The sequence below is a fragment of the Eublepharis macularius genome, chromosome 8 (assembly GCF_028583425.1).
Source record: "Eublepharis macularius isolate TG4126 chromosome 8, MPM_Emac_v1.0, whole genome shotgun sequence".
NCBI lineage: Eukaryota > Metazoa > Chordata > Lepidosauria > Squamata > Eublepharidae > Eublepharis > Eublepharis macularius.
Window position 1 is genome coordinate 85,548,682 of NC_072797.1, and position 144,179 is coordinate 85,692,860.

The 144,179-nt window shown below is 42.9% G+C and overlaps 1 protein-coding gene across 2 annotated transcripts; it reads left to right on the forward strand.

Moving 5' to 3' along the window:
- The first annotated feature begins 54,403 nt into the window (after positions 1–54,403).
- Positions 54,404–120,920, forward strand: MFSD14B (major facilitator superfamily domain containing 14B). Of its 2 annotated transcripts, XM_054987090.1 has the most exons (12): positions 54,404–54,824; positions 64,135–64,227; positions 73,945–74,007; positions 81,293–81,420; positions 81,787–81,901; positions 91,159–91,377; positions 94,353–94,466; positions 100,488–100,559; positions 102,031–102,143; positions 103,686–103,783; positions 115,242–115,399; positions 119,331–120,920. In XM_054987090.1, the coding sequence occupies exons 1-12, from the start codon at positions 54,600–54,602 to the stop codon at positions 119,532–119,534; spliced, it is 1,602 nt and encodes a 533-aa protein (XP_054843065.1). In that variant the 5' UTR covers positions 54,404–54,599; the 3' UTR covers positions 119,535–120,920. The 2 variants fall into 2 exon arrangements, with proteins under 2 accessions (XP_054843065.1, XP_054843066.1); XM_054987091.1 differs by lacking the exon at positions 91,159–91,377.
- Positions 120,921–144,179: the final 23,259 nt, after the last annotated feature.

Consider the following 144,179-nt stretch of genomic DNA (forward strand, 5'->3'; position numbering starts at 1 on the left):
CCCACTCAGCCCAGTTATAGCAAACTTCTACATGGAACATTTTGAAAAAACAGCTCTAGAATCAGCACCCCACAAACCTAGTGTATGGTTCCGGTTTGTGGATGATACATTTATCATTTGGAGCCATGGGGAGGAAGAATTGATGGGGTTTTTGAATCATCTCAACAACATCCACCTGAACATACAATTCACAATGGAGAAAGAAATCAAGGGAAAACTCCCATTCCTGGATACCTTGGTCATCCACAAAGCAAACTTTCAGTTAGGTCACAAGGTCTACAGGAAACCAACTCACACTGATCGGTACTTACACAAAAACTCCAATCACCACCCCCGACAGAAAAGAGGCATAATGAAAACATTAGTGGATCGCGCAAGATGGATATGTGAGCCGCACTTTCTCAATGAGGAAATTAATCATCTAAACCATGCACTTCAGGCAAATGGCTACTCCAGAAATGAAATCCGAAGAGCAATCAAACCCAGGATGAATCAAACAACCAAGGAAAAACAGTCTCCTACAGGAAAAGTGTTTTTGCCATATATCAAAGGAATTACTGATCAGATGGGAAAGCTTATGAAAAAGCATAACCTTCAAGCAGCAGAAAAGATGATACTAAAATACACTTGTTGGAGAAACAGGTTTATATTTTATTTTTAGAGACCAAATGAGGCTGTAAGGATACTCCAGTTGATATCTAGCTTTGGTATAGTTTGCAATTTGTTTTGGTCTCACTAGCCTGGTGTTACTGATGGGGAACCTTCTTCACATCATCGATCCAGTTTGGTGTAGTGGTTAAGAGCAGCGGGATTCTAATCTGGAAAACCAGGTTTGATTCCTCACTCCTCCGCTTGAAGCCAGCTGGGTGACCTTGAGTCAGTCACAGATTCCCGGAGCTCTTTCAGCCTCACCCACCTCACAGGGTGATTGCCGTGGGGACAATAATAACATACTTTGTAAACTGCTCTGGATGTTAATTTATCCTGAAGGGTCGTATATAAATCGAATGTGGTTGTTGTCCTGCTGATCACCAGTATTTCAGACAATACTGAGATCTCTTCCAGTTACAATATCTGTCAATGCTGTTCTTGGGCTGTGTATATACGGACTATTGACAGGTCCCCGAGTTCTTTGAAAATGTTTCTGTTGCGGAAGTGAATGCCAAACATGAAGGATTGCCCTAAAAGACTGCCTTAGTGGAGTAACTTATGGTCCATCACTAAAGTCATAGGCAGTTCCTAAAAAAAAAAAATCCCTGTTTTCTAGGACAGATAAATCTGATAAATTCGTTCATAGCAAAGCATAGTGGTTAAGTGGTTGGGTCGTGAATCCACACTCTCTCTTCCAGTACTGCCACCAGCTCAGTAGTTGTTCTCCAGTAAACCACTCCTATCAGTCCTAGCACCCCAGCTGAATTGTGGGGATAATAACAACATTGACGTTGTTCACTGCTCTGAATGAGGCACTAATCTGTCCAGAAGAGTGGTATATAAGTGCAGTTATTATTCATAAGTTTCACATGGACCCATCCCAGACATCAGGCCACTGGACCATAACCAAATCATGCCAACCTAAAAAGGGAAAAATACAAATCATCAGTATGTCTAAGCTTTGTGTTTTCTCCATTCTAATCAACTATGTCTACTTCTTATGAAAAAGCATAACCTTCAAGCAGTGTTCAGACCCACCCGAAAAATACAACAGATGCTACGATCAGCAAAAGACAGTAGAGACCCCCTCACCTCTGCAGGAGTATACCGTATACCCTGCAGCTGTGGACAAGTTTACATCGGGACCACAAAGCGTAGCATCCAGACAAGAATAAAAGAACATGAAAGACACTGCAGACTTGGATAACCTGAAAAATCAGCAGTGGCTGAACATAGCCTAACGCAAACAGGGCACAGTATCTTATTCCAGGACACCAAAATACTGGACAACACTTCCAACTACTTTGTCAGACTGCACAGGGAAGCCATTGAAATTCACAAGCATAAGCAAAACTTCAACAGGAAAGAAGAAACCTTAAGAATGAACAGAGCATGGTTTCCAGTTCTGAAAAACACCAGGCTAACAAAACATTCTATCCCCGACAATAGCCCTGCAGAGAAGATTAGCACATCAAGTACCAATCCATATGCAAAAGAACCTCCTCAGGATACAGTGAAGCCTCCCGCCATTAGCATTCCACACCCTGGGAAACTCTTACAGGATGACTCAGCTCAACCCCACCCCTCCTGAGTAGATACAAATGACCTACATCTTTTCCACACTGTGACACTGAGAGATCTCTGTCTTTTGGTGCTACACCTCTGAAGATGCCAGCCACAGCTGCTGGCGAAACGTCAGGAACTACAATGCCAAGACCACGGCAATACAGCCCGGAAAACCCACAACAACCATTGAACTGTGATTATTCTTTGAAACAAAAAAACTATCCTCATTATTCTGGCAGCTGTTCTTGAGCTGATGTACTTTGTCTCATGCCATTTGCTACTGCTGCTGTCTGGTATCAGGTATGTTATTGAAACACTTTGAAATAAATCTCTAGAGTGCTGCAGCATCAAGTGCCTCCTAAATTGCTGAGATATGGGCAAGGATAGTTTAGATGCTAACATAGTTGGGTCCTGAACAATGGACTGTCAATGGGTTCTTGATTCTTGATCTGTCCTCTCCTTCAATGTATCTGTTCTATGCTCAGTCCTGTCCTACTGAATCCTGCCCACATTCCCAACTCCCTTTCCTACCTCCTGGCCACATTTCCTGTGTGTGGCTGCCCTGTTCTCTCTCTGCCTTTCTCAAATCCCATCCTAATGGCAAACCATTTCCCATGCTTGTAACTGATTTTTCAGATCCATTTTTTCACAGTTAGCAACTGTCTGCTGTGTCTACTTGGCCTAATCCCTGGCACCAAAAATTACTGCTGTGCATTACAGTGGGAGCAAGAAAACTATGATTATATGTTAGTACCAGTCAAACCCTTATTTCCAGCTGCAATAGCGTTCAGTTTCCTGGTTCCATTGTCATACATAAGAACGGAGCACTGACTCTCAAAAGCTCATACCCTGGAAATCTAGTTGGTCTTTAAGGTGCTACAGGACCTGAATCTTGCTCCTCAGGAAAAGTTTCCTTTCTACAGAATGTTCAGCTATTAAAATTTGAATAGGTTTATTACATCTTCAGAGATTAACCTTAGAAAGAATTTTTAGGGGCTGATGAATAAGAAAAAGACATTGCTTTCCCCAGAGTCAAATGGTTTCTTTCCCTGTAGTAAGCTATTGAACAATTATTGTATTCCATCACAATAACTGGTTCATCTATGGGATATGATTTTATAACTGGAAGAGTAGTCTCCTCCCCACCTCCAAAAACATGAAGCTTAATTTGTTAATTCTATAGTATACCTGTATTCTATTTATCACAGAAATTTGGTCCTAGAAGAAAGCCACAATCAATCATAGCAAAACCAAATTGCAATAAGAATTTTATGAATGCACATGCCAACACCAAGTTTTGTCCAAAGTCACTCACTTAATTTATTTTATTTTATTTGTTGTGTTTTTATCCTATTTTCAATTGAACTTTTTTACTCCTTTTGTGAGCAGCTAGTGTAGCCAAATTGAATCTTTAAGAAGTCTTCTCATGTTTACTTGTTTATTCGTAACAATACTTTCATATGCTTGTTTACAAAATAACAGACCCAAAGATTGTTTGTAAAAATTAAAAAGCACACACTTCTAGTACTTTACATAACTCCTCAAAACCCTGCAATACGGCAATCTCCTCTGCCTGTCTGGCTACTATATCACAAATTCTTTGAGGATGTGGAAAAATAGCTACTAATTTGTCATGTTTGCATTTTACACTTGCGCATTGTGTTTTCTAATGATTTTATGTTGGCTGCAATTTGTCATGTTCAAGTTTTCATGCATACTCCAGAGTAGTAATAAGAAAAGTGCTGCTCTTTGTGCTCTGAGAGAGCAAAGAATAATTTCCGAGTTTACATAAATTGGTATGAGTATTCTGTTATGGTGACATTATAGGGAGGTGTAATGAATCAGGTGAAAATCATGAAATTTGCACTGTGATTAGCTATAAGAACCATTTGATATAATTCAACACTCACATGAGGCAAGTAGCAGTTGTTCCTGGGCAAGCACCCAATGGAAGTGCTTTGGCAGCACCACACACATTGGTCTCTTCCTTTTTTTCTTTCCTAGCCTTAAAGGGCCCTGACTAGTGCAAATTTGTTCTGGCACTATGGGGAAATGGCTGCTTCCACATCTATTGTGCTATGCTGTAATAAGTGCCTTTTCACCCTCTCATTTTACTTCCTAAATTGCTTGCAAGGTACTCTTCTGCTTCAATGGCTTTTTCCTAGCTCATGCAGTATTGAACTTATACCTGCAGCGGCTATAAAGTATGGGAGCCATTCTAGAGTAAGACCATAATTTAAGAATGGTCTCATTGGATATGAGCAAGTTTAGCATATGGTCTCTATTAGTGGCCTGCCAGATGCTTCTGGAAAATTCACAAGAAGCCATTCCTGGGTCTTCCAGTTCCACTACCATAGAGTGAATTGGAGTATATTTTGTCTCTAAATATAGTTGTTCTGCTGTTAGCTTTGAGAGGGAATGCCATTGTGAGACAGTGGTGTCAGAGTGATTAGGACTGTTCAGATTTCCACTCAACCACGTAGCTGACTGGGTGACCTTTGAGCAGTTAACCCCTGTCAGCCTAACCTACCTCACAGGGTTTTTATGAGGATAAAATTGAGAGACGTAAGTTCTTTGGAATAGACATGCCATATTGGTGTGGTGTAGTGGCTGGAGTAACAGACTAGGATGTGGGAGATCTATGTTCTATTCTCCACTCTGCCATGGAAGTTTGCTGGGTGACCTTGGGCTAGTAACATACTCTCAGCCTCACCTACCTCACAAACGTACTTTTCACACTCGGATTTTAAAGTGTCTCTGTACCTGTTCCACGTCCCATGTTTGCAGGGGTTTTACACTTGCAAGGTAGTCATGGGACGCAGTGCTGCTCTTAGTCCGCAGTATCCTCAATTTTTCTCCCTGCTGACATATCATGATGTTAATTTTTAATCAGCTGCCCAGTCAGGGCTGACCTGATTAATGCCAGTGTGAACATTTTGCAGCGCCCCCTCCCTCTCCTTTTCCCTGGGAGCTGATTGGTTTGTGTGGAATTAACCACAGCCACCAAAGTCAACTATCTGAACTCCTTGTCCGCCATTTTTTTGGCCACTCTGCAGCCCTCCCAGCAAGCAAAGCAGGCTCGCAGCAACTCAGCTGGGGCAGCTGCTCTCCTCTGCAGCCCTCCTGTCAACCACCCACCCCAATCCAACTTTTCTCAGTGGTAAGGCAGGAGTTCAATTTGCATGGCACCTTTTTTTAAAAGTTTGAGCATATGTAGTCATGTTTCTATGTTACTACATCTTCTGACTGACAAGCCCCCCATACCCCCCTTCAGCCACCCACCCCCACCTATTCATCCTATGGGTAAGGCACAGTGCGGGGGAGCAGACTTATACCCACCCCAGCTCAGCTGAGATGCACCGAGCCATGGCTTGACTGGGCGCGCCTGCTTTTCTGCTCTGCGAGCTGCCCCAGCCAAGGCCTGGCTTGCTGCGTGCTCAGTTGAGCCAAGCCACAGCTTGGCGCCTCTCAACTGAGTGCACAGTGGGCAGGGGCTTGGCTGTGGCAACTCACAGAGCAGGAGAGTGGGCGCCCAGCCAAGCCATGGCTCGGGGCATCTCATCTGAGCTGGGGGTGGGTATGAGTCTGCTCCTTCCCACTGTGCCTTATCCCTGGGGAGGGAAGTCCTGCCTTACCCCTGGAAAGAGTGGAGTGGGGTGGGTGGTTGAAGGGGGGACATGGGGGGCCTTGTTGGTCAGAAGATGTAGTATCATAGAAACATTACTATACATGCTCAAAGTTTTTTTTAAAAAGATGCTGGGCAAATTGAAGTCCTCACTTCCCCCTGGGAAGAGTGGGGTGAGGGTGGGGTGGTTGAAGGGGGCATGGGGGCCCTTGTTGGTCAGAAGATGCAGTATCGTAGAAATGTTACTATGCATGCTTAAAGTTTTTTTAAAAAATGGTGACATGTACTGCAATGCTCTGAAAGACCGAAACTGAACAAAGGCTTCAAGGCAGATCTGAAAGGAATCACAAGAGGCCAAATCAAAACTGCTGGGAACAGTGTGAAAGGAGCCAGTACCAAGCTGAAGCCACTGTGATCGCCCTGGCTGCTCAAAAATGGTGCTTTAAACTATAAGTGTGAAAGGGGCCAGAGTTGTTGTGAGAAAAAAAATGAAGGACAGGAGATTGATGTAAGCTGCTTTGGGTCCTCATTGGGAGGATATAAATGAAGTAAAGAAGTTTAAAAATATAAGGGCATATATAGATCTATAAGAGACTTGGCCATATGTAGACATCATAAAACAATAGTGATTGCTTGGTAGTATCATCATAGGAGATACTGGAGTATTTTCCCATAAAATGCAAATCTGTATATAAAATTGAGCATTTTTGTGCATAACTAGATACAGAAAGCTCAGATCCAGGGGCATTTAATGTATAATAAAATGGGTTTATTCTCAGGAAATCATACGAAAAACTTCTTAGAAACTGCCTGTGGAATTAGAGCCCATATCTGAAAACTTCAATGTATCAGAGTCTAGAAGAAAGGAAAGGTGGTAAAAATTGTTTCCACAAACTTACTCTATTAACTCTTGGATTTTGGATTCAAGCCTTGGTTTCTAATGTTCTTCAGTTATTATCATGCATATTCTAGCCATAAATACCCATGAACTGGTATTTGTTGTTATATATTTATTACTTCCAGGAAGGATTTCTTTCTTTATAAAGTTATATTTGCACTCGTTATGGATCTAAGTTGCCTTGGTCAGTAAATGAGCATTAACTGAAAATGTTCCAGCTGAATTTTCTTAGGTGGATTTAGTTCTACTAACCTGTATTGAACATGTAGAGCTTTCCTGTACAACACACAGGCATAGATGATTTGCCCTACTACAGCTGAACCACACTTGAATGTCTGGGGTGCAATGTCTGCGGCTGTTACTTTCTGCCATATTAAAGAACCTGAAGATAAGAAAACAGAATCTGTGTTATTTTAACCATGGGAAGTAGATTTTTCCCCTTTCCTAACTCTGCTCCTTGCAGACAGTGTGATTCAAACATGGGTAAAATAAATATTATTACGCAGATGTGTTTCTTCTATTTAGCATGTCTCTAGCAAATTGCAGCATTTAAAAAAGGAATCTGGATCTTTTCTTCTCTCATCACCATTTCTGACAATATTTATACCAATTTTCCATAGAATACAACCTTCATTTCACAAATTATTTCTTTTTCATGGGAGACACAGACATTGAACTGTACTTTAACTTAATTGTTTAAATAATCTTTATTGTTGATTTCACAATGAGGTATGATAGTGGGGGGTTCTGGGATGTGTCATCAGAGATAACATAGAATTTTTAACATGTTGCCTCTGAGTGCATTTGGGCTATTTGGCTGCTGTGGGGAAACAGAAGGAATGCTTTCTTGTTACTCCTTATGCTGCCTTTTGCAAAGCATGCTATGGCACAGGGGAGCCATGACAGAGGTACTAATGAAAAAAATACTGGAAGCACCTCATTGGCCCACTTGCTTACAAGTCCTTCTGCTAGTAGAGATGGTTTGAAAAAGCAGACTGAAATATTTCCTAGCCAGCTGATTTGGTCTCAGGAAGGGTTGTATCCTCCTGCTGGAGCCCTTCATTGGGAGCAGCTTCATAGTATGGGAAGAGCTCCAATTTACAGTATCAAACAAGAGACCAGATTCTTTCCTAGCCAGAGGAGCTGTCATGACTCATGAGCATTAACACAATGTGAATTTTCTTGGACTAGCATACCTAGTACAATTTACACTGAAAGTTGGGCTCCCAACCTCCAGCTAGTGACTAGAGTTTACTCAGAATTACAACTGGGCTGTTTCCACATGGCTTACCTTCTTCCGGAAAACAGCGACTTCACGCACAAAATCACACGAGAAGGTGCTGTTATTGTGCGAGAAGGTGCTGTTATCGTGGAAGACAGTGTCTTCTCATGCAATTTCGCATGATAACAGCATCTTCTCGCATGATTTCGCGTGTGAAGATGCTGTTTTCCGGAAGAAGGTAAGCCGTGTGGAAATGGCCCTGATCTCCAGACTACAGAAATCAGTTCCCCTGAATAAAATGGCTGCTTTGGATGGTGGACTATAAAGCATTATATCCAACGGAGGTCTCTCCCCTCCCCAAACCTGTCCTCCCCAAGCTGCACCCCCAAATGTCCAGGAATTTCCCAACCTGGAGTTGGCAACCTTAATTAAAAGCAATATAGTTTGGCTTATCTTTCAGTTCCCTTATATCCAGTGAAATCAAAATGGGAAAACTACTAAGAATTCTTTATCTGTTTTGCCACAAAATCATCATATCATATCGTGTACTACCTTCACATATACTTCAACAAAAATATCTCACATAATGCATGCAACACTAAAAAAGAGTACAAGTATCTATATGTATACCATGCTGCTGTTCAAATAAAAAAAATATATCAAATTTATATGCCTTCTTTGGCTGCTTTTTAATAAATTCTTCAGGGAGAAAGCCCATAGGCCAAGATCTGAAACTACCTCATACAGTTTGGAAACACTGTGCATTTGATCCAGAGGAGTTAGCCATGTTAGTCTGTAGTAGCAAAATCAAAAAGAGTCCAGTAGCACCTTTAAGACTAACCAATTTTATTGTAGCATAAGCTTTGTAGCATAACTTGATTCTCGAAAGCTTATGCTACAATAAAATTGGTTAGTCTTAAAGGTGCTACTGGACTCTTTTTGACTGTGCATTTGAGTGAACTCCTGAGGGCAAAGAAATGATCACTGCTTTGACAATCAATACATGGAGATTAGTCTACATTTTTTTCTCTTAATGAACTGCAGGAGCTTGTTGAGATTGTAGCTTCCTGCACTCCCAGTATTTTCAATGACTTCCCCCTAGGATTAAACCATTAGCAGAACACCAGCTGCATTCCAACACCTGTTCAGGATTTCTGGGAGATTAGCACAGCTTGAAACTCCTCCATACATTTCAATTGGAGACTTATGACTTATTTATTTCGTTTATAGTCTGCCTTTCTCACTGATGACCAGTGCTCTGAACTGTTCAAATGACAAGTATGTGGATGAGCCTCAGAGTGGGACCACAAGTGACGCCTGACACAGGTTGGACACTTGCCAGCTTCCCTCAAGTTTTGATGGGAAATGTAGGCAGCTTGGCAGAATGTTGGACAAGTGACAGTTGAAAAGTCCATTGGACAGCAGTCAGAGAGCCAAGCTGCAAGACCAGGATGCCGACATTTCCCATCAAAACTTGAAGGAAGCTGACTAGTGTCCAACCTGTGTCAGGCGTCACTTGTGGTCCCGCTCTCAGTGGTTTATCTATTTATTTAAAATATTTATATTCTAGCTTATCCTGAAGGGCACAAGACAGCCTACAAGAAGATACTAAAAAACTTTTCTCTAAACAATCCACATGTATAACATTATACATGCATACATGTATAATATTATACAATAGATCCCAGCAAAGGAACATTTGCTTCTTAGAAGGAAGTGTTTGTTTCCATTGTAAGATCTTGAATATATAGACAAATTTAAGTATCTATAGATGGGGCTATGTTGAGTATTGGATATATTGATGTGAAGAACTAGCTCCAATTTTTCATGATTCCACCCCCACCCCCACCCCCCTGAGGACAATCCTAAGTTTCAAGCCAGAAGTCCAGATCTCCCATTAAATTATTTTGTTTATATTTTTAAAGTTTGTAAAGTTAAGACGATTTCAGCTTTCAACAAAGCTATGGGTCTCCTGCTTGCTGTCTCCCTTCTGCTTATGATACATTGCAAGGACAAGTTTGCCATTTTAGAAAAAGGGTGGGGCCATCAGAAGAACTAGTTGTTAGCTGTCACTGTTGACTCTTAACACTAATAACTTAAGATAATAAATGCCTTTTATGTAACATTAGCAGTAACCTATTATAATGAAGTAAGAGCCCTTTTGACTTGCCATTATAACTATAAATCCCTGGCAATCTCATTCTGTGTTTTTACTCACCAAAATCAAAGGCACTGCTCAGCATTCTTACTTGCACAACCTCTAAATAAATATATCTTGCCTTTTATTACACTATAAAGCAAATTTGAAACTTTATAGACATTCATAAAATATCTTCCCCAGAGTTAGAATTTTGTATATAAAATATATACAGTCCATTATGTTTCCTAATGGACTTTATTAAGCTCTTAACACTTCTGTCATTTGGTTGTTGTATCTGTAATGTAGATTCAGTCTGATTTTTACTTTTGATCAGGTCAAAACAATGATGCAGCATCTTGTATTTAGACCTGGAAATTGGGTGACAGTGGGAAGTACTAATGAAACAGTTACAGAAATAAAAATGTCAGTAGATTCCAATTAGCACATAAAGTAACTAACATTGTAATTGCTGCTGGCAGTTATGAAACAAGGATGTTAAATCTGATGATGAGATTCAGTGGTAGAGTAGTTGAATAAGAATTAGGGCACAGGGATGAGAGGTCATGAAAATATTTGGGGGGAGGGGGTAAAATGGAATGGTGGGGAGTAGAGGTGGGCCCGAACCAAAATACGAACCAAAGTTCATCACGAACCAGGCCAGTTCCGAACCAAAATACGAACCAAAGTTCATCACGAACCAGGCCAGGTCGTGGGAGCTTATTTCTCATGAACTGTGACAAATTTTAGCCTGGTTCGTTTGGTTCGTATTTTGGTTCATCACTGCAGACAGCCTGGTGCCGATCAATCAGTTTCCTAGGCAATGGGGTGGGGGGAATAGGCTCTCTGTAAACCTTCTGCTGACCCAGAAGTGACTTTTTCATGAACCAAACAAACTGGTTCATGAAAGTTCATGAAAGTTTGTGGTTCGTGAAACTGCACAGTTTGGAATTTTCCTGGTTCGTGCCCATCGCTAGTGGGGAGCTAAATGAGGCAAGGTTTTTCACTTCTCAAAGCATTTAGATTAAAATGGATAAGTTTAGAGAAATGGAGCTGAAATATTTTACGAAATGGTACAGGACACCAGCCCAATTAGCCAATATGGTACAGGGGATGAGTTCGAACTGTTGGCACTGTAACCAGGCTAAAGGCTGGTATTCGCATATGTGGTGGGAATGCGCTAGAGTGCAGACATTTTGGAAGAAAGTATTGGATAGGATAAAAGATAAGACAGGGGTATCAATACCAGTAGATAACAATCTAATGACACTGGGTACCCTAAAGACTGAGAAAATAGAGAGTAAATATCAAGAGGTTCTCAAAGCTATGGTATTAGCCGGGAAAGCTGTGATAGTATTGGGATGGAAAAATGAGAACAAATGGACTATGGAGAATTGGAACAATCATCTCTTTGAATTTGTACAATCAGATATTGTGGCTTTATTTACTGAAGAGAAGACCTGGGAGGAAAAGAAGAGTTCGATTAATAAGAAGTGGTCACCTTATTTTGACTGGATCATGGAGGAAGAAGCCAAGAAGGATATTAACTGGAAACTTTGGACTTTGTGCCCGTGGCTGAAGCAATGACAGAAGAAGATTAGGGGAGGGAAGGGAGGGAGGGGAGGGTAAGGAAAAAGGAAACCTGTATAACAATACCGGGAAGTTTACTTTGTAAAAAATTGTGTTAAAATAAAAGGAACAGGTATCCAAAAAAAAAAAAAACCCAAACTTCTCAAAGCATTTATGTGCTGAAAGAAACCAGAATATGGAATGGAATTAATTTTTCAAACATTATACTAGGATGAGGATTTACAGCGCAATCCTAAGCAGAGTGACTCCATTGAAATCAATGGGCTTAGACTGGTATAACTTTGTTTAGGATTGCACTGTTAATTATTAGGGTGAAAGCCACTAAATTGCTTACTGTGGCAGCTGCCTTGGCATATTATAGCATTTATATGCCTAGAAGCTCTCCGTATGGATCAGACTATTTCCTTCATCCCTCTGCAAATACCCAAAAGAAAAAAAGTCTGCAGTGGTATGAGAATACGCCATCTGCATAATCTGCTGCTACAAAAGGGTCTCACCAGGCAGTGGCAGCTTCCATGTCGAGCCATCATAGCGAGGCCTCCATGTGTAAACCAACTTTAGCAAGCAATGGGGCCTGGGAGTGGGAAGATGGGCAGCAAGGATGAAAGAAGTTTTTGCCTAATGGAGGCAGTTGAGGATATATTGAAATAAACTAGCTAGAAATATAAATTCACACATGCCTTTAAAGCAAAAAAATCACTGTTGTTTAGGGCTTGGTGACTTATTGACAAGCAGCATGGAATACCCTATGTGGCTTTACAGCTCTCTGCTCATAAACATTCATAGAACTCTCCACATTCTTGCTAGTGCCATGTGAAAAGCTGGCAAAGAAACTAATTTAGATTTCAAACATAAAAGAACAAAAAGGAAAACATGTCTGTTTATTTAAATCAAAAATAAGATTTGCCCAAAGTTACTGTACCTAAAAATGAAAAGTTTTCCAAGCCTTCAAGAAAATATTTTTTATAAAATAAATTTTAAAATGTGTGCAAGCAAAATAATATATTGCGTAGCTATCTTTTTATACATTGACTACTGGAAAAGTACGGCATTATTCCTTTTTGCACAAAATAAATTATTTGGACAAAGCCAATAAACTTCATTAAAATATTAATCATTTAGAAGAAACCAATGATTGTACTATTAAAATAGTTTAAATTGCTCCTAACAATATATCAGTGATGATCATTTATAACAGTGTGATTAATTAGGAGTCAGTTGAGGAGGAGCATGTATGTATGCTAATGGTTATTATTTTTTATAGATCCTAACAAACTGCCAAGTTGCTGAGCCAAGAAAAAAGCTTGAAGGATCTGGTAAAAGGATTGCAGCACTATTGACAAGATCTGGCAGTTCCTTTCCTATTGCTCTGGTGCTGCTTCTCTCTCAGCTCCTGAACTGTCATTTTTTCACACTTATGGGAGGCCAAGCTCTAGGCCTGAGGTCCTCCAAAGTTCCCTGTAAAAACATACTGTTCCCTCCTTTTAAAACTGAAGCTGATAAGTATTCTAAAAATAGAAGCCCAATTCAAACCATAAGCTCTTCTTTGCCAAGAAACTATCATATTATGAATTAAATGACATATTCCTATCTATTCCTATCATATTATGAATTAAATGACATATTCCTATCTATCAGTCCAGTATAAATGAATGGATGACAAAAGCAACAGCCTGACTTTTATTTTGGATCACCCTCACGTTCACAATTTATCCTGACTCCCACTAAACTTTTCAGTTTAAGAATAATGAGGATGGCTGGGTCTGGCTTGGCAACCAGTGGGAGACTAGTGTCAGACCGGTGGCTAAATAATAGCTGTATCCAGACTACCTTCTGCAATCAGACAAAAGCCCGTTGTTTCCAAAAGATTTACTGAAAAATGCAACCATTATAGTCCACTGGTCTAGATGCAATATCTGGACTGGTACACGTGTATTGTTACGAATGACAGGCAAAGCGTAAGGTACAAAATATCAGATCCCAGCAGACCCAACCTCCCCCCACAGTTCTCAAAACAATCTCTTTGAAGCTGAGAAAGCGAAAGTTTCCCAAGGCTGGAAAAGCGGTAGCCAAAACAATCCTCTTCTGTGAGATAGCTGCTTGGATCCTCTTGGCACCTGTGAATAAAGCACTTAAAATACTGAAAGAATTAAAATGGAGTCTCTTTGGTTACACACACAGGAAAAATATTCTAATCCTGACAACTAGGACAGAGGGAGAACATTTGGGTTAGCTAGAGGCTAATGGCATGATATCACTTCTGAGAAAACCCAGAAGTGATATCATACTTCTCTAAGAATTGATGGAAACTCTATGATAAACTACAGTTTTTGGCAATTCCTAGAAAGGTGTCATGGACCAACCTGGCCCAGCAGAGCAGAGAGACTCAGAGGATTCTTCTGAGGAAGAGGCAGCTGGTGAACCTGACCCAGATCCACAGCCAGTGGCAGAGGCACTGCAGGAGGAGGCAGGCCCTGAAGGCTCAGATACTGAGCCACAGCCAGGTCCCAGCACATCGGTTCCTCAGCTTCCCAGCCCTGGGCTGGCAACAGAAAGCCAGGTGCAAGCCAGCTCTCCCCCTTCATCACCAGAGCCTCGGGAGCGCTGCCAGAGGAGGGCTAGAAGAGCCCTCCAAGCCAGAAGGCGCAGTGCCAGGCTAGCAGCACAGCACCGGCCCAGCATCATTAGTGATGATGACTGCTCGCAGGAGCAGGACTGAGACAGCCGGCAGGTGCTTGCTGTAGCACAGGCAGCTGAGCACTGTGTGGGTTAAAAGCAGCCGAAGAGGGAGTGGCTGCGTGGAAGCAACGAGTCCGCTTACTACTGACCTTGCTGCTGTGTATGGAACTGATTCTCTTGTCCCTGACCTTGGTCTGTTCCTGTGGATGTGTTTCTGGAAGCTCCCTTTGGACTTAAAGCTGTGAGTGTGCCTAATCGGTGCCTGAACCTTGGAACTGGGTGCTGCCCTGCTCGAACAACTTGGGAGTTTTCCCTTGCCTGCTGCCAGTGTGAGTCTGCATCGGGACAAAAGGACTGGCATCACTTTTGTATCCACTTTTGTGGATAAAGAGAACTTATTCTCCTGCTCTCAAAATACTAGAACTTTTATACCATCCTTCTGCCATTTAGGGCAGCAAAATGAGATGAGCTGGTCCTATTATGTTCCAGCTCAGATAGTGGCCAAAATATGTTTTGGCAATTCAGAATGTGCTGGGGGCTCAAAGACTCCCCCCTCCTATCACATACAGCGGTTCCCTCCTACTCTTGGGGGTGTAAGGTAACCAAAGCATGATAGGATATCCAAGTCAGACCAGTTATGGTTACCATTAACCGTTGTTCAACTCCATATTTGACTAAGAAACATGTATCAAACCATGGCTTCTAATTCTGGTTTAGAGCACACACTAGTCTGTCTAGTTTGGACATCATGGTAAGCTACAGTTACAATAAACCAGGAGACTGAGAAAGAAGTCAGCATGAATGAAGAGTTGAGCACATGATCTTGTAGCACACTTCCAACAGCTAAACTATGGGTCACATTTTGTATTGCACTCAGAACTTAAGTCTCCATAAGCAGCATTATAAACTGAGACCTTTCTGAATTCATAAATAAAACATGAACATTTTACTAGATAACCAAAAATTAAGTACCACAAAGGATTTATTCTGACTCTTGTAAGGTGTGCTGCTCTCCTGTGGCTAGGCCTATGGCCCATCCACCCAGCATCGTGTGAGGTCAACCCCACAATCTCTAGGCCTCAAAATGGGATGAGGAAGGGGTTATACCACCTGAGCTACTATATGTGCACACACACACCCCTCCAGCTTCTGCTCTCACAGTCCTAAAATACTATGTAGTGAATCTTGCCCAGCCTGTTGTGGGATCTGTTTTTTATGAGCTGGGCTTGGCCCCACCTCTTCCCTAGCTTCCTGTCTTCCTCCATAACCTGGTCTATCAGAGAAGGGAAGAGCATCCTCCTTCTCCATGATAGCACCTCCTTTTGATTTCCTGCAGCCTTGACTGGCTGCTCCACAAGATGAGTCTGCCTTTTCCCTGAGACTGTGGACACTATTGGTTCTCCCCTCTGCCTGCAATTTACATCTTTGGGTAGTTTGGTGCTGTTGTGGTAGTTACTGTCCTCTTCTCTACTAGGCTGGTCTTCTGGAGTTCCTGCTGTACCTTGGACTGTTGTGGTAAGTATGGGACTAAAACTCCCCACAGCTTCTGTCAGCAGCTCTCCTGCTGAATATGGTATTGGGGATAGGGTGGAGATGACAGTGAGGAGTCCAGGAGACAAACCTGTCTCTGGACATGAGGTTATTTTGAAAGGAGGGACAAACAATGCTAGCTTGTTTAAAAGATTAAATTTTAATTGAGTGTGGACCTGTCATGAATTTCACTGATAAAACAAATACCTACGTCATGTCATGCTACTACAACATTCTGTGTTTTCTCCCACTCTTGACAACAGCCAAAGATGTGGCACAGGGCAGGGTATAGTAAAATACTGTCATGTCACAATATGAAGTAAATTCTACTAGATGTTACAGAGAGGGACAAGTAGAAATATGCCCAAGAAATATACTTGATATCTTTATCTTTGCTGAAAATTGATATAGCTATTTTTATAAAGTCTGAACAAATGTGAATACTTTATTATAATGTGATTGTTCAGCTTTAATTATGAGTATGACAGCTTTTTATTATATAAACAAGAGACTAAAACAAATTGAGTATTTTTCACCTTCAAAACTGATGAACATATTCCTCTGTAGTCAGTTTTTTCCCTCAGAATTGCCAACCATTTTCATAGAAAGAAATTATGCTGTAAAAATAAGATGACAGAGGTAATGAGTAGCCTGAATAGCCTAGCCCAGTTTAGCCTTAGCTTATCAGGGCTTGGGAGCTTAGCAGGGTTAGTCATGGTTAGTACTTGGATGGGAGATCACCAAGGAAGAAGGGGTTGCGAGGCAGAAGAGGCAATGGCAAACCACCTCTGCTCATCTCTTGCCTTTAGCACCCCTTGGGTGGGATTGCCCTGAGCTGGTTGTGATTTAATGCCACATTATTCATTCAAGAGGGAATGAGTAATAATCCCAACGAGAGACACATTTACTTGGAACTAAATCCAGTAATTTCAACAGACGCAATTGCCATATTGCTGTATTGGATAATGCAATGCCATTGTGCTATAGCAATAGTTCACAACTGGATTTTTCCAGAGTAGACAAGACAATACCATTGCAAATGATTGCTGTAGTGCAACGATGGCACAATACCCAACAACATGGGGATGCAGCCTTAGATGGGATACCAGGTTTGGACAGGTTTTCTCATCTTGTTATTGCAGTGAACTACATTTAAAATAAGAAAAATAACCTAGAGATCTATTTTGCTGAATTGCTTGCTTACCAAATTGCGTGCCCTTGTCTTAGACAAGGGATGTGTCCATTCTGTGGTATCTTTTCCCAATTCAAACCAGTTGAAGCAACTGTAATTTAAGATTGTCAGTAAGTATATGTTATCTTTCTATAAATACGTACACATAAAGCATTGATCTGAAAACGCCATTTTTAACTCCACATAAGTTATTTTTACGTCTGATCAGCTTGCATTGTCCTCACCATTATTCTTTCACCATAAAAGCAAGTATTAATTTCATTTTAAAGACTCACAATTTCTTTTATTCATGCCAATGCACTACCTAAAAAAAAAGCCCCTTACGATTCCTAATAATAGAAGGGAACATGCTGCATTTGATATCTGCTTTGAGAAAGAGAGAAAACAAATATATTTTCATAACATATTTGAGAAGTTTCCATAGTTTAAATGGTAGATTACATGTTGTATACCAGAAGTCTCAAGTTCAATCTCTAGCCCCTGCTGATAAAGAATTTGAAGCAACAAGGCTCAGAAAAATGTTCCTCTAAGAGACCTTGGAGAGTTTCTACACCAGGAATGGACAATAAGAGATTTAAAAATTAATGTTCTCACTCTGTGTATGGTAGTTTCAAAAGTTTATAATGTGTCTCTTCTACTTTTTAAAATAGATACCTTCTAGTGTGCATTATGAATCAAACTCAAGAATTCACTCACCTTTTGGAGCTCTTTGAGAAAGTGAACAAGTATGTAGATAATGGTAATCTAGTAGATATTATATATTTCATCTTCCCAAAGGCTTTTTGAAAAGATTCCTCACCAAAAACTCTTGAGCAAGTTTAGTAGTCATGGGATAAAAGGATGCGTCCTCTTATAGATGGGCAGTGCAATCCTAACGGGGGCGGGGAAAGTGAATAGGAACCGAACTAAGGCTTGCGACGGTGAAACTGGCTCCTACATGCGCGTAAATGCCCTTCTGTCGGTGGTGGCACGAGGCACAGCACTGCTGGTGGGCTGGTGCCGCTGCAAGCAAGAGGCGGACAGGCAGAGGCAGAGGAGTGGCATAGAGCCCCGCGTTGGTGCAGGAGGGGGTGGGGAGGAGGACGTGGCTGGAGTTAGTTTGCTCCCTAAGCCCTTCCAGAAGCGTGTAAATGCCCTTCCGTCGGCAGTGGCACAAGGCGCAGCACCGCTGCGAGGTGGCACGAGGCGCAGCATGAGGCACAGCACAGTGGCGCAAAAGAGCTACGCCACGAAAGAACAAGGCATAGCCCATAGGTGCCCATTGAAAACTCGGCCCCCTCTCTGACTGCCCAGCCCTGCCCAGCCCTGCCCCCTCTCTGACTGCCCAGCCCTGCCCAGCCCTGCCCAGCCCTGCCCCCGTGGCCCAAAGGAGCATAGGATGGGAACTATCATGGGGATCAACCAGCGTGCGCTCCCAGTGTGGACGAGCCCTCCTCCCGCGCCCAATCACCTGCAAATGCACCCTATAAAACATCCGGCCAGCTCTGCCCGCACCCCAGGTTAAGTGAGCACATGGCGGGAAGCTCTGCCCCTTTGCTGTGTGCTGTGGGCACTTTGAACACGAGGCGGGAGACAGGGTGCCCACGGTGGCAGGCACTGAGTGCACTTTGGGGACTTTGCGAGGAAAGTGGGAGAACTGTGCACTCGCTGAAGGGAAGAAGGGCAAAGTCCAGAATGTCTGGCAAACTAACAACAGCCACTCCTGTTTCCTTGCAGGTGTCCTGACTGTGAAGTTCCAGCTCAGTAAGAAGCAAGGGAGTGCTAACAGGTAAGGAGGAGATGGGGCTAACTGCCCCATCACTAGAACCCACCTGACCACTAGCCTCTTCAGGTGAGGCTCAGCAAGGGAGGAGGGGATGGCGGCAGCCCCTGCCTGCCCCCAGAGGCAGTTGCCCAGAAAACTACTCTTGACCAGGTATTTGTAACTACCAGCTTGTTTCCTCCCTTAAAGGTAAAAGCACCCCAAGGCAGAGTGCATCCTCGCCAGATGGTCTTGCATCAGCTGGTCACTGCTGCTGCCGTTGGTGCTCTCTACTATGCACATCTTCTCAGATGTTGGAGTGTGGGCTTTGCCTCGGCCATGGACCGAGGCAAAGCCCACATGTGTGTCTTTCTCTTGCAGGCACATCCTGAGCATGTCTGCTTCCCCCCCACCCCCGAATCCTCTCCGAGTGACATCTGGATCCAGCCCAGGAAGCAATATCTCACAGCAGTCCACATCTCAGCCATGCCCCTGGGAGCTAGAAGGAGGGCTGCGCGAAATGCCTTGGCTCCCTTTCCAGCCTAGAAACAATGGCACTGTTTCCAGTTTAATAAAATGAGTTGAAAAACAACAAACTTGTGTGTTTGCATGCCTGACTGACTTTGTCCTTAGCCCCTCCCCCAACACCCTGTCACATATTTCCAATCGCACATCCCCACAAATGTATCAAGTGGACCCCGTTCAGCCTCCTTGCCCCCTTCCTCCCCCCAATGTAATGTCAAGCAGAGGGGTGGGAATTGAACTGTGGCCCATGAATGTCTGCAGGGAGGGGGGAGGCACTGAGGACTTTCATTCTCTGATAGGCTGAGCGGCTGGCATCTGATAAGTCAGGAAGATGGGGTACAGGTGGAAAGCTGCTGCCAGGGGGTGGGGGTTGTGTTTGCAGAAGCAGGGATGGGTTTGGCATGGGGAGGGTCTGTCAGTTGGATCTGGGGGGGCATCTCCCCAGTACTGGGATGTGGCTATCAAGGTCCAGCCCCGCTCTCACTTTGTAGAGATGCAGTGATGTGTTCCCGTTGCGTGGCAGCAAGTCTGAGTGCGCTTTTCATTCCCCTCGTTTCCAAATGGCCTCCCGGCCTCCCACGTGGTTCCCAATGGGCATTCCTGTCACTCATTGCCGGCCCCGCCTCCTCCCCACCTGCTTCTCCGGAACCTGGGGACTACTTAGGGTTACCGGTCTCCAGATGGTAGCTGGAGATCTCCCGAAATTACAACTGCTCCCCAGGCAACAGAGATCAGCTCCCTACTGTCTGGCCCTACTTTTCAGGGGGGAAAAACCTTTTTCTTTGGTGGGTGGCAGTGGAAGCAGGTATGTGTAGGTGCACTGAGCGCCTCATCAGAAATGGGGGCTGGACGGGCGAGGGGGGGTGTTCGATCTGGACCTTCTCTGTCACCTCTGCCCCCCTCCCTGGCACGGATGCCTGCCCTCTGACGGGGGCCTATTGGCAGTGGCGGCGGCGGCGGCGGGGATCATGGCCTCTCCATCGGCTGTGCCGCTGCTTTTCCCTCACCTGGACGTGAGGGGAGGGGTGTGGCCATTGGCTGGTGTGAGCAGGGTTGTCGGGGGAATGGTGGGCAGGACCTCTCAGGGGCCACTGCATTTCACCTTGCCATGCTTGGGCACCGGTGGAACTATCCTGCAAAAGTCAATAGGGTGCCGTCCAGTGCCGCCCCATTTACACCAGCGCACGAGCAACAGCGCTGTTCAACTTGGTTAAATGACAGGATTGCCCTGTTCAACTTGGTTAAATGACAGGAAGCACAAACTAGGAATAAATGGATAGTTCTCAAAATGGAGGGAAGTAAGCAGGGTGGCCTCCACAAGGATCAGTATTGGGACCAGTGTTATTTAATTTGTTCATAAATGATCTGGAACTGGGGGTGAGCAGTGTAGAGGTCAAACTAGCAGATGAGACAAAATTATTCAGGATGGTGAAAATCAAGGTCGACTGTGAAGAGGAAGAGGAAGTTCAATGCAGGTAAGTGTAAAAGTGATGTACAAAATGTTCTAACTTTAAGTATATGCTTTTGGGGCTGAAAAAGGGAAAGAGATCTTGGGGTCATAGTAGACAGCTCAAGGAAAAGGTCAATTCTGTATGCAGTGAAAAAGGCAAACTTCTTTCTAGTGATTAATTAAGAAAGGGACTGAAAATAAAACTTCTAATATTATGTCTTTGTATAACTCTGTGATGTGGCCTCATTTGGAATGCTGTGTGCATGTTTGTGTGCAGATCTCAAACAGGATATTGCAGAGCTGCAAAAAGTACAGAAAACAGCAAGGGGTTGGAGCACCTTTTGTATGAGGAAAGGCTAAAGAGATTGGGACTTTTCAGATTAGAAAAGACAATGAAAGGAGGACATGATAGAAGTTTATAAAACTATATAGGGGGCAGAGATTGGATCACCAGGCCATTGCAATCTCCAAGAGCAATTAGGGGTGAGGCATTTTATAGCAGTGTCATGCCAGCACCTGGCAATTTAAATGCTTGTCTGCCGGTCACTGGCAACTGACAGGAGGTTTTTTGGCCACCTGGAGATCACCCACCACTGGCAGGCACCCCTGGAACACGCACGGTAAATGTGCTCCCAGCGGACATGACAATATCACTTCTGGAAGTGATGTCATTGTGCCAGCCGCAGGAGTGCTCCCATGCTTCATTTGTGACTGATTCTCATGGAAACACACAGAAGGCACGAGGTAAGTGCAGGGTCTCCTCTCCTGTGTGAGGGTAAGGGGACCTAGCAACTCTGATTTGCAAGAACACTGTGGTTAAAAACCATAGAGTTTCTAGAGAGTCCCATGATGTTACTTTTCATCACGCTAACACCCCCCATACACATTTTCTCCTGCCAGCACTTCAAGCAGAGATGGGCAATGAACTGGACGGACAGAATATCTGGCAGAGATGGTGGATAGAGAGAACTTATTCTCCTGCTCTCAAAATAATAGAACTTGATGGCACCCAATGAAGTTAATGGACAATAGATTCAGGAAAGACAAAAGGAAGTTTTTCTTTATTCAACAAATGATTAAAATACTGAATTCACTGCGCGAAAATGTAGTCATATAGCCACAAGCATAGACAGCTTTAAAAGAGGATTAGATAAATTCAGAGAGGATAGTCCATTCATGGATAGTTGATACGGTGACTAAATGGAACATGCACGGGGTAGTAAACTTCTGAATAACAGTGCTAGGGGACAACATCAGGGCAAGGCCTTGGCTTCTATGCCCTGTTGTTAGACTTCATCATAACTGCTTGGCCACTGTGTGATGGACTTGATGGACTACTGGTCTGATCCAGCAAGGCTCTTCTTATGTTCTTAAATCAGTACATCATGAGCCTGAGAGGTAATCTGCAGACAAAAATCTGCATAGTGGTATACCTGAAAGAAGCAGGTTGAACTGTACATACAGAACTCAAGAAATGGAAAGATATTTTTACTAATCACAAAATCTATCAACAAGCCATTCTTACTACACCCCCCCATATATAATTATCATTTTAGGTCAACTAATATCTCAAAATATTTTCATAAAGACTTGTATTTTGTACAGCTATTCATGCCCCCATCATAAAAATCTAGTATTGTTCTCTGCATTGTTTCTATACACTTCCCCAATTTTATGGTGATAAGTCTTTTTTTGCATTACAAATGACTTGCCTATTATAGTGAAATATGTGTAATTCCAGAGGGAGGAATAAACCTATGAACAGGCAGCCTGCTAGAAAAAAGATTAATAGTATCTCGCTTGTCAGCATGTAGAAGTCATTGAAATATGTTGCCTGATCATCCTGGGAGAGAAAGAAAGATAGATTGATGTTGATATTTTTATTTACAGGGCATCAATATTGTCATCTAGATATGGAAAGCTTTAAAATTAAATTCAAGTGTAAGCTATCTCCAGTGAATACTGCTAGAAATATTAGATAAATAGTTACCTAGAGAGAAGCAGACAAGACACTGAGGTTCATGTTAGTAGATAATGATTGGAATGCAGTAATTCTTTAGTAAATATTTATATACAATGAAAAATAGTTGTTGGATTGAGACTTAAAACAAAAAGCAAATGTGCATAAAACATACTACTTACAATGCAAACCTAAGCAGTGTTACATCCACCTCATTTACTTAAATGGGCTTAGAAAGGTGTACTTAGGATGGCACAGTTTAGTATACCCCTACAGAAAAATGTCTAATGGTAATTAAATCTGCAAGGTATAATAAACCCAAACCCAATTGGCAGTACTTACAAGAGTATTATAAAAGGAGCAGCCTCCAAATATAAGAACTATATTTCCAGCGATTGTCCATGCATATCTATGTCTAAAAGGAAACACAGAACAAGGGTAAATAGCTCTGGTTGCTGCAGTAACAAAAAATCTTTCCTCCACATTCAGAAAGGAAGCCAGACTTACCCCTCTCCTAAGCAGCATCATAATGCAATTTTATACATAGGGTAGCGCTGGTGTCTCTGAATCTACTTAACTAAAAGACAAAAACTAAAGGATGGGCCTAGAGATCTCCTGGAATTACAACTGCCCTTGACTACAAAGATCTACTGAAGAAAATGGCTGCTCTGTGATATCTCCCCATGCTCCATCCCCAAACCTCCAAGAATCCCCCAACCTGGAGTTGGCAACCCTAATTGGGAGTGTGGCAGAGAGGAGTGGCACTCAGCTGGAATCCTATGCTTATTCAGAGGGCAGTCCCACATCCCAAAGTATAACACTAAGCCAATGAAAACGGCCATATATAACTTGGAAACTCCAAGACAATTGTACCAGTCCATTTCTCCAGGTATATCAGAGGAAAAGATTCTAGTGAACTCAATAGTCAAATGTAGCAAACATAAGGAGAATATAAGCTCAGCAAGGAAACAATGTATATATCAAAACAAGAAACATGGGACTGCCTCTATGAATTAGGGTTGCGAACAGGCCTGAAGAAAAAAGTCCTGTCCTTTTAATAGGGGCTTACTTGGAAGTTATTTACGAGGTGATGTTTAATTTCATGCTGTTACCAGAACTGCTCTTTATTATAATGGGGAATTAGCTGTAGCAGTCTGTAACTATTAATATTAAGCGAGGATCATAACCTATGTATACGGAGGTCCCGATCCCAGACACTCTAGTGAAAAAGAGGCAGACAAGGAGTAAGGTCCAAACACGTGTATTGAGTGTAGCGTAAGCCTAGCTTGCACAATCATACAAGGAACATACAAGGTCTAAGAAATATAGAGTAGGAAATACAGAGACGTTCGCATTAGCGGGTTCCCAACGATGATAAGGGAAATACTCACAATCCTGGAGCGAAGCAGAGACACGGCAGCGAGGGTGGCCCAATGCCAGCACTGGAACCACAGACGGACAGCAAGGAAGTCTGGATAGGGAATGGCCGAGGCACCGAGTGGTCTGAGAGACCAGCTTAAATACCCCAAAACGTACCCTGGGGCTGGTGCTGTACTTGGTGGTTCTCACAGATTAAAACAAAGGGTCTAATGGGCTACTGAATGGCTTGGATGGGCCACTTTGGTAATCTGATTGCGATAAGTGACACCTCAGGAAGAGGGGACAAAAGAGGGAGGGGGAAATCCAAGTGGGCTGAATGGATGTTCCAGCGGACAGGGCTTGTCCTGATGTCATCAGCTCTGGAATGCGGAGGTTTCTTTGAGATGCATTCTCTAAGTGCTTGGGATGGTCGGCACTTAGTTCCTTCTCCGGGGCGGCTCCTAAGATATGCAGAGCGGGGCGAGGGGCTCTCGCTGCGGACGTGGTGTGCCCGCTTCGCCGAAATGGCTTCTCAAAGCAGTCTTCTTCCCAGGGTCTTCTGGCTGCCTGAGAACATGGATGCTGGCTGGGCATAGCTGGGGCTGGATAGCAGGCTGCCCGGTAGCGAGGGCAAGCTCGGCGACCTACCCGCGGGAGACTCCAGGCGGGAACTGACCAGGGAGCGCCTAGCCAGGCTCGCTGGAGGTTTCCCCGGCAGGCGCCCAGCTGCTAGCAGCGGCTTGGGCCCATATGAGGCAGGCTTCCATGGAGGCAGGGGGAACAGTACTTTAAAACACAGTCCAAAGCAGGGAACAGGCACGGTCCGTGGCAGATGGCAATGCAGGCACGGGGCACACTTGTAACAGAGTCCAAAGCACACTGGGAAGTCCAGATACAGGTCAGGGCAGGGCTGCCCAGAAAGAGAGTCCTTTGTGCAGTTATCCAAACATGGAGTCAGTAAACTGCACAGTCTATTACAGCAGCGGGGTAATAAAACAGCAGACAGGAAACTGATACGTGTATCAGAACACACACGTGCAAAGCAGTCTTCGTGCAGCAGTGAAACAGTAATGCAGGAAACTTTAACACAGTTCATAGCAGGCTTCAAAGCAGGGGAGGGTGCCTACTTGGGAACAATTCCCCCCCTCGGAGACCCCAGGACGTCAGGCGCGCGGGTCTCCGAACTTGACTTCAAAGGTGAGGTGGTCGGCAATGTCCGGTGGTCGAGCTTCGAGCGAAGAAGGAGTGGGAAGGGAAGGAGGGGGAGGTGTCACTCAAAAATTTAGTTTGGAGAACCACCTAACCGAATAAGTGCAATTTAGATCAGCCAATGGGCTGCAGGTCTCTGGGTTCACACCAGGGGGTGTGCTAAGTGCAATTGTCAGAATAAATAGTAATAATTCATAGCAATAGTAATTCATAGTAATAGGCAGCAATGATCAATTCATGCATATAAATAGCAATAATTCATAATTGTGTACATTGATTAATTCATGATTGAAGGTAATTCATACGGAATTCATGATGGGTTAAAAGCACTAAAAACCAGGAGCAATTAATATACATGGATCAATTCATGGATAGTTAAAATCATAAATAGATACATAGGATTAAAAGCAGGGACAATTAAAAGCAATTCATACAGGGTAAAGTGAAATGTGCAAGCATGGCATAATTCATTGAGGGTAGGCTAATTCATAAATGGTTAAAATCATAAATACATATATGTGATTAAAAGCAATAGTTCATGAAGTCAAAAGCAGCAAGAATAAAAGCAAGTGCGTGGAAACAATTCATGAGAGGGGGTAGGCGGCGGAAGGGTTCATGGGGGCCAGAAAAATACACTCTGCAATTAAAAACCAAATCAATATGGCTGGATTAAAATCAAATTCATAGACTAGAACTGCCTCGGCGGAGGGAGTTGGGTTAAGAAGGCAATTCAAAAGGTTAAAACCAAATTCATCGGGATAAAGTTCATGGGCGCACTTGCAGTAGATAGAGGGAGGGACTAGTTCGGGGCTAAATTCATGGGAGTAAAATTCATGAAAGCAATGGGAAGAAATTCATAAAACAATAGAGCAACAAAGATCACAGACGGCTCAGTCCGCAGTACAGCTGCTGGACTGGGTTGCATATTTACAGAAACGAGCAAGCTTAGTCCATGTGTTCCAAAACACACTTCCACCCCCCCTTGCTGTCTGCGTCAATCCGCAGAGCAGGGCCGGCAGGCGGCGAGAAGGGCTTCAGGCACACAGTTCTAGTCCTCATGGAGGTAGTGCCGCTAGCAGTCGTTCGTAGGCTGGCCGTGGGCTGGGGGGCAGGGAAATATGTCCCCCCCTAGTCCACAAGAGGGCCTCGGAGTGGTGTCCGGCAGCAAAGCGTCCATGGGGCTGGTCCAGGGTCCGTACACATAATGAAACATAGTCATAGTTCATAACAACATAAGCAAATAAACAAGGGTTAAAGGAGGGCGCCAAGAATAACCATTAGGGCAAGAGGAGGTCTGGATTGTAATGGTCCAGACGGTAGGACAGTTGGAGTTGCTGGAGCTGTCGGCGGCTCCAACAGCCCAAATAAAGCAGTGAGGCACACAACAAAACTTGGAAGGCCAAAATAACAACGATCGGGTGCAGAGCCAAATTGTAAATTCCAGTGGCAGTGGGGCTCCAGCCAAAGAGGGTTTCCCACCACGAGTGCTCACCGGCGGTCTTGATCTGTTGGACAAGATCCAAAATCTCCTCTCCGTTGTGGGACACAACCAAAGCGGTAATGTCCCCGTCCCTCTGGATGCTTTGGAGGGTGCGGTGGAGCTGGGGGTGGGCCAGGAGCTCGTGGATTAGCTCCAGACCGATGCCAAGGGAGATGGGTTTCACATGTCGATAGATGGAGGGTGCCACCAGGATCTCTTCTTGGGTCCAGACCGGTACCGTGTAGGTGAAGTCGCAGGCTGCCACCGAAGACAGGTTGCAAAAGCAGCGATTGACTCCCGGGATCACGGGCTTGAGCTGGAACGAGTTCAGGATCACAAAGTCGCAGGCCGTTCGCACGCAGGCACATCCTTTCTCAAGGTAGACCACAGCGGAGCTGTTCTCCCGGACGACCTCGAAAGAGCACTCATTGAGGGCGTCGACTTGCGGGGCTACACAGGGGTGATGCGGTGCAAAGGCTTGGTCTTGGCAAATGAAGCCAGTCTGGTCTCGATGCTGGCACCCTTGGAGGCTGACGAGCTGCCATCCGGTCGGGGTGAAGCGGGCCCAATGGTCGGGGTGGCGGGCGTAGAGGACTTCGGTGTCGCTGACTTGGAGTCCCAGAGGCACGACTGGATACACATGGAATGACTCGTGCGCACTGGCCGTTAATAAAAATAATTTAAGCTCCTGGGTGGTCGGTGAGAATGAGGAATTTACAAGAGACCACCAGGATTCAAGCTCCAGTTCTATGGGTGACAATTTGGGCATAATCAATCTTTTAATTTCCAGGGGCAAGTGCCCGTCCGTGGCTTGCCGAATTAGCCCCATGGCCACAGCCTGATTTAATTGTTGGGCTTGCATACATGCCATGGCTATTGACACGTTGCGTTCAAAAGACTGTGTTGCCTTGAGCAGCAGAGAAAAATCTCTTTCAATTTGACTCTCCCAGTTAATTAAAATGGAGCTGATCTCGTGTTGCCCATTTGAAATGGAATTTAGGGACTGCACCACCGGTTTACCTAAGTCAGAGATGCTAGTCGTGATATGGGCAAACTTATTAGCGAGAGTCTCAATATTGACCGAATCCATGATTGCTAAGCCTCCGGCTGCAGGAGCAGTCCAGTCGGCAATGCTTCGCCTGGCACGCGAGAGAGAGGGGGAGGGATCGATCCACAGTTGTAGCCATGCATTCCAACCCTTGCTACCGGCCTCCAGATAGGGAGCGCACTGCGGCAGCCTCTGGGTTACATTTAGCTCAGCTAAGTCTATGCGGATCTCTTTTAAAGACATTTGCGGGCGGACTAGAACTCTCTCTCGAATGTCAGTCTTCAAAACATGGGAGCCCACTATATGCGTGCCACCTTGGCTTAGTTGCTTATTGCTAACAATCAAAGGGTCAATTTGGATGGTGTGGGTCTCCTGGGTCCGGATCAGCAGGGAATAATTGCCTGGTTCATGAGTCAAATTTACAAAGAGCAGCCCAAGCCGGTGAAATTTCTCTACTAGGGGCTTGGTTTGGCATTCGGGCGTCTGTTGAACCAGTATCCAATCGGGTGGGCCGTGTTTGGCTAGGTCTTCCTCTTTTACAATCCAGGTCAGGTTCTCCCAGTGCTCTATAGCAAAGGAGAGAACTGTGCCTGAAGGGGGCGTGACAGTGACTGATGCAGACTCAGTGGCAGTGGTGCCTAGTAGGATGGTCATTCTAAAGGGGTCTCCTGCCTTCCATACTGCGGCCGACACTAGAATAACTTCACAGTATGGTCCGAAAGCCTCAGTGACAAATGGCGAGGTTTCGAAGTTGGCAGGGGTGGTATATTTGTCTACCACCGAGACTGCGGTGGGGGCAGGCCTGATACGGGGAAGGAACATACATGGAATCGGAGCAAGTGGTGAAACTGTATCAGTAGGCGAGTAACATACTAATTCTTGGGACAGAGTTTTTACTCCCACACATAAAATAACAAGCTCTGGGGGTCGGATCCACTGCTCTTCGCAACTGCGGAAGTTAGTGCGATCCGTGGGGGTGGTCATATTGCTCTGCTGCACAACTTTGCAGACCATCATTTCATTCCCTGCTAGGGTATTGATACATCTCCAGTGTGGGTAGGGCATTAATTTGGACGGGCGTCCCTCTATTAGGGTGCCTGCCAGCACGAGCAAACACAGAGTAGCCAGGTGCCTCATCTCCTGGCCTTCCTTTTTCCTTTTGTGGTGAAAATATCCTGGGGAGACCTGCGGATATAAGTACAGGTTCCCTGAGTTGGTTGCAGCAAAATAAATGAAGTAAAGGGGGAAAAAGAAAAGGGAGAGCATTTTTCTGCCAGCACTGTCTATTAGGTGGGGCTCGAACGAGAAGTCCCGGAGCACTAAGCGAGCCTTCCAGCTTGTTGCTCTGGGGAACTCCTGTGCGAAGGTTTCTTTCTAAAGCATGTATATTTCAGGGGGGACGTTTTTACGTCGAGCAAGGGTCGGCTGTGCGTTAGGCGGGATTATGCAAACTCGCCCCAGGGGTCCCTGGGTGCCTAGACTATGTGGCCTTCAGGTGCCCCTTGCTCGGTGGCGGGCTATTTTTATTTTGCGGGCTGAGAGCTATCGGTCCGGCTCGGCCTGGCCTTGCCGTTTTAAAAAGAAAAAACTAGAGAGCGGTTTCCAGCAACTCTAAAGGTTGCTGCTAAAGGAGACCTTCGTTCTATTTTTCTAAAATAATTTTTAAGTAGGGGTGGTTAGGGTTAAAGGTATGTTTTATGATGGTTTGCTTTTGCTTTGCCTTTTTCCCTCTGCTTTTTTGCAGGACCTCATGTATGTATTTCAGCGGACCATATTTTTTTCCTAGGATCAATTTTTGGAGGGACTCCCTCGGGAGGCCCCAATTTCATGTTAAAAGAAAGAAACACACAAAGCAAAAGCACACGGGCATGGGTTATTTTCAGGTTGCCCTCACTTGGAAGGCCTGGCAGGGCTTCATTATAACTTCAATATGTCTCCCCCCCTTCTTTTCCCTTATACGGTACGGGCAAGGGAAAAGATTACGTGGGGCGGGCGGCTGCTGGCGGAAAGGGCCGAAGTGGAGCCGAAGGCGCTCGGCGGCGTTTATCAAATAGCGGCGGAGGCGGCCGAGATCTGCCGGCGCCACTGGGTCTGGGTTATTCGGGGGTCATCTTGGCGCGGGGGATTCTGGCTATGTAAATGAGGTACGCTGCCCCTTGTGCGTGGCGAACGCACCCCAATAACACATTCCAGAGGTAACATATTTACAAAATACTGGCGGGTCTTTTACCTTTGCACTAAAGCGTACTAGATGGTGGCGCCGTATAGCAACTCACCATGACGAATATGAACATTAGTAAAAGAGGGATGTTGGGCTATTTGGGGATCCTTTTCCAGGGGAGGCACGGCCCTCAAAGCCAAAGCCGACCATCATGCGAAAGCGTGGGTCTGGCAGGTGAGACCCCGAATCTACGTAGATGCGGGATCTTCACCAGCACGGCGGGTGATATATTTTCGAATACAGGGATCACCTTATTTGGTGATTCCACTATGTTCGAAAGAATGTATGCACCTCTGGGCTAAAGCCTCTCCAACCACTTTCACACAGCAAATCTCTTTTGCCTGTGCAATTTTTTTCCGAACATGCGGCTTACAATCCAATTAAGAATCACTTTCGGTGGTGGTCCTATTTGGCTTTGGTTGCCATGTCTTCCCCAAGGGTCCCAACTGTGGGGCCCGCCTATTGAGGTCAAAGAATAGAACTGGAAAAAAAACTTTTAACATTTACACCCATATCTGTATATTCTACTGTTTCTTTTATACTAAAGCTACAAAGGTCTGGTCTAAGGGGACACAGGGTATCTCTGGCCCAGGGTGAAGGGATATCTGGCGAATCACTGGGCAGAGGGGGGCTGGGCTGGTGGCGGCTCCCCCAGGGTTGTACACAGGAGGGGCGGACTGGAGCGGCTTCCCTTTCCATTCTTTTAACTGAGAGGCGTGAAAGTATTTTAGCCAAGTGCCTCCTGTCTTCCTCTGGATAGCTACCTGATAGACGGCTGGGGAGACTCTTCTTGTGATGGGGACTGGGCCTTGCCATTTGGCTGCTAGTGAATGCACCTTTTGTGAGAACTTCCTGTACAGAACGAGCTGTCCTTCCTCCCACTGCCTGGGGTTCCTGACCCATCCTAATTTGCGGTCCATATCCTTCTGAGCTGTGCCCAACTTCTGGGCCACTTGCATGTGGATGGCGTGTATGGATGAGAGCAGGTCTTGGACCCAAGCGTCATTAATCACTACGGGCTGCATATCGGAAGGGAGCTGCGTGTCTAGCCAGAAGGCTTCCGGGAGCTGCATTCTTCGTCCTGTCATTACCATATGGGGTGTGAGCCCGTGGACTGTGGTAGTGCCTCTAATGGCCATTAGGATTATGGGGAGTTTTTCATCCCAGTCTCTCCCGGAGGAGCGAACCATCTTGCGGAGAGCCTCCTTGAGGGTCCGGTTGGTTCTTTCTATGGCGCCTGAAGCTTGAGGGTGGCCGGCTATGTGGAAGCGTTGCTGGATGCCTAGCGCTTTGCAAAGCTCCTGTGTGACTTCTCCGATGAAGTGTGAGCCTAAATCAGAGTCCATGACTCTCACGATGCCCCATCGCGAAAAAACATTATTGAACAGTAGTTTGGCTGTGGTGGCTGCATTGTTGCGCTTGCACGGAAACGCTTCGACCCATTTGCTAAAGGGGTCTATGACAGTGAGGCAGTAGCGATTGCCGCGAGCAGTGGGGGGAAGGGGGCCGATAAAGTCAATCTGTATGCGAGCCCATGGTCCGTCAATTCTCTGATGCTGGAGGGGAGCTCTAGGTCCAGTGGGGTCTGCATTGACCATAGCGCAGGACAGACAGTTGTCTACCCATTGCGCTACTTCGGTGTGCATGCCAGGCCACCAACCAACCTCTTTTACCCTTTCCAGAGTCAGGTCCTTGCCTCGGTGTCCCTGCTCGTGGACAAACTGAATTAAGTCAGCCCTAACTTCCAATGGCACTACCCAGTGGCGTTCGCCGGCTGTATCTACTGCCCAAACTATGCCTTCTTCTTCTCTGATCATTAGTCTTCCTGTCTGATCTCTCCCTGCGGTTAGGAGGTCGGCTATTTCTGGGTCAGATAGCTGCAGTTGTGCTAGGTCTAGTGTTCCTGCGGTTCCCTGAGCCTGGCTGAGGGCCTGTGCGCGAGTGGTGACAGGGTGTAAGGGACAATCGGTAGCTGGTTCTGGTAGGGGAGCATTTTCAGTGGCGGCTGCCTTGGCTGCGAGGTCTGCCTGGTCATTCCAATAAGCGGTCTCTGAGTTTGTCTTCTGGTGTCGCTTGACATGGGTAACCTGCGTTGGGCCTGAGCGGGACTGAAGGAGTGCTGCTACTTGCTGCCATAGCTGTAGGTGGGCTACGGGTTTCCCATCGCTAGCTCTCCACCCCTGATTCTGCCATACCGGGAGCCAGACCGTGGCGGCTTTGGCCGTCCAGTCCGAGTCTGTGTAAATGGCAAGTGGGCTTTCTGGGGGCTCAAACTCGAGCACTGCCAGAAGCGCTTGCACCTCAGCCGCTTGGCTGGAATGGGGGCGGGCTGGACCTTTGAGAGTATGGGCGTCGCTCACTCGCACGGCGCCGTAGCCTGTCCGAGGGGAGCCTCCAACGTGAAAGGAGGAGCCGTCACAGAACCAGCATGTGAAGCCGTTCTGTCGGGCTTCCTCTAGCGGGACCCCCCAAGTGACTGGCCAGACAACTTGCGGTGGCGGGTCCAGGGGGCACTCGTGTTCAGTTCCGGTTACCAGCAGGCCATAGGGGGCTGGTGGCTCAGTGGTCTCCTTTTTAAATTCTACTCCGCGGTTGACCAGGGCCAGGGTCCACTGTGCTATGCGGGCGTTTGAGACTTGTCCGTCTTGTATCTTGCCAGACAGAATATATTTGAGGGGCGTGTGAGTGGTTTGAACTATTGTGCAGGAGCCTCCTATGATAAATTCCCAATGGGTCAGACTCCAAACTAGAGCAAGGCATGTCTTCTCGCATGGGCTAAACTTAGCTTCTACTGCGGTTAGGTTGCGAGAGGCATAGGCTACTACTCTAGCGGTTCCCGCTTGCTGCTGGGTGAGCGTGGCTCCTATGCTCTTGTCTGATACTGCTAGCTGGATAAAGAATGGCTGGGTGACATCTGGATGGGCTAGGGCCGGGGCTGCGGCCAGGCTGCGCTTTAGCTCGGCTAAGGCTGTCTGTTGCTCCGGTCCCCACTCCCAGGGAGTGTTCTTCTTGAGGAGAGCATAAAGGGGGCGAGCTTTGTCTGCAAAGGACTCAATGAAGTCTCGGGAAAAGTTAAAAGTTCCTAGAAGGGCTCTGAGGGAGGGGACATCGGTGGGTGCAGGCAGCTTGGAAATGACCTCCATTCGCTGGGCGTCCGGGGTGCGACCCTCGGGTCCCAGGGTCAGACCCAGGTACTTGACGCTGGTCTGAACCAATTGGGCCTTTTCCCTGCTGGCCTTGAACCCAGTCTCACGGAGGAGTTCCAGGACTTCTCTGGTGATTTGGCGGGCTAGTTCTTCCGTAGGGGCGTGGACTAAAATGTCATCCACGTAGCTCAGTACGTGGGGCCTCGAGGAGGGTTGGAGGCGTTCCCACATTTGAACTACATGGGCATGACAAATGCTGGGGCTGGAGTGGAATCCCTGGGGTGTCCGTTTGAATGCGTATTGCTGGCCGCGGAAAGTGAACGCGAACTTGTACCAGCAAGACTCATGCAACCGGATAGAGTGGAAAGCGTTGGCCAGGTCTATGACCGAGTAGAACCGGGACCCAGCGGCAATGGCCGTCAGGATCTCATTGTACTTGGCCACAACCGGGGCAACTGGAGGGGTGGTGGCATTCAGGGCACGGAAGTCGACCATCATTCTCCAGGTCACTCCATCTGCTTTCAGAACTGGCCACAATGGGGCGTTGCAGATGGACTGCATCGGGAGTATGACGTCCCACTCAAGGAGTCCTTCTATAGTCTTGGCTATCCCTGCCTCAGCTTCTGCTGGGTACTTGTACTGTCTTTGGGGAGGGGGATCCTTTCCTTCGATCAGGACGCAGGCACCCTTCACTATCCCACACTCGGCCTTGTCTGTCACCCATACTTCAGGAAAGTCCTGGACCCAGGGGTCTCCTGTGATGGGGGCGAGAGGAAGGGGGGCCTTAAGGGCTGTGCATCGATGGACTGCATTGACGAAGTCTGGGCCTCCTGGGATGCGCCACAGGAGCCCATTTGCTAGGTCGATGGTCAGTCCCTCGGCATGGAAAAATGGCATGCCCAAAAGTCCATCATCTTCTCCCCGGTTTGCGCATGCCGAAATCCGGGTGGCCAGGTTCCCAACGGAGAGGGGAATATCCTGCCAGACCGGGGATTCCTGCGTGCCGCCTCCAAAACCGGCGAGCTGCATGGTAGTGGGGGTCTGGGTGCCCTTTGCAACTAAGGTGGGCCGGAGTATATTAAGAGAAGCTCCGGTGTCTATAAGGAGAGTGGCAGGCTTCTTCTTTTCCCCGGGAGTCCCGATCCCTGCCTTTACTGTCGGTCTCCCCCATGTGTCCGGCTTTAGTTTGGCAACTATGCCCATGGAGGGAGATTGGGACTCGGGGCAATCCTATTCTGATCCTGCACCCTGATCGGTGGAAGCGGCGCTTCCTCTAAAGGGGTTGTTGGGGCTCGGGCGTTCCCGGACCGCAGCTATCGGGGGACTCGAGAAGGGAGGGTCTGGCGGTAACGGGGGCGCCGACGGGGGTACTGGGGGCTGCTGCTGGTCTTCCCACTCCATGATCGCCTTCATTAGAACGGACGTGGGCTTCCCATCAAATAGCTCCATGTTCGCTCCAATGTTTTTGAGGCGCATCCATAGTTCCCAACGGAGGGAGTCCCTGGACTGGGGCGTGCTGCCGCGGTCCCGGTAGCCCTCGTGGTCACCCTGCGATGCTCCCCAAGCGTTAGACTGATCTGGAGGCGGGTAGACCTGATGGTTGTACGGGTGTGATGCTCGGGAGTGAGAAGGGGCTAGGGGCGCATCCTGTGATCGGGGCTCGTGGGGTCCCTGCTGGGAGGAGGAACCATAACTCGGGGTGGGCGCAAAGGAAACTCCCGGACGGTAGTCCCTCGGCCCCCTTCCCCGGTTAAAGCTGCCGCTCCTTCCCCTCAGGATTCCTCCCCTTGCCTCCGGATACGGGCTGCGTCCCTGTGGTCGGTACTGAGAGTGGGGGCCATGATTGGCATAGGTGACTGCACTTATTGGCTCGCTCTCCTTCCTACGAGAGGCTGGGGGTTTCACATGGCGGATGGCGCCGGTTTCTCGCAACAGGCCAGCAATGCTTCTGATGCGAGCTTCCAGGTCTCCCCATGAGATGCTCCCGGGCTCCACTCCTGCTAGTGCTAGGCGGGTGGTACTATTGAGTCCATCTAAGACTGCTCTCCTGAATTCTAACTCGTCAAAGTCGGGTACATCGCTTGCATCTAGGTCCACTTCGTCTGCTAGCTCAGCAAGAAGCTGTTTCCTAGCTAAATATGCCTCTGGGTCCTCCCCAGGTTTCTGGGACTCCGCAATATACAGGGCTTTCAAGCTCTTGGTGGGCCACAGGAATGCACAAATTTCTTTAATTGCTCCATACTGGCTGCGTGTGGCTAGCCTTCGGTTAGAAATGTAGGCATTGAGGGCCGAAACTATCTCAGGGGTGGCGCATTGGCGAGCCAGTTGGGCTACATCGGAACCACTAGCGGAAGGCTGAGAGGTGGTCACATGGGTGAACCACTGGATGGCTGTGTCTCGGTTTAGGGGTCCCATACGGTCGGCTATGGCTTGGAGCTCATCGGGCCTCCAATTGCGGGTTTCTTTAACGACCCGGTCTGTCTTCCTGCCATCCTCGTCCATGGATACAATTTCCTTAGTAGCTATTGGATGGAGGGGCTGTGGGGCTTCCTCGGGTTGGGGCGATTGAGATGCCCAGCTATCCTTACTATCTTCTGGGAGGGCCAAGAGGGCTGAGGGGTGTACGGCGGAAATTACGGCCTGTTGCATCCCCTAGTGTCGCTTTAGAGCCTCTAGCTCCCTCTTACAAGCTGAATGGTCCGCGGCTGCGGTTTTAGACTGGTTGTGGTCCGCCATGAACCGGGCGGCATGGGTGAGCTTAGTAATCTCCTCTTGTCCCTCCGTTAATGCGTGCTCAGCCATATCGGCACGAGCGGTGGCCGCTTCAGCCTTGTGCTGGGCGTCCTGGAGGGCGGTAGTTAATCCTTGCTTTTCTAGTATGAAATTGACGCGTTCAGCGCGCCACTCAACTGCCTTTTCCTCATGTTCTTTCTCCTGTTCGGTTAGCTTGGTCCTGAGAGTCTGGATTTCTAGGCGCAAGGCGTCCTGCTCTCGTTTTGACCTCTCCTCTAACTCCTCCTGTGCTGTTTGCAACTTGCTAATTAGGGACACACTGTCCTGCAGGGCGGTGAAAAGTGCCCAGGCTCCATATCTGTCCTTTTTGCTAGACCTAGGTTTCTCCTTGTCACAGAAGTCCTGGAAGGCGCTTCTAACTATCTGGAGTGGGTCGGGTCCCTTGAAGGAACCGGCTTCCCAAGGGCAATCTCCCTTCTTAACTAGCCACTTCTCCAGGCGGGGCACGGTGGGGTTTGCCTGGTACATTTTACTTTCGTTTAAGGCTGATCTCGGGGGAGGTTAAAGAGTGGATCAGCGACACCAGGGGTGGGGCGATTAAAGCTGCTCAAGGGTTTTAACAACTTCTTCCTCTCTATGTCCCTTTTGGGAGGTTTATCCTTCCCTCAGGTCCTCAAGGGTTTTTACCAGGGGGTTTTAAGGTTCTACTTTTAGGTTCACAAGGGTATTTCTAAGGGTCCTACACTCGGTTCTTCTCCACCGGGGGAGAAGGAGAAATTCCTATTCCCGTTTCAAGCTTGCCTACAAGCCACGGGACCAGGAAAAGTTTACTGGCTCAGAGGGTGCTCTCAAGCTCTCTAAGCCCAAGAACAAAAACGCTCAGTGCTTCCAAGCCTCTGCCTAGAAGCTAAAGCTCAGGGGTCTCCCAAGTCTATACTCGGAAAACCAAAGCTCAGGGGTCTCCCAAGCCTATGCGCTCAGAAAACCAAAAATGCTCCCAAGCCTCTACTCAGGAACTGAAGTGCTTCCAAGCCTCTGCTCAGAAGCCAACAATGCTCTCAAGCTCTCTGCCCAAGAACTAAACTCCAAGTGTCCCCAGGCCTCACGCTCAGAGACAAACGGTTAAACTGTCTCCAAGCCTCGACCAAAAGACTAAATGCGCTCAAGGACTGCCTCTGCAAGTCCCCAAGCAAAAGTGCTCAGGAGTAAAGCTTACTGTACTCCCAAGCGAGGTGCGCTCAAGAGTTCTAACAACTCCCAAGCAAAAGTGTGCCCAAGAGTCCCACTGACTCCCAAGCGAGGTGCGCCCACGAGTCTGACTTAAAACTCGCAAGCGGAAAGGCGCCCAAGAGTCTTCCTTAAAACTCCCAGGCGAAAGGCGCTCAAGAGTCTAACTTAAAACTCTTAAGCACGGTGCGGCCGGCTGCCGCGGGGCTTCAGGAACCTGGCTTTAGATTCCCAAAGCTAAACTAAAACGAACGGACTAACAATCCCTTCACGTTTCCTCCAGAGCGGGGATTGAAGCCTAAGTGCTGGCAGGAACGGGGTTTGGACGGACTTAGGAGAGACGGGGGAGGGCGGAAGAGAGTTTTATATGTGCTGCTTCAGGAAGTATATATAAATCTATAGAGCCTACTTCTGGGATCCCACCCACATAGACGCGTTTAGGCGGCCCGGAAGGTGGCCAGGAACTTCACCAGTTCAGAGGTCCTCACCCACAGTACACCGGTTATAACGGCTGGAGGGCCTCGCGGTGCACCACAAAAGGCAAGTAGTCCAAAGCTGGCTGAAGGAGGAAATGGGGGAAAGCCAACCCACAAGATAGAAATGCTCACTAGAGCCACACACACTCACACTTTTAATTCCCTGAGCTAAATTGCGCTCTTTACACTGAGGTCTGGAAAATTTTCCTCTAAGTCAGTTCGCTGAAGACACGCGTGTCGACTCACGTGTATTCACACGAACCGGGTTATGCCTGCATTCTCCACCAGTAAACTGTTACCAGAACTGCTCTTTATTATAATGGGGAATTAGCTGTAGCAGTCTGTAACTATTAATATTAAGCGAGGATCATAACCTATGTATACGGAGGTCCCGATCCCAGACACTCTAGTGAAAAAGAGGCAGACAAGGAGTAAGGTCCAAACACGTGTATTGAGTGTAGCGTAAGCCTAGCTTGCACAATCATACAAGGAACATACAAGGTCTAAGAAATATGGAGTAGGAAATACAGAGACGTTCGCATTAGCGGGTTCCCAACGATGATAAGGGAAATACTCACAATCCTGGAGCGAAGCAGAGACACGGCAGCGAGGGTGGCCCAATGCCAGCACTGGAACCACAGACGGACAGCAAGGAAGTCTGGATAGGGAATGGCCGAGGCACCGAGTGGTCTGAGAGACCAGCTTAAATACCCCAAAACGTACCCTGGGGCTGGTGCTGTACTTGGTGGTTCTCACAGATTAAAACAAAGGGTCTAATGGGCTACTGAATGGCTTGGATGGGCCACTTTGGTAATCTGATTGCGATAAGTGACACCTCAGGAAGAGGGGACAAAAGAGGGAGGGGGAAATCCAAGTGGGCTGAATGGATGTTCCAGCGGACAGGGCTTGTCCTGATGTCATCAGCTCTGGAATGCGGAGGTTTCTTTGAGATGCATTCTCTAAGTGCTTGGGATGGTCGGCACTTAGTTCCTTCTCCGGGGCGGCTCCTAAGATATGCAGAGCGGGGCGAGGGGCTCTCGCTGCGGACGTGGTGTGCCCGCTTCGCCGAAATGGCTTCTCAAAGCAGTCTTCTTCCCAGGGTCTTCTGGCTGCCTGAGAACATGGATGCCGGCTGGGCATAGCTGGGGCTGGATAGCAGGCTGCCCGGTAGCGAGGGCAAGCTCGGCGACCTACCCGCGGGAGGCTCCAGGCGGGAACTGACCAGGGAGCGCCTAGCCAGGCTCGCTGGAGGTTTCCCCGGCAGGCGCCCAGCTGCTAGCAGCGGCTTGAGCCCATATGAGGCAGGCTTCCATGGAGGCAGGGGGAACAGTACTTTAAAACACAGTCCAAAGCAGGGAACAGGCACGGTCCGTGGCAGATGGCAATGCAGGCACGGGGCACACTTGTAACAGAGTCCAAAGCACACTGGGAAGTCCAGATACAGGTCAGGGCAGGGCTGCCCAGAAAGAGAGTCCTTTGTGCAGTTATCCAAACATGGAGTCAGTAAACTGCACAGTCTATTACAGCAGCGGGGTAATAAAACAGCAGACAGGAAACTGATACGTGTATCAGAACACACACGTGCAAAGCAGTCTTCGTGCAGCAGTGAAACAGTAATGCAGGAAACTTTAACACAGTTCATAGCAGGCTTCAAAGCAGGGGAGGGTGCCTACTTGGCAACAATGCCATGAAAACCTTCAGCTGCTCATTTCTCCACATTATGATTGTATTAAAGGAACAGGGCACTTCTTCTCCAGGCACTTGCAACTCTACTGTGAACCCATGTCTATGGAATGGAGGAGAGGAGAGCAACACAAGCCATTTTGGGTACCCATTGTGGAGAAAACTGGAGTATAAATGAAGTAAATAAATGAATGAATCAGGAACACATAAGAGAACTTTAGTGAGATAGGTAGCTTTAGTGAAAGGAAGCACTGTGCAAACAAGATAGCACTCTGCACAAACTACAAACAGCTAAGGAGAACAAGAAAGCATGAAGGACATATTGCAATCACTTACTTTTCTCTGAACTTCTACAGGGCACTGTATCAAAGGACTTGATACTAGCACCATCCATGGCCTTCAAATTCGCTGCTACAAGTTAGGATGTATAGTTGATGCCTACACTTAGTTTTTGAAGAAGGGAGCTCTGACTCTTGAGACCTTATATGCTGAAAATCTTTTTGGTCTCTGTGATGCCTCTGGACTCAAATTCTGCTGTCCTAAGAAGAGTTATGCTCTCCTAAATCCACTGAAGTCAATGGGCTTAGAAGGATGCAACTCTGCTTAGGACTGCACTGTCACACACATAAGTAAGGGAGGAGAACTCACCAAGCAGGCTAAGACAGCACCCTCATGGCACCCATCCATCTCTTAATGAGGGCTTCAAACCAGAGATGAATGTGTAGAGATCTCAAAACTCCCATGGCTGCAAAGTCTTCCAATCCCCCATGACATGGTGGAAAAACATATTGTCTAAACAACCCTCCCATAATCAGTAGGATAGAGTAGGATCTGACATGGGAGCCTAGAGTCAAGCATCATAATTTGTGAATATTATCTTATCCTCTTCATTCATTCTTAGCTTCTGCTTGTAAAAGTTGTGACAACTTGAAGCTGGTTAAAATTTTTAACTATGTAGACAGAATGGATGCTGTGTTTTGTACTTTAACAGTGCTCAACACAATATGTGGAAATAATACCAGTGATGGATTTGACTCAGAAAACTGAAACACTACCATTAAAGGGGAAATTCATGAATATGTAAACAGATATTATCCAAAAGCATGGATTTTTGGATTAATTCTACAGTGCATATACTATCTATGCAATAGAATTCTGAACATATTCTATACATTCTACTGTAATTGTACTAACAGATTTTTATTCACTATCTATATGATAGAATTCTGAACATATTCTATACCATTCTACTGTAATCGTACTAACAGATTTTTATTCACAATATATAATCAGAAATTTAGTTTTATATCTCATCTGAAACATAGCCTATTACTATTAATATTTAATGTTAAGCTGTAATGCAAGACAATTCAAAACATTAACTACAATGATTACAGCAGTCTTTTAATATTATTTCATTAAACTACATACTAATAAAATGAATGAAAAAGCCTCAAATGCATTGTTTTGACATATGGAGGATTTAGGAGAAGAGATGGGCACGAACAGCAATACGAACAAAAAAAAGTTACAAACAGCCCAATCTGCTGTTCACAAACAAGCTGTTCATGAGGCCCTGTTCCCCATGAACATGTGTTCGTTCCAAGCTCTGTTCGTTGCGTTTGTCAGCCATTCATAAAGCCAGACAGTCTGGCACCTTCAATCAATTCCCTTGGCAACATAGGCAGGGACTGTCTGAACTCTGTCTGAACTCCTTCTGTTGCCCTGGAAACCCCAATCTAAGCCCAATTTACCTTGATAGGCAGGTCTTCCTCCCAAGTGTGGCACTCCCATTTTGTTACATGGGAGCAAAGAGCAGGGGGGACGGGGGTCTTCTGTAGCCATGGGAACGCCAATCTCATCCCTCCAAACCCTGTTAGGCAGTTCTGACTGCCAACCACAGACCTCCTGTATTTCTCTATGGGACCTCTGGTTATAAAAGGCACTGTGCTCACAGCTCTGGATTTCAGTTTCAGAGGACAGTGGAGTGGGAGAGAGCTGTTGCTGGCATTTGAGAGAGGGAGAGTGCATTGGAGCTTGAATTTTTTCTGTGTGGAGGGGTGGGGCTTTACTCCCTCAGGTTCCAGGGCTGCTGCCAGGCTCTGGGGCCAAGCTATTCTTTATTATTATTACCTTCCCTGCTGCCTGCTCAGGTCAGGTTTCTGGGAGTGGTGTGGTAGGGCTCTACCCACCCTCAGGTTCCAGGGATGCTGCCAGGCTCTGCGGCCAAGCTATTCTTGATTATTATTACCTTTCCTGCTGCCTGCTCCATATTGCAATCTTGACCAAACTTGGATGATGGCTGGAGGAGAGCATTCTGAACACTATCTGCGAATATGGGCTAAGTCCCAAGGGGGCTGTTCTGGCCCCAACGAACATCCAACCATGAACATGTTCCTGATCAGTTCATGTTTGTTGATGTTCGTGAATCACTGTTCATGGATGACAATGAACAACGAACAGCGTGTTCATTTCCCCCCTTGTTCGTGCCCATCTCTATTTAGGAGGTCTCCAGCCACCTCTTTTCATATTCAGTGTCCACTTGCTAATGCTATTTTAGATCTATTGTCTTAAAAATGAAGAGTGGGTTTTAAAAAACACTTCACAAGTTTGCTTGCAATCGGTGCAATCCTAGACAGAGTTTATAACTTTCTATGTCAATTAATTCTATAAATTTAGAAAGGTCTATTTATTTATAGTCCGCCTTTCTCACTGAGACTCAAGGCGGATTACACAGTACGAGCTTAGTATAATCAGTATAAAGTACATTTCCATACAGTATATCAAGTACATTCCCATACAGTGTCAAGGACATTTCCATAAACAATGCCATAGGGTAAATAGATACAAGTTTAAAAAGACATAGCATTAGCAAGAATCCAATACAAAGTAAAAGAATACTGGAACAGAACATAATCACTTCTACGATTGACATTAGACAACATAAAGCACAGGTAGTACATAGGAGTACATATTTAAAGTAACAGATAATATGTAAGACAATATAGTGGTGAATTCTATGGTCCCTAGCTCATTAGTGAAGCATCTGAGACCCCATCCCTACTGTGCTTAGAGTTGTACTGTTAAGTGAGTAATTTAAACTGTGTTTTCTACTTATCCTTCTTCATGCAGTCCTTTGAGCTGCACTGAATCCATCTCCAGAGGATTCCCCAAGCTTTAGCAGCAGCTTTTCTGAGGTGGGAGGGCCTCTAGTGGAAATGGGATGGCCTGAAAAAGCCTTGTTCCCTCTCTGCATTTACACTTTGGATTCCTGTCTGTATCTTAAGCCAGTGTCAACAGAATGTTTTGTTTACCCTTACTCTACAAAGAGCACCACAGTTCTTTTGCAGCCCTCTTGGGCATGCTAATTTTTGAAAAATGTCAAATGCCAACCAAGCATAAGTTAGAGAACCAAGTCCCCTCACCCCCACCCTACCCCTGTTTTCATGATCCACTCACCTGTTGTGCCTAGATCAGGGGTGGGCAAATTGCGGCCCGCGGGCCACATGCGGCCCGCTACAGAGTTTTTTGTGGCCCGCCAAGACAGTAGAAAAGGGTGATAGGGTACATTTGTCTCATTAAACTGATTCTAAAATTAAATGTGCTTGCAGCTATAGATGATATGAAATTAGCACAATAAATAAATTGAATAAAACTACCACTATTTTATTTAATTTATATTTATTGATTTTTATGATACAATTTATACCTTTTCTGAAATGCAAAGTTAACTAATGAATGCAATCATTTTAAAAGGTGTGGCCCTCCGCTAACCTCCGCTCCCACAAAGTGGCCCCCGAGCCAAAACAATTGCCCACCCCTGGCCTAGATCTTTCATCCGGCATACAGGAAACAGCGTCTTTACATGCTCAATAAACTTTTAGGTATTAATTTCAAGTCCTAGTTCATTCATCAGCATTATCTAGCCCTTTACCTATCTCAGTAGCAGTTGCTATGACACCAAAGTACACAAAGAGAAACACACATATCACAGTTGCTTCTCTGATGCAGCATTGGTTCCGGGTTACTTGAAGTCATAGCAACACAAGCAGACACTTCCTATACTGTGTATTTATGCCATGCATTGCAGTGCTTCTCTCATGCCAAGAAAAGATTCACTTGGTGAAATTTCTGCATGGCAGCTGCCATTAAAGACATAGGAGCAGTGGCAATAAACCCCCCCCCCACTTCTGAAAAGTAACTCCAGTTAAATAAGTTTAAATTCATGTTTAATGGCTTGACTAATTTGAAGATCAAACTGCAAATTATTGGGGGGGGGGGGGGAGATGCATCAGTTCTGGTATTTTAAACAAGTGCGCAGATGAAGGAATTTCAGCAGGTATAACTTCTTCCTGTACATCAGATTACGTAATTGGGTATGGAAACCAGGAAAAGAGTTATCAGGGAAAGAGAATCCTTATATTTACTGAAGATACAAGTGGAAGACTTGCAAGAACTTGCATCTCATTTCCCCCTGAAAATCTTGTTGGTCTTTAAGGTGTCACTGGACTCAAATCGTGCTGTTCATTTCCCCCTGTATTCCCTCTTCCACTTCCACTACTTCCTCTTTCTTTCCCTTGGCCGCTAGGGTTGCCAGCCAATGACAACCAGTAGGAGAGGCAGGGGGGCAGGGAGGGAAGAATGCCTAGGCAGTGAATATGTGGAAGTGATGTCACATCGCTGGTGTGATATCGGCATGATGCTTTAGGATTCGGATAAAATGTTATGGTTTTACTGGAGAGTTCTGTCTAGATCCTAGAACATAACAACAACATCATGCCAGTGACATGATGTCACTTCTGGGTATTTGCTAGAAGTGATGTTATGTCATTAGCATGATGCCATTTTTTAAATTTCCCTTGCCTGCCCTCAGTGGACAACAGAAAGGGAGATCAGGAAATCTCCCTACTGGAAGCTTACATAGCCTCCTTTTTACTGCTCCTTTTCTCTTTTCTGCCTACCAGATAACCTTCCTTCATCTGCCCCCTCCAGTTTTTCCTCCTTTCCCCTAGCAGACTGTCCTTAGGAAATGTCTGGCTGAAATGCACAGTGGCTGCTGCAAGCAGCCCCAGTGAAGCAGTGGGTACCAGCACTAGGCTGAGTTGTGCAGTGGCCCCTGTGCCAAGTTGTGTGAATAGTGAGTCAGTGGGCCTGTCCCTTGGTGACTCTATCTATCTTAGTGACTTTTCTTTATCAGGAGACATGATGGGAGCTTTCCTCCACCATAGCTTAGCATTACAGAAATCAAGGCTTAGAAGGTTCAACAATATTATTTTGGTTGCCCAGCCACCTACAAGATGGCCACTGATTGACCAGTGGACCTACTTTTTAAAAAAGCTACGTGCATTACTTGTATTATTTTTGGGGAGTTTTAATTCCTCAATTTTTTAAAATTCCAGGTTTTCCTGCAAACTTGAGAAGGCTTTCAGGTTTCTAGAGAACCCCTTCTCCCTTTAATCTGTCCCTAGCTCTATTTTTCAGGTCTATTGATCGATACTGTATGGCCTGGTGCTGAATTAGATACATGATTTTATCCCTATTCTCCTACATCATTGGAAATAGCCAAAGAATGTCAAATAGTTACTTATGAAACTTATGGACCTTTCAAAGAGTTTTGCCAGGGATTGCGCCTGGCTTGCCCCAGTCAGAAGCCATGTTCCCTGGGCCACTGCTTGAGAAATTCATTACATAGATTTTTCAGGGTATGCGAGTGACTTCTTTTTGTAGTGGCTAAGAATCCTAGATTTGCATAACCTTTCTGGAAAATCAAGCTAATGATCCAAAACAGTAGTTTTCATGTATATTTTTGTCTTGGGCATTCTAGAAGACACTTCCCTACTTAATGATGGAATAGGCAACTCAGCATGCCTTGGATGTTGGGAGGTGCTGCATCTCTCTCTCTGAATATGTGACTCCTCCTCTCTATTTGACTTGGGAGATTTTCCTTCTTGCTTCATAGGCTTCATAAGGGGAAGGGTGTATTTTTCAGAGTTCCTGCCATGAAGGCCTCAGCCACACACCCACATCCAGCCTTAATGTTGTGCAAAGTGGCCGTGGTAATAGGGAAAGGACTCTTTCTTTCTACTTGCTGTGAATGGAATCTACCTCAATAAATTATAAATTCTATCTTTTCTACAGTTCAAATGCCTGAAGATTAATTACTGCATGTTGGGGGGAAATGCTTCTGACTGGGTAACTCTGCTACCGAATGCAATATAACTATTTCTAATACTAAAACTGTCCTCCAGCAGCAGTTATGTTGAATGGAATACAGTTATGTTTCTACTGTCGCAAAACTCACAGAAAAAGCACCAAATTTATGATTGTCCAGTCAAAGAGAGAGAGAGAGAGACCCCTGTCCCTTTACAACACAGTGGATCAAAAATTAAAACAAACATGCTGCCCGCAAAGTCTACATAAAAGTACTACAAAGCCAAGAATAAAATGCATATTTATACTTTTAATAAGTTTATAAAACTAACTTCTAAATATAGCAGCAATCGCTTAATGGTCCAAACATGGTACAGAACCAGACACCATATACCCCTATAACATTTTGGCCTCTGTGAAGCAAAACCATGCGGGCTCCCAAAGTAGCTTCCTACCCTCTGTAAAGGCATAATAATCCATCAGACTTTAGGACAGGTGGAGAGAATTTAGTTTTTCAAGGAGGGAAAGCTGTCTCTCTCTCTCACCCCAGCCATCCTCAGGATGCTATTCTACCTGCAGTGGAATAAATATCACCATGTGCCACAGCAACTAATGTGTTCCTTCAGGATTAGGCTGTTAATATCTCATTTGTTTCCTTTTTTTTTGAAGTAAATTTTGTCTGCCCAATAAAATAGAATATGCACATTGTAAAGGCTATTTGAAGCATCTTCCCCATCTAATAAATACTGAAACAACTATTTCTACCTCGGTAGGTGCTCTTTAAGATGAGGCAATCATTTGCACAGAAATGATTCCACAAATCAGAACTCTGTGCTCCATAGATCTGATTAATTTACAGTGCAATCCTAAACAGAGTTACTCCAGTCTAAGCCTAGACTGCCTTGAGATACATTTAAAACTGCTTCCTGCTGTAACTCCAAGGCAGGACTAAAAAATTAAAACCAATCGGGCCAGAATCTTTGGATGCAATTTGGTATGTAGTTAGGCATTTGAATTTGGACTGCAATATTTTTGACATCCCCCCTCCCCTCACAATAGAATTACAGCTTTAATTACCTAATCCGTAATGGAAACATTTAGTTGATGAAGATAGTTGTTTGAATTATTAGAATTATTAGAAAAGATTATTTTGTTGTCATAATGAAGCAAGGGAAGCTGACTTCAGCAAGGTATCTAATGCTGAATATAAGCTGCAGCACTCTGATCTAATTAATGTGAGTGTTCATAGATGCACTAGCTGCATCTTCTCTGCCAAAAAAGGGCTATTAATATTTCTAATATGTCTCCAAATTAGAATTTTTTCTCTGGATCTGATTAGTAACAAAACCAATTTATTATAGGACAATCCTTTACACCATAGTTAGAATAAAGAATCAAGCAAAAGTCTGTGGTCAAACACGTGCTTTATCTCTACATGACTTAATCTCTGTCTAGCAACTGTCTTTTAAAAAATCTTAGTTGCCAGACCAGGGAAATAGCTTTTTGCTTGATACCCTAGAAAAATGGTGGTTGTAAAGAAAAATGATCTAGTTTGATAGGTTATTGGATTGATTCAGCAAAAAGTAGTGTCTTAAATTTTGTGATGTGATGATACAGTAATAATTACACTTTTTCAGCATTAATAATTATACTTCTCGACATTAATTTTCTGGTGCAGTAAGCTTCAGTAATAGTAATACATTTTACTACTTTTAATTATAAATCTCTTCTTGGTCCCCATCTATAGGCCTTGATGTGGCTAGAAAGCACATTATAAAGCAACCTTGGTGACACTAAGTAGAATTAGATATTGTTGGTGCTTACATGGACACTAGGATTGCCAGCTAATGGCTGGCAACTGGTGGGAGAGGGATTGAGGAGGTGGGCGGCAGCATGTGGCATGAAGTCACTACTGTGGAAAACTGGAGGTGATGTCATGTTGTTCTAGTGCTGCACACTGAACTGATGTTCAGTATAGCCTCAAGATGTATTTACTTATTGATCACCGACAGTTTTACTCTTGTCAGCATATACTTAGAGTTGGGATTTTTTGCTCCATATGTTACAATTACTGACACTGTCACTATAGCAATGGCTATATAAGACAATGAGGCACCCAATATACACTATGATACAATATCTTCAATTTAATCAATGCCTTGGATTAGAATTTCAACTGTTACGTTATTAGCAAACCCACAAATCAGCCATTTAAACATCAATGATTAATAGTGCTGATTTCATGAAACATTCTGGTAGTGTAGGATATATGATGTCTTGATTTTTTATGTTAGATATGGTCCTAAATTCCAGAAAGTTCATAGGATTGTGATAACATTTTTGCTGGGCCCTCAAGGAAGGTATAGTCTCCCCCTTATCTTATATGTAAGTTTTGAATTCATGGAAATGTCATAAGGTGAGTGGGCCAGTTCTACATCCCAATCTATAGTATTTAAAACAAGGCTCCTTGAGAGGGCTAGCATTTCCCTAGCAAATTTGGACCCATAATGAGTAGGGTGGCCATGCGTGCCATATTTTGTCTTTGTTTAGTCTGATTTTGCCTATAATTAAATAAGCATATGTGCAGAAAAATATCTTGTGATCTCTCTTCATCCACAGAAGATATGTCACTGCTACTTCTATGCATAATATATTAATCAGAGTCCTACTGAAGTATCTGGTAGTTTTGCTTCATTTTAATCATGTCTACAGGGAGGGAAATGATTAGTAGTGGAGGTTGCAATAATTATATGTTTTGGAACACACACAAACAACTAACTGAACAGGTCAAAACTTGGGCTCTACATTTCTAACCCCTCATGCAACTACGATCACGAAAGCAGGATCTGTCCTATTTCCTTAAAGCAATAGTACCAATATACCACAATTTTCTCTTAACCAAAGCTTTTCTGAATACTTTGAGAATACTTTGTGAACTTAACCTTATGTAGAGCTTTGGGAATGTAAGCTATTGGGTGGAACAAAGCAACTACTTAATTTGGGTGCTGGGAGGAGTGTATGTGACATCATCACATTGGTGCTGGGAGCACGCAGGTGCTTTGCGCATGCACGACAAATATCTTACCAGTAAGTACTGGATGCCCTCACTCCCATCAGGAGGGTAAGGAGACCTGGCAACCCAAGTATGTAGCTACTTGTTTGCTGTAACCTTGGTAGGTTGTGGAACATGAGGCTGTTGGTTTTGAACTGGGAAAGAAGAGTAGGGGAAACCCTTTGGAAGCCTTTGTGCTTATATCACTGGAAAGGCCTCAGCTGAAGAAGCTGCAGGCAGGAGCTATGACAAGTGCAAGTTCTACTGGACTCTTCTTCGGAACTTTGCTGCTGAGCCCATTTATTCTGGTGCAGGCCTGTTCTCCGGGTCTCTCTTTGCGGAACTCAGTTCCTAGATAGGATGTTGATTCTCAGACTGACTTTTTGGATTACATCTGATTGCGTCTGGTGTGGGCCCTTCTAGTCTGCTGGCTGAATCCACTCCCTGGGAAGAAACTGGCCCTGGAACTCAGAAACTGCAGTGCACTTCAGATTCTACAAGGATATCTGAACTCTTAGGACTTGTTGATCATCCTCCAGGCTTCTTTGAGGAAAGGTGATATGCTGGTCATCTTTCAGGCTTCTCGGAGGACAAGTGATATGTCAGAAGATTGGATTGTCATCCCAATCTTCAAGAAAGAGAATAAGGATAATCCTGGGAACTACAGGCCAGTCAACCTGACCTTCCAGGGAAGATACTGGAATAGATATGATTAAGTATTGAGCCTTGTGCTCCAGTGATTTCAGCCAGGCAGTGATTTCAGCTCATGATAGTACTTTATTGCAACAACAACCATTGTGTGGCTCCTGAAGGAGCCTAATATACACACTCCAACTATGCCCCCTTTCAGTAATCCTCTTGTTTTTGTACTGTATCTAAGATTTTAGACTTGGATGAGCTTCTTCCCAGAAGCTGTTTCAAACTCATAACAAAAGTATGGATCCAGGAATTGAGGTGTATGTATTATAGTGGGGTCTGTCTGTCCTGTCACTCAAGCTTGTGTAATGCCATAAATTCTGGGGAAGATGCAGTTCTGAAAAAATGTTTGTAATAACCTTTTTGATCTTTTATTCTGTAAACATTTAGTACTAAGATATAAAAGATTCTCTGATGCAACTGTTCTTTATGCATATGAGCTAAGGAGAGTATACATCTGAGATTATTTGGAAACAATAAAACTCACATTTCTTTATAGATCATTGCTTGGTGTCTTAAATTGCTTGTGAGCTGCTGGCTGAAAGGGGAATTGAATTGGCATGCAGAGTACTCTGACAAAAATCCCCTTTCAGACGGGCTTACTGAATTGTGGGAATGCTATCCATGTGGTTTATCTAGGGCCGATTCCAGACGGTCCCCCGCCTCGCGAAACGTTGTGCGTCGTCGCGCAGAAAACACGAAATATCGCGTTTTCTCGCGCGAGTTTTGCACGATGTCGCGCAAAACTCGCGCGAGAAAACGCGATATTTCGCGTTTTCTGCGTGACGACACGAGACGACGCACGACGTTTCGCGAGGCGGGGGGCCGTCTGGAATCGGCCTAGATTTCAGTAAAGCTTTTGACAAGGTTCCTTATGATGCTCTGATGGGTAAACTGGTGGACTGTTGACAGGACTCATGGTTAGGTGGACAGGGAGCTGGCTGGATAACCTCACCCAAAGAGTAGTTGTCAATGGCATCACATCTGATTGGAGGGAGGCTTCTAATGGAGTGCCACAGAGCACGGTTCTGGGTCCAGTGCTTTTCAATATTTTTATAAATGCTCTGGACAAGGGTGTGAAGGGATTACTCATTAAATTTGCAGATGACACCAAACTGAGAGGAGTAGCAAACACCCTTGAAGATAGGGATTCAGCAAGATCTGAATACACTGGGAAAGTGGACAGATCTGAATAAGATGCAATTTAACATGGATAAGTGCCAGGTTCTCCACCTGGGTAACAAAAACGTAAAGCATGTATAGTGGATAAGGGATATACTTCTGGGTAGCAGTGTGTGTGAACAAGATCTTGGAATACAGGTGGAAGGGAAGCTAAATATGGGCAATCAGTGTGATGCAGCAGCAAAAAAGGTGAACACAATCTTGGGGTGTATCAACAAAGGCATAACATCCAAATCACAGCATAGGGTTGCCATCCCCCCATCCAGGGTGGAGGATCCCCCGATCCCACCCTTTCCCCCCCCGTGCCCACTTACCTGGCTAGTGGGTGGGGGTGCCCCCTCCCCGGGTGGTGCAGCGCCCCCCTGGTTGCGGGGCATGCTCCCATGCCATGAGAGCAGGTGGCAGTGGTGGCAGTGGCAGAGAGAGAGCAGACAGTGGTGGCAAGAGCAGGCCACTTCACTGCTGCCGCTGCGGCCACCACAGCCCGCTCTCTCGCTGCATCTGCTACTGCGCCTGTGCAGCCCACACCAGCAGCGAAAAAGGGCGCAGTGGCAGCTAGAGAGCAAGCGAGCTTCCCGCTCTCTCTGCCCCTTCCCGGCGTGTGTGACATCGTCACGCGGGGCGCCCTTTGACCCTGCATGATGACGTCACTTCTGGAAGTGATGTCATCACGCGTGCTGGGAGCACACATGCACTTTGTGAACACAGGGTCAAAACATCAAGAGCAGCGACAGGGTAAGAGCTAGCATCCCAGTCTCCCGCTGGGAGACTTGAGGGACCTGGCAACCCTGTCAGAGGATGTCATTGTTCCACTGTATTCTGTGTTTGTCAGGCCCCACCTGGAGTGTGTGCAGTTCTGGAGACCTCACTTCAAAAACGATGTGGAAAATTGGAACGGGTGCAGAGGAGAGCAACCAGGATGATCAGGGGCCTTTCCCTACAAGGAAAGATTGAGGGACCTGGGAATGTTTAGTTTGGAGAAAAGCAGGTTGAAGGCAGACATGATTGCTCTGTTTAAGTATTTAATAGGTAGTCACTTAGAGGAGAGAAGGGAACTGTTCCTGTTGGCAACAGAGGATAGGACTCGAAACAATATGTTTAAACTACAGGAGGGAAGGTTGGTACCAGCTGGACTTTAGGAAAAATGTATTATTTATTTTATTTTATTCAGCTTATACCCCACCTTTCCCGCAAGCAGGCTCAGGGCAGCTTCTAACAAATATACTGTTAAAATACAACAAAAACCTTATTAACGCATTAACACATTAAAATTCAGGCACCATCAGACAGATCGGCTTCTTCATGTTAAGAGTAATTCAGCAGTGGAATTGGCTGCCAAGGGATGTGGCAGTCTTCAAAGAGCAGCTGGACAAATACTTGTTGGGGATGCTTTAGGCTGTTCCTGCATTGGGCGAGGGGCTGGACTAGATGGTCTGTAAGACCCTTTCTAACTGTATGATTCTGTGACTGTAAGACCCTGGTTTAATAGACCTTTCATCCTGGGACTCTGGGCCTTTGACTGCAGGAGTTCCATATCTGTTTATAGATCCAGAGGAGTTAGCCGTGTTAATCTGTAGTAGCAAAATCAAAAAGAGGCCAGTAGCACCTTTAAGACTAACCAATTTTATTGTAGCATAAGCTTTCGAGAATCAAGTTCTCTTCGTCAGATGCATCTGACGAAGAGAACTGTGATTCTCGAAAGCTTATGCTACAATAAAATTGGTTAGTCTTAAAGATGATACTGGACTCTTTTTGATATCTGTTTATTTCTGTCTTAATACATACAGTTGGTGGCTCACATCTTGTACTAAGTTTTATGAGCACAAAGCAGAGTATTTTAAGAAAGGAGACCCTAGGCTTGAACTCACCATAGATTACAACTCTGAATATCATACAAGGAACTGTTGATATATATCTGTGTTATAACCACCACTAGTTATAATGCATTTTAACCAGTAATACTGAGCACATACCATGCCACACTGGAAGTGCTCATCCTATGCCACACTCCCAGTAATTATAATTCCCACAGTGCTTAATTTTGGTTCCCCAGTGGAAACCAAACCGCTCATGAAATTCTGCCATGCTCCAAGGAACTCTCTGCTGCTCCTCTGTTTCCTTCGTTGTTTGTGCCCGCGGACATCGTTCCCCGCATGAAAACAAGGACTGGCTCCTGTAATTGTGACGCCTGTGGATACGCTTTGCTGTCGAGGCTGTTCTTCACCTGCTGTGGGTTGAATTCGGTCGCTCAGACAGTCCTGCGCTGGAGTCTGAAGCACTCTCGCTGGCCACGACAGTTTTCTAAGCAAACTTATATAGGCTGTTCTCGATACAATCCTAAAAACAATTCTCTGGGCGTGAGCCCCATTGAATAGAACTGTGCACTAGACTATTTTGAATGGCATCGTTAATCTCCCAGTGGATGCACTGGATCTTGTTGAATTTAACTACAGACTCCACAACATTTCTTATTATTAGCTTGGGGAGCAGTGCAAATTTTATGCCACTTTGCATGCACATATTAAAATGGAGGAGGGGAGAATTTCTTGTAAGCTGTGTTGCATCACCGCTGGAACTAAAACCGGAACAACTCGAATGAATGGCTAGGTAAACTAGCACAAGTTTTAAAATCTCCATCTGCACAACATAAAATAGGCATTGCATTTTACAAGGGACATATACCACAGAACAGGAATCCCCACCCCTACCCCAAAATATTAAACAGCTACAGTAGTGGAGCATGCATCTCTCTCACTCACTTCAGAATACCAGAACGGTGTTTCAGGGGCTAATTTACTAGAAGTCAGAAAAATGCTGTCATATCTACCAATGCTAATGCCAGCCTTCTTGCCCGCTAGCTTGTAGTCACATGCCTTCCTCATCCTCAGCACTAGTGTTACTGAGAGCCAAGCTACAAGTGACCAATTACACTTGCCTGGCAAGTGAACAGACTCACATGTATTCCTCCCTGTTCACTTGCGCTCCACTTGATCGTCACTTGTAGCTTGGCTCTCAGTTTAGTATATGTCCCTTGTAAAATGCAATGCCTATTTTACGTTGTGCAGATGGAGGAGATTTTAAAACTTGTGCTAGTTTACCTAGCCATTCATTCGAGTTGTTCCGGTTTTAGTTCCAGCGGTGATGCAACACAGCTTACAAGAAATTCTCCCCTCCTCCATTTTAATATGTGCATGCAAAGTGGCATAAAATTTGCACTGCTCCCCAAGCTAATAATAAGAAATGTTGTGGAGTCTGTAGTTAAATTCAACAAGATCCAGTGCATCCACTGGGAGATTAACGATGCCATTCAAAATAGTCTAGTGCACAGTTCTATTCAATAGGGCTCACGCCCAGAGAAGTGTTTTTAGGATTGTATCGAGAACAGCCTATATAAGTTTGCTTAGAAAACTGTCGTGGCCAGCGAGAGTGCTTCAGACTCCAGCGCAGGACTGTCTGAGCGACCGAATTCAACCCACAGCAGGTGAAGAACAGCCTCGATAGCAAAGCGTATCCACAGGCGTCACAATTACAGGAGCCAGCCCTTGTTTTCACGCGGGGAACGGTGTCCGCGAGCACAATCAACGACGGAAACAGAACGACGAGCAGCAGAGAGTTCCTTGGAGCATGGCAGATTTTCATGAGCGGTTTGGTTTCCACCGGGGAACCAAAACCAGTTGCCATCTCTCCGGCTGTGTGGACATGGCAACGATCTCATTCCCTTTTGGGACTCGATCCCTCGAAGATTTTTAGCGCCAGAAAATGCCTGAGACATTCACACTGATGTGACTAATCCACTTTGCCACGCCCACTGAAGCGCAGAGCCGCTGAACCCGGCGGAGGACACACCTCCTTCAGGGAGAATGGCGCCGCCCTATTTTGTTGTGGTCCTTAGCACATCCACAAGCCGAAGCAGTGCCTGTCTATGTGACGTCATTTCCGGTGGGAGGGCGTGAGGTCCTCGCGGTGCGGGTCACGTGTACGTGGAAGGCTGACAGGGTGAGGAGGAGCAACGCTGCCGCTGAGTATCGCTGCGGCGCCGGGCCCTTCCTCTCCCCGCGCGCGTTGCCTGGTCCTCGCGACGGTGGCAGCAGATGAAGGAGCCGGCGGGAGGCCGCCTGGAGCCCCTGCCCCGCCATCCCCGCCGCCCCCAGGGCAAGAAGATGGGAGCGAAATGAGCCCCGAACCGGAGCCGCCGCCACTACCGCCGCCGCCGCTTCTTCCTCCTCCTCCTCTTGCAGCGCCGGCCCGGGAAGCGGAGGTGGTGGCCTTGACAGTGGCGGCGGCAGCAGCGGTGGTGGAAGGGGAGGTGGACGCGGCGGGAGGAAGCAGCAAGAAGGGGGGCAGCCGCATCATGCTAGTGGGGCGGATCGGTCTCAAGCCCGGCGGGGGCTCCTCGGTGAGTGTCCGGAGAGGGGCGCGGATCCCGGGCGGAAGGTGGCTGGCTCCCGAACCGCGCCGCTCTTGCCCTGGCAAAGCATCGAGTGGCCGCATGAGAAGAGGAAGAGCTTTCTTCCGCAGCCTGTGCCCTGTACCTGCTCCTCTGCGCATCCCTAGCGGCGAAGGAGGCGCTCAAGGCCAAGGTCCTCAATCATACCTCGAACCTGGAAGGGGTGCATGTGTGGCAGGTCATCGCAGGGCCCTCGCCGCGTTCAGGGCAACCGGGAGGAGTTTTTTTTAAAAAAATAAAACGCCCTTCCTGCTTCCGACCGATGCCCGTGGCCTGCTCGGGTGGAGAGGGAAGGGCGCTTCCTCCATCCCTTGTAGCGGTTAGCACAGAAAAGGCGCTCGAGGCCTTAAGGCTGGCGCAAGTTGAGCCCTGGCACTTCAGGCAGAGTTGACAAGATGCTCTTTACCTGCCTTTCTGTCCCTTCCCGGAAGAGTTTCATCGCTTCGTTTATTGACTTAAAATTTACACAGTATGTGACTGAAGGTTGCAATCCGAGCCACGTTTATAGGGGAATGTTGTTACTTTGCGCTCACTTCGGTGTTGAGTAGAGGCATGATTTTTAGCCTACCAGTATATCTGTCAGTGTATCTTGAGAGATGTTAGATAAGGTTCTCTGCTGTTTACTTGGCATGTTTTTAAATAGGTTAAGAACAAACAATGTGGTGTTCCCTGCCTCTCTTTTCCATGTCGATTCTCCCTACCTTCATTATTAGCCTTAAGTTTCTTGTCATTTTTTGGAGCTGGTTTTATTAATAATTAGTATAGGCTAGCATTGAAAACAGTTTATTTGTACTTTACATCATACCTGCATTGTTGCAGAGCCTGTGCATGCGTGTGCGTACACACACCCAAGTGTCTGTAGTGTTTTATAAGGTCTTCCCTAGAGTCAACAAGCTATGATGTGCTGTTAGCTTTCCAAAGGTATTGGAGTTCTAGTGAAGATGCTTACTCTGGTTTCCACTGACAGCAGTAAATTCCCTTAAATTTTGTAGCTCTCATATCTTGTTACAAATTTTGCTAGTAACCTTTAAGTAAAATGCATCACTGGTGTCAACATAAATATTACTCGTCACTTGGAAGCAACTGAAATAGTTTGTACAGAAACTATTGGGGCAATAGTGGGACATGTTTGAATTGAGTGTTTTTTGTTAGCCCAGAGATATAGGATATCTAGCCTTGCATATCCCTGGTGGAAAGTCGCCCTGTTGTAGAAGTATTTAATATGATGCACCTGATTCATGCCATAAACCCAATAAACATATCAAATTATTCTGTGTGGGCCCACTGCCTTGGAGATGTATTTCTCTACTGACTTGGAGCTGGTTTTATTAATAATTAGTATAGGCTAGCATTGAAAACAGTTTATTTGTACTTTACATCATACCTGCATTGTGTGTCATGGTTCCCTTGAGCATTGACTCTGACAAGGTGTTCATCTGGAATAAATTGTAGCTTGCTTGGAGCAAGTGGCTGTATTGGCAAAAAAGGTTCCTATGTAAATTAACACTTTAGTAATAATAATTTAGGATGATAACTAATATCTTAATTGGTACAACATTATGGCTTCAATGTTCATCGATGTTATGGTGGGGAAATGCCATTTTATAAGTGTAAAGATGAAATTACGGGCTGGGGTGTCATTTGGTCCAGGTGGCTGTCATTGAAAGATTTTAGCTTAAAGCAATACTTGTAAAAAATTTCCAAGAATGAGCAAAGAGGTTTTTCTTCCTTTTTTTTTTGTGCTTCATGCCAGTTGAAGAAAGCTGTAGATGAGTTGAGGAAATGAAATAGAAAGTATAATGCTTTCAGCAGATAGTGAGCATTTTCTTATAAAATGAAACTGAAAATAAATCTGCAACATTGTTCTTGTACAAGGTACGATGATACAAATTTAGTAAAAAGTATACGACTAATTATGCTGTAACAAAACTATACAGTAAAAGAGAGAAGACAGATTCACTCTGCACAAGAAATTGTAATGTGTGACATAGCTTTAGTTGGTTTACCTGTTGTTAGATACTTACAGAAGCCGTGTATGTCAGGTCATTGCAAAGGCAGGAGAGACACAGCACCTTGCTCCCCAGGCTTACAGTTGTCAGGTTTCGTTTCTTCACTGAAGAACTGGCACCCTCGGATTGTAATGTATTAGCACATTTTTTGAACAGATTCATGTGATTATGCAATTCTAATTCTGATTTGTTTTAAAAAAGTTACAGCTTGAGCAGTTGCTGGGTTCTATGATAAAACCCAAAAACTGATACGAATTGATTTTTTCCCAGTTACCTTAGTGTAAATAATAATCAGAGCTGTTGTAATAAACATACCTTTTTGTTGTGATTCTTTTAAAAATTAATGCTCTAAATATCTGAAGTATTCTTTCCTAGTCAAACAACAAATATATGTTGATAGGTCGAATAGTCATATTTACAGTTTACATGTATTACTATGTCAGTATAACTTTCCAGAAACTAAACTGTGAAAATCTATCCTTGACTGGGCCTTTTGTTTTGGTGTGTAATAATTGCTTCTGTTTAACAATAATTGAATTAATGTTGTTGATGGGAACAGTTGAAATAAGTAAAAGTTGTCTTATATCACCGCCTGAACTTTTGAAATATACCAGGTACTGAACAGCTATTCAGTTACGCTATTTATAATATTTGATTCTTGAGGATAGAGAGACATCCTTATGATCACATGCTGTATTAAGCTATCCCCAATTGTCAAAATTGTCTAACTTTTTATCTGCAATTGCATAAAGTGGTTATGTTTTAAACATTCTGTATCAAGGTAGGGAGGGTAGGAAGCTAACAACATTTTACCAGCACCATCTCCAAAACTGGCATCCTTCCCCCTCATGGCTTCCTTCTGCTTGTATCAAATTACTGAAAGCTCATGAGAAATAATCTGGGTTGAAAACACAGATTTTTGCCAGAATACCCCTGAGCAGGCCAAATGCTTATGATTTCAGCTTTCTTTTCATTGTTAACTGCCTTCAATAATCTCTGCTTCCTAGAGCAAGTTCAGTCATCATCAGAATGCTTTTTAAGTGGGGAAGAGTTGTCTTTTAAATTTGCAAAGTAATTTAATTTAATTTATTAGATTTATACTCCGCCCTCCCCACATCAGCGGGCTCAGGGCGGATAACAACACAATTCAAACATATTAAGTATCACTAAAATTTTAAAATTTCTGCACATCATATAGTAATAGTTTTCTGTATACTTGGTGAGTCCTAGTATATAGAAATACTTTATCTCGTCTGCTTTGCTGACTCACAGACATTTAACCATGAAGAAGGTTAGAGGAAACAACTTAGAGGCCTGTGAAAAATTATGGAGCGGATACATTGTTCTGGGAATTTCTCTGCCCATAGAGCAGTAATAGTGTGAGATTATTGAGGTCCAGGACTAGGTAGGTAGCTTCCTTCTCACTTCATCCTGAATGTTAGCAATGTAGTAATATATCACAGTTGCTTGTAACTGCTGAGGTTTGGGCCTAGGTTAGTCTGAAGTACTCATCAAGTAGCTTTATAAAGCACATATCCTGACCCTGCTTTCATTCTCAGTTCCTAGAGCTTTTAAGGAATCTGTCTCCTCTGCTGTTTAAAGAGTTACTTTAGTTTTGCATGATTAGGATTAGAAGAAACTCTTCAGTCCTAATTAATCCTCTCACATGGGTTGTTTTACCAAAAATGTAGCCTGAAGTTCTTAAAGGCTTATATTGTCCTTGGTGGGAAGGGAGGGGGAATTAGAGACGGTGGATGAGCACCTTGTGCCAAGTGCTGGCAACTGGCGGGAGTTGTAGGGGATGGGGACGTGCAGGACAGGTGTTGCTGCAGCACTGCTTCTGGCACAGACCTGGAACTGATGTCAGCACATTGCTGTGACTCTCTAGGATTCTATCAAAACTGTGATTTTACTGTAGTGTTTTGGTGAAATCATAAGAGCATTGCCCTAATGCACTGGTGTCACTTTTGGGCCTGTACCAGAAATGACTCCCCCCCCCCCCGCAGTTTTCCTCAGGCATCAGGGCCACACTACTCTCTGCAGGATACTAAAAACTGCTCAGGCAAACTATTTTCTCTCTGCTTTTTCTGGTCTGTCTTTTCCTCCAGCCCTCTGTAATGTTCCATGCTTCTTTGTAGGAAACGTTACCACATCTGCTCCCTTTCATGTAGGGTTGCCAGGTCCCCCTACCCTCTCAGCATGGGGTGGGGGGAGACCTGGCACTTACTGGGAAGGTGTCTTCTTGCTTATGCACTCCCTGCTGGCTGGAAGTGATGTCATCACAGCTGGTGGGGACATGCCTGCTGTAAGCTGGCCCAGGAGGATTTTTGTCTCCTGGGCCCATTTCCTGGGCCTTTCCCCCCCTGCCAGCCAAGTGAGTGGTAGGGGGAGCAGAGACTGGGAGCCGGGGATTCCCTGGCCCTACTGGGGGACCTGGAAGCCCTACTTTCATGGGTTTTTTTAGACATGTGTGGACTCACAACCAATTGGGGGGAATTAAGCTCAGTACTGGGGGAAATCTCTTCCCGCTTCCACAGCCTGGCTAGCTTAGAAAACGGACACACTTGCCAGTTAGGGGGAGCAGAATATGTGATTTAGGGATCTTTCACCTAGATAGTGGGTAGGCAAGCTCAAAGTTCCTCTAATAGGCTGCCAGTAACAATGAACAACCATATCTTTTCCAATGTAAAGCTTAGAATTTATTGAGGAGACTACAGGGGTACAGGAACTGAAAAGGTACTCAAGCATAAGAACAGTGCAGTTGTTGCGTTCAGAGGGACATGCATATGAAGAGTTACATGAAAGGAGAAAAGGTAGGAGGAAAACCAAGCTTCTAGCTGAAAAGGAATTTTGTTTCTGGGAGTGGCCATGGAGGTGGAGAGCGTGAGCGAACAGCGGAGGCTTTTACCTATCCTCAGTCAGTTGAACTGTGTAGAGTACATTGTCTATTTTGATGGTCCAGAGATTAAGAGAGGAGGAACTCAGGTAGTACTTCTGAAGGTCCCAAGGAAAAGGTTGGCTGATTCCAGAAGAGAAGAGTGCTATGGGCAGCCTTTGAGCCAGTAGAGGAGATTTGGTTGCCTGCTTTTAGCTGGAAGAAGCCCGCACAAAAGAATGTTAAATAATTGTAAAGGCTGGCCAGGGATTCTGAGTGAGCTCTGGGTGCAGATCTGTGCATTTCATGAATTTGAATGAGCTTGGAAGGAGTTTCGCACAAAGGTAACAAAAGGTGATTGCCTCTAGGCAGAGTGGACAAAAAGGCTTCACCCATGCCTGTAACAGGTTGATAGGAGACATCCAGGCAGGGTCAGTAAAAGTAATAAAGCCCATCTGGGTTCTTGATAGTAATCAGATTTTGTGCTCTGAAAGACTTGTTCTTGCTGATGGGATTACATTGATAGGTCTAGGTGGGTGCAAGCCTCTGTGGAAATAGGTAGACATACAGATGTTCCATCAGTGAATCAGTCTCCTGTCCAAAGTTATGTCCACTCATTAGCATAGTCTGAGGAGAGCCTTGGCCTGACCTTCTGCAAAGTATGGCATTGCTAGCTCCTAAAATGCCTGCTGAAACTGATTTAGTCAAGGAGTCAGAGCATATAGCGCACATCAGGGAAGGGGGTCTCTGGTAAAACAGTACTTATCAGACCCTTATCAGTTCTTACTAAAATTACAACTGTTTGTTCGTTGTATTGTCGAAGGCTTTCACGGCCGGAGAACGATGGTTGTTGGGGGTTTTCCGGGCTGTATTGCCGTGGTCTTGGCATTGTAGTTCCTGACGTTTCGCCAGCAGCTGTGGCTGGCATCTTCAGAGGTGTAGCACCAAAAGACAGAGATCTCTCAGTGTCACAGTGTGGAAAAGATGTAGGTCATTTGTATCTACTCAGGAGGGGTGGGGTTGAGCTGAGTCATTCTGTAAGAGTTTTCCAGGGTGTGGAATGCTAATGGCGGGAGGCTTCACTGAATCCTGAGGAGGTTCTTTTGCATATGGATTGGTGCTTGATGTGCTAATCTTCTCTGCAGGGCTATTGTCGGGTGTGGAGTGTTTTGTTGGCCTGGTGTTTTTCAGAACTGGAGCCCATGCTCTGTTCATTCTTAAGGTTTCTTCTTTCCTGTTGAAGTTTTGCTTATGCTTGTGAATTTCAATGGCTTCCCTGTGCAGTCTGACAAAGTAGTTGGAAGTGTTGTCCAGTATTTTGGTGTCCTGGAATAAGATACTGTGCCCTGTTTGAGTTAGGCTATGTTCAGCCACTGCTGATTTTTCAGGCTGTCCAAGTCTGCAGTGTCTTTCATGTTCTTTTATTCTTGTCTGGATGCTACGCTTTGTGGTCCCGATGTAAACTTGTCCACAGCTGCAGGGTATACGGTATACTCCTGCAGAGGTGAGGGGGTCTCTGCTGTCTTTTGCTGATCGTAGCATCTGTTGTATTTTTCGGGTTGGTCTGAATACTGCTTGAAGGTTATGCTTTTCAGCACCCCACAAACCCAGTGTATGGTTCCGGTTTGTGGATGATACATTCATCATTTGGAGCCATGGGGAGGAAGAATTGAGGGAGTTTTTGAATCATCTCAACAACATCCACCTGAACATACAATTCACAATGGAGAAAGAAAGTGAGGGAAAACTCTCATTCCTGGATACCTTGGTCATCCGCAAAGCAAACTTTCAGTTAGGTCACAAGGTCTACAGGAAACCAACTCACACTGATCGTTACTTACACAAAAACTCCAATCACCACCCCCGACAGAAAAGAGGCATAATGAAAACATTAGTGGATCGTGCAAGACGGATATGTGAGCCGCGCTTTCTCAATGAGGAAATTAATCATCTAAACCACGCACTTCAGGCAAATGGCTACTCCAGAAATGAAATCCGAAGAGCAATCAAACCCAGGATGAATCAAACATCCAAGGAAAAACAGTCACCTACAGGAAAAGTGTTTTTGCCATATATCAAAGGAATTACTGATCAGATGGGAAAGCTTATGGAAAAGCATAACCTTCAAGCAGTATTCAGACCAACCCGAAAAATACAACAGATGCTACGATCAGCAAAAGACAGCAGAGACCCCCTCACCTCTGCAGGAGTATACCGTATACCCTGCAGCTGTGGACAAGTTTACATCGGGACCACAAAGCGTAGCATCCAGACAAGAATAAAAGAACATGAAAGACACTGCAGACTTGGACAGCCTGAAAAATCAGCAGTGGCTGAACATAGCCTAACTCAAACAGGGCACAGTATCTTATTCCAGGACACCAAAATACTGGACAACACTTCCAACTACTTTGTCAGACTGCACAGGGAAGCCATTGAAATTCACAAGCATAAGCAAAACTTCAACAGGAAAGAAGAAACCTTAAGAATGAACAGAGCATGGGCTCCAGTTCTGAAAAACACCAGGCCAACAAAACACTCCACACCCGACAATAGCCCTGCAGAGAAGATTAGCACATCAAGCACCAATCCATATGCAAAAGAACCTCCTCAGGATTCAGTGAAGCCTCCCGCCATTAGCATTCCACACCCTGGAAAACTCTTACAGAATGACTCAGCTCAACCCCACCCCTCCTGAGTAGATACAAATGACCTACATCTTTTCCACACTGTGACACTGAGAGATCTCTGTCTTTTGGTGCTACACCTCTGAAGATGCCAGCCACAGCTGCTGGCGAAACGTCAGGAACTACAATGCCAAGACCACGGCAATACAGCCCGGAAAACCCCCAACAACCATGTTTGTTCGTTGTTCGGCTGGAATTTTTCTGTAAGCAGAAACTTCTCACTGGTCTCATTTCACTGTCATGCTATCAGGCATTCAGGCAGGAACTTAAATATTAGAGAAAATTACAGCCTATTTGCAACTTTTTACTAAATAAGTAGTTTGTGTTTTGCGTCAGTATGTGATATGAGGTGGAGAGACTTACTGTGTAAACAAAGTCAAGCTTAAGCTATCTTTTTTAGGAGAAGAAGGATAATTGGAAGACAGTGGTACATTACTAGAAAGAGTTTTTTATTTCTGATTTTGCCCTGTGCTTTCATTCTGCATGTTAGGTTTTGAATTCTTTTGGATTAGCAGTTGATGAAACCTCAATGAAATTAGTATGAGCTGCCTTGAGCCTGCCTGCTAAGATAGGTATAAATAAGATTTATTTTAAGAGTCTGCATGCTTTATTAACATTCACATTGCAGGCTGCTCAAAGTAACTTACAATTTTCAGAAAGTACTTTTCCTGTCACTACTCCGTATCAGATTAAGTAAACAGAAAGCTTAGTTAATTGAATAGATAGAATAATTGCACATAAAAGTGTCTTCCTTTGGCAGGTATACTGAAAAAGCTTTTAATGTTTCAAGGTCTAATGAGCTTTATAAATAGAAGTATTTGCAACACCACCATATAGGTAGCCAGTGTCTCTCTATGGCAGAGCATTTTGTCACTTTTGCTGACTGCAGCATTCTGTGTGCTCAACAGGAGCTGATTATCTGTAAAGGCAAAACATCTCAATGCATCATTGTTGAACTGGAGAAAAATGTCACGGCTGAAGGGAAAAGTTCATGAAATCACTGAAGTTTATGAAATTGTTTTCCTATTCATGAGATGTTTAAAAGACTGCTTAGTTGGTGTAAATAAGACAGAGTTGCACAGAAACATCTAACTTGTATGTATTCACTGATAACTATATATTTTGGAATAAAGGACTTGCTTTAAAAAGCTAAGTAGGGTACATTTCTTACGGTAACTGAGCAGATGCTCCCTTGAAATAATTTAGAGTACTTTTAATCTCCAATGTTATAAAAATGAGGCCTTTAAGGTTTTGTTCTATTACCTCACAGTGCAGTCCTGTGAGGCCTTAGGCATTATTCTTCCTTTTCCTAGGAGCTCTGCAAAGTCTGGACATTTTTTCAAAACAGCACATAGCTTTCATTTTAGCCACTCTCAATGACCTAGGAGTGAGTGGTATTGTAGAGTTCTAATATCTATTAGAAATTAGCTTACTCATGTTTAAAACAGTTACCTGCCTTGAACTTACAAGGTCGTTTGGATAAATCATTTTGAGATGAGCTGGAGAGAAGGGTTGTGGTGTTGCTATGGTAACTGACAATCATAACTATACTTTAGCCTGGCACTGACTGGCTTGGCAAAAATTATGCTAGCTGTGTATTTAAATTTTGTGTACATGTGTTCTCTTTAAAATGGTGTTTCCTGAAGCAAGTTTTTAAGAGTCATCATACTTATTCATTTTCTTTACAGCAGGGGATCGGTCGGCCAAGTGTATACCATGCTGTTGTTGTCATCTTCCTGGAATTCTTTGCATGGGGTCTGCTCACAACTCCCATGCTCACTGTAAGTCTGCTTATTCAGGGATTTTCATTGAAAAAACCCTAGAGTATTATGTTAATTGCTACCTTCAGAACTGCATGTTTTTTATATTTGAAACTGTGCATTGGAGATCTGACTTGTACTAAACAGTGCAGAAGACTAGATATTATAATTAGAAGCCCTAGGTTTAAACCAACACTTCCAACCTTTCACTTGGTTATTTATTTATTACTTTTATACTCTGTATTCCAAATGGGAATCCAAAGTGGCTTACATTGTTCTCTACTCCATTTTATCCTCATAACAGCAGCCCTGTGCAGTAGGTCAGGCTGAATATGTGAGACTAGGTCAAGGTCACCCAGTAAGTTTCCATAGCAGAATGGGGATTCAAACCTGGCTTGCCCAGATCCTAGCCCAGCACTCTAACACTCTAACTGCTACACCATGTTTCATAGGATGACACTTAAAAATTGAAGCTTTGGCTTTAGAGTTTCATAAAACCTTTACTAAATTTATGAATAAAATGATTAACAAACTTGAGTGCACTGTGTGTCCACCTCGCAAGTTCCATAATCCAATATTAATCTCAAATTCATACCTCTGCTTAAAAAAGGGAATTTTTGAACAATATAAACATTTTGTTTACTGCAGTATATACTACTGCCATTTGATTCTCTCATTGTAATCTTTAAAAAATGTGATAAGTAGCATTTATTTATAAATTTTGTAAATTCTAATTTTAGAAGCAGGGGACCCACAAGGATTTGGCGGGGGGGGGATCTCATTTTCCTCATTCCCACTATTTCATCTTTCTCTTTCCTTCAAGAAGTCCAATAGCCTGTCCCCTTTCTCTACTTCCTTCTTTCCTTTCCACTTACTCACTGTCCCTTTATCTGCCTTGATGTATTCAGCTCCCCCCGCCCCCAGCAGCCTTTCCCTGGGAACACTCAATCCAAGTTGTGATGTTTAAGTCATCAGGCTGGGTTTAGTTGTGTGGTGCCGCCAGGCTGGGCCCAGTTGCATGTGAGGGAACATTACAAAAGGCAGCTCACTTCTTCCTGTATCCCCCTCCCCAGGGCTTTTTTTGAAGGGGAACGCTCTGGAACGCAGTTCCGGAACCTCTCTAAAGAGGTCACATGTCTGGTGGCCCTGCCCACCAGATTCCCCTTTCTCCTGGAGCCCCGGCGTCTCTTTAGCTTTTAGCAGTTCTGCAAGTCTGCACTATTTAGAGGTGAGTCCCCCTTGCCTTCCTTCCTTCCTGCTAGCCTGCCCCAGCTTGCAGGGGCACTTTACAATCTCCACAGGCCAGCTGGAGGGGTGTGTGTTAAAGTTTACATGCCTAAATATTTTGCAGGAATATTGCAAGCAGATTTACTTAGAGCCTTTGGTCTTGTGCACACAGCCGTATATCCACCTTTTTGCAAGCTGTTTTTTAAAACTTTCACCTCTGTAGTGGAAGAATGTGTAGGTGAAATTGTTCTTAAGACTAGAAGAGCCCCAAGACTTCATTAGCATAAGAAAAAAGCGGGAGCTTGCAGCATACAGGGCTACCCCTTCTCTTCCTGTCCTGGAGAGCTCAAAGAGACCACATGGCAGTTCTGGGAAGGGGGCTGTTGTTAGGCTTCCAAAATGCAAATGCCTTGTTTTAGCACCAGCCAGCCTCATTTGCACTTGCTGCCGTTCTCTTCAGTGCCCTTTTTGAACCAAGCCAAGAGGTGCAAGCAGCTGGTTGTTCAGGTAAAGGGGCTCCCTCCGAAACTCTTCCTCTCTCCCTTCTCCCCCGCCCCCTTCCAAGACTGTGTAAAAATCATCCCCCCCCACCCATTTTTGGAAGGACTTGCTTTTAAGGCTGCTTTGGAAGCAGCAAGAGCACTAGGCTTGGTATGTCAATGGTTTGTCAAAGTTTCCTCGTATGGGAAGTGAGAGAGGCAGAAGAAAGCAACAGACCGGCAATATGGGGAGCTGAGCTGCCTTTGCAGCTGCAGCAGAGCAGAGGGACGTAATTGATTTGCAGGTCTGTTTGTGAAAGTTTTGTGAGTTGCTGAAAACTAAGTAGCTTCATTAAAATCTAGTTGTATTTATAGTTTCTGAGTAGGTTATCTGAAGTTGAAACGTTTGGGGAAGGAACAGAAGCAGGGACTTAACTGGAAGATGATCCTTCTTTGAAGTTTGGTGTGACTAGTGCTGATGATCCTCATATGCAAAATTCTCCCAGATCCCTCAGTGGGATGATGCCCTTTGGTTTGCACTGGGATCATACAGAATTGAGTGTAAGCCCATTTAATTCTATGGGGTTAACATTGGAGTAATAATGCATAGGATGCTGATTGTTGCTATCCTTCAAGAGGGATGTACTAAAAGGAATGACAGGATTGCCCATTGGAAATAATGGGAGAGGCTTGAAGGCCTATTGGAAATCATGGGAACCAGGAATGCCAATTTACTTGCATGGGCACCACTGAAATACATTATAGCATCCAGGGGCTGTCATTCCACTCAGGGGCCTGTCATTCCAGTCCCAGAGCCCTTCTGATACTCCCAGGGGCTGTCAGGGGTCTGTTATTCAGGGGTCTGTTATTCTAGCCTTAGAGCCCTTCTGATACTCCCAAGGGTTATTATTCCACTCTGGGGCCTGTCATTCCAGTCCCTGCATAATCTATCTGGGCCCAGAGACCTTTCTGTAAAATCCATTCCACATTTTCTTTGCAACTTTTTTTTTGCTGTAATGTATTTCAATAGAGTCCATGCAAGTAAATTGGCATTCCTGGTTCCCATTATTTCTAATGGGCCTTCAAGCCTCTCCCATTATTTCCAATGGACAATCCTGTCATTCTTTTTAGTATATCCCCCTTCAAGAGGTGGAGAGAGCTACTAACCAATTAAAGGAGATGGCTTAATTTTTCTGCTCAGGTATTCTAGAACCAAGGTGTTTTTCTGGTTTCTTATAATTTGTGGTTTGAGATGTACTGATGGTTCAACATTTGCTTGAACTTTTTGTCTTCATAAAAAACCCCCCTGTGGCTAAAAAACTGTGCCTTGCTTTAAAAGAGTTGCTCTGTTGCCTCTTAGAGACTGACATGCACAATCATTCTTGTTTGTCTTCTGAGAGAAAACCTGTGGGTGGGTGGATAGGGCTGTTTTCTGGAAATGTCTTCAGTCTTTGCAGGTGACATCTTCTATATGTGACACTGTGTATAATCCTTTCAGAAATTAGATTGGAGTTGATAGGTGCGTGAATGCATGGATTTGTGACCGGTGTGCTGTTTCTGACACTTAACTACATCAGAATCAGTGATCATAAAACGTGGCAAGTTTCAAGTGGATCACAATCTGCAGTTGAACTTTGGAACTCATTGCTGCATGATTTTTTTTTTTTACTACAGACAGTATATTGATAGTTGCTGCTAAAATAAACCCTTCCTCCTTAGAGATGTTGGAGTTGGATGTGGGCATGAACAGAGGCATTGATCTCAAAGCCACCCATGCCAGTCAATAGAACACTAAGCTAGGTAGTCCATTGATCTAAGCCAAGTGCTTATTATGAGATATGACTCTTTCATGAGCCAGACTCTTTCCTGTTCCAGTGTCTGAACTAGAACAATTGCAAATTGGTACAATCAGGCTGACATTTAGATCTCTTCAGTCACTTCCATTTTCATGGTGGAACCTGGGTCTGCTTCATATTGGCAAGTGCATATTATGAAATGGGACAGGATAATGCTGAATTCATTGGTGTTAGTGCCACTCTGTATATAAGTGGACCAAAGAAGCTTCCCCTCGTGCAGTGTTCCCCCTCCCTTGTTTCTGTGTCAGTCCAAGCAGGGCCACGTATAGTGGCTCTTATTGAGGGGGGGAGGGTAAAGTTTAAATTGCCCTCCCCCCAAAAAAATAATTCATGCAAAACCTTCCATGTGGTGAAAACAACTAGAATCCAGTTAACAGTGTCCTGTATTGGTAGAATCTTTTGAGTGGACTGTGAGTTTGTGGAATACTTAACAATGAAACAATTATCTCTAGTCCCACTGTCCCTAACTTTTAATTTAATATCCACCACCAGTACACAATACGGAATTTTAGCAATTGGTTGTGTGTGAATAAAATACAATTGGAAGTATTTAATTGTGTATGTGATCATGTCTGGAGAGGGAGAGAGCAAAAGTCATCTAAAAGAAACACAATACGCACAGAGGAAATGAAATACATAGACATTGTTTCGAGCTAAAACCCCTTTCTTTCCCATTTCTTTGTTTTTAAAAATTGGTTTTCATTTTATTGTATGTTGATACACAGTCAGATTTCTCTGTACACCCTCAAAGCAGGGTGGATTTGATTTAAATCAAACTGATTTAAATCACGATTTAAATCACTAGTCAGTAAGGCTTGATTTAAATCATAGTTTTCTACATAAAGACTAATTCTTGCTGGTATAACTTTAATATGCAAGTAGATGAAGATTTTTAGAATAACAACTTTTCATATTAGTTTTACAGTTGTATAAAATATTGATTTTAATACTATTAGAAACACATTATAGTTAATTTATTGTGAGATGAATTGTCCCCAGTTTAGGTTAATCATTCATATTTGGACAACTTTTCTGTTGTACTTTATTGGAAGGAAAAAAATAACCATTACCTTAATAATAACAATTTAAATAGTTTTATTTATTCAACTGAAACAATAACATTACAGCATATGTTATTTGCTTAAACAAACATCCATGTTTGTTAACTAATTTGGCTAAACAAAATATATATATTTTAAGAAACTTAGACTGTCAGCCCAGCCTACACATGAAAAACTTAAATACTGTCCTCTGTAGCTCACTCGTCATCTTCATCTTCTTCTTTGTTCATAATCTGGAAAAGAAAAACAAGCTTTCCTGCTTTATCGGGTCCCAAACGATTTCTCAATTTAGAATGAATGAGTCCAAAGGAAGAGAATATTCTCTCAACGCCTGCAGAAGAAGCTACTGCTGTTAAAAGTGAAATCATTACTTGAACAGTCTCTAAATCCAAGTGCTTAAGTGACTTCCACCAGTTCACTGGTGTGACTTTCTTTAAAATATCTTCAGCAAACATATATTTCTTGAATGGTTCCCCCTTAGCTCTGAAGTTTATTATAGTTGGCATTACAGATGGATGATTGCTGGATACCCATGTCATAGCTAACTCCTCTTCCTCAGCACTTAAGTTTTGACCCTGGTACTGGATATTGACAATATTTGCCAAAAAATGAGCTGCAGACAGTGCTTGTCCCATTCGTTTTTTTAATGCTTGTAATTTAATTCTGTCCATGTGTAGTTCTGTTTTTAAGTGTTCACTCAGTTCCTTCCAAATTTCAACAGCATCAGCAATAAAACAGCTATTTTTCTGTATTTTGTTTAAAGCTTCAGAGATGGGTTTCAGGATGCTCAGCATATGTTCAACATTTCTCTTAAGCCCAATGTTGAGGATTTTGGCCGTGACAGTGCCATCTATTTTATCTCGATTTTGTTCACAAACTGTCATCAGAATAGGCCAGTTCTTGATATACTGCTCAAAACAGTCCACCACAGAGTTCCATCTAACATCTTGTGGGAGCGTTAGCTTGGTTCCACCCATCCTTTTCAGAGCTGCTGCAGCAAAATGATTGTTACGGAAGTATTTAGCAATTTCAACAACATTAGTCTTTATTTCTGGAACACTTAAGTCTTTGGCTAAGAGGTGCAGCAAATGAGCACTGCAACCATATGTTATTAGCTTTGTATTCCCTCCCTGCTCTTCTAAATTTCTTCTCATCTTGGATACATTTGCAGCATTGTCTGTGACCAAACTGCGTACTAGACATTTGAATTTTTGTTCACATGTTACAGCTTTTACTGCCACTTCTTGTAAGTATTCTGCTGTGTGTGCATTTCCTGATGTATCAATTGTTTGTGCAAGGAAGACTTTCCCTTCTTCTGTTGTTATACAAGCACATACAACAGGATCATTGTGGACATTACTCCACCCATCAATACTTAGGTTAACAATTCTACCCTCCAGAGCTGTTGCACATTGCTCTATTTCTCTGTCATACACTTTATCCAGCAGTTTCCCTGCAACATCTGCTCTGCTGGGTGGACTGTATCCTGGTCTCAGTAACTGAACCATATTAATGAAATGTGGGTTCTCAGTCAGACGGAAAGAAGAGTTCGTTGCATTAAACAAACTGGGCAATTTTTTCATCAATTAACTCTTTTTCTAATCTGCTAGTTTTTATCACAAACTTATCTATGGTGGTTCCAGGAGGGAAGGGTTTTTTCTTTCTTTTAGGTGATATACTGTGGGTGTCTGATGATGATGCAAATGAAGCACTATCTGGGATGGATAACTCTGAAACTGTAGAACAGGAGGATGGTGATCTTGAAGGTGGATAGTTTCCAGAATCCTTAATGTTGACGATGAATTCCCCTAAACAAAAAAGTCAATGCTGTTATTTTATTGTTTATACAATTTCTGCTTATTGTACAGCACTGCCCCAAAAGGAATATTTGCTTTTCTTCATAACTGTACCAAATGACAGTAACATGCAGTAATAATAAGAAATATAATTTTGCTCAAACATGACAGTTCAAGGCAGTCTTTAGAAATATGATTCAATAAAAATGTTTACCAACCTGAAGATCCTGCATGTTCAAATGTGTTTCTTTGGTCATCTTCATTACAGCACTTCTCATGAAGTTGCCTCATTCGGGCCACCAGGCCTTGCATTTCTTTGCTGCAGTGTTTGCATTTTGCACGCATGCCTGCCTTACCGATAGGTAAAGGAACTTCATTAAAGTATTCCCAAACTGGGTCTCTTTTACGGCCTGCTGCCATTATAGGTTTTTTCCTCCAAGGAAAGAATGTGATAAACCTCAGGTCATACACACAAAAGATCCAAAGACTTGTGCAGTATTGTGCTCAAAAAGTTTCACTTTCATTTTGTACCGCTTGCCCCTCCCTCCTCACACTTAGTTTCTTCTTGTGCAGATCTATTCCACTCCAAACAATCAGAAAAATATTGTTTCTATTCACTGAACTTCTTGAAACTTAGCACTGAAGGGGTTGATTCTGTCTTCATAGGTTTGTAGAACAATAGGATTAAGGTCTTTTTCTCAACTCTGTTCATGTTATAACATTTTTGCTGTGAAGAAGAGGCATGTGATCTCTGCTGAGCTGACACAAATTCAGTTTTGAGAACTGCAAAACCAAGCATCTGTGATAATATCTTGTAGGCAAAGAAACTGCCCAATAATCTTACAAAAACCTCTGGAAGAGCATGACATTGTGAATGGATTAATGGAATTTATTTACCAAAAAAATTAAACATATACAGTCTTATTCTACATAATTAAAAACTAATCTTTATTTCATGATGGAATAACCTTTGGATGGTAATATATTTTCCTCAAAAAGCATTTTATTTTAAAAAATCCAATTTAAATTAAAAAAATCCGATTTAAATCAAAAAATGATTTAAAAAAAAAAAATCATTGATTTTTATCCACCCTGCCTCAAAGTAGATTTCTGCTCACAAAGTAGATTTCTGGCTCACAACATTGCACTGCTTAGAGGCAACATTGCTGCCAGGTAAGGGGCAGGGAGACGAGCAGGCCCAAATCGCCTGCTCACCTCCCATGACTCCTGATTTACTTAATTTACCTAATCACTTTGAGTCAGGTAACTGTGATACTGCCCCTCTGTTTCCAGTTAAATTAACTGCTGGTAAATCACACTGAGATACACCAACCCTTCAAAAATAATGAAACAGATATGAGGGCAAACTTTGTTTTAAAGTGAGGCCAAGAATGCTTTCCTTCTGTAATAATGTTATTCATAACTCTGATAGAGAGAGATACCACTCTTAAGGTTATACTAGGTATTTCTGGTCAATTGTCCAACTCAGTTGCAACTTCAATAAATGTGCGCTAGGGTTGTATTTTGTCTCCGTTGCTTTTCAACCTTTATATAAACAATATGGCTGAAAATTTGTCAGGAGCACAATTTTTTCCAGTTAGGCTTGGATGGAAGACTATCTCAGTACTTCTTTACACTGAAGATAATGGGCCCTTTAAACTTCAGCTGGCAGGCAGGGGGATCCCCACTGCCTGCCAACTGAAGCCGGCCCCGGCCCGAAGCAACCCAAATGCTTTGGGAAGCTTTGATTCGGGATTTCCGAATCGGAGCCAGCATGCTGGCTCCTATTAATAAATCCCGAATCTTTACAAATTGAGTCCGAGTCGGGTATTTTTCCCGAATCGAAAATCCAAAGTGCACACCCCAAGTAACATCTCAAACAGCAATTTTATAATTTTAATGATAGTTAAATATGTTTTAAATTGTGTTGTTATCTGTCCTGAGCCTGCTGATGTGGGGAGGGCGGAGTATAAATCCAATAAATTAAATTAAATTAAATTTATTGCTTGGGTGATAAAGGCTCAGTTAAAATCATCTATTGCTGGTGTGGTCGATGGATAAACTGTAAGTTGCCTCTAATTTTGGGTTTGATGTGTTAATATAGGGATGGTAAGTTACCTCGAATTTTCTATTTTATTGCTATGGATGCATCTGATAAAGAGAGCTGTAGTTCTTGAAAGCTTGTGCTACAATAAAGTCGGTCAGTCTTAAAGGTGTTACAGGACTCTAATATTTTGCTCCTGCAGACTAACATGGCTAACTCCTGGATTGCTATAGTTTTAATTATTATGTTTTTTAAATTTTAAATTGACATTTTATGGGTTTTAATTGGTACTGAGATTGTTTGTAGTGGAGTTTTGTTTGCTAAGTATGAGCTAATGCAGTAAAGCTTATGATGATGATGAAAGTCTTAAAGTGTTTAAACTAGACGAGTGAGGTGTGCACAATTAAGATTTGGTTCCAAAGAACTCTGTGCATATATCATGAACTCTCAAATTCCCTGTTCAGATATCATTTCCTTGTGCTGATCAGTGCCTTCTTTTGAATGGGAACTGTGTGAGAAGATGTTTTGTAGAGCTGGGGCCAGTGTGGAAGTCTCATATAGTGCTTTGGATCTTGTTCTGTGATGTTCAGAGGATGGACTGCCTCATAGCAAAATGTATTTACATAACAAACCTTCTGCAGTCTCAAGTTTGGGCAGTCCTGTGGACTGTAATGCTTGTTTAATTGGATTTGAATAGATGAAATTATATAGTTTTTCAAGACTTGACAATGCAGACAAGGCCCAAATTGCTGTTTTAATCTGTGCATTGTTTTTATCTTCAAGGTGGACTCTAATGATGATTTTATGTCTGTGCAATTATTATTTCTTAGCCACCTGGATATGAGGAGACATCTTTTTTTCATAGGAAAAATATCTTGAAGATTAGCTTAATAAACTTGCTTAGATTTTGGCAAGCTTGCTACTTGTTACTTTGTGTTCATCCAGCTCCTTCTGTTGCATATTTAAAGATTTAGAAATGTGTGCAAAATATGTTTAAATAGTTCTTTTGTGCATTGAACAAAGAAAACTGTTATGTGAAAAATGTAGAGCTGCTGAAAAAAATTAAAGCCTTTTTGGCAGTTGTTGAAAATGCTACTGGTGGACCTCTAATATTTACTGTATAAGGGGATTGTCTAATTTAGTCATATTCAGTTATTGTCTTGTATAGAAGTGATAATTACTCAGAAATTTTGGGTACTGCATATTCATTAGTTTTTATGATTAATAAATACAGGTCTTTGAATGAAAGTTTGAATAACAAGTACTTCTCTTTAGGTCTTACGAGAAACGTTCCCACAACATACTTTTCTAATGAATGGCCTCATTCAAGGAGTTAAGGTAGGAATGTTTTCAGCAGGCTAATAAAGATAATTTCTGTTACTTCTCATTGTTTCAAGAACCAAAATGGGCAGAATGCATATGAACTGATAGTGGTGTCTGACATAATTTGCATGACATTAACAGCATCAAAGATACAGGCTTAGAATATGGTAATATGGTACTAGTATTGATAGATTTTTGTAACAAAGAGCAACTCATGGGCTCTACTCATGACCTGAGTTCAATCCTGGCGGAAGCCGGGTTCAGGTAGACGGCTCAAGGTTGACTCAGCCTTCCATCCTTCTGAGGTCGGTAAAATGAGTACCCAGTTTCCTGGGGGGTAAAGTGTAGATGACTGGGGAAGGCAATGGCAAACCACCTTGTAACAAAAAGTCTGCCAAGAAACCATCGTGATGCAACGTACCCCCGTGGGTCAGTAGTGACTCGGTGCTTGTACAGGGGACTACCTTTACCTTTATAGGGTAACAGAGGTTTTTGCAAAGAAACCCCCCACCTCTGTTCATTCCCTTGTATTTAAATTATTGGACCACCTAGAATGCTTGGAGAGGTTCAGTAAAACTTAACACCATGATTAAAAAACTGTCATCTGATTAGAATGATATTCTACAAAGGTGTTAAGTGTTACTATAAAATACTTTGAAAAACAAATGGTGTAGTAGATCACATTCAGGTTTAAACCAGTTGCCAATGTGAAGCAATCAGTTTCTTGGAATTGCTTCTGTTTGAATTGATAAATAATTGGGTTATAAAAAGTGAGCATCAGCAATCACCATCAAAGAATAAATTATATTTGTTGAATAAACTACATAATTTAGAGGCAAGGAAGCAGTATGATTTACTCAGATTTGTACTTTAATTTATGATGATCTGAATTTGGATGAGACAACACTTTCCTAAGAGTTCTTCATCGGGCCTTTTAATGATGGCTTCTAAAGAAAATGCTGTAGAATTTTTATCTTCCCTGTTGATATGGGTATTTTGTGTATTTTTTATATTGCAACCTGTACAAAAGGTTCTTTCTGTTCTCATAAATATTTGAAACATTTAATTAAAGGTAACAAAGTAACAGGATTACTCTTTTCTGTAGACACATATTCTGTATTTTGTACAAGTGTGAAGTAAAAAAACGAACTGAGGACAAAGCTTTAGTAGAAAATTTAATTATGTTGGTGTTACACATAATATCTATGTATCCCATAGTATGCAGGTTATTTAAGTTTTGAAGTTGGGTATTTTTATGATGGGTAATTCATAGAAGTCTGAAATAGTGGATGGTTTCAGTTAATAGCCAACTTGATGAACATGATCCCTTTCCAAGCAAAGAAGCTTTTGCTATAAGGCACATTATAACTTTTTGTAATTGCAGCATTTCCCCCTAAGTTTAAGGTGCCTAATTTCCCCCAAATTTAATTTTTATTTTTCTTTGTACCAGTATAATTCTCATTCCCTGGAGTCTAAAGGTCTGTTTTCCTTCTGGTTCTTGACTTCCAGGACCTCTCTGTTGGCAGAGAAATATTTGGCTCATTTGGGAAATGGGTCTTTGCTGGAATCAGTACTGTTGTGTAAGTGCCATTTCAAATCCCAGTGGGTCCCTTGACGGCTTTAATGATTCCTTCAGAGCTCTACTTTCATTTAGGGTTCTAGAAACACCGCTGAGCAGTATTGTTAATTTAGACCTGGATTCTGTGGAAAATTTATATGCTTGCTTACACATTCTTTTCCTCATTTACATCCAACAGAGGATTTCTACTAATGAGAGGAGGGTGATTTTCTTGCCCTCACACTCTTATTTGGGAGATCTCTTTTCCTCCACAAGCAGCATTTTGGGCTGCAGTGGGAGGTGAGGAAGTTATGCTCCATGGATGGAAATCCCTTCTGTCTGTACAAATTACCAGTGGTCCAAGCCTAGATGAAACTATGAAATTATTGTCTTCAGAATAATTGCTGTTAACCAGCAAGCATAGATTTAATATTTCCATTAAAGTTTCTTTTCATAATATTATTCTAGTCTTAACTTTCAGTTGCTTTCCTGCCAATACTTAGTTCTTTCTGTCTGCCTCTTTGTGCGCACCTCTGTCTTTAAAAGTCTTTAAAATGCTTCTAGTAAATCCTCAGATGCTACAGAAATATTCATCAGAGTTCTAATACAAAATTGAAATAACCTGTGAATGCAGAGGGTGTTTGCATTGTCTCTTAGCTATTCATTACATTTTAGCCTGAAGGGTGGTGAAGGTTCTTGGTACCACTTTTAAGTTGTCACACCAAATGACAGCTGTCATATGATGGTTAAGTCAAGGCTATTTTAAGTTCAAGTGTGTAAGACATTTGCCTGTTGGACTAATTGTATGAAATGTTGTTTTGTAAATGTTTTATATATGTCTTAATGTTATAATTTGCAATCTATAATTATCTGCTTGTAAAGTGTACTGGGCGTTATATGTTTCACATGGTGAACATATAAATACTACATTCAGAATAAATTTGATACAAATTCTGAATCTGATTACTTGATTACCATGTTTGAATGTTAGAACTTTGACAAAAGTGAGAATGTTTTAGAATGTGAGCAGTGAGGGCTTGTGCAGATTTATAATAAAGTTTGCTTTTGAAATTCATGTGTATATATGTATATCATATACATACATATACATATACATATCATATACATATGTATATCATATACATACATATATCATATGTATATTTGGATATCATGGGATTGTAAGGGCTTTTTGGTACTTGTAACTAGACATGGGCACGAACAGAAAAAAACAAACAAACATGGTGTTCGGTGTTCGTTGCCATCCACGAACAACAAACAACGAACATTGATGAACGTGACCTGTTCACGAACATGTTCATTGTTCATGGGGGCCAGCAGGCTCTCCTCCAGCCATCAAGATCCCTACCACACCACTCCTAGAAACCCTACCTGAGCAGGCAGCAGGAAAGGTACTAGTAATAAATTATAGCTTGGGCCAGAGCCTGGCAGCAGCCCTGGAACTTGAAGAGGTAGATCCCTATCCCACCACACACAAAGAAAATTCAAGCTCCAGTGTACTCTCCCTCTCTCTCAAAATGCCAACAACAAATGTCTCTCTCTCTCCACTGTCTGCAAAACCAGAGCTGGGAGCCCCCTCCCCCCTGCTCTTCGCTTCCTTGTAACAAATTTGGAGCTCCACACTTGAAAGGAAGACCTGCCTATCAAGCTAAATTGGGCTAAGATTGGGGTTTCCAGGGCAACAGCAGGAGTTCAGGCAGTCCCTGCCTCTGGTTGCCAAGGGAATTGATTGCAGGTGCCAGATTGTCTGGCTTGACGAACAGCAACGAAGGAGGCTTGCAACGGCCACCTGTTCGTTTAGAGTTCATTTAGAATGTGGCCTCACGAACAGCTTGTTTGCAAACACCTAATTGGGCTGTTGGTGGCTTTTTAAAGTTCGTATTGCTATTCGTGCCCATCTCTACTTGTAACATATGCTGAACAATTAGAATTTTTGACAGGCTTGAGACTCTTGGTCCCCTTACATGATTTCATGTAAAGGAAGTGACAAGTAACTCTCACTGATAAAGAAAATTGATGTGGAATGATGTATCTTCAGTAGTCACCATGTGAAAGTATAGTAAAGTTTATTTACTGGCCTCTTATACTAAATAAAGGCATTTCTTTTAACAGAAAAGTTATTGTACAAGTACTTAGAGGAAGCTTGAGACTGGTATTATGCTACTTAACTAAGAGTTACATGGATTTCCTGTTTGACAATAAGTTGGTATTGCAGCAATGTGGAACAGATTTGTCAGACTTTATATTTAAGAAGTCTAACAATCTCTCCCATGCTGTAGAATGTAAGCAGATAAGTGGCTGCTTTGTCTCCATGGAGCATTTAGGTTATCCTCTACTGAATGTTAACATTCACGTGTTTCATACTGGAAGGAAATAATTCTCTTGCTTTTCAAAGAGAATATAAAATGACTATAGCTGTAATTTCAGTGATGGGTTGAGAAGAAATTTGGAAAACATGAAGAGGTAAAAATAGACAATGGAGTTACTCATTAATACTGGAAAATGAAATTCCCTAGTTATAATGAAAAGGAACAGCTATTTCAGGGAGTAAAACACCGGCTGCATCAGAGATGCAAATTTCAGTCCAGACAGTCATTCTTCTAAACTTGAACCTGGTGAATGGTGTCTGTTGATACTGGGTCTGTTCAGGAAGGAAAGGAAGATCCATTACTGTGTAGCTCTTGGCTTGTTTTGATGGATTTGTGATACTTGAAGGAACCTGTGGTTTCATGTAGCCTTGCCAAAGCAGTATTCTCATTCGTCTGGCCCTTATTCATATTCTTCCATCTTCAGAAGTGAGGCTGATTATCATGAAGCATAAGGCTTCTTCAGTGGCAATCCCCTTGCCCCGCACTATGGTTGAATATCTTTCAGCTCCAGACCAACACTTCATTTCAGCTAGCTTTTAGTTATTTGGTTGGTCGGTTCCACTTTACATTATAATTTTTGTCTTGTGGTTGTACAGTGCTGCTTGCTTCAAGATTTCTCTGTTTGCTTTGATCGCTTCACTATACGGTTTATTGTCGAAGGCTTTCACGGCCGGAGAACGATGGCTGTTGTGGGTTTTCCGGGCTGTATTGCCGTGGTCTTGGCATTGTAGTTCCTGACATTTCGCCAGCAGCTGTGGCTGGCATCTTCAGAGGTGTAGCACCAAAAGACAGAGATCTCTCAGTGTCACTGAGACACTGAGAGATCTCTGTCTTTTGGTGCTACACCTCTGAAGATGCCAGCCACAGCTGCTGGCGAAATATCAGGAACTACAATGCCAAGACCACGGCAATACAGCCCGGAAAACCCACAACAGCCATCACTATACGGTTGTTTGTGATTTCACAATATGATTTTCCTATACAATTGTATCGTATTGCAAACTGCCTCATGGTCATTCCTGTGAAGAGGTGATACATACTGAAATTCTCTCCTGTCTTGCAGCTGCTTCCGCAAAGTCTGCATCTAAGAAAATGACCTGTGCTTTCCCCCCCAGCCTATAGCTTCTTGGCAGCAGCAAGCAATCAACAGACATCATTGAGTATTTCATTTAATTCTAGAAATAAGTTTGAAGTGTTGAGACTGTGCATGGAGCTGAGCATCAGTTGCCTTAAAGATGATGCCATAAGAAAATGTGAACAAGTGGGATTAACTGGGTAGTGTTAAAAGGATTTTTGATATTGATGCACACTCTCTTTTTGCAAAAATGTAACCCCTGACTCTTTACATATTTACATAAGACTGCTGAAGTGAGGTGTCTGAGATGCCTCACTTCGGATATTGCAGTACAATATTTTTCACTTTTTGTTCTCCTTTGGACCAGATATGAAAGTCAAGCTGGGATATGTAGTTGGAACATTGAGTGACATTATGAATATGTACACCAATTTTAATTATGAGGCCTCTATTTTTAAGAGAGATTATGAATAGCAAGATTTGTGGGTGTCTAGACAATGAGAGTGGTGATTGAGCTTGTCCTTGTTGGGCATAAGTTTGGTGGTGTGTCAGTGTTCAGGATAGTAGTTGTATGGTGTTGTATTTTGCATTTTCTTCATTGTATTTGATCTTCTCAGTCTTCAGAATAGTGCCTTGAGTACGATACAATTTTTCATTCCAACTCCAATATTCCAGTGGCCACTGATACTGTATTACAGACTTCAAAACAAAATGCTGGATGGGAAAGTTAAGACAAGCCTCAATGAATAATTGAAGCAAGCAGTTTCATAAGTAGCATTTTCTGGATTGTAGACAGAATTTGGAACAATCACAGTTATTGGCTGTTCCTGGAACAGTTTTTTATTTCATATTATTTATTTGTAGTCTGCCTTTCTCACTGAGACACAAGGTGGATTACATAGTTCTAGTCAATATGATCAACAGCCAGACCATTCAGTAATCAAATATGAGCAAAGAGATGAAATATTGCCAGAGGTGGGCGGGTAATGGTGTTTGCCATGTTCTGGCACTGCAGCAGCAGGTATTGCATAATGTTCTTCCTGACTATCTGGGTGGAGATGGGGGTGGGGGTGGTTAAAGGAAGTGGTGGGAGTGTTTGTATAATCCAGCAACCATTCCTGTGACAAGTCCCCTTCAGTTTAACAGTTTCTGCGCATGAAGCCAGGTGGAAATGTACCTGGGTGCTGCTTCTGTTATTCTACTTTTTATTCCTGGCAGAAGGATATCCTCATTTCCTACATGAACTAGACAGTTTGTTCCAATTAATCAAAATTATTATTATACTGATTTCTTGAGTGTAAGTGAATTAAATTGTGTGAGTTTAACAATATGTAGCCATTGTGGCCTTTTCCTGTTGTCAGGGTGGATTTGATTTAAATTGAATCGATTTAAATCACTAGTCAGTAAGACTAGATTTAAATCATGGTTTTCTACATAAAGGCTCCTCACACTTAGCTTCTTGTGCAGAGCTATTCTACTCCCAACAATCTTCTATTCATTGAATTTTTTGAAACTTAGCACTTAAGAGGTAAGGGGTTGGTTCTGTTTACAAAAGTTTGCAAAGAACAATGGGATTAAGGTCTTTTTCTTAACTGGATATGTTTATTTTATAACGTTTTTGCTGTGAAGAAGAGACGTGATCTCTGCAGACACAAATTCACAGTTTTGAGAATTGTAAAACCAAGCATCTGTGGTAATATCTTCTAGACAGAAAAATTGCTCAATAATCTTACAGAAACCTCTGGAAGACCATGACATTGTGAATGGATTAATGGAATTCGTTTATCAAAAATTTCAAACATTGCATGAATATACAGCCTTATGCTACATAATTAAAAACTAATCCTTGTTTCATGATGATAACCTTTGGATTATAATGTATCTTAAATAGAAAACTATCTTCAGATAGATTTTTCCTTTAAAAAAATTTTACTAAAAAAAATCCAATTTAAATAAAAAAATCTATTTTTAAATTTTTTTATCTACCCTGCCTGTTATGACACTAAAGAATATCACCCATATGAGAAAATTATTGTGCCTCACTTTACTATGAGACATTGCAATGAATAATTTACTTTCTTGTTCATTGCATTTTGCTTTTGCCAGTGTTACCAAAAGAGTTTTCCTGTATTGCCCTGGTGTTTAACAGGATTTCAAAGGAACTATTCTAGTATTGGGTAGAATATGGCCATCTGGCTTATCCTGATGTGTGTGTACGCATGCGAGTGACATGAAATGGAATAGAATGTTCTAAAGTCATTTCTCTTTCTTCCCTAGGGGTTTTTATCTTTCATGAGTGCTCCACTGATAGGAGCTCTGTCTGATGTCTGGGGAAGAAAGTCATTCCTCCTTGTTACAGTTTTCTTCACTTGTGTTCCAATTCCATTAATGAAGATAAGTCCATGGTAAGTGTCACAAATGACAGAAGGGAGTTCAATGTACTGAGGGGAAATAGAAGAGCAATCTTGTAGGAAAAGATAATGGACAAAAAGAAAGTGAATTATCTCATCGCAGGATTGAGCTAGTTCTATTGTAGCCATGTCTATCTGGGTTTTTATTTTACTCTGTTTTAATTTGTGATTTGTAAGCCATCTTGAGCCATGAGGAAAGGTAGGAAATAATGTATACAAAACCAGTTCTTTTAGTTGAGATTTTCAAAATGGAATATTAAATTCAAGGTGATAGTGGTGTTTTATTTCATGTTCTAATGATTATCAAAAGTTTATTGCATAACTGTATTATACATTCCAAAATGTCTTTTAAATTTACAGGTGGTATTTCGCTATGATTTCTGTATCTGGGATTTTTTCTGTTACATTCTCTGTGATATTTGCTTACGTAGCTGACATAACACAGGAAAATGAGAGAAGCACTGCTTATGGACTGGTAAGACAAATTCTTAAAAAGATCCTTGTTATACAAATGTAGCTCTGTCTGGCTTGATTGGTAGTCCTGGTATTATGTTACAGCACCTGTATGTAATTCCTTATTTATTTTATTTGTGCAGGCATTTCTGTGTTGCTTTCCCCCCCAAAGAACTTAAAGCAGCTTAATGAAATTTCCAAGCAAATTAAACAGCATAATTCAAATAATCAGCACAAACAAAACATACATCCTGGGCTGGTTCTGCTTCACTATGTTGGCTATTATGGTCCCTCAGGCCTACCTGTAGGCAGCAGCTGAGATGCTATGTAGCTTGCAAGATATTTTTGCAACAGTTCTGCTTCCTTGCTCCCAAAGGTCTCTTTAAAAATTGCAAATTATTTTTTAAAAATGCACTTTGTTGTTTAATTGTAACAGTAGTTACACTTGAGTGAAGTGCACGTTGGGCTTCGAGTTTGAGAACTGTCGCAACTATGGCAACTGCAGAAGCAGCTTAACATTTGTTTATGCATTAATGAGGAGGAACGGACTACCTACTTTGTTCCTAGACTGCAGCCAAGAAACTGGATCCTGCAAAGGTAGAAGGTTGATTAGTTATTGCTTTTGGTATAGGGTATCTTGTATTGAGGCATAGAGCAGAACCAATTGACCTACTGGGTACTTTGAAGCTCTAATTCCTTAGGTGAGGGAAGATAGGTAGGCATTTAGCTTATAAGTAATGACATTCTCCTCCCTGAACCTGCCAACTTAGAGAGAGAGAGGGTGACATGGAGACAACAGACTAAGCTGGCATGTATTCTACGAGTTTTTTTTAAGACTTAACTTTCTGAATTCTGATTGCTGTGTGGAAGGAGTGGTAATTTGATTTGTTGAAGTATGTATAGTCTAATAGGCCATAAATAGATTAAAACCCTTGGGAATCCCATTGAGGAAAAATTTATGGTTTTAGACTATCCATGCTCTTCTTCTTGAATAGCAGCTGAAATAAGGATGATTTTCCAAAGTGTCCTAGGCAGTGTACACGAGCTGCTTATGGTCAGTCTTCTTTGCAGTGATTGATTCGGTAGGAGAGTGATCTATGAAAGTTCCTGCAGGGTTTGCAGGTTCACAGTGATGATAGCAACTGATACATGAAAACTGTAAATCTTCTGACCTTCTCTTTATGACACGCGTATCGATTGACTTTCAGAAATGTTTTTCGTAGCTTGAGCATTCTAGAAAAGAACAAACAGCTGCTAGTTATAGATGAATTTCTCTGATGTGCTTGTATCTGGAAGGCTTACTTACCCTATTTACTCAAAAAGAAGACCCATATTGTAAGCTGATCACCTCCCACAATGTTATATAAAAAATGTGTTATCGAATATACGTGATTTGTATACGAATGTGAGACCTCCCTGTCTTTTTTTGACAGCCTACCTGGGAAAAAAACCCTCTCGCCTTGCATTTGAGTAAATACAGTGCTTTATGACAAAGTGTCCTCCTTTTCCCTGCCTTGTCTTGAAGAAAAGCAGTAAGAAATCTTCCAGTCCTGTAGCTAGATATTTCTCCTTGAATTAGCTCTTAGAAGTTCATCCCTAGTCAGAAAATATAGCTTTACCAAATAACATGGCTCTTTATAAAGCAGATATAATTACTTGGAAACAGTAACATGCTTTTGATGTGTTGAAGTTCTGTAGAATTATTTCTCTGGTTTCTTTCTTAGTTCATAAGACCCTAGTAAACGCCTATATATATATATTTGGCTTATGGAATCTGTCCGTTTTTCATCTCTTTTGGAGAATTTTCAGTTTCTCAATAAATGTTTCTTTTGTTGTACAAATTTTCTTTTGTCAAAGAGACATTTTCCTTTTTATCTAAAGATATGTATTGTTAAAACAGCTATGTAAAATCCACACTCTGGCACTTTTCACATTGTGACTTCAAATCGTTTTAGCACCGTCTCTCCTTCCCATGTTTGCGTGACTTTCACACTTGAAAGGTGGTCATGGGATGCAGAACCGAAGATTGGCCATGTTTTCTCTGATTTTTCCCCCTGCGCAGATACCGCAAGTTTTGTTTTGAAGCCTCAGGGGAGTCGTGGCTGCTGCGAACCTTGTCAGTGTGAAAGCATATACTCCCGTTTGGCTTCTCTGCTCCCCCCTCTCCATCCTGGGAGCTGATTGATCCATAAGGAATTGACCACACCCGCCCTCCATACCTCCTCTGCCACTTTTTCCACCATTTTTTTTGTTTCTGAATACGACAACAACGTTGCTGCATCACAATGTTAACTTGAAATGTTAAATTATCACCTTTCTGATAAGACAGGACTCACAGCGAGAATGTTGGACCTTTTTAAAAAAAAAATAAAAAATATGTTGGTAGGAGCAACGTTGTAGCATTATGATGTCACAATGTTGCTACACTTGCGCAAAAATAAAAAAAAAATGACGTGTGCTGCAAGGCCCATAAAGCCCAATCTTTCCCGCCAAAATTTATAGGCCAATCTCTGATTTTTCAAGTTAGATGAGATTCTTTCCTTCCAATAAAGGATTGATTGGTATGGGGAGAGGAGGATCCTGATGGGCAGACGATGTCAGATGATGTATTAACATCACAACATTGCTACGCATGCGCAGAATTTTTTTTTAAAAAAAGGGGTGACGTGTGCTAGAGGCCCATAAAGCCCAAAACTGAACCGAGGCTTCTGAATTGAAAAAGAGACGCAAAATCAAAGTTGCCCAACAGTGTGAAATGAACAGGTGCGATGCAGACTTCACTGCAATTGGGGCGATTGCTCTTCAGTGGCGGTTTAAGCCATAAATGTGAAAAGTATCTCTGTCTTCTTGTTCGGCCATTCTTCCTACCTGCTCCAGTTAGCAATTAGACCCCTCCTCTCACTGAGGGGCAGTTTAAGCACAAGACACTGCCTGGCCTGAAAAGAAACAAAATGAATGCCAGCCAGGTAAGAGTCTGGAAAATAGGGAGTCAGAGCAGCTTACTGACTAATGGCCCCCTCCATGCCCCGCTTTTTCCATCACCTCAATAGTCATGGTGACCAGTGTCAGCAACCAGGTTTTTGGATAGCTTTAAGAATGGAATTTCATAGTTCACTTTCTTTCTTTTAGAAAAGGTTTTCTTTTTAGCCATTTTTGCCATTTTTCATCCACATTTTTGAGCACATTGCCTAATCTGCATAACCAGAATGCTTTACAGCAGCACTAGCCCTGAATCATACAGACTTAGCAGTGTCTGCATAGTTTCGGACTTTTTTACCTGACCCACTGCCACTACTAGCCTTTTTACCTTGAAGGAAACTGACAGCTCAGCTATCTCTGCTTTTCTCTGAAGGCTTCTTTGTCAAGCCTCACAGCTCTGGCTGTGTGGGCCTTAGCATCAACTCTCAGTTCTTTTCTGACCTGTAGACACCGAAGCCTAGATCCACCAGCCTGCTGACACCATCCATGCCTATGCCCGCCAGTGCCATCTCTTGGGGCATTCATACAGTTATACTCCTATCCATTCCTCTGATCGCTTCCTGGTTTGAAGCCATTGCTTCTGCCTCCGCAAACCCCTGCCTGCCCATACTCAGTCTTCCGCAGCCAGCTGCCAACACCTCTCCTCAGCTTACCAGACGCTGTCTTGGAACAAATGGGGGACGAGGGGTTGTCATGTGTCCCTGTTGTCCCAGCTGTATGGGGGATGGGTTACTTCAAAATGCTTATGTTATGTTCTGTATCCATTCCCAATGTAAATTGTTTGTGCTGCTGCTGGTCACTTTGGACTCTGGGTAGGGGATGATTGTCAAACACTCCTTTCCACATCAGATGTTCATATATATAGTTAAGTTTACTCATGATTTTCATGTGTGTAACCCTTATGTTAAATTCATTATTTTATCTTAAGTTCATTTCATTTCCCTTAAGTCAGTGTTTTATTTGCTCCATTCATTTGCTCTATTTGATTGTTTTATTATCTGGTTGTTTTGTGTTAAGTTGATTTTATTTGCTTTAAGTTAGAGTTTTACTCCATTGATTTACTCTATGTAATTGTTTTATTATTTGGTTATTTCATGGTACATTTAATGTTTATTTTGTAGATAGGGAACTCTTCTCCGTTGCCCTGGTCTGTGGAAAAGTAGCTTAGATTCAGGAATGGAAAAGTTTTGCTTTTTTTTTTTTAAAAAAAAAATCTGGCTCATTTTACTTTTTGTCCAAACACCTTTTTTTAGTTGATGACCTTTTCCCCTATTCCACTTTCCCCACCCTCCTCGTTCCCGCCTCTTCTTCTCTCCTCTCTTGGGACCTCTATCCTAGTTGCCTCTACATTTAAGTGAAGTCATATGACTAAGTTGCATTTTCTTTGTTGGAGGGGAATTGAGTAGTCAGACCCCTCCTCTCACTGAGCGGCAGTTTAAGCGCAAGACACTACCTGGCCTGAAATGAAACACAATGGATGCCAGCCAGGTAAGAGTCTGAAAAATAGGGTGACTGACAGGGTAATGGCTCCCTCCATGCCCTGGAGAGACACATAATTTAGGATAATGGGTCTCTCAAGAAACTCTTGACTAATCTCGTCCATGCCTGATCTCGCTTCCCCTCACCCATTTTACCTTATTTAAGCAACCCCTATAATACTATTCACCAAATATGGTAGCTTTTCCCATCTGGTACTCACAGGTTCATCAGGCACCATTTATACCCATTACCTGCCTCTGGAAAACCCATCAAGTTATTGTTTTGGGGGTCAAAAATGTCAGCTTGTCCCAAGGAATATTCTGCCCAATATCTGGAGTCCATAGCCACAAGTGTGGTTGTGTGTGTGTATTCTGGGACCTGTACATACACCCCCAAATCCATTTGGGCGGTCTCTCCTTCTCCCTGTGAAACTCTGGTCATTTTGCTGCTGCCTCCGGGGACTTGTTTCTGAGACTGGTAATTATAGCCTTCCCTGAAATCGCTTTCTCCCCTCTCCTTCCTGATTTCCTCTTAGTTAGCCTCATATGTGTTCTGTGTGTGATTGTATGTTTGCCCTTTTATTTCTCTTTTAATAAAAAACCTTTCCAGCTGAACATCTGGCTAGTTTATTTCGAGACTTCTTTTTAGGGAAAAATCCCCATAAACATTCATGGAGAATCTCAGTTACTGCCTCTTGCTGTGTCTTCTTAAGCTAATTTCCCCCAACTAATTAGGAGACTGCCTCTTTGGGTAACAATATATGTACTGTTAAATGGCCATATAAAATCCACCTGTTGTCTGCTTTTTTGGATATTCTTGCTGCCTGCTCTTTCCCCTTTATTATATGTCTGAATGCTCTGACTTGGTTCCAGAGAACTGCAAATTGTAACAGTTGGTAGAATTAATCTTTGCTAATTCTCCCTTCTAAATGCAGCCCCAACCGTATACTCCAAAAAGCCACTTTTGGGGGTCATGGAACCCTCAAGAGTGGTATGGGTTACAGTTTGTGTATGTGCATATTGCAGTCGAAACTAAAAATTGGCAGTGATTCCATGCCCCTTCCCCCCTGCCTGTGAGCTCATTTTCTGTTTACACAAGAAATTATGCAAGGGGCAGGGAGATCATCACCAATTCTCCCAGCAGACCCTTGCTTTTTCTGTTCCCTGACCCTCAGAAATGGTTTTGGGGGGTCAGGATAAGGTGATGAAATGGGAAAGGGGAATTGGAAAAAGATCTGTTTCCCAAGCGCCAGTTTACAGATCTCAGGATGAAAGCCTCTGTTATGGCAGATACGCATATTTCTGTTGCCATAGCCTCTAACAAGCTGTTGTAACCTTTCAATGTATTTGCTGGTTCTTACAAGTTTGCGTGTTAAGATATGTTTAACTCAAAGGGCTTCAGGGATGATATTTTTATGTTGCTTTCTAGATTATCAGACTCTTTACCACCTCTGTGGAAACTGTTTTCTAGTTTAGTGCAGAATGCTGCTATACTACAGTTCATAATCACAGGTGGCTTGGGCTTTGGGTGAAAATGTGATACACCCTAGGGCCTTGCAGTGTTGAAATAATCTAACCCATGTGAAAAAATATTGATAGTAATTGGATGCTGCCATGGAGAAAGGATGATGGAGGGAGGAATTTTGGTTTGGACAATAAGGTATGAGGGAGGGAGAAGGTAAGAGAAGGAAAGCGATAAAATAGTGTTTCTTGTATGTTTTCTCTGCTGGAACAAATAGAAGCTAATTTTAATTGGGGAAGTGCTCATATTCTTCCCCTTCTCCTAACTGTCCCAATCCAGATAGGTCCAAATTAAGAAAATATGATAAAGTGGGACATCCAGTCACAGATCTCCAGCATCTGTCTAGCTTGGGCCCCAGAGGTGTTTTGTTCAAAATATTTGTATCCCCCTTTCTCCCAATCAGTTGGATTCAAAGTGGCTTACATCAAATTTGAAAACAAATAAAAACTCACATCAATGGAAATAAAAATATTAAAACAACGCCCAAAGGACAGAGAATATTGTATTGTGGTAATCCAATCTGAGAATGACTTTTTGAAGTTACAGTTAGTGAGCAATTTTTTGGGAAATACTAAATAATTGAAAATGGCAAAACATCAGAAAGAACTGAAGGAACAGATCAAATATGACTCTGAATTTTTTATGATTTGAATTCTGCTTAGCACTGTACAAAGAATAAAAGAGGTCTGTAACACAGTAGTTTCTCTAATAGATTATTGAAAGAAATAATGATACCACCAAGGGACATACATAGGGGTAAGTTGAACTCCAGATGTTTAGGGATGATGCAATCCATTTGATTTGTTTTATTCGTAAATATTTATGGGAAATTCAAAATTATGTATTAAAAATTGAAAAAATGTGATATACTTTGATACATTCCAGCTGCTTCTGTCTTACATGCCAGGCAATTCAGAGTAAATCAAAGAGTTGTGGTTACAGTATCAATCACTAAATTTTTTAAAAAGGAAACTAACAAAACAGCAGGATTTGTGCTATTTTATTTGAACTCTTTCCACAACAAAAGCTGTTCTTATTTGCTCCAGCAGAGAAAATGCACAGGAAATTGTGCGAAGCCAACATTATTATCTTGGGAGCGAATTCAGAAGCTGTGGTGTCATAAGAGGCTTTGGGATACCTCTGCTTCTTTAGATGTCTATAGGAGAAAGCAATTTCCTGAAGACTGCAGTCCAGCCCCTGGGTTGTTGGGCTTTACCGGCTGTAGAGCTACCATTTTTGTTGCTTTTTGGAAGGTCCTCCAGTGAGGACCTCCATGTGTACATAACAAGTGTGCTGTGCCTGCTGCTTCACTACTGCATCCACTAGGATAGCAGTAGCAGGAGAACGTGGCAAGGTCACTCAGCAGAGAAGAGGATTTCACAGGCAGGTTCAGAGATTTGCTTTTCTTCCTGTCACCTGTTGTGTGCTTGTGTCTCAATGGTCATTGTGGGGGGGGGGTGCTAGGCACACATACAAACATTAAGCTGCCTCATACTGAATCAGACTGTGGTCCATCAAGGTCAATATTGTACACTCAGTCAGGCAGCAGCTTTCCAAGGTCTCAAGTAGAGGTTCTTCACGTTACCCATTGCCTGGTACTTTTGGCTGCAGTTGCCAGGGGTTGAACCTGAGACCTTCTGAATGCAGAGCAGAGGCTTTTCCACTGAGCCACAGCCTCTCTACACTGGTGTGTCAGTGGGTCTCTACTGCTGCTTAGGGTTTAAAAGTGGGTTCTAGGTCTGGGAAAGTTAAAGACCAGTGAGTGCCTTAAGCAAACACATGGCCCAGCTTGCTACTTTTAATGTGAAGGGCCATAGCTCAGTGTGAGATTGCCTTATTTGCATATGTAAAGATTCAAGGTTCAATCCTAGTATTTGCTCTTCTAAACATCTCTTCATGGTGCCTTCGAGGGCTGCTACGAGTTATAGTAATTAACACTTGACTGATGTGGAATAATGGTGTAACTTGAGACTGCTTTGCAAGCAAGATAATTGGAGTTCATTTTAAACTTTCTGCAATGTTGTAGGTAACGAACTTTCAGCCCACAGCTACGTGATATTCCCTTGTTTGCTAAATAGATTTTTCAGTGAACAAATCTGTTTGCTACAGATTGCTACATTTAGTGAGCAAGGCTTCTTTCCCTCTTTATAAATTCCAGTTCCTTTTTCATATTGTGATGGCTAAACCACACATGAAGCTGAGTTGTTTGTCACTGGTGCTTTCTGTTTTCAAAATACAACTACATGGACATGAGCATTTGTTCTGTTTGCTATGTAAAAGGCAGCTGGGCTCTGGTGTGTGACTTTTGGACTTCCTTTTGCATTAAAGGGCTAGCAAAGCCTTAATATATCCAGTTGCCTGTATGGCAGCAGAGTAGCAGAGAAAGAAGCGTGAACAGTAGAAACTGGTGAAGCCAAGCTCTGTCAAACAGTGCACAAAGTTACTGGCAGGACTTACACAGCTGCTCCTGCAGGTCAGGATTTTGGCCATTAGGCTGCTGTGCTGACCTGAGGGCAACTGCAGTTCATGTTAGATAAGCAGGAGAACAGCGCTTCGCAAGCTTGGGTTGAAACACAAGGGACTGTTCAACTTACTGGTTTTGTGCAAAAGGCACAAAAGAGAGTCTATGGTACTTAGCAAAAAGGGAAGAGAAAAAGCTCCAAGCAAAAAACAAAGGTTTGAACTTTTACTGCTGCAGTATTGCCAGATTTGGAGGTTAATCTGTTTCTGGGCCACATGCTCACAGGGCTGCTATAGGTCTTACTTTATTTTGCTTTTTCTGGCACCAGAAGGTACTTAATGAATACTCTTCATGAAGACTGAAACAGGAGCTCATGAATGTGCATGACAACATCTTAAGCTTGAATCTTTTGGAAAATCTGAATCATTTCCTTTCTGTTAATTACTCTGAAATGTTGATGAAAAGTTGGTATATTTTTTAAAAAGTTAAATACTAGACAAATATGGTATTTAAATCAAAGAAATACAAAATTAGCTGACTTGGGAAGGGCTATTCTGTATACTTTCTATGATTTTGACACTTAACCATTACTTTTCTCTTGTTCTGATTTCTCTGACAAGATCTAAGCTTTTCTCTTAGATCAGTTTTTTCTTCAGATAAATTGTTTATATACACATTTGGCTATTTCTGCATATTTAGCAGCTCTTCTATAGTGGCATAAATGCACGTGTCAGTCATAAAACCAATAAATCATTAACATTGCTTATTTAAGATTTGAAAAGCATTTTTTCAAACAGTTAATTCTTTTTTGTTACAAATGCTTAAATTTTCATGTTTAGGTATCTGCCACATTTGCAGCAAGTTTAGTAACAAGTCCTGCCATTGGAGCACACCTGTCTGCTTTATATGGAGATAGCCTGGTTGTGCTAGTGGCCACAGTAGTGGCTATTATAGATATCTGCTTTATCCTGCTGGCTGTACCAGAATCTCTGCCTGAAAAAATGAGACCACTTTCATGGGGAGCACTTATATCATGGGAACAAGCAGACCCTTTCGCAGTAAGTTACTGTTGCTGTTCATTATCATTAAAGAAAATACTTTTTGTTCTTTATAGGCAAGGAGCAGCATACACTGTTCTCCTCTTCTCCATTTTTCCCTTGCAGTATCCTTGTGATGTAGCTTAGGCTGAGAGAGTGACTGACCTAAGGTGTCATTGAGGTTCAAGCTGAGTGAGGTTAGAACCTCAGCCTCCCAAGATCCTAGTCTGGCATTCATACCATACTAGCTCTCTGAAGCAAGTATCTCTTCAGCAGTGTTTATAAGCACCAACTAAATCAGGACTCCCATTGAGAATATATCTGGATCCTGGCCTTTGCTTAGCAGCAAGTCTTACTTGCTCTGGGTTACCAAGCAACAAACTACTGGGAGAAAGGCCACAGCACAGTGTTTTAGGACATGCTTTGCATGTCGAGGATTCAATTCCTAGTATTTCCAGTTAAAGAACCTTGAAGATACATGTTGTTTCTCTACTTAAGAGCCCCAAATCTGTTGTTAGTTGGAACAGGCAATACTGATATAGATGTGCCAGTGATGTGATTCGTTATAAGTCAACTTCATGAGTTTATTTCCCGAGTGCCTGCCTTCTGTGTAGGGCTGTGCAGATCTCAGTGTCGTCAGCACATTGAAATGGCATAGCAGGTATACAGAAAAATGTGATAAATGCACTGTTATGGGAACATTTCTCTCTAGTGATGTGGTAAACAGTCTATGAGCAAATTTCTTATCCTACTCAGTGTTTTAGGCACATTTCTCTGTATTTCTATTGGTTATTTTAGAGGTATCCAACCCTGATACTCAGCTTTTTAATCCTATAGCAAAGTTTGTCAACAAGGACTAAAGTGGGGAAGTAAGTAGTTTGGTCCTCACATCTGATATCCCCCCTCCCAGTAAAAAACAGCACTAAATGAAACATTTTTCTGCTTGCTTTTGGTTGGCTGAAAGCAATTGAAGCCAGAAGGTGTCAACATTCAGAGAAAGGCATTGTTGCTACTCTCTGCCATCATATTATCAAGATTCCTAGGCACTGAAATGGAAAATTTTTCTCCCCCAAGGACTTCTTTCAATTTTTCCAATTGGAAAATTTGGGGGAGGATTGGGAAAAAAACCCTCTTATACTATAGATTTATACAACATGTAAATAATTTTAGCAACAATTATTTTATTATAGTGTATTTAATTATTAAAGTGTTCAGTGTTTTCATTATCATAAACATTGAAACCTGCCACTTGACACTGCGGGTTCTTCTGTCCAAATAATAAATTGTTTTCTACCTTCAACTATTATTTGTTGCTGTCTTTTAGATAGCAAAAATTAAAGAGACACATACTATAGTGGCATAGTGTGCAGCAGTTTGCAACTGTTTTTGAAGTATTGGGTGTACTCGCAGTTTTTCTTGCAGAAAATGAAGATATACTTTTAAATACCATCAATATGCTGAGCAGTACGATTCTTTATGCTAACTAATGATGCTCAATCAGTAAAAAAATGTCTAGATTTGATAGAAAAGTAAGTAATTCATATATTTCAGTTTTTCCTAACATTTCCAATATGTGGGGTGCAGGAAATTTTACATCTCTAGGGTCGAACTTAGGTCGTGAGCAGAGCTTGGGCTGTAGTACTCGGCTTTACCACTCTGCGCACAATGTCCCCCCATGAGTCAGTAATGACTTGGTGCTTGCACAGGGGACTACCTTTACCTACATCTCTAAGAAGACAGCATTCATTTCAGATTTGCCTACTTTTAACACTTTCTATTCCCCTTTGACACTTCCTTTTCCCTTTTGGGGGTTAATGACAGGAGCCATAAGTTTTTTTAAAATCCATCAGGAAGACACATGTATGCAAAATCTGCCTTTTCCACTGTTCTGAACTGGTGACTGGCACAGCGCTACCTACTTTAATATTAAAGGGAACAAGTTGGGGTGCCTTTAAAAAGTTGTGGTTGATGGTAAATTAGAATCCCCCCACACCACTATCATCTCAAACTCCTATAATTTCTCAGGAGCTCGATAGAGCTGATTTCCCCATCTCCATGGGATTTGTCCCTCCCCCTTAAAGTGACTCCCTCCCTCTCAACATCCCTTGCTGTATGGAGCATGTTGAGCTCTCATTAGGCTGCTTGTGGTGGTGATGTTGGAGGGGAAGTCTAGCTTTTAGTTAGTTTACAAAATAATATTTTTCTGCATGTATATGGAAAATCCCACACTGGAGTTGGCCAGTTTTTTCCTGCTATTGTGATTGGTAGAAGCCACCTATTTTGCTATTAGATACAGCAACAAGTGAGGGAGGGGGCACTATGTAGAACTGCAAGGAAGCAAACTAGGAATTTCCCCCCTGAACTTAATCTTCCCCTCCAGGATACTATAAACTTTTAGGGGCTTGAGAAATTTCTTCAGCTTCTTTTCCCCACAACCTCTTTAACTAATGCTCAGCTATCCTCAAGATGTGTTCTTAGTTTTCATAACACAGTCTTTTTTAATTTAAAAAGATATTTCTTCTGCACACTTTGGAGCCCGCCCAAGCATGGAGAAATCCCTACTTTGTTTTAGGATGGCCTGCTTTTTCTGCTTTTGTGACTTACCTACTTCACAATTGGATGTAGTGGTGCTAATACTAATGATGTTCCCGTTTTTATGATTGCCATATAATTGCTTTTAAATAATTAAATGGCATGATCTTGTGACTGAACTAGTTGTGTGGATATCAACAACAGGCACTTGTGTCATCACTCAGAGGGAGTGCAGTGAAGTACATTTGGGATTTTTACAGGGGTTTTGTCTTGATGACAGTGTTTAACAAGCATAACATCTACTTGCTTTGAACATTTAAAAATGTCAAGGAAGATCCTACAATTAAATACATTTATGGCTGAGAAGGCTTTTTAGTTTTGCTGATTTTTATCATTCACTTAAAATATTACTAGCTTGGTGTCTCACATGGACTCACACATACTTTTTCTCAATTTTTTGGCAGTCTTTGAGAAAAGTTGGAAAAGATTCTACAATCTTGCTGACTTGCATCACTGTATTTCTTTCTTATCTGCCTGAAGCCGGCCAGTATTCTAGCTTTTTCCTGTATTTGAGACAAGTAAGTAACAGTCTTTTCTGAATACTTTCTTATTTGTGTGAAGTTGTACCAGATTTTTTAAAAATAATGAATACCATTAAGGAACATCATCACCTAATGTAACCCTTATATTAGACAGAGCTTCTTCAAGAATTAAATGATGCTATCTGGAGTCTATTCAGATTATCAGTTATTGGTTCAAATATTAAGACATTAAATGGAACAAGGGCCAGAATATTCAGCATGCTTTCGTACTTAAAGCAGTGGAGGGTGGGGCAGCTTTTAGGAGAATCGGGAGCATTCTTTATGGAGGAAAGCCTACTCTTGCTGGACTTCTGCAAGATGTGCACGTGCCTGCAGGAGCTCTCAGGGATGTCATCAGAGGCATGGCTAATACATAGCATACTATAACATTTACTTTCAAAAACGTATAATATACTTTTCAATCATAAAGTTTTTTACTTTTTGGAAACCCTGCTTTTGCTGATAGAAGGGATTTCTGTCCATGAAACATGACTTTCCTGCTTCCCTCAACAATGCAGTCCAAAATTACCTCTTAAATGCTGGTCCTGGAGGGCAGGGGACCTCCAGAAACAGCATGAGAGGAAGTCAGTTGCAGGAAGAGAGAATCAGCAAAAATTATTCCTTTTCCCATGTGCAGAAATTCTTGATTTAATCCAAGTTACCAGAAAGTCTCTTTGCCCAACCTGCAGTATTTATTTATTTACAATATTTTAACTTCACCTTTCTGCCCTCATAGAGCTGCCAAGGTGGCTTACAAATTAAAATCTTATCTTAAGAAGCATTAAAATCAGTACACAAATACATCATTAAAACCATTTAAAACCAAGACTTAAAACAAATGTAAAAAATAAAAACGCTAGTGTAACACTGTCACCTACTGTCAGAAGATGACATCCGAAGGGGACAGGTGAATCTCCCCGAGAAGAGAGTTCCAGATCTTGTTACCACTGCTGGTGTCATGACAGTGTCTCTGCAGTTCCCCCTCCCCCCTTAAGTAGATCTTGATGAGTACTGGAGGGCTGCTGTAGCATAGTGGTTAAGTGGTTCAATTACAAATCAACACTGTATTGGTTCGAATCCCACTACTACCATGAGCTCAGTAGGTGGCCTTGAGTAAGCCACTCCTCTCAGCCCCAGCTCCCCAGCTGTATTGTGGGAATAGTAATAACACTAACTTGTTCACCACTCTGAGTGTAGTACCAGTCTGTCTAGAAGAGCAGTATATAAGTATTATTATTATTATTATTATTATTATTATTATTATTATCATCCTCCTCCTCTGACAATACGCAAACTCCTGCATTTTCAGATATTTATTGTTTGATTTTACAAAACTTGCACCTCACTTTTTAATTTATTTCATTTGCATTATTTATAGTCCATCTTTCTCACTGAGACTCAAGACAAATTACACACTGGATTACAAACTGTAAATCAGTGCAGTTAATATCAAAGACATTTCAATAAAACATGTAATGGGTATATACTTTTGAATTTGCAAAGATTGTTAAAAAAATCTGCAGAAATCCAACACAGAGACGAAGAAATGTTGAAACAGAGCATAAGCAATTCTATAACTGACATATTAAACAACATAGGAACTACCCAGTAGGATCATACTTATAGCAATAGTAGTGGAGTCTGTGGTCCATCATTTACAGCGATAGTAGTAAAGTCTGTGGTTCCTCCCTGTACTTTTACTGATGGATAGGGGTATGCAGCAAAAAAAGATTCGGTTTTCCTGCGTCGTAATTTACGAAGTGGGAAAAAGAGTTGGAAATAAGCAATTTCCGAAGCAGCAAGCCGCTTCAGAAATTGCTTCTTGGCTTGCTTTGAAATGCTCCGGAAAGATTCGGAGCACATTGAACCTTCCCTGTACCCGCAGCTTTCTGTTAACCCAATGCAGGGGGAGGTAGGGATATCCCTGTCTCCCCTGCATCAAGTCAGTGAGCGGGATGGCCAGTTTAAACTAGCCCCCTGCCGCTGCCTCATCTTCACTCGATTCCAGGGAGACGGGGAGTCTCTCTCCATCTCCCTGGCATCAGGTCAGCGGCCGCCTCCCCCACTGCCTCCCCACCTTCCCGGTGCTGCCTTCACCCACTGCTGACGGGGCCTGGGAACTCCCTGGCCCCGTCAGCCCCGGGTGAATGAGGCGCCCAGCGGCAAGGCGCAGGCTAAGACCCGCCTTCCTCTTCAACCTCTACTAATGATGGCCCTGTCAGCGCCAGGTGAACAAAGTGCCCAGCAGCAAGGTGCAGGCTGAAGCCCGCCTCCCCACCAACCCCTTCACCCACTGCTGACAGGGACAGGGAACTCCCTGGCACTGGCAGCACTGAGTGAATGGGGCGCTTGTGGGCGAGGCACGGGCAGAAGCCCACCTCCCCGCCACCCCCTTCACTCACTGCATATGGGACCAGAGTACTTCCTGGCCCCAGCCGCACCGGGTGAACAAGGTGCTCAGGTACGAGGTGCAGGCTGAAGCCTGCCTCCCCACCGCCCCCTTCACCCGCTGCTAACTGGGCCAGGGAACTCCCTGGACCTGACAGTACCAGATGAATGAGGCTCCCAGGGACGAGGCACAGGCTGAAGCCCATCTCCCCGCTGCCCTCACCCATTGCTGATGGGGCCAGGGAATTCCAGCAGTCAATGAACGGGGTAGCCTGGCAGCGAGGTGGAGGCTTCAACCTACTACAACCCACGGTTTTCTTTACTTGATGCGAGAAGGGCGAAAGAATCTCCCCATCCCTCATGCATCGGGAGAGTGGCTCCCGGCCTCCTGCACCCAGTGCGAGGGACAGGCAGATTCTCCATTCCCTCTTGCCTTGGGAGATCGGGCACCGTCAGGATGCTGTGAGAGGGGCGGCGAGATTCCCTTGCCCCTCTCGCAGTGGCACAGAAAGAGGCATTTTAAGCCTGACAGCCTCCATTCAGCCTCTGGTCGGGGAAACCACCAACTAGCAGCTGATTCAGGAGTTTAAATGCCCCTTTCCATGCTGTTGTGCAGTGGCACAAAAATGGGCATTTAAACTCCTTGACTTGAAGCTTCTCAAAGCTATACAAATAGCTTTGGGAATCTTTGATTCGGGGTTTCCAAAACAGACCTGGCATGCTGAGGCCGTTTTGGAAATCCCGAATCTTTGTGAATTGGGTCCGATTCGAGTATTTTTCCTGAATTGGATATTCGAATCGCAATGGATCTCTATGAGACCACTGCCTTACAAAACAGTCCTCCTATCTAAGTAAAAAGTCCTCTTGAATAGTTCAGTTTTACGTTGCTTGCAGAAGGCCAGGAGAATAGGAGCTTTCGTAATCTCCTCAGGAAGACCATTCCATAAAGTGGGGGCCACCACAGAGAATGCACATGTACAGGTGGTTGTTGATTTTGCCAGTGTGTAAGGTTGCCCCTGAAGAAGGCCTTGTTCAGATGAGTGAAGCTGCTGTGATGGAATAGAGAGAGAGAGGCGGTCCTGTACATATGATTGACCAAGGCCATGAAGAGTTTTGTAGATGTTAGCCAACAGTTTGAATTGGGCTCAGTAGCCAATAAGTAACTAATGGTGTAACTAGAATGGGAGTAATATTCATGGTCCTCTTAGCGCCCTATAATAGCAGAGCTGCAGTGTTCTGCACCAACTTGAGTCTCTGAGTTATCTCATGGAGACCTGTGCCCAGTGTATTACAGGAGTCAGGTCTTAGTGGCATGGTTCTAGATGTCCAGATGTCCAGATTGGCCATATCGAGGTAGGGGGCCATTTTCTAGGGTAGACTGAGTTTGTGGTAAGCATTTTTGCAGGTGCTTAAATTTGTCTTTCTAGCAGTAGTACTGGATCTAGTATAATCCCTGGACACATAACTGAGTCTGCAAGGGTCACACAAACTCCTTCAAGATCTCTGCCTTCCCAACTAGCATCACTTCCTTCTTGTCAGCGTTCAGTTTGAATTTGTTTGATTTCAGCCATTTTATAACAGCCATCAGGCAACAACCCAAGATCTCTAGTGCATCCTGTGGTGATTTGGATTGTGGGGTCATCAAGACAACTAACAAATTAAAAACATAGTAAAATCACATCTTAAAACAAAACCAGCAAAAAAAACCCAGAGCTAAATTATGTGCAAAAACATAGCATTGAGCAGATCAGATGGATCACTGAGGGAGTACTAAACAAAACAAAAAGTATCCCCGCCCCTTGCAGAAGATCGCAACAGAAGATGACAGATAAGTCTCCCTAGATAGAGAATTCTTGAGCTTTGGTGCCACGACCAAGAAGGCCTTTTCTCAAGTAGCCACCCACTTAATCTCAGAAGGCAGAGGCATCCACTGTAAGGCCTCAAAAGATGAATGTAGTAGTCAGGTATGTTCATAAGAGAGTAAGTGGTCCTTCAGGTATGTTGGCCCCAAACCATAAAGGGGTTTAAAGGTCAACACTAGTACCTTCAATTGTGCCTGGAAATAGATTGGGAGCCAGGGCCGAGTACCAAGACGAATGATATAGCCCCTAGGACCCACCCCAGTCAACATCCTGGCAGCAGCATTCTGCGCCAATTGACGTTTCTGAACACTTTTCAAGAGCAGTCCCACATAGAATACATTGCAGTTACCTAATGTAACCAGGGCATGCACCAAAGTGGTTAGATCTTTTTTGCCCAGGAAAAGCTGTAGATGGCTAACCAGTATATGCTAATAAAAAGGCACTCCTGGCCACAGCTGCCACATGCTTATCTAGCAGTAGGCCTGGGTCCAGAAGAACCCCCAGACTACTGACCTGTTCCTTCAAGGGGAGTATCACCCCATCCAGGTGACACTTTAAATCCTGAGTTATATCTTCAGCTCACCAGTAGCCCTTCTGTGTTAGGATTAAGCTTCAGTTTATTAGCCTGCATCCACTCTAAAACTGCCACCTGGCTATCAGGTCAAGGTTTCTACAGCCTCCCCAGGATTAACTGGAACCATGGGATAGAAATAAGTATCATCTGCATATTGGTGACAACCCAGCCCAAATCTCCTGATGCCCTCATCCAGCGGTTTCATGTAGATGTTAAAAAGCATGGGGGACAGGATGGAACTTACAGGACCTCAAAGGCCAAGGGGCTGAGCAGCAGTCCCCCAAGCACCACCTTCTGAAACCTATCCTCTAGGTAGCATTGGAACCCCTGCTGAATGGTGTCTCCCAAGCCAGAAAGGTGGTGCCTCTCAGCCCAGAAAGGTGGTCTAGGAGGATATCATCATCAGTGAAAATTACTAGAGGTCCAGGAGAATCAAAAGAGTCGCATTTCCTCTGTCCGTTTCCTGGTACAAGTCATCCACCAGAGTGACCAAGCGTGTTTCAGTCACATAACCTGACCTAAAACCAGATTGGAAAGGATCTAAACAATCCACTCCCTCCAAGAAAATTTGAAGTGTCCAGCCACCATCCATGCAGGCATCTTCCTTAAGAATTGGACATTTGATGTTGGCTGATAGGTATTGAGATCTCTGGAGATCAGGGTTGGGTTCTTTAGAAGTAGATGCACCACAGCCTGTTTCAAGGCTGGGACAATTACCCCCTTTTTTAGACCTAGTTAGCTAGTCTTTCCCCCCACACCCCAGCAGGTTTAAGTAGCCTGGAAAGACAAGGGTCATAAAAGCAAGATGGTATTAATCCTAGAAAGAGTATTCACATTAGACATCGGGCACTTCTCTTGCTTTAAATGGAGTTTAATTTACAGACCAAAGGTAAAGGATTGGAATTGGATAGTTTTGGGACACTTAAGCAATTTCCTTCTTACGGCTTCTGTGCTTGGGTTCACTGAGTATTACCTTTTACATGTGACCACAACCACTATCTGTTCTTTTACAACTCTAAAGTAAATTTTACGGTGTTAGCCGCCTGGTGAAGGTTGCTTTTGAATTCCAGCTCTTCCAGATTTGGTTTTATGAACAGTTACTAAAATTGAGCAGATTAGAAAAAGCAGACTAACCAAATCACATTCTTTCTTACTGGAAATCAGTCAACAGATATTTCTTGGTTTTATTTATAGGTCATAAGATTTGAAGATGCTAGCATTGCTGCATTCATAGCAGTGGTAGGAATTCTATCTATAGTTGCTCAGGTAAGCATATTTCTGGTATGATATTTGAAGTCCCCACATTTTGGTGAGCACTTCTGATAGAAGGCAAATTTTGCTAATCAGGCAGTCATCAGGTATACAGAAAACAAATAGATGGTTGCTGCTTTAAATATACTTCTTGGAATCAGGATATGAAAATTAAAACGTGATTGAATTTTTGCAAACCCGTTCCGAAAGAGGTCCTGCAGGCCTCTTATGGCTGTTAAGAACTGTCAAATGTTTGGTATCAGCAAAACATTTTATCATTTTTGTCCATGAATGTGAGAATGTGTCTGACACTGAACGTATTCTGTGCATACATTGCTGCATGCATAGAATACCAGCTTTCTGTCTTTTAGGGAAAATGTAAGAAAACTGTTAAATAATTTTCTTAAACGTTCAATCAGTGTAAAGACATCTGATATTTAATTTCTTAGTTCATAAAAGACATGATGCATGATTTGTTGTCTCTGTTTAATTCTGCTTTCCTGCATGTAGGATATTTATGTGTAAATATGTTTTCTTTCAGTATCTAAATCACAATTTTTTTAAAAAAAATCTGTCACAGTTGAATTAATAATTATAGCTTGTGGTGGAATGGTACACTTAGTATCCTATAAAAGGCGGGATTAGTAGAAGTATAAAAAATGTTTGGGGAAGGTTGGTCTCAAGTTTGAGACCTTATTTAATCCACACAACTACCATATAAGATTATGAATAGATTTTGTTTGATATAGAATGTGGGCTTTGTTCTTGTTGCCAGATGTCTGTCTGGGGTAACAGAGTTCCTTTCTTGCTTGACTGAGAGCTGCGCACAAGACTTGATGTCTGCTATACTGAGAAAAACATGAAGGATTTGTCCTTCTCTCAATGTACTGAAAAGTTAACATGAGGGATTTGTAATTCAGAGCTGAAAGGAATGTGAGGAATTAGGCGGTCATAAAAATGGGTTATTAAATGAGATCAGGGAAATGGGGAGTGTTGGAAGTGAAGGACTTGTATGAAATACTGTTAATCACTTCAGTAATTAAATGTTGGGGGACCTAGTTTAATTATTGAGAATTCAAATATTTTCAGTTGAAAGTCCACAGTTAAAGTAGTACCTCAGCCGTTGAATCACTGGGTGTAGTTACAAAAGCTGCTGTTTTTCTATCTTGGCTCCCTCTTGATAAAACTGGTCTAGCCTATGGAGCAGTTATACAAGGTTACTGAGTTAAAAGATACGAAGTATGTAAGAAAAAGTGTTTTGCAAATATTAAGTGGTTAAAGTTGAACAAAATATGTACTGGTAAAAGGACAAGACTCTTCAAATTTTGTTCTTTTAGCAGTTTATATAGGTCAGTTTTTTAACTTTAAACATGTCTGCATGTATTTTAACATTGCATTGGTACCCATTTTAGCATTATTTAACTATAGTAACTAAAACACTGAAGTTTAAGTTTTTTCAACAGAACATTATTCCTTGTTTTTGTAGACTATCTTTCTTAGTATCTTAATGAGGTCTATAGGGAATAAAAACACAGTACTCCTTGGCCTTGGCTTCCAGATGTTCCAGCTGGCCTGGTATGGTTTTGGTTCTCAGTCTTGGTAAGTGCTGCTTTTATAACAGGCATATCCTGGGTAAATTTAATGTGAATCCATGAGGCTGACTAACGAGGTGTGGAATGGGAATATTCCAGTAGCTTTATTTTTCTCTAGAAAATTTTCCAACTCTGAAAATAGATTGTTTCATAAAAGTGATATCACAGAAAGTGACAGTGAATTGAGAGGAACTTAGTGTCCTCCATGGAAGAGACTATTGTTCTGTGGAAATAGTTAAGTGGACACCTTTGTCTAGGGCATATCATGGTGTGCTAAAATTAGCATGACAACACTTTTCAGTAAGAGAAATACTATATTGTCTTTAATTTTTTTACAGGTAGTATTCCAGTAAAAATACATTCCATATAAAGCTTTGAATTCATTTGTTGATAATATTTAAACTACAATTTATTATTGGTTTTTCCTAAATATAAAAAAATTCAGTGTTGCTATTGGGACATACAATTAACATAGGGACTTAAAAATTATATTTAGTAAACAAATTTTTAAAGTCAAGATGAATGTGCTTAATCAGTTCACACCCTGTGTAAGAGCATTAGTTAATTTTCTAATTCTGTTTTTTGTAGAAAACCCATGTCTCTGGTTTATAAACAAATTGGGATTTGTTACTTCAGTCTGACTAGAGTTTGTTACTTGATTTACAGTTTAAACAAGCTAATGATAGAATGCAGCCACAGATTTATTTCCAACTTTCAACCCTGCTGTATAAAATGATCAGAATTATCACTGCATTTTAAAGTAAAGAAAGCAAAAATAAAAATCCCCAAACCCTAGGATGTCAGAAAGCACAAAATTAGCAAAACATAGTGGCGGCTTTTTTTAAAGGGGAAAAAACCTATCTTTGGCTACTGTGGATAGCAATGTTCCCCCAAAACTAAAATGCTTGCAAAAAATCACGTTTTCCCCTCAAATACGTTTCCATGTTGTCCAGTTAAAAAGAAGCAAGAAGTAGTGAGTAGAGATGTGCACAAACCGGGAAAATTCTGAACTGTGCGGTTCATGGTTCATCGTGTTTCAAGAAACACAAACTTTCACGAACATGCCCCAGTTCACAAACTGGTTCGTTCAGTTCGTGAAAACGTTACTTCCATGTCAGCAGCAGGTCTTCAGAAATCCCATTCCCCTGCTCCCATTGCCTAGGAAACTGATTGATCGGCTCCAGGCAGTCTGCAGTGACAAACTGAAATACGAAGCAAATGAACCGGGCTAAAATTCGTCACAGTTTGTGAGAAAATTAGCTCCCAGAACCGCCAGTTTGCGAACCACGAACCAGCCCAGTTCATGACGAACTTTGGTCCGTATTTTGGTTTGTGCCCACCTGTAGTAGTGAGTCCTAAAAGCTAAATAAAATTTCATTATCAGTTCCCAGTATTTTTTGTGGCATGTAAAAGTGTATCCAATCATAATTGGCAGAAAGCACTTTTGAACAGATGAATTGAAGTAAAAGCTGGAGGATTTGGCTTGTGCTTTTGATATGTGCCTTCTCATCCCATTATGTACTGAAATTGCTTTGTATCTTGTTTTTAGGATGATGTGGGCAGCAGGAGCTGTAGCAGCTATGTCAAGTATTACTTTCCCTGCAGTCAGTGCTTTGGTGTCTCGAAATGCAGACTCAGACCAGCAAGGTGAATACAATAACAGGTCTATTTTTCCCCAGAAAATGTCTTGTATAGTGCCATGTTCTTTCCAAAAGAAGCAGATACACGCTCACCTGTGTGTTAGAGAAAAATGTGAGGTATTGGAAGAAATATTTTAGACATTTATGTAGTTCCATGTGAACCCGAAGAAAGCCAGCCATGTATGTAGTAGGCCTTTACAGTCATTCCCTAAGAACAGTGTGGTGTGAATAATCACTAACTGATTGTTATGAAACAAAGGTTATGGAAGGAGCATGAGAGTAATTAGCTTTGACACTTTTAGGTGAAATCTAATCAGGCTTAATATTTATGGAGTCAGTTAGATTTTCGACACAAGAATTCCTGGGTTGAGACTGAGTTGATTTCCAGATAATTACAAACTGTATATGAGTATGTAAGAATAGCAGTATTGTCTATACAGGGCATATAGCAGTGGTACTCTTTCCACAGTTCGTGGAGAGCCACATTCACAATTATCATCAACTGATAGATGAGCATGACTTCTGTGTATGACCTGTGGGCCACCCCGGTAAAGAGGGAAAACCCGCGAGGGTTAATAGCACTTATGCACCTTTCTTATAACTCAAAAATTGGTCTTAATTCAGTAATACAATAATGCAATAGCAATTTATACAGAATAGTAATTTATACAGAATAGACCTCTGGAAATCAAAATAGCCCGTCCAGTGTATTTCTTTACAGGCTAAACACATATACAGCCAATGCAGTCGAGTAATCAGGTGTATAGGCAGTCCAAACGGTGGCGGCGGTAAACCTACTGAATTGAGGGACAACCCCCTAATTCAAGTCCACTTCAATGCGGGAGCCAACCGATCAAGATGAAGAGATACGCCCAATCTGGGGCCGGCTGAAGCACAGATTTCGTCCCACACCTCGTCAGGGGCGTTTATCTCTGTTGTTATTCGCACCCAGAAGCATGCATTCTTTATTTCTAAAAAGTAAATAAATCTTTATACAAATCAAATTACAATACCTGCCCCGCTGGATTGACTCACCTCCTGCCTGAACACTAACCTGTACATTCACCTGGAAAAACTCATAGCCTGCATACCATCAAGATACTTACAACATATTTCCACACTGGTTGCATGCGGCGGCAGTGAATTCTCTTGCATGCCTTGTGTTGATTGGGACGCTCACCTTTAAACCTATTTCATCAGCCCACTCACAAAACTTAAAGGGGCAGATGACTCTCTAATATCATAAATTAAAGAAAACAATTCAGGGAAAGTTCGTTGTTCAATCCCTGTGGCCTCACAGACCGTAAGTGCAGAATCCAGTAGGCTTCTCTGCGTAGAAGAGAAGTTTGATTGAAGCTTGCCCTTTTCAAGACCTCCAATACCACAACCCTAAAAGAGTTTATCAGCATGTTTACAGTCCACAAAGTGTTGCACCAAAGGTGCTTCTGTCACTTTATTCAGAATACGAGAAAGATGTTCCAAAATGCGAGTTTTTAGTGGTCTAGAAGTACAACCCACATATACGGACTTACATGGACATTCTATCAAATATACCACTCCTGCAGTGTAACAAGAGGCAAAATGGTCAAAGGTTAGTCTTTTACCCTTAATCCAAAACTCATTCCTTCTAACATAAGACTACACATAGCACACCTTCCACATTTAAAATTACCATGTGGTAGGTGGGCTTCCTCTTTTGGCGTATCCAGACGTGCATGGACCAAGCTATCACGAAGGCTGGTTGTTCTTCTGAAGCCACATAGTGGTCGCTGTTCACAGCCCTTAATATCCTGCACAATAGTCCAATGTTGGTCCACTACTCTCTTAATATAGTTGGTGAAGGGAGTATAGTCCAGTGCCCATTTAATCCTGTCTGCCATCTCTCTGGAACTAGTCTGAAACAACTTTGTCCTATCTGTCATCTTAGCACGCAAAAAGGCTGTGTTGATAAGTCTTTGAGGATAATTCCTATTTATAAAGTTCCTACATAAGGACCTTCCATCCTTTAAAAAATCCTGGGGAGTAGATGAATTGCGTTTGATACGCAATAACTGTCCATATGGGATATTCTCTTTCAAGTGTCTAGGGTGAAAAGAGTGAAAATCCAAATATGAATTGCGGTCAGTGGCCTTAGTAAACATTCTTAGCTTTACCTTGCATGAGGAGTGTCTATATGTAATAACATCCAAAAAATCAATGTGTTCTTTGGCGTAACGCCAAGTATATCGGACATTCTGATCCCTACAGTTCAACCAGTTGCAAAAGGGCTCTATCTGGTGTACATCAGAAAACAAAAAATAAAGGTCATCTATATACCTCCGGTAAAAACGAATGTTACTCCTGAAGGGGTTAGCCTCACTCATAATGTGAATCTTCTCCCACCGGGCCATAAAGAGGTTGGCGATGCTCGGTGCGGTCGAGCATCCCATGGCCACACCATTCTTCTGGAAATAAAATTGGTCCTGAAACTTAAAATAATTTTTCTCTAGGACTAAATCCAGCATTTGTAACAAAAGTGGTACCGATAGGGAACATGGAACACCTGTGCCTTGTCTAAGTGATTCTTCAACAACTCCCCTGGCGGCCTCGTGAGGAATGATTGTATAAAGGGAATTCACATCCATTGTTAAGAATACTACATCCTCTTCCAACGGAAAATCCTCTACTTGATTAATAAAGTCCTTTGTGTCACACAGCAAATAATCTATCTTCATCACGGACGGTTGAAGAACCTAATCCAAAAAAATAGCTAAAGGTTCTAATATAGAACCGCAGCCCGACACGATTACTGAATTAAGACCAATTTTTGAGTTATAAGAAAGGTGCATAAGTGCTATTAACCTTCGCGGGTTTTCCCTCTTTACCTGGCTTATTTTGGCGAGGGCAGCCCCCTTTTTTGTGTCTGTGGGCCACCCCAGCAGATACCCACATACAATAATAGAAGGTACAGGTATTAATATAAAACATACCTCTATTTGTAGATCAGGATGGGCAGCCCAGGTGCTACTGGATTCTTGCTCGGTGTTTGTAGAATTATTTGAGAGAGCCAGTTTGGTGTAGTGGTTAAGAGCACGGGACTCTAATCTGGAGAGCCGGGTTTGATTCCCCACTCCTCCACAAAGCCAGCTGGGTGACCTTGGGCGAGTCACAGTTCTCTTGAGCTCTCTTAGCCCCACCCACCTCACAGGGTGATTGTTGTGGGGTAATAATAACACTTTGTAAACCGCTCTGAGTGGGCATTAAGTTGTCCTGAAGGGCGGTATTATAAATCGAATGTTATTAATGTTATTATTTCTCCCTACCACGGATGAGCCTTGGGTATTTGGAGTGATGGGGAGGGCTTCTTTCTCTGCTGTCTTCTCTACTTTCTCTGCGAGTCATAGTAGTTCAGACAAGAGATTGGGATTGCCAGAGAGCAAGTTGGCTCTGCAGAAAGAGGATTAAAACCACCTACTACCTATTGTGGCAAGCTTGCTGTTTTCCCAGATGGTTGCTGTGGTGGTGGTGGTTTTGCTCTTCCCTCTGGCCAGCTTGCTTTCCTCCAATCAGCTGGGACGTGAGTATAGATAGGGGGGGGCATTGAAGAGGATTGGCCTTTTTTTCATATGTGGCACCAGGCTCAGTTCAGGGAAGCTTACAGCTTTACCCATTATCCAATACCTCCAGCAGTGGCTGCTTCAAGATACAAACCACCAGACTACCACTAGGTCTACTGGGCAATGACAAAAAACAGGTTCCATGCTGGGGAATGGTATTCAGAAGAGCCACAGTTGGCATGTTAAGGAGCCGCATGTGACTCCTGGTATATATAATTTAATAGGTATCTTCTTGTAAAATGACTGTAGTTTTTAATAGATGACATAGAATGGGAATGGAATGTTGGTTTTGACAGAAAATTATTCTGTGTTTTAATGCTGAGTGTAAAAGTGTGCAAGATACAATGGGGGGAAAAAAACCCAAGTGGGATTTTTTGGGGGGTTAAGTAGCCTTGGAAAGGCCCTTTGTGTAGTTAGAAAATGAACGTTCATTGTCTGTTTTCTGTGCAGTCCTACATGGGACTGTGCATGCTCAGGCCTGCCGATCGGACATTTTTCTAGCTAAGTCTGCTAGGGGGCGCTTGCCTCCCAGAGTGCATGAACGAGACTTCCCGCCAAAAAGGCACTGGGAGGCGGTGCCCCCAATCCTCCAGTTCCTTTTTCACCACCGGTCGAGAAGGTTCTAGTTTTCAGCTCCGCTCATTGTGATCGCGTTTAGGCCGCAGTTGGTGAGATCTCTATGTTATGGCTGATACAGCCCTCTTCAAAAAGTGCGCTACCAAGATGACGAAGACTGATGGTCACTCTATTTGTCCGGAGTGCCTGGGGTAGGCCCACAACGTCCAGACATGTGAACACTGTAAAAGTTTTACCCCTAAGGCCAGGGCAGAAAGAGCCAAGCAGCTCAAGGCTCTTCTTTGGGAATGTGCAATGAAAGTATCTGATGCTCCCAAGATTCTTTCCCCCGCGTCATCGGGGACTGCAGCGATTCAGGCCCTCAAGAAAGCTGCCTATCTCCAGCCTTGGATCCATCACCCATCATGTCAATCGACGGTGTCCCCAGATCTGGCTCGGAACGAACCTCGACTCCAGGGTACAGAGCCACAGGTTCCGATGGAGATGTCTCAGATCCACACCCTGGTGAAGTCATCAGCAGTGTCAGATCTGATTCCTGCGATTGCTCCTAAAAAGAAGATGAGGCGATTAGAGGAGCGCAAAGAGACCACTGGATCGAGTTTTTCAGAACCAAAGAAGTCTCGTCCGTCTAGTTTGGAGCCCAAGACTCCAACGAAATCGGATCTGAAAGGATCGAATCTGAGGCCCTCAGATCCAACCAGATTGGAGTCAAGGTGCTTGGAGTCGAAGCGCTCGGAAGCAAAAGACTTCTTGGTGGAGACAGCTAGACCTGTTCACAAGAAGGCTATATGCATGACCAAACACTTGAAGCCGACCTCTAGAACCACACCGAGGACTCCCGCTCCTAGATCAGCTTCCCCTTCGTACCGTTCGGCTGAGGAGGGCGAGCTACAGGAGGGCTTTTCTATCCGACAAACCCTGGCAGTTGGAGAGTGAATTCCGTCATCGGGGCTTGACAAGATCCGACCGGTCCCATCCAAGGCTGTCCAGGTATGGCGTGGACCTCGTGGAGCCTTATTGCATGCACTCTATTGCTTCAGGGTTCAGTACTTTTGAGGAACACAGAGGGGCGAGATCACCATATGAGATCCCTGAGTCTGCTATGTCATACCATTTGTTAGATAGAAGCAGGGAGCAGAGTCTCAGCCCAGTGTCCGATCCATCTCCCTATGAGATCATTGTTGGTTCCGGTCAGGTTTCTCCCACCGAGGACTACTGCATGTATATGGAGCAGCTCCTCAGGATGACCTGCTCCTTAGAGATTGAGGGGGCTGTGGTAGACCGCAAACCCAAAGATAAAATTCTGAAGCACATCTACTCTGGGAACCCCTCTACAGTGGTGTTCCTGATTATCGAGGGGTTTGTGGATCTTATTAATGTGGTATGCGAGAAGCTGCTTCAAAGCAACCCACCTCCAAGAGGTTGGAGGGCCTCTACAAGATGAGAGAGGACATTTGCTCCTTCCTCTTCCAGCATCCCCCTCCTTCATCCCTTGTAATGGAGGAGATGCAATCACCAGAGTTCCTACCATACTCCGTCAGGCAAGGAGAGCTGAAAGTTAGACACCCTAGGCAGGAATCTATACTCCCCAGCAGCGCTAAACGTTAAAATTGCCAATTATACGGCTATCATGGGGGCTTACCAGATTTTTCTGTGGAGTCGTCTCATCCTTCATAGACAAGATTCCCTGGGATCAAAAGGTACTGGCGAAGATCATCCAAGAGGAGGCGCTAAAACTCTCCAAGCAGCAGATTAATGTGGGCTGAAATTCTGTCAAAACATCTGCAAGAGCACTGGCATCTTCAGTTGTCCTCCACCACCACGCCTGGCTGCGTACTACAGCCTTACCTTTGGAAACAAGGAGCAAGATTGAAGACCTGCCATTTGAAGGTGCCACTCTGTTTTCTACCAAGATGGATGATTACCTCTTTCAGAAGAGGAAGGATCACTTAACCCGCCTATTCCTATGGTGTACTCCCCAAGTATCTGCCAAACCTGCATTACCCTTATTGTCAACAACGCCTGGACCAACAACCTTATCACGGGCAGTCTGCCAGATACCAACCGTATCCTCAGTATGGTTTTCACCATCAACAATCCCATCAGGGACAGTTTCAGAGGTGACGCTTGTGGCACACAGAACCAGCAACCCCCCTCCAATAAGGAGGCATCCGGACAAAAGCAATTCTGACTAGAATTGGAACAATCTGTTGTTTGGGGTGAGAGGCTGGCAAATTTCTTCCCCACTTGGGAGGAGATCACCTCTGATAGATGGATTTTTAAGTGTTATTCAGTGTGGTTACAAATCTGAATTTGAACATTACCCGCCTCAGACTCTACCTAAGACTGTGCCATGCTCCTCATTGGAGGAATTGCAGGCAGAAATTAAGCACCTCTTGGGCAAGGGGGTAATTCAGCAAGTCTCCAGGGGAGAATCCTGTTAGGTTTCTATTCTAATATGTTTCTGGTTGATAAGAAAGCTGGGAGTACGAGACCTGTATTGGATCTCAGAAGGCTTCACAAACACATTCGGCAGAGGAGATTTAAAATGGTGACGCTGAACATGATGTTTCAGCTTCTCCCTCAGGATACCTGGTTTGCCATCCTGGACGACTGGTTACCCTTACCTGAACAACTGATGTACGGGGTCTGAGACACAGCCCCCGGCCTCGCCGGGAGAAAGCAAGGGGAGGCAGCCGGGAGGGGGCTGCCCTGCCACCCCAGCCAGGCCCAGAGCCTGCCCACCCCAGGGGAAAGGGGCGAAGGGCCAAAGCCCCAGAGGGCTAGAGGGTGCAGGGAGAGGCCAGCTAGTCCCATCCTCCAGGGGGAGGATAGGGGGCTGAGCAGAACAGAGGGAGAAGGCAAAGGCAGGAAGAATAGGGACCCAGCAGCAGCCTAAACAGAGCCCTTACCAGCCAAGGAGGAGAAGCAGCCACAGCAGCTCAGAGCCACGCCCCAGCCTCCACCTCAGCTTGAAGACAGCAACTTGGCTCAGGAGATGCTCAGAACCAAGCTCCTCCAGGTGGAGCTGCTGAAGGCATTCTGTGGGAAGAGCTGGGCAGCCAGCCAAGGGGCCACAGCTGGGCCTACCTTCAGTAATCAGCTCAGCCAGAGAGGCCTGGCAGCCAGCCAACATGACACAGCTGTTGCTGATCCAGGCAGCCCAGCCAGCTACCCCGGCTGTAGCAGCTTGAGACGGCTCAAGCCAATGCTGGGAGGCCAAGGAGGGGTGTGGCCTGGCAGGCAGGACCTGCAAGGAGGGCGGGGTGGTGAGAGAAGGCCCTATAAAGGCTGGCTGGGAAGAGCTCTGGGGTGGTGGATGTGAGTAAGGAGCGATGGCGTGGAGTGAGAGTGGAGCAGTGCGAGAGCAGAGGCTTGGAGGAGAGTTCTGGGAGGAGGAGATGACTGAGGGCGAAGGGGGCGAGCAGGCCAGGTTGAGCAGGCCAGCGAGTGGACTGAGAGGGAGTCTGGGTGATGTATACCGCCCCTCCTTCCACGGAGCAGGGTCCTGCAGCATCCCTGGCACCCCTCTGACGTCAGGGCCGGCCCAGCCGGCGCCCCGCCCAGCGGCAGTGGCGGCAAGCCCTGACAACTGATACCTGGTTACCCTTACATGGAGGACTGGTTGGTCACTGCTTCATCCGCTGAAGCCCTACAGGAGTTTGTGGCACTCGTAGTTAGTGCGTGCCAGAAATTGGGCCTGCTTATTAACTTTAAGAAGTCCTTCCTGACCACCTCTAGGAGAGTTCAGTTTATCAGGGCAGTGTTAGATGGTACGGTGAACAGAGATTTTCTCCCGATAGAGCGGTCCAGAAGGATTTCTGGTCTTGTGAGACGTTTTCAGCACTGTAGGTTTCAGTCCGCCCTCACCATCCAAACCCTACTGGGACTAATGGCAGTGACGTTTGTCACCCCTTGGGTGAGATTACACATGCGGGTGCTCCAACTATCGTTTTTGTCTGTACATGACTTTGAGGCTCAGGGTCTAAATAGGAAATACTCCATCCCCAGATGTGTTGTATGTTCTCTGTCCTGATGAACTGAGGAGGTGAACTTATTGAGAGGTATAGTTTGGGGCCCCACGGGTTGATGTCTCTATTTCTACTGATGCCTTGACTTCCGGGTGGGGGGCCCATTGTGGGGCTCTTACTCCACACAGGAGGTGGCTTGCTCATGAGAGACAGTTGCATATTAATGTTTTGGAGTTGCGTGCCATCCGTTATGCCCTTATAGCGTTCGCAGATACTGTTCAAAACAAGAACGTTCAGGTCTTAACAGACAACTGCACAGCCATGTTCTATTTGAACAAACAGGGAGGCACCACGTCCAGAACTTTGTGCAGAGAAGCCATGAGTATATGGAACTGGGCTGTGCCCAGGGGTGTCTCCCTACAGGCTGTTCATATCCTGGGCACGGTGAATATGACAGCAGACACTCTGAGCAGACTGAGATCGGAGAACCATGAGTGGTCTTTGACGAATGTGTATCTGGAACAATGGGGTTATCCAGACGTGGACCTCTTTGTGAGAGAGGGAAACCAGAAGGCGTTGGAATTCTGTTCCAGGGGAGGAATAGGATGCAACTCTCTAGGAGATGCATTTCAAATCACTTGGAGGGGGCATCTCTTCTATGCGTTCCCTCCTTTCCCACTACTTGCTCAGGTGGTGAGCAAGATTCAGGCAGACAGACCAGTGTTACATTAGTGACACCCTACTGGCCCAGACAACCATGATTCCAGCATGTGTTGCATCTCTCCAGGGGGCAGTGTCATCACTTTGGCCCACAACCGGATCTCCTCACTCACAGCAGGGCATGGTTTCACGACCTACCCAGATTGAGGGTGACGGCATGGCTCATAGACAACAGGGATCCCTTTCAGCTAGAGTAGCAGAGGTTGTGCTAAATGTGAGGAGACAAAACATGAGGAAGTCCTATGAGTTTAAGTGGGGGAAGTTTGCACGCTGGGTCACACCTAGAGGGCTAGAGCCCATTTAACTGGCAAATTTCAAACATCTTTCTTTCTTTTGTCACTCAAAGATGAGGGCCTGTACAGTTCGTCCATTAAGGTTTACCTCGCTGCTAACTCAGCCTTCCACCACAGGGTTGATGGCAAGACACTCTTTTCTCACAGCATGTCTAAATCCTTCATCAGGGGGCTGCAGAATTTGTTTCCCCCAGTTAAAGAGATAGTGCCACAATGGTCGCTTCAACTGGTTCTGTCCCAACTAATGTGCCCTCTGTTTAAACCTTTAGCAACGTGTGCCCTTGCAGAGTTATCACTCAAGGTGGCATTCCTGGTGGCCATTACGTCCCGTAGAAGGGTGAGTGAGCTGGCTGCCCTCCGCTCAGATCCCCCTTTTTGTAAGATTCACAGTGGGAAAGTGGTTTTGAGGCCTGACCTTAAGTTCAGACCCAAGGTATCTACTCAGTTTCACATGGTTCAAAACATTGTATTACCCGTTTTTTCCCCAAACCCAAGTTTGGAGTGAGTCCGGGCATTACACTCCCTAGATGTTAGGAGAGTGTTACGTTTCTGTTTGCATCACACATCAGAGTTTAGGAAAGATAAGCGTTTGTTTGTTTGCTATGCTGGACCGAAGAAGGGTTGTAGGGCTTCTGCCCAGTCAATTTCCCATTGGGTTGTTTCTATGATTAGACAGTGCTACGCTATGGCTAACGTACCTTGTCCCCTTGAAGTTCGAGCTCATTCCACGAAAGCACAGGGTGTCTTCTTCGGAGCTTTTGAAGGGCCCTTCCACTTTCAGATACCTGCATTGCTGTCACATGGTCTTCTCTGGACACGTTCATGAAGCACTACGCCCTGGATGTGATGGAGAGAAAAGAGTCAGCTGTGGGACAAGCTGTGCTCCATTCTCTGTTTCAATGAAGAACACTTCCACCTCCAGGTAAGAAGCTTGGGAATCTCCCATGTAGGACTGCACAGAAGATGGACAATGAAAACAGTTGCACTTACCATAACTGCTGTTCGTTAACGTCTTCTGTGCAGGCACATATACCCTCCCTCCTACCTCGCTGTATCCTTCACTACTTACCTGTGGGGGCTGGCGGCTCAGGAGAACTGAAAAGTTGGGAGCATCGCCTCTCAGTGCCTTTTCAGTGGGAAGTCTCGCTCATGGGCACTGGGAGGTGAGCACAGGGCCAGATCTAGGGTTGCCAGTGCCACGCGCATGCGCTCCTGACGTTGCTCAATGACATCACTTCCGTGATGTCATCACTCAGGGGCCGGAGGCGTGTAGTAAGCCAGCCGCTCTGGTGCACAGTGTGCTGCAGAACTGGCAGCAGCAATGCAGGCCGCTGAGTGGAGGCCTGGGAGGCCACCAGCGCAGTTCGCCTGCCTCGCTGATGGGGTGGCTGGCTTGCTGCGCAATCCCTGAGCCCTCTGCTCAGCCGCCCGCGCTGCCGCCGCCAGCTCTAATGGGCTCCCGATGGCTGGCAGCCGCACCCGGCGCCCCCTCTTTGGTGGTGCCGGGGGCAAACTACCCCCCTGCTCCCCATCGATCCAGCCCTGGGCAAGCACTCCTAGCAGACTTAGCTAGAAAAATGTCCGATTGGCATGTGTGCCTGCACGGAAGATGTCAACGAACAGCAGTTACGGTAAGTGCAACTCTGTTTCCCACCACCTAGTGGTGACAATGTCAGGTAAAATACTGAACTATTCTGTATATTGGAACTGCCTGTCTTGTCCTAGCGCTGATGTAAGGATTTTTAAGGAGATCAGATTGTATCTAATTTAGATGGCATAATTAGAGGGGGCAGAGTACGGCACTAGTCAATAATATTATCCATTAGAGCCTGCATGGCATAGTGGTTAGAATGTTGAGTTAGGCCCAGGTTTGAATCCCCCTCTGCCATGAAAGTTTGCTGGGTGACTTTGGGCCAGACACAGTTCTCATTGGGGAGAAAAGCAGGTATAAATAAAGTAAATATTAATCAGCTATTTCACTGTAGAAATTCTACAAGATTTCATTTCGTTTAGTAAATAGTGATGCAGTATTGAAACTTGCCATCAATTAAACTATATGTTGACGACTCAATTAGATCACCCCAATGCAATTAAATACCCCATGCATCTAGTTTAGAAAGTGTACTATTCTATTGAATTAAGATTTTGCAGTCTAGCTATCCATTAATCATAATTAGTACTTGAAATAAGATCAATATGGTGATTATATAATATCCTGAAAGTCATTATATTGCAGGTTTTGAGCTCTTGTGAATCAAAGCAGTAGCGAGTTTTCTTTTTCTTCACTGTTAACTTTAATTTTTGTGCAGGTGTTGTCCAGGGGATAATAACTGGAATCAGAGGCTTGTGTAATGGTCTTGGTCCAGCTCTCTATGGCTTTATATTTTTCTTGTTCCATGTGGAACTTAATGACTTGGCACCTGTCCAGAACTCTGATAAAACAGCATTGCAAGATCCAAGTGATGAGGTACAAGATTGGTCTTTTTTTATTGGCATTTTGGTTTTTAACAATTTACCTTGGTCTTGAAGTAGTTGTGGTGTTAAGTTGTATATGCTACACTGTGCTTGCTGTGTTTTTAGGCAATTTGTTAAACTGCATGATTGACCATAGAATCTGGTGGCATCATACTAGATGAGAAAGCGATTTCTACTCTTCATTTCTGTAGAGTGTGAAAAGATGGAGAAAGTCTAGAAGTGAAAGGACTTTGAACTGGGTCTCCCAGTAACTGGGGCTAAAATTTCTTTGCACTGCTTACCCTAACTTTTGGGATTGCTATGCCCTTGATAGGATTGGATTCTTATAACACCAGCTCTTGTGCTTGATCCTGTTTGTTTTCTCCTGACTGGGCAGGAGGTATTTTTGCCAATTCTTCCCTCTTCTCCCGTAGACAATTGACCCATTACTTTTGTGTCGTTCTGTGGGATCCTCCAAGAGCAGCCCACATTTGGTGGGAGGAGGCAAAGTATAAGGTGGGGCTGTCAATCTCCACACTCATATGGACCCTTTTCGCACTTACGGTTTAAACCGCCATTTATGAGCATTCACCCCGATCGCAGTGGCTTCGGCATTACACCTGTTCATTTCACACTGTCCACTGCAATTTCGATTTGGTGTCTGTGCTTCATTTCAAAACCTCGGTGCAATTTTGGGCTTTTACGGCCTTGCAATTCACGTCACACTTTTTTTAAAAAAATTCAGCATGCGTAGTAATGTTGCAATGTTGGAACCCTTCCCCCCTTTTTGCTGATTGGGCTGTCCCCTGCCCACCAGAGAGGCAATTGGTGGCAGAGTTCTGGGGGAAAACATGTACCACTCTCATTTTTTTAAATCAAGCCAGGAAAGGGTTAAAATGCTGCCGATTAATCTCCTCCCAGGAAGCAGAGGCTTGTTTCCAAAGGGCTGTGCAAAATGCTTGTTTTTTTTCCCCCTCTTTGGCAAAGTCTGAAACATGCCTGGGAGGGAGGGAAAAGCAGCCATTTAATCCTTTCCTGGCTTTTAAAGCCAGGAAGAAAGTGCAGGAACATTACAACGTTGCAACCCATTCTTGTCTTTAAAAAAAAAAAGAATGTGTGTGCATACCCTAAGGGAGGAAGGAGAAAGCAGCTATTTAACACTTTCCTTGATTTTAAAGCTAGCAGGGAATTAGCAGCAAGCTTAGGAATCATTCCTGGCTTTTGAAAAAAAATAAAACAGCATGCATACTGGGAGGAAGGAAACCAACGAAGAAGCAGCTTTATGACCCTCAGCTCGCTTTACTAAAAAAAATGGTGGACAAGGAGTTCAGAGAGCTGAGGAGGGTGAAAGTGGTTAATTCTGCACAAACCAATCAGCTCCCAGGGAAAAGGAGAGGGGGGGGGGGGAGAGAAGCAAAAAGGAGGCAAAAGTGTTCACATTAGCAAAATGCGGGCCAGCTGCCAGTTGGCAGCGAACTTAAAAAAACATCGGGGTATGTCCGCAGGGGGAAAAATCGGGGATACAGCGGACAAAAAGCGGGACTGCATCCCATGACTGCTTTTAAGTGTGAAAACCTTGCAAACATGGGATGTGGAACAGGTACAAACGCGCTCTAAAAACCGAGTGCGAAATGTACCATGGTTGAGTCAGCATCTTTGTTATAGTCTTGTGCTGTAATAATTTTTGCAGGATCCAGATCGTAGCTAGTATCTCTTACATAAGATGCTATGATTTAAAATCTGAACCTAATCGTTCAAGTTGAGCAAGGTTGCCAGTCTTGCACACTTAATTCTAGTTATAAATGCTGGGTTTCTGTATCTATATTTGAAGCCAATTTTCTAATGTTTGTGGAATGTTTCCCACATTATTCCAAAAGTACTTTGTCTTCTGAGGTGTCATTTAGAAGCCTGTGAAAAAAGAGTCTTGAGATAGGCTCTATTTCTTTAAGAGCTCTGGGGCTGTAAGCTTTTGAAAAGTCCAATATTGAGACTAAATGTTTACTTAGCCATTTGTGTATATCATGGCTGGATGATTCATTGTCCTTTCCTGTCATCTCAGTACATTTATTTATTTTTATGCAGTCTCCTTGGCCAGTATACTAGGGGTGTTTTATAATGGGACTGTCAATCTCCACACTGTTATGGTTGAGTCAGCATTTCTGTTAGAGTCTTGTATTGTAATAATTTACAGTTTGAGGCAAATGTTCCCTGTTGAAGCCTGCCATAAAGGCTCTCTTGGGCAAAACATTTTACAAGTATCTACAGTCTTACACACTGTGCTCATCAAGGTTGACATTTACTTATTCAGATCAACTTGAATGATTCTGCTTCCCACAGTATTCTGTGTGGGGAGGTTGTTCGCTGCCGTAGTTTGTAACTTGCATTTCTTTCTTAAATGATGTTTAATGAAATCTTTGGAGGTAGTAGAGAGTGCCCTCAAGTCATAGGTGATTTATGGCAACCTCTGGCGGGTTTTTCATGGCAAGAGACTAACAGGTGCTTTGCCATTGCCTGCCTCTGCCCCTGGTCTTCCTTGAAGGTTTCCCATCTCATTCCATTACGTCTCCTGCAGGGTGTTGCGCTCTGCAGACAAGCAACTCCAGTGGTCCCCAGCCCAAAGGACATCCGTCTGGCCTCAACCAGGGCCAGGGCTTTTTCTGCCCTGGCCCCGGCCTGGTGGAATGCTTTCCTGCTGGAGATCCGGGCCCTGTGGGACCTGTTAACAGTTTCACAGGGCCTGTAAACGGGAGATGTTCCACCGGGCCTTCAGCTGAGTGCCAGCAGGTGTCCTCCTTCTTCCATCTAAGACCACCACTTCTTCTGGGGCTGCCCTCGGCCATCTGCTATGCCCGTATATGGACTCCCAATATTTGTTTAAATAGCCTCCTCCTGGACTATTTTAATGATTTTAAAAAAAATTATTATTAATTTTTTGTTTTTGTGATTTTAATGTATTTTTAAATGTTGTTAGCTGTCCTGAGCCCATCTGAGGAGAGGCTGGGGTATGAATGAATGAATAACCAAGGATGACCCTGCTTAGCTTCTGAGATCTGATGAAATCAGGCTCACCTGGGCTGTCCAGGTCATGGCAATGAAATCCTTAAAAAGTATTATATCCTGAGTTAGCCAGTATCAGCCATTTAAATTTGCATTATGTGCCGTTGTTTAATCTTCTCTGAAGATTGTATCTTCAGATATTAGGGAGGGGAGTGGGACAACTGTTACTGCTCTCCATCTTCTCCTATGCTTCTTTCCAAAGTTCCTGCATACAGTGAGAGAGTCATTCTTGTCTATTCCCACCTCTCTTTTTTAGTCTCTCCCCTGCATATGCTGTTTCCAAATCCTCAGTCTCCCATGAGGGCCCCAGATGCTGCAGAAACAGAAGACAGCATCCATCAGATCTCATCTTGATCTTTGCAGTGTTACTCACGCATGGTAGTCCCATTCTTTTGAATTTGTCACATAGGATAGAATATGGTGGTGGTTCTGGCAATTACGTGCTGTTGTTCCAAGGCTTCTCCTGGTTCCTCCGAAGCATCTCCAGGGAGAGCAGTCTTGCTCAGTTTTGCCATCTTTTCAAGCCAGATGTTCTCAATCCCTGCCTCAGCTCAAGGTGGAAGATGAGCAAGGGCCTGTCTCTGCTTTTAGAGGCGGGAAGATTTCATTGCTTCTAAAGTTCAGTCTTAACAGTTCATACATGTATGCATCATAGAAGGAAGAGAGTGGAGACCAAAAATTTGTGACAGTCAACTCAAAGCTGGCCAAAATTAGCATATTTGTGTTTGTGATGTAAACGAGATAATTCTATTGGAAACTTCGTATGAAGACAGCCCTAAATTGTTAGCCAAGGGTTTTTTTTGTGTGTGGCAATCTCATGGTTTATATTTAGTTTCTCATAAAAGTAAGTACATGATAGGAGCTTATTCTTTTTTCCCCCTCTGCAGAGTGCAATTATACCTGGACCACCTTTTCTGTTTGGAGCATGTGCAGTCCTCCTTGCTTTCCTGGTTGCCTTATTCATCCCTGAGCACAGTAAAGCCAGCAGTACCAGAAAGCACAGCAACAGCATCAGCAGTGTCCAGAGCAACAACCCAGATCGAGGCAGCGATGAAGACATTGAGCCATTGCTGCAAGACAGCAGTGTATGAGAGCTAGATTTTCTTAATGTTAATAGACTGCAAGCAAGCAAAATCCATGCACTGAGCTCCAAAACTGGAACAGGACTTAACTGGAGTGAGCTTTTGAGCTATTGGAAACTTTGCACATTTCACCCACCAATAAGGTAAATTGTCCATTTTGGGCTGGCTGTCAACCACTTCCTGTGTTTTTGTATAACAGTCCATGGTAATTATTTTTCTGTATATGATGTGCAAAAGCCATCAAGCTCAAAATTAAACTGAAAATGTAGAAAGCTGTTTATTGGAAAATGTAATCTTCAAACAGAATTGAGTGCCCGCCCATATGCACTGTGAGCAGGACACAGCCCCTGCCAAAGCAATGAAAGGTTAAGTTTTTCCATTATGCCTGTTTTTCCATTCTGTACTCCCATGTAGCTCTCTTGGGTTTGGGAAAGAATATGTTCTGTATGACTAAGAACTGAAATGTTTCTGATGGATACAGGTTATAATAAAATCCCCGAATCTATATTCTTACTAATACACTGTCTGATGCTGAGTATTGCATTATGGCTGCTAGATGAAATGTCACTGGAGAAATTCAGCCACTGCATAAAAATTGACACTCTCGCTCCTAAGGAATTTAACTTAGAGGCATGTATAAAGGCTCCATTAGGAGCCCACTTAAAGGGCTTAGAAGATTTTCTGCTGATGGAAATCTCTGCTGAGATTTCTGCTCACTGAATGGCCTAGTGTTACTGGTGTGGCCGGTTCAAGCATAGGGACTATTAGTTTAATGCTGAGGCAACTTAACGTTTAACTGTGTGTATTTATTGCATCATTTGTCACTCTTCTGCCTATGAAGCTCTCCCATTTATTTCATTCCTGCCTTAACTGCTATTTAGCGTGCATTTGTTATCCATTTATCCTTTATATCAATTTCCCCCAAAGAATCTCATGGAATTAAAATTATGAAACTCCTTTCGAAAGGAAGCTTTAAAAGACAGTTTAGTTTCTACAAAGTATCATGCTATAATTTTTAGAGGCATTTTATGAAATTGCACAGATTTCTATGTATTTTGCGGCAGTGGAAATGGACCATTACACAACTCTTAAAGTACTCTTATGAATGTTTTATATGTATTGAATATATGTAGATATTTGTAAGAAGTTTTACTTTTTTCCAGATGAGGTACAGTGTAAATCTTGTATTTATAAATGTAATGAGGGTGTTGACAGATATACAGCTTTTATAAAGGATTGTGTATTGACTGAACAAAATTTAAATATATATAATATATATATTTTGAAACTTGTTCCGCCTTAAGCAAGGATAACAAACCTTTTGTACTATGCAGTTTGGTTTTTAAGTTAATAAGCTTCCTAATGCATAATAAATTTGCAACCTATATTATACAAGTTTCATGTGTGGCTTTACTATTTTAGTCTGTGCATCTTTATTCTCCCCTCCCCTACTAAATGTGTATTTAATATTATTTGTAGTATGCAAGCTCTTGACCAATTGGTTGAGCCCCACTAAGCTCTTAGTTTTCTCAATTGACAGGATTGGTATGAATAAAGATAACAAATCATACTCTGGTCTGCTGACAAAAGTTGATCTTTTCATCAAGGGTAAATTTCTTTCAGAATGGCAAGTGAATTCCAGAAAGACTTAAAATATGGTTGATGGAATTTATAGACGAAGAACAAGCAGGTTTTTACCAGAGAGACAAATTAAAGACAATTTAAGAGTAGTTTTGAACGCAATAGAATATTATGACAAACATCCAGAAAAGGAAGTGTCCTTCTTTGCGGACGCGGAGAAGGCCTTTGACAACTTGAATTGGCAATTTATGCTTGCAATGATGGAGAAAATGGACATGGGACAAGAAATTATACACGCTGTAGCGGCAATATATAAAGACCAAAGTGCGATAATATGTATCAATGATGGAACAACGGAAAGATTCAAGATAAGGAAAGGCACAAGACAAGGATGTCCGCTTTCACCATTACTGTTTGTTATGGTTCTGGAAGTACTACTAAGGCAAGTAAGGTACGATCAGGATATCAGAGGATTAAAAGTGAAAGGATTTTCATATAAATTAAGAGCATTTGCAGATGATGTGATGTTCGTAGCAGAAGATCCGGTCCAAACAATGCCAAAGTTACTATATAATGTCAAACAATTCGGAGACCTAGCAGGTTTTTATCAAAACAAAAAGAAATCCAAATTAATATGTAAAAATATGATAAAGAAGAAACAACAGCAGTTATCTGAAATAACAGAATGTGAAGTAGTTCAAAAAACAAGATATTTGGGAATAGAAATAACAGCAAAGAACATCGATCTGTTTAAGAACAACTATGAAAAACCGTGGACAGAAATAGAGAAAGACATGATAAAATGGAATAAGTTAAATTTGTCATGGTTAGGGAGGATTGCAGTAATTAAAATGAACGTGTTGGCAAGAATGATATTTTTAGTACAAACAATCCCAATAGTTAAGGACCAAAAGCAATTCCAGAAATGGCTGAGGAAGATATCGGAATTTGTATGGGCAGGCAAGAAGCCCAGGGTCAAGATGAAAGTGTTGTATGATGCGAAAGAAAGAGGGGGCATGCAGTTACCGAATTTACAATTATATCATGATGCAGTGTGCTTTACGTGGTTAAGGGATTGAATAATATTGAAAAATCATAAACTGTTAATACTAGAGGGACATAAAAATTTCTTTGGATGGCATGCTTATCTATGGTACGACAAAGTTAAAGCTGACACAATGTTTCAACATCATTTTGTGAGACAAAGCTTCTTTAAGACGTGGACAAAATATAAGAAATATTTGAATGAAGAAACACCACTGTGGATTATACCAGCAGAAGTTGTAAATCCAGAGCTGGTATATAAAGGCGAGGAGTGGGTAACCTACAAAGATATTTTAAAAACAGACCAGGCTGGAAGACATTTGATCAAGTTAAAGGAAGAATTGCCCTTTCAATATGGTTGGTTTAAATATATGCAAATTAAATATTTGTATGCGATGGACCGTAGAAAGACAGGTTTTAGAAATAAAAACTCTTGAGATTGAAGAAATATTGTTAGAAGGAAGAAAGAAAATGATTGCAAGAATTTATAAACTTTTTTAAAAATGGTTTACGGAAGAGGAAACAGTGAAGGTTCAGATGGTCAAATGGGCAATAAATTGTAACCGAGATATTGAGACTGAGGGATGGGAGTGTTGAACACCGTGTTCAGCGTGACTGCACCAGCTTGAGGAGGATCCACAAAGAGTCCACACCTTGTTTGTTTGGTAAAGGTGTATAATACAATTTATTTACAGGTGAATAAGGAGCAATACATATACAGTTTATAGTCCAGAGAGACAAAGTGCTTCGCCTACACCTGGACTTGAAAGAAGCCAAACCATAATGTACACAGTAGCAATATATACATATAGACAACCAATCAGATGCATGAGTGAGTTTAGCTGAGTCATTCCCTCATGGTCTCCTGACTTTGGAACTTGACCACCTGACTCCCAGTCACCTGATGTGTCTAACTGTCATACAAATCGTTTTGATCTAGAGCCTCTGCACACTGGCTTTTGACATTTGGATTACAACACTCCTCCAAGCCAGTATGAGAGCAGTTTAAAGCATCACGTAATTGTTCAAATTGTACAGTATACAGACTTTTAGTAAACATGTCTGCTGTATTATCCCCATAAACATCAATAGGTACAGCACAATGTATTTTCATGTCAGACATGAGTTGTTGTATTACTTCTAGCTCTAAAATACCTTGGCTTATGGCTGCGAATTCAGCTTCACAAGATGAATGAGCTAACAAAGATTGCTTTGATGTCTTATGTACAATGAGAGCACCTCCAACAAAAATAACTAGTCCTGTGGTTGATTTTCCGTCAGGGCGACCTGCCCAACTAGCATCACAAAACATAGTGACTTGCATAGGTTCAGTAACCTTCAGAACCAAAGAGAAATTGAGAGTAGCCTTAAGATATCTTAATACGCGTCTTGCTGCTATCCAATCCCTATGGAAAGGCTTAGTACACCTTTGACATAACATGTTTACTGCTCGTGTTATATCTGGACGGCCCCAACATGAGAGATACAAAAGACTGCCCACCAATGACTGATATCTCTGTACATCTTCCAGGGGAATGTCATCTGGCTCTTTGATATACCCTGTCATCGTTGGAGTAGATACACCATGTGCTTCAGTCAATTTATGCTCTGTGAGCAACTTCACAATTTTAACCCTCTGACTCAGTTGGAAAAATCCGTCCTGGGTTTTTGACACTTGTATTCCCAAATAGTTGGAGATAGGACCTAAATGTTTCATTTTGCAAGTATTCTTTGCTATTTGTTTAAACCAGCATAATTTGCGGAGGTCAGCTTCTCCACCAACACGACCGTGCTTTGAGCCATACTTGCTGCACTGGCCTGAGGGCCTCCTCCTTCTCCTGGTCTCCGGCACTTTTACACAGCCAATAAATCCTCCTCCGAGGGACTTCGGCCATCAGGTGCCAACATCCACCACCGACTCAGCTGCGTCTCTACTTCAGTAGAGCCTCCTCAGCTTGATGCAGTCTATCTGGGCCCATAACCCTGTTGAACAGCGTGTTCAGCGTGACTGCACCAGCTTGAGGAGGATCCACAAAGAGTCCACACCTTGTTTGTTTGGTAAAGGTGTATGATACAATTTATTTACAGGTGAATAAGGAGCAATACATATACAGTTTATAGTCCAGAGAGACAAAGTGCTTCGCCTACACCTGGACTTGAAAGAAGCCAAACCATAATGTACACAGTAGCAATATATACATATAGACAACCAATCAGATGCATGAGTGAGTTTAGCTGAGTCATTCCCTCATGGTCTCCTGACTTTGGAACTTGACCACCTGACTCTCAGTCACCTGATGTGTCTAACTGTCATACAGATTGTTTTGATCTAGAGCCTCTGCACACTGGCTTTTGACATTTGGATTACAACAGGGAGCATCTGTGGAAACATACTTTGAAAATATCATCTTGTATTACAATAAGAGAAAACGTGTTTTAAATGATATATAGATGGTATTTGACTCCTAAGAAACTAGCAATCAACAACAGTCAAATGTCGGATAAATGCTGGAAATGTAAGCAGCACGAAGGTTCCTTCTATCATATGTGGTGGACTTGCGATAAAGCTAAGGCTTTTTGGTCAAAAATAGTAGAGTTAATGTCAGAAATTTTACAAAAGAAAATTAACTTAAATCCAGAGGTATTACTATTATGTTTGAACTTAGAAAAATATGACTGTAAAGATAGTGTTGATTTTTTACATGGCAACAGCAGGAAGAATATTATGCGCAGTACTGGAAAAAGGAAGAAATACCTGAAGTAGAAGAGTGGATTCAGAAAATCATGAATGTGGCAGAAATGGACAAAATAACACACAAATTGAAAGAAGAAGACCCTGAAGATTTTGTGAAGACTTGGGGGAAAGTTAAAAACTACTTAGAGAAAAAATGGGACCTAAGGGGAAAGCTATGGCCTTTGGAGAATTATTAAAATGGGAAGCTATAAATATCTTTACCTGTGGATAAGGGGGAGTATAAAGATAAAAGCGGTAGGGGATATAAGTAAACAAAGAGTAGCCGGGGGGGATACAATGCTGTTGGAAGTCTAATACGGAAAGGGAGGTTAGGGGTGGGTGGGTACAGGGAATAGACAGGAGAACTGGGGATTACGAGTAGATAACTATGTATTGGACAACAATGATATTACAAAATAGTGTGAAATTGTATAAGATGTTTTACCCACCAATAAAAATTTTATATAAGAATAGCAAGTGAATTTAGGGAGAGCGGTCTCAAAGCTGTCAGTGAGTTTGCGTAGTAGAAAAGTTAAAACTATAGGTCTCTCCAAGCGGAACTATGACAAAAACAAAAACAGTGTCTGGAATGTTCTTTATTTTCTTAACTCTTGTAACAAACATAAAGGAACAGGATTAAAAAGTCATTCTCTTATGTTGCAACCATTTTTCCATATTCAACTATTGTGGTTAAAAATTAGACGGGTAGTCATGTTAGCCTGTTGAAGCAAAATAAAACAGAAGTTCAGTGGCACATTATTCCAGCATAAGCTTTCATGAGTCAGAACTCATTTCATCAGATGCATGGGGTGTGCATCCAAAGCAGTGATTTATTCTTGTGAGAAGCAGTATATGGGAATGTATTTCACACTTCACCTTCTTAGATTGTTTATCCTACTCTGCTAAGCTTACCTGGGAGAAAAGTTTTTTCTTTTTCTTTTTTAAACCCTTTGTTATCTTCTCTCCCCCCCCCCCTTCATTTCATCTTCTAATACGACCAAAGTATAACCTCAGTTTTGTCTTTTTAACTTTTAGGGAGAATTCGGGCTTGATTTGATTTAAAACTTACTGTCTTTTTAGCTGTCCATCGTATCCCTACAACCTTCCTCCAGCACCACAATTCACATAAATCATTTTTCTTCCTGTCAGCTTTCTTTGTTCAACTTTCTCATCCATACATAGTATGGTATAGTATGAATTATCTTCCTCTTCAGTGACACTTACTTACGCTTAAGAATCTTTTCTAGTTCTTTCATGGCTGTCCTTCCCAAATCTCAATCTTCTGATTTCTTGATTGCAGTCTCCTTTCCATTGATGATTGAGCTAAGGAATAGAACAATGATATTCAGCTGTAATCCTGCTTTGGTCCTTTGTCGCTTAACCTTCATCGTTAGTCATTTCAAGTCTTCACTATTTTCTGTCATGAAATTTTTGCATGCCTTCCAACATACTGAAGATGCTGGTGAATCTTCCTGACCCATTGCATTCATTACACATACAACCACTTGATTTATGCTGAAATAAATCTAACGAGAAAACTGACAACAGGCATCAGTATCCACATTTAAATCCAGTTCCTTAACATATTCTTGCTGCATCAGACTTATGGTCAATTCTGCATCCTGTTTCATTAAAGAGCACATCAGATGCTTTTAAAAGGCCTACAAGTGAGCACAAAGGCCAAATCCTCCCCTGTGGCCCTGTCTCTGCCGCTGGTATTCAGAGGGATAACTGCCTCTGAACATTGTTGGTAATAACTATTAATGGACCTATTCTCCATCAATTTGTCTGATCCTCTTTTAAAGCCGGAAAAAAACCAGTGGCCATCACTACATCCTGTGGCACTGAAGTCTACAGAATTACTGAGGGAGTGAAGAACTTCCTTTGCATGAGTTGCTTGTTTTATTTAAATCTGATGAAGGAAACCTTGACTGTCAAAAGCTTTATACTCTGGAAATCATGTTAGTGTTTAAGGTACTGCTGGACTTGACCTTGCTCCAAGCCAACCCAGCTACCCATCTGAAGCTATAAAGCTTTGTATGTAAGATTCAGAATGTCTAAAGTAGGGCCCTGATTGCCTTAAAGACAAGAGAGAGGACCTTGTGAGATGTAAAGAGCTGTACTATTTCTATTAGCTTATTCTGAAATGGTCCGTATAAGTGTTCTGATCCCTTGATATAACATGTTCCTTTCTGGTTTTCTGTTTTGATGGAGAAATTTCCTCACCAAGATGGCAGAACAAGTTGAGTCCATCTAAAGTATGATCTGTTGGTGCAGGACTGATCCTAAAATATTTTTACATGTTTGTGTTCATTATTTTGTGAAATGAAATGTATACAGAGAGATTCTCATTATCGTTTTCCCTTAATGAATGTAGTGTGGGTATGTGGGTGAATGAACTGGCTACCTTCAACTGCAATGCTGTTTTTGGTGTAAGCACAGCCTTGATATGTGTACCAATAATAGTGTTCAGGATCCATTAAATAAGCAGCACCATATTTAGTATTGCTCTTAATTTAATGTGAAATTGCTTAGATTATTTCCTATATGTAAAAGTACACTGCCATATTTTTCACTTTATTATATCACAGTTAAATGCTATATACAATTAATATTTAGGTGATTCTCTGCAGCTAAAATCTGTCAGGTGCAAAGACAAAGCAGAGTGTGCTGTGTAGCACTCTGCCTTTGGGGCAAACATTGCCTGCGTGAGGTGGAAATCAATTGGGACTCACAGCAGAGCAGAGACTGTGATAACTGGGACTCACCACCATGCTATCCAGTCTTGCAGGGAGCTTGCTTTAGTGGATAAAATGCCAGGCAATGCTGCCTTCTGTGTGTTGAAAAGCTCACAGCAAAGTCTCAAGAGTGTTTTAAGTTGTCAGAGTATCTGTAAAGGATTGTACAGTTCGTATTACTACAAAGAAATGGTCATGGGAGAAAATCCTAGCTGAACTAGTACATCCATCTACATTACTAAGGATGTTGTTAGGCTGACTTTGCCTCAGGCACTGACCTTCATGTAATAAGTTAAAACATTAATCGTGGTTATTAACAGCTGAGATTTCTTTATTTCTTTGAAAAAAGAACACACGCAAATACCTTATCTTTTTGTCAGCGTAACAATGCTTTGTGTTTCAATATTGTATGCCAAACCTAAAAGATTATTACTAAAAAGCTTCATGCACTAATAGCTTCATAAATGTAAGTGTTGATAGCAAAGCTGCTTCAAATTCATACACTGGACCAATTGTACATTTTATTTATTTATGTTAATTATAGTCTGCCTTTCTCACTGAGACTCATATAAAATGCAAGTTGTGATTTATTATGTGCTTTATATTTGAACAAATCACTCATTTTCCCCTCCTTGTTATACCTATTCCTGTTTGTGCTTCACAAAGGTTGATTAATTTTGTGTTTCGGAGTAATGGTTTATGCTTGGAATATATTTTGTTGGTTCAATTGTGACAAATGGATAGCCATATACTATTAGCCAAGTGGCAAAGATTTGAGGATACTTAAATCTGGAGATAGGAGCCATGAACAGACAAGACAGATTCTTCCTACATACCTGAAAAATGCTCAACGTTTGCAGAAAAATGTGAAATCTTAAAAAAAATATACATTTCAAGACTGATTATACGTGCGTTCACTAACTTGTGAACGGGGCACGTGAGTCAGGCCATAGGCCTATTAAGGCCATTATTATCTACTCTGACTGGCAAGGGTTCTCCAGTCTTTTACTTCGCCTGATCCTTTTAACTAAAGGTGCTGGGATTGAACCTAAGACTTCCTGCATGTAAAGCAAACATTCAACCACTGAGCCACAGGCCCTCCCAACATAAAATGTGTGGAATTCACAGACCTCTTTAATATAACCCGAGAAAACGCTCAGGGTGGAAATGGTAGGAAGAAAGGGCTAAGAGCTGAAGAACTGTCTGAGAGAAAGAAGAGTGCTACAGTCACTCTACAATGTGTTGTACAATGGGATGGCTTCTACAAATGAAACCAATGGCTTATTTCCTTTGGTAGCTCTGTCACTGTGGTTCAGATCTATGCATTTTTTGCTTCAAATGGAGTACAGATCTGTAAAAATTTGCATAGCATATGCATATACAAGGTAGCCAACAATGCTACTCAAAGCCACACTCTTAGTTTTGAGGGAAAGGCAAGGACATTCATTCAAAACACTCTTATTGTACATAAATAGTACATAAATCATTATTGTACTCTTATTGTACATAAATAGTACATAAATCATTTATGTACCAGGATATGGCAACTGAATGTATCTATTTATTTATTTAAGGCATTTTACTTTTCCAGCATCCTGCTCTCAGTGCATGAATGTAGTACACAGTAAACACTAAGGTTTTTTTCACCTTCCTATGAGTCTTTATGAAATTATATCATACTGGAAGAAGTGGTCCTATAAAAACGTAGCTTATTTATTTATTTATTTTTAAGTTTTATTGGATGGGTTAACAAATACAAACATACAAGTCATTACCATTTTCCACCCCATTACATTTTCCCCATCCTCCCCCCCCCCTTTTTCTGGTGACTCCCAACAGTTTTCCATCCCCAACTTAATCTAAAGAATATATCATATCCTAAAATCTATAATAATATATATCATATATATCTAGTCTATTTACTTATATTAACTATCATAATATAATACTTATCTAAATTAAGAGTATGAAAATTATATAACCATATAATTATATAATTATATAATATAATAAGTACACACATATATATATATATAAAATATACTATTCCTTAACTCCCTATTATCTGTATTATAAATCTATTACTTCTATTACATCCCTAAAATATCATATATACTTACTATTACCCATACAATCTTGTTATTCAATCTTATACTTTCCCAAATAATTATACTATCTTACTCTTAAATTTAAACTACTACAATGCTGTAACTCTCTAACTCTATACCATACCATTAAAATATAATAATATACCCCCTTTTAACCTTAAGTAAGTTTCTATCTCCCCTTAACAACTATCCAAAGACCACAATTTCCCCTTCATGTCCCACTTTTTCTCCACATATTTCTTAAATTTTTCCCAGCTCAATGTATATTCCAATTCTTGTTCTTTCAATTTCCTTGTTAACTTGTCCATTTCTGCCATATTCAGAACTTTCAAAATCCAATCCTCCATAGATGGTATCTCCTGAGTCTTCCACAACTGTGCATAACACATTCTGGCCGCCGTAATCATATAAAATACCATAACTCTGTCCATTTTATCAAAGTCCTCTAGGTTCATGCATAATAACAACAATTCTGGGGTTTTATTTATATTCCTTTGTAAAATATCTGACATAACCTTAACTATATCCCCCCAGAACTGTTTTGCCTTATTGCAAGTCCACCACATATGATAGAATGAACCTTCATGCTGTTTACATTTCCAACATTTATCAGACATCTGACTGTTACCATTGGCCAACTTCTTCGGTGTTAAATACCATCTATACATCATTTTATAAACATTTTCACGCACAGTTGTACATGCTGAAATTTTAACTGCATTTTTCCATACCTTTTCCCAAGCTTCCATTGGAATTTCCCTATTACAGTTTATTGCCCATTTAACCATCTGAACTTTAACAACCTCCTCCTCCATGAACCATTTCAATAGTATCTTATATATTTTAGAAATCATTTTCTTCCCTCCCTGAAGCAAACAATTCTCCATCTCAGCATTTTGTAGTCTAAAACCATTTTTCCTCTTGTCTTTCTCATACAAATCTTTTATCTGCATATATTGAAACCATCCGTATTGGAATGGCAATTCATCATTACCTTTAAGCATATAATTATTCTGTTTTATCTCAAGAATTTCTTTATATGTCAACCAGTCTTCCCCTGCATATTCTGTTCTTGGATTTACTATTTCCGCAGGGATAATCTACATTGGTATAGTCTCTTCCATATATTTCTTGTATTTAGTCCATACGGCAAACAAACGTCTTCTTACATAATGATGTAAAAACATAGAGTCTGCTTTTACTTTGTCATACCATAGATATGCATGCCATCCAAATAATTTATTATATCCTTCCAATGCTAACAACTTCAAATTCTTCAATATCATCCATTCCTTTAGCCAGTCCAGACATACTGCTTCATGGTATAAATTAAAATTTGGTAATTGTAATCCTCCTCTTTCTTTTGCATCATAGAGTACTTTCATTTTAACTCTGGGTTTCTGTCCAGCCCAAACAAAGTTTAACATCGTTCTCTGCCACTTCTCAAATTGTTTACTGTCTTTAACAATAGGTATTGTCTGTAGTAGAAACATCATTCTTGGAAGAACATTCATCTTAATTACTGAAATACGACCTAACCATGACAAGTTCATTTTATTCCATCTAATTATATCTTTATCTATTTGTTGCCATAACTTGTCATAGTTATTCTTATATAAGTCAATATTTTTCACTGTCACTTCCACTCCCAAGTATTTAACTTTGTTCACTACTTCACATTCCACCTTATCCATCAACTCCTTTTGTTGTTGTTTGGTCATATTTTTGCACAGTATTTTGGACTTTACCTTATTTATTACAAATCCCGCTAAATCTCCAAAGTCTTTCATTTTCTTCATCAATTTAGGCATGCACTCTATTGGATCCTCCACTATCACCATTATGTCATCAGCAAAAGCTCTCACTTTATATTCAAATCCTTTTATTCTCAGTCCTCTTATTAAATTATCTTCTCTTATTTGCCTAAGTAGTATCTCCAATACCATTACAAACAAAAGTGGGGAAAGCGGACATCCTTGTCTTGTTCCTTTTCTGATTTCTAACTTTTTTGTTACATCCGAATTAACAATTATATTTGCAGATTGGTTTTTATATATTGCCTCTATTGCTTGTATAAATTTCTCTCCCAACTGCATCTTCTCCATTGTTGCGCACATAAAATCCCAGTTCAAATTGTCAAACGCTTTCTCCGCATCCACAAAGAAAAAGCCAACCTGCTTCCCTGGATTTTTATCATAATACTCAATGGCATTCAGCAATACTCGTAAATTATTTTTTATTTGCCTTTCTGGTAAAAAGCCAGCTTGGTCTTCTTCTATAAATTCCACTAACCACGCTTTAAGTCTTTCCGCTAATATCTTAGCAAATATTTTATAGTCATTGTTAGTTAGACATATTGGTCTATAATTCTTTACATTGCTTAAGTCTAATGTCTCCTTCAGTATCAATGTAATATTAGCCTCATTCCATGTATCTGGCATCTCTGCTCCCTCCAATATCTCATTCATCAATTTTTGCATCAGATGTTTTAAATCCTCTACCATCACTTTATAAAATTTTGCTGTAATTCCATCCGGTCCCAGAGCTTTACCCACTGTAGTAGCTTGTATTGCTTGCCCCACTTCCATTGTTGTTATCTCAGCATTAAGCTTCTCTTTCAACTTCTCCGGCACCTTAGGTAAATCAATCATGTCAAAATAGTCTCGTATCTTACCATATTCCACTGGGTTTTTTTGGTATAGTCTTGCATAGTATTTATAGAATGCTCTCTCAATCAGTCCTTGATCATATAATTCCTTCCCGTCTTCTATTATTTTACTTATTGTTCTTTTTTCTCTATTTTTCTTCAATTGCCACGCCAAATATCTCCCTGGTTTGTTAGCTCCTTCAAATGATTTTTGCTTCATTTTCTTCAATTCCCACTCCACTTCCTTATTTTCCATAACCCTAATTTGTTCTTGCAATAACTTTATTTCATACAACAATTTCTTTTTACCTGGCCTCTTTTTCAGTTGCTGTTCAATTTGGATAATTTTTTCCTGAATCTCTTTTAACTTCATTTCTTTTTTCTTTTTCTCTCTACCATTTAGATCCATTAACACACCTCTATTTTCTGCTTTATATGTATCCCAGACCTTATGTGTTGACACACCTTTATCCACATTATGCTGAATAAAAAATTTCATTTCTTTTTTAAGCACCTCCACACATTCTGGGTCGCCCAAAAGATCCTCATTAATTCTCCATCTCCGTTTCTTATTTCTCCTTCCAAATCTCCACATCACAGGATTATGATCCGAGCTAATTTTCGGTAAAATATCAGTCTCTTTTGTAAATACTACTAGTTCCTTAGACGCCCAGATCATATCTATTCTGGAACAAGATTGATGGCTAGTTGTAAAAAAAGTATATTGCTTCACTGCAGGATTATATTTTCTCCAAATATCTTCTAAATTTTCTTGTTCCTGAATTCCGAAAAAAGACTTTGGTAGTTTCCCCGTCCGTACTTTGCTTGTTGATGAACTTTTATCCAGTTGCAAATCCACCACTCCATTAAAGTCTCCAGCTAAGATTACCTGATCATAAGTCCATTGCTTCATTTGTTCTCGTAAATCTTTGAAAAATATCTCCTTAGAGCCATTTGGTGCATATAATCCAAGTATCAAGGTTTTTTTTGCATTACATAAAAATTCCACAGCCAGCTATCTTCCATTTTTATCAGACACTATTAATTTGGGTTGCAATTCTTCATTAATATATATAACAATTCCCCTCTTCTTTTGCTTTGTTGCCAAAACAAATTGCTTTCCTAACTTGTTATTAATTAAATATTTAACATCTTGATCTCTAACATGAGTCTCTTGCAAGCAAATCACATTACTTCTTTGTTTGGATAACCAATGTAACACAGCTTTTCGTTTAGAGGGTGAATTGAGTCCGTTAACATTCCATGAAATTAATTTGTACTCCATAATTATAATCTAGTTGAGCTAAGAAAGTCTTTTCCATTCTCCATCAGAAAGACGTCCATTGCATATTTTGACTTAATCACTTGTCTCTCTGATTGAAATTCAAAAGTCACTCTTTCCGGCAGCTCCCATCTGTATCTAATTTCAGCTGCCTTCAATTTTTGTATCAAATCTCTATATTTTTTCCGATCCTGGCGTACTTTTCGTGGTACTTCTTTCATAATTCGAACCCGTGTCCCAGCTATTTCCAGTGGAGTTTCGAAAAGCCTCCTAATACTTCATTCTCCTTGTGGTCAATTGGACAATAATATCTCTTGGTAAATTCTTTTGTTCTGCGTATTTTGAATTGACTCTGTACACGATATCTAAATGTGTCATCATTTCCTCCTCTGTTTGTCCCAAAAAGTTTGCCAATATTTCAGCCACTTGTTTCAGAGCAGATCTGTTCATTTTTTCCAGGACCGCCCTCATACGAATTTGTCTGTCCATTGCTTTGCATTCCATCATCACAATTCTTTCACCCATACCCATAGTCTCTGTCTGTATAGCCTCCGTTTTTTTCTCCCCATCCTGCACCATCTGTTGTGTTTCGTGCACCTTTTGTTGGGTATTCTGTAAATCTGTTTTTATTGCCTCCATCTCTTTTTTAACCTCCATTATTTCTGACTTAATCACTTCTTTTATTTCCGTCATTAAGTTTTGCTGTAGTTGTTGTACCGTTTCCTGAATCTCTTTATTTCCCTCTTGTCCAAATTCTCAATGGCAACCTGCCAATCCTTTTCTTTTTTGGAGGCCATCGAACTTGCCTTGGGTCCCCACGAATCCGCTCTCTTTCTTAGCTCCGTCTTCTTTTTAATTCAAGTCTCTGTTTTTATATATCAATATATTAAACATTTGTCCTCTGTTAAAATGGCGGTTGAGGCTTCCCTTTCCCTTAAAATGTCGGGTGATGTTTCTCTATGATATAAAATGCCGGGCGATCTTTCTCTATGGTAACAATGTCACTACAGTATTCTTCCCTTACTTTCAATGGTGAGCCCTTTACTTCCGTTTCCTTTCCCTTACTTTCAATAGTGGGTGCTTCACTTCCTCTTCCAACGTTGTTTTCCTTCCGGTTCTTCCTGACCTCTCCCTTGCCGCTCTGTCTCTGTCTCCTCTCCGTCTATTATCCTCCACTTCCTGTCTCACAGCGCATCTTCCAATTCCCACAATCCGCCCTCCACGTCGCTATCTCCCCAACCACAGGTATGCAAAACAATATTCTTTCTTAGCTCTTTTTGGCTTTTTCTCGTTTTCAAACCTCAAATTAAACTGCTCAGTTCTTTAGTGTGCTTTTTAAGCTTGGTATCTCAGTCTTTCATTCTTTCAAAAACTTGGTCTTTGTTCAGTAAAACAGTCTGTTGGGGGAGATAGTAATCTTAACACAAACTTCTTGGGTTGTACTCACTGCTTCAAACGTCCAATTCTGTTCCCGAGTCTGGGGGAACAGCGAGCCTATGCCAATTTAATGACTCCAAAAGCTGCTGCAGAGATTTTAGCTGCCCTTCTCTGAGGAGGATCTCAAGGCTTGGGAGGAAAGCCCTTTATTCAGAGCCTCCCACCCGCCGAGACCCTTCACTCTTAGGGCTTCAAGCATTCCAGCCTGATTTCTAGCTGAAATCAGGAGGCTGTGGGCGATCTATGTGCCCCACCAGCCAAAAAAACAGCACCTCTGATGATCCGGAGCTCCAAATCACGTCGGTCTCGCCATTACCCCCAACCGGAAGTCTATAAAAACGTAGCTTAAATGTAGCTATCTACCTCAGCCCTGTAGTGTTATCTCATGCAATAAATACAATCAGGTTTGGATGCAGGTCTCACTTCTTCCAGATAAAATAAAGCCTGGGGGGAAGTGGCAGGAAAATAGTACTCAGCTAGGAGTGGTTAACAGTTTGGGGGCAGAGGGGGATACAGATCTTAGTAAGGTGCTGGCTTCAGGCTCTGAGTTGTAGCAAAGGAAAAACTTCTATTGTGGCATCTCCTGTCATAAAACAATTAGGGGAAAAAACTTACCTGGTGACATTCATCCCCCTTGTATGTTTAGAAAGGAAGAGGGGCATTTTCAGGGTCTGGACAATCCTAGAAGTTCCGTGCTGAGATGTCATGGAGATAGGAAGCCAGGAAGATCCTTTAGCTAGTGTTCTCAGCAGTATTCACTGAGGATTTTAAACCTGGCTTTACCCACAAGCTGCTGCTGTACCCTTGTAGTGCACAAGGCAAGTGAAGACATCTATGGCTATTGTGGCAGAATGGGGCCTTTCCTCCCACTGGTAGATCCCGCTCTGCCTGCCCCTCCCTTTCCGCCTCTGGCCAGGCACCTGAAGGGGCTGTCTCCCCTGTCTCCGGGTATTCGCTGCCACCACTGTCCCTGTATGGGGTCCTGGTTAGGCAGGACAGTCTGCTAACCCCCCTCCTCTGCTAGTGGGCCCAAGCAGTTGGGGGACTATGTGGATCAGAAGAGCTTTCCTCTGTCATCAATTCCAAAACTCATTTATTGAACTGCTAACTATACACAGGTAAATAAACAGTGAACAGAAGGACTAATAAAACCTACACAGAAACCCCTACTCTATCTCCCTCATGCCCTAATTAGATGTGTAGGGCAGGCCCAATCCTTTGATACCTGGGGTTACACTAGATCGACCTCTCCGCTCAGAGCCATCTCTCCCTCAACTCTCCAGCCACCAACTATCAACTTCCAACTCCCACTGACTCACTCTCCCTCCAATCACATTCCACTCCAGAGCTCGCCCCTCCCCTCTGCAGCCCATAGAAAGGTAACTCCAGAAACCACAAGGGTGTTTCTCCACACCTTCCCCTCCTTAGATTGTAAGCCAGAGGGGTACTCATCCAGAGAGAACCCCGTAGCAGAATCCAACTAGCCTAGAAGAAACCCACTAACAAAATTTAACGTGTAACAGGAAGTTTCCCCAACCCACAAAGTCGTACCCTCTAAGTGTCCACGTTCGTTCTGGACAAAAAGTCTACAATCACGTTAATGCCATCCAGCAATGTGCTCAATTTGGAGTTGAATTTCTGGACCCTTCAGGACCACCTCTGCAACTTAGAATTGGTGTTTTTCATGGTCTGCAACCATTGGACAAGTCCACCATAGATATCACCCTGGAGGAACCTAGTGTATCTAGCAGAGCGTCTGTCCTGGGCATAGGATAAGCGTCCGGCTTTGTGATACTATTTAACTTTTGAAAGTCCACACAAAACCTAATTGAGCCGTCTGGTTTGGCCAGTAGCACAACAGGAGCTGCCCAGGGACTTACCGAGGGTTTTATAACTCCCATCCTCAGCATTTCTTGTACCTCTCTCCGAATATCTGCCAACACCTTACCGTTGACTCTGTAAGGTGAGCACTTGCTAGGTCCATGAGAGCCAGTGTCAATTCCATGCTTTGCCAGGTCTGTTTTCTCTGGTTCTTTCTTGAAAATGTCCTCAAATTTATGTAACACAGAAAGGATATTTTCCTTGTCATGCCTGGACATTCCCGCAGACCACACTAATTCTTCCCATTGTGCAGGCTCTGAGAAGTGCGCCAGAACGTCTAACAGGTCATCATCCAGCATCTTATTTTCTCCTTCCTTTCTAGTTACATGCAACACCATGGGCCTCTCAAGGAATCGTTTCAGCATATTCACATGCACCACTTTAATTTTGTGTCCAGAGCTCTCCATAGCCACTGCATATGTACTATCGTCCATTTTGTCCATAATTACATGGGGTCCCTCCCATGCAGCTTTCAACTTATTTGTGCGAAGGGGCAGAAAAACAATCACCCTGTCCCCTATCTCAAAAGTTCGAGACCTCGCTGTTTTCTCATACCAACTGCTCTGCTTACTTTGAGCTTTGGCCAAGTTCTCTTTAACATCATGCATCATCCCCTTCAAACGTTCTCCGAAAGATAGTACATAGTCCACCACCGATTGCTTTGCCTTTGGGATTTTCTCCTCCCATCTTTCCTTGACCAGATCTAGAGGTCCCCTGACCTTTCTGCTGAACATAAGTTCAAAAGGAGAAAACCCTGTCCATTCTTGTGGTACCTCCCTATATGCAAATAACAATTGTGGTAGTTTTTCATCCCAGTCTTGGAGGTGAGTGTCCAAGTTGCGCCTCCTATCTGTCAGAATTTCTATGGGAAATCCCAGTTGACAAAATACCTTGATCAGGGCTTCGGCTACCACTGGAGCTTCAATGGAGGCTAGAGGCACTGCTTCTGGGTACCTCTTTGCATGGTCCACTAAAGTCAGAATAAACCGTTTGCCCCTCTGAGTAGGCTTTGGGAACGGGCCCACTATGTCGATCCCCACCCGTTGGAATGCTTCTCCCATGATAGGAAGGGACTGCAAAGGGGCCCAGAGTTTACCCCCACTCTTGCCCACCTTTTGACATATTGGACATGACTTGCAGGAGTCCCTCACATCCTGAGCCAGCTTTGGCCAGTAAAAATTTAGCAAGAGTCTTCGCCTGGTCTTGTTAACTCCTAAGTGTCCTGCATAGGGTATGTCATGAGCCAACTCTAAGAGTTCGGGCCTGTATTTCTCTGGAACCACAAGCTGTCGAACTGCTTCCCAAGACCCTTTTCTATTAGGTGGTAAGCAGAGCTTATATAATCAACCCTGCTTCCATACTACTTGCTCAGAAAGAGCGTCTGAGAATTCCACTTCCTGGTTCCTTGCCCCATTGCGCAGTGGTTCCAGACTAGGGTCTCCTTGAACCTCTGACAGAAACATTTCTGGATGCCCCAGACTTTCTACCATCTGTCCCTCTAGACCACCCCTAGTCCTACTGTTTCCAGGATCCTTGGCAAAGATTTTGTTGGTGTCCTCAGTTCCCTCAGTTGGGTTTTTAGCATTATTCAATTGACCCCCTTCCAGTCTGGAAGGCTCCACAGTTTCCAGCTGCTTTTGGGTAGAATGGCACCCTTCTTCCCCTTTGAAACACTCTTCCTCAGGGCTGGAGACTGGCTGGTTCTCCCCCTCCTGGGAGACTACCCTCTCCTCAACCTCTGTACCCTGGGTCACTCCCTCCTCCCGGGTTGGTGGAGATTTGGCTTCTGTGAAGTTGCCTTCCTCCTCCCACCTCCCTCTGAGGGTTTGGCTGCGTGTTACTGCATTAATGTTGTACTGGCCAGCCAACAGGTCCCGGCCCAATAACACTGGAACCACCTGTTCCTTCATTACTCCCACCTCCGTAAGACCTACTGACCCTTGCCATTCCACTGGTATCTGGGCCTCAGGAATCATGGCAGGTGGTTCCAGAACCCCCTGGATTCTGTATGCCATATCAGAGACAATATCAGTTTCCGACACCAGATCTGTCCTCATCAAAGTTACCGAGGAGCCAGTGTCAGCATGTCTGCAAACCAACCAGTCTTTCAATCTTACCGGTTCCACAAAATCACTCCAGTTTTCTGCTGGCTTCATTCGGGTAAAGAGGCACTCAGGGCTTACCACTGCCACCTTCTCCTCTTTCCCTTTTTGCATAACTGGTACATTTGAACGGGGTTTGGAGGTCTCGGTTTGCAACTGTGGGCAGGCTGACTTCAGGTGCTAAGCCTCCCCACATTTGTAACACCTGCGAACTTGCGGCCATTTCCAGTTTGTCAAATTGGGGGATTTCCTACCCTCTGCCTTGGCAGATGCCCCTTCCCTTTTGGGGGAAGGTTGTACTTTCCCACCCCTCTGGGAACCCCTCTCTTCCCTTCCCAAATGGGAAGTCCTCCAATCCAACCCCTCCCTGTTCAGCACCAGCTCGTCCACCAGTTCTGAGGCTTCTGCAACAGTTTTTGGCTTACCATCTTTTACCAGGCATTTTAACTCCTGGGGGTTTTAAAGTAGAATTGGTCTAAAACCAACAACTGAAACAAATCCTCATAATCCTGGGCTTTTGCCTCCTCTGTCCATCTCCTCTCCAACTCATTTAGCTTTACCCCAAATTCATAATACGATTTACATTGTTGTGGGGCCAAGCCCCGAAACTGCTTCTGAAAGTGGTCTGCCCCTAGTTTAAATCTTTTAAAGACAGTGGCTTTATATGCTGCAAAAGTTATCCCACAATCCCCCATAGGCATGCTGTGATAAATAGTTGCAAGTTCCCCAGTCAGGATACTACAAAGGTAAGACATATTGTCTTCCTCTGCAACTCCCCACTGCTTGGCTGCCTTCTCGAAGTTGGAAAGGTATACGGAGGGGTCTTCTCCCTCCTTGTATGCCACGAAGTCCTTGGGGGTGACTTGTATTTTCTTGCTCTGGGCTGCTTTCAGTTGCAGAATCTCGAGCTCACGTTTCCGTTGCTCCTCCTGCTCCTGCCTGCGTGTCTCTGCTTCTCTTTCTTGCTCTTGCCTGTGGGTCTCTGCTTCTCTTTCTTGCTCTTGCCTGTGGATCTCTGCTTCTCTTTCTTGCTCTTGCCTGCGGATCTCTGTTTCTCTTTCTTGCTCTTGCCTGCAGATCTCTGTTTCTCTTTCTTGCTCTTGCCTGTGGGTCTCTGCTTCACTTTCTTGCTCATGCCTGCAGATCTCTGCTTCTCTTTCTCTCCGCTCCCTCTCGGCCTGAATATGCATCCATTCCAGTTCCAGTTGCAGCTCGAAGTTTGCCTCTGGCTGGTTTAGGTGCACATCTGCAGATGCCCCTGCCTGCTGGTTCTGGTCTAACAGGAGGGCTTGCAAATTTGCCACAGTCATATTTTTACACTCCAGATTCTGCTTTGCGCATTCTTCCTGGAGCTGGGGTTTTGTCATCTTTAGAATGTCCCGTATCGTGGCAGGATCCATCCTAACTAACCCAAGAAAATAAAGCTTCCATCACTGTCTGGAGGGCACACCAATTTTAAATGCCTGTACAGTCATACTTTTGGCTCAGTTTTCTTTCCCTCTGTCTGTTCTGATCCCACCACTGTTAACCAAGATGTGGCAGAACAGGGCCTTTCCTCCCACTGGTAGACCCCGCTCTGCCTGCCCCTCCCTTTCCACCTCTGGCCAAGCACCTGAAGGGGCTGTCTCCCTTCCCTGTCTCTGGGTATTCGCTGCCACCACTGTCCCTGTAGTGTGTCCTGGTTAGGCGGGACAGCCTCCTAACCCTCCTCCTCTGCTAGTGGGCCCAAGCAGTTGGGGGACTATGTGGAACAGAAGAGCTTTCCTCTGTCATCAATTCCAAAACTCATTTATTGAACTGCTAACTATACACAGGTAAATAAACAGTGAACGGAAGGACTAATAAAACCTACACAGAAACCCCTACTCTATCTCCCTCATGTTATAATTAGATGTTGTGTGGGGCAGGCCCAATCCTTTGATACCTGGGGTTACACTAGATCTACCTTTCCCCTCAGAGCCATCTCTCCCTCAACTCTCCAGCTACCAACTGTCAACTTCCAACTCCCACTGACTCGCTCTCCCTCCAATCACGTTCCTCTCCAGAACTCGCCCCTTCCCTCTGCGGCCCATAGAAAGGTAACTCCAGAAACCACAAGGGCGTTTCTCCACAGCTATGAAATAAGTTTTTGCACTCTATGGGTCAGCCACCAAGCAGTCCAAATACCTATTGCTTGCTTCTGTCTTTTGGAGCATTGTTTGAGTGTAGAGAGCATACTGGTCTTTTTTTAGTTACGGTCCCTCTCTCACCTCATGTGATTCCATTTGGGTACCCCATCCCATCTTATGCATGTGAGTGCAAAAGGATTTTAAGAACAGCCATGGAGTTTTAATGTAAGTGATCAGTAATCACCAACCAGCAATGACATACAATATAAGTAAATGCTAGAAATACACATGAGGCTGGTTGATGCCGTTGATCAGTCTCCATTGCTAATCACCCATTGTTGATACACGCTCCTAAACTATGAATTCAAAAGCTTCCCCCATCTTGAGGCTTTTGAATTCATAGTGGTCAAATTTAAATGACTGGCTCTCAATATTCCTGCAGAATGGGGTTTCAGAAGGTGCCACTTTTATGTCATTCCTACAAGACATACTGCATCTGGGAAGATTCTTTCATCTCTCTGTTCTTAAAAGTACCTCATCCCCATCCTTCTGTGTATCTTGTTACTCTACATGCACTTTTAATAATTGCCTGACAGGCAGGAATCCTGCAGGATCCCTTTTGACTTTGCTATGCTGCTGATAAAGACAAAGTTGGCAACTCTGCAAACTCATGGCTACTATGGAACAGCAGTGTGGGCACTTGGAGGTAGTGGTAGTGGTGGTGGATGAGAGTTCTTGAGAAACTATAACAGAACAGTTTCCTTTGGGGGCTTCATTCACGGATTGAGTTTAACCTCTATAGCACAATAATCTATACCTATCCCAAGTTTGTTTGGGATCCAGAGGAGTTAGCTGTGTTAGTCTGTAGTAGTAAAATCAAAAAGAGTCCAGTAGCACCTTTAAGACTAACCAACTTTATTGTATCATAAGCTTTCGAGAATCACAGTTCTCTTCGTCAGATGCATGGAGGGCAAGAAGAAACTGGTCAGATATAGAGGAGGAGAGAGGAGGGAGGAGTAGATGCAAACAGTAGCTTCTGATATGGAGATCAGTTTGCTTCTGTTAAGGAAGTGGTTACTTCTGATAATGAGATAACCATTCATAGTCCCTATTCAGTCCCAGCCTAACTGAGTCAGATTTACATATGAATTCCAATTCAGCAGCTTCCCATTGGATTTTGTTTTTGAAAGGTTTTTGTTGAACTGCAGTGACCTTTAAGTCTTTGATGGAATGTCCTGGTAGATTGAAGTGTTCTCCCACTGGTTTCTGGATGTTGCCATTTCTAATGTCAGATTTGTGTCCATTTATTCTTTTGCGTAGAGGTTGGCTGGTTTGTCCAATGTACAGAGCAGATGGACATTGTTGGCACATGAGGGCATATATCACATTGGGGGATGAGCAACTGTAAGAGCCAGAGACAGTGTAGTTGACGGCATTGGGTCCTGTAATTGTATTTCCTGGGTAGATATAAGGGCAGAGCTGGCATCTGGGTCTGTTGCAGGGCCTGGTACCTGTGCTGGTGACTCTGCTAGCCGATTCATGATTGTAAGTGAGAAGTCATTTAAAGGTTGGGGGGCTGTCTGTAGGTGAATCAACTATTTCATATACAGCCTTGTCTTTTGACAGGGGAGAAAATTCCGTAGTAAAATAACCCAAACTGCATTGTGGCCACCCCATAAAATGCTTTTGCACGATTTTGCTTGAGATATGCATGAAACTGAAGCCATGAACCACAGACTGGAAATACTCTTCAACGTACTTGCACTTTGAGATTTCCCATTAATTGCCTGCAGCCTTTCAACCCTGTTTTAGCTGTCACAATGTTTAGAAACTTGTGGGGTAGGGTAGAGGAGCTGAAAATCCCAAGGTCTGATTCTGTGCAATGCACATAGCACTACCCATAGATTTGTCCCTCTGCTAGAGTGCCTTAGCTTTGTATATTGCAGCATGTAGAATCAAACTAGAACCATATTTGGGCATATGAGAAAGATAATGATGAGAACGTATCTTTATTTTTGGTAATGACAACTGTGGAGAGAGGATAACTTTTCCTTAGCTATATAACGAGAGCTCTAATGTGCTCCCCCATCCACTTTTAATATTCTTTCCATGTTTCAGTGATTATAGTGCATTTGCTGATGTCATTAAAATGGCATACAATAAAAGTCCAGATTAAATTATGCAGCATATAGAATTTATAGCTGAAGAGTAGCACTAAAGCTGATGAAATAATTAATAGTAATACAAGTGAAATAAATTTTCCTACATTCTGCAAACTAGAGATCTTTTACTATTTTTGAAATATACTGGTGGGTTGAAATGGAATGGTAAACTCAAGTGCAGCACATGATATATGAGCATTAATATATGCATCTGAAGTTGATTTTTGACATGTCAGTTTATGATCAGCATGCTGAAGAACGTTATTTCTAATTGCTTTAAGTGTCACACCACTTAAAATAGCCAAGTCACGATATAAAGAAACCTTTGAAATGGCAGAGTTTCAATTACTGTGTTTTGCAGTCAACCAACCACTAGCTGGCAATGTTACACAGCTTTTATTGCGGATGCATTTTATATAGCATCATGGGGTTTTTTTTTTCCTATAAAGGTGGACAAAATATTGGATTTCTGTATTGGGTATTTTTCAGTATTTCACTGATGAATTCTCAGCAAATAATAAGAAATGAAAATCCTGTATTAAAAGTTCTTATATGGCATTCCATGGCATATTTAAATGTAAGGTATACTCACAATCTACTCAAAACGTTGCTGCCAACTCAACCTGGTTGCCAGTGTTATGAAAGCACAGATAGTATTTCTCTTGTGTTTGTCATAGTGATATCTTCAACTACCATTTATTGTATTTCCTCAGTGTCCGTTCATACATGCCTTGTCCAGATCACTTTACTGTTCTAAATGTGTATCATACTTCCATCATACAATATCTTCCATGGCATAAAATTTCTCCAAAACCTAAATTTTGTAGCAG

Excerpts from the sequence above, each read along its gene's own strand:
- MFSD14B (XM_054987090.1), top strand. The coding sequence starts at position 54,600 with ATGAGCCCCGAACCGGAGCCGCCGCCACTACCGCCGCCGCCGCTTCTT. Across the intron at positions 64,228-73,944 it reads TCACAACTCCCATGCTCACT|GTCTTACGAGAAACGTTCCC; the intron begins GTAAGTCTGCTT and ends ACTTCTCTTTAG. Across the intron at positions 100,560-102,030 it reads TTCTATCTATAGTTGCTCAG|ACTATCTTTCTTAGTATCTT; the intron begins GTAAGCATATTT and ends TTGTTTTTGTAG.